Raw genomic sequence first — 140,263 nt, 5'->3', positions numbered from 1 at the left:
CATTTTCACAGGGTTTACAGACTGGAAAGAACAAACCACAAAACCAGACCTGAGCCTGAACTCTGGGCTGCCCTGCAGAGTCCTCTTCCTGGCTGGGCCTGATGCCCAGTCACAAATACACCAGAAACCTCCCTTGTTTCCTATGGGCAGCCATGGCTTCTCTTTGACAGAAGATGCCTCAAGGCAAGGCTTCAAAAGGAAGCATAGAATTGTGGAGTTAGAAGGGACCCCAGGGGTCATCTAGTCCAACCCCCTGCAAAGCAGGAATCACAGCTAAACCAGGAAGTCCCTGCAACCCTTTAGGGGTCTCTGAAGCCATTGCTGCTTCCCTCAATGCCACTCATAAGTGTGACTTCCCTTATTGGTCAAGAACAATGGGAGGCGGGTTGCAGGCTCATATCTTGGAAGAACAATTGGGCAGAATAGTGCTGGTACATTATGTCTCCTGATTCTTGTTCAATAAGGACTAGAGACTTGGGGGAAGGAAGGAAGGAAGGAAGGAGAAGGACGTAAGAAAAAGAAAAGGAAAGAAAGAAAGAAAGAAAGAAAGAAAGAAAGAAAGAAAGAAAGAAAGAGAAAGAAAGAAAGATGTCTCAGAACTCAGCACCAGCTGAAACAGGCTTGGCAGTTCCTTGGCAGGTTGCAAGAGGGCAGGGTGTCCCCCCCCCCCCCCCCCGCCAAGCCTGGGGAAACATTTCCACCATGTTCCGTTTGCCAGAGGCAAGCAGGGAAAGCAGCACGGGTGCCTGTTTGTCTTCTTGGCCCAGAGACAGCTGTGCCCCAGCGCCCTGGAGGAGGCCTTGGGAGGGCAGGCCCCATGCCTGCCTCTCCCTCGCTCAGCTGACAGGAGACCGAGGCCAGGTCTCCTTTGCCAAGAGGCTCAGCTGCAGCCCTGCCTGCCTCCTGCTGCCGCCGCCGCCTCTGGAAGGATTTCCCTTGGCTTTAATCTCTCCTTGGGATGGAATTAAAACTTTGCACGAACAGCGCAGAACAAAGCCCGGGTGGCGCATTGGCGGGGCAGGATCAGGCCGGCTTCCCTCCCGCTGCTGCTCTTCGCGGCCGTGTGACTCTGATCTGGCGGCACAAAGGAAGAGAGAGAGGACAATTATCAATTTTAATTAAAGGCAGGATGTTAGTGAGAAGGAGGGCTGGGCTGGCTCCCAGACAGTTCCCTGTCACTTCAGCTGCTGACGCCGCAGAAATTGTCGTGGATTCATCTCTATTAAAAACTGCCTGAGCACATCTCTTTTCCAGGACCAAGACAGGCAGGCCAGCCGTGACGCTTGGCCACAGGGGGATCACGGGGGGGGGGGGGAAGGCTTGCAGGGGACAAAGGAAACCCAGAGCCTTGGCCCCTTAGCCCTAAAGCAGCATCAGGCATAAGCCCAAGCCCAGCCCTGGGAGGGCAACAACCTGCTTGCTCTCTGAGCATTGGATCAAGGCTGGGCAGCTGGCAGGAGGGTCACCTGGCTGCAGGTGAAACCACCTGGCCGGGCCTTTCACCCGTTTGCAGCTGTATTAAAAATGAAATAGCTGTGTATTGCAGCCTTGGAGAATGAGAACCAAAGGCTGTGTGGGTGTCGATAAGGGAAGAGAGAGGAGCCGGCGTGGAGGTGGGGGAGGTCCAGCAGACATGGAAGCTTTGGGCTTGCAAAGAGCTTTCGACAAAGCCCCAGCCGGAGGCTCCTGGGGAAATGGAATAATAAGGGGAGAAGCCCTCTAACCGACTGGCCACGGGTTCAGGGAGCAGCGGAGGACTTTGGGCTTTCAAATTTCAGCAGCTCCCTGTGCAACACCAAAATTTGGTGCGCCCCCACCTCTGGCCTTCTGTTCTATGCCATAGCTGAGGCACCTCCTGAAGCCCCCTCTTGGCCTGGTGCCCAGTGCAGGCAAACTGGTTGAGCTCCCCCAAATCTGCCTCTGCGGGGAGCTGCAGTGAATTGGGCACATCTCAGATGAGGAGAGGCAAGCAGAGGCAGCAGAAAAAAAGCAATATTTAAAATATTTGTATGCTGCTTTGCTATTGAAACTATCCAAAAGGCTTACAATAAAAGCCACCCAGCAGACAGTCAAAGGTGACTATGGGGTTGTAGCACTCATCTCGCTTTCAGGCCGAGGGAGCCGGCGTTTGTCCACAGACAGCTTTCCGCGTCATGTGGCCAGCAGGACTAAACCACTTCTGGCGCAACAGGGCACTGTGACAGAAACCAGAGCACAGGGAATCGCCGTTTACCTTCCCACTGCAGCGGTACCTATTTATCTACTCACACTGGCATGCTTTCGAACTGCTAGGTTGGCAGGAGCTGGGACAGAGCAATGGGAGCTTACCCCGTTGCAGGGATTCGAACCGCCAACCTTCTGTCTGGCAAGCCCAAGAGGTTCAGTGGTTTAGACCAGAGCACCACCAGCATCCACGAGAGGGCCAGATCTCACAGCACTCCCAAGCTAGGATTTTGACCCCACCCAGAGGAGCCACTTGGACAACCAACTGGTTGAGACACCTCTATTTTAGATGGGCTGATTATGAAGAGAGGCGGCTGGCAGACAGGCCCTAGTTGGATGGATGTTTAACATGGTTTCTCTATCCTATGGCTTGAAATAACAGAACCAGAGAATTAGCAATGGTAACGAGGAATAGACAAAGCTACAGATGAACCCAGCCCCAACCTCAGTTATGTCTGTAGATGGAGGAACAGCAAGTCCTAATGACCAGCCCCTCCTGCTGTCTGGTCCGCTTCCACGGGGTCCCTTTCAGCATCTGGGACCTGGTGAGGTGCCCATGGTGCCGGCAAGTTTTTGCCCAACCCCCTGCCCTTGGGACACTTGCCCATTGGGACTGATTGGGGCTGGGTGGTTACAGGGTACAGGGAAAGAGGTTTTACACAAGGAAAACACAGTCAGGAAGCATCCGATGGAAAAGAGAGAGAAGGCAAGCCCGTCTCAGTGCCCTGCAGTTTGGGGTAGAGGCACAGAGACCCCTTTTTTCCCATTTGGAAGGAGGAATCTTAGAAAAGTTCATGAGCGGATAAACTCCAGAGACAAAAAGTTCATGTTTGATCTATGGCAGGATCATCAGGAAATATTTTTTGGACTTGGCTGGTCAGAGAGGAAAACAAACCCTTGGGTACTTCGAGAGAAGCGCAGGGATAAAAACATTTCTCTGAGGTTTGACAGCCGACACACCCTCTTCTTGCAGGGGGAAACTGCTGCATGGACAGTTTATAAGATTGAGACGTAATTGCTCTTCAGAAAAAAAAAAATCTTATTTCCAGGAATCTAGAAGATTAAGTAATCAGCTCCTCGAGAGGCCATGCTAGGGAGAGGTCTGGAGGCAGCTGCCATGATGACACATGATAATCTTTTAGTAACATGCAAGCAGAAATCTTGCAATCGGCTAAACTGTAGCTTGACATCTCATTACGTAACCAATATTTTACACAGTAATGTTAAGAGATATTAGTACATTTCAGAGGGAATACCAGGGCATCAAGAAGAGGCATTGATTTCCTTCCAAAGAACCAGAGGCATGAGAAATACTTCAGTTAACAGTGTCCTGGAGGCACAGGTGGTTGTTTAATCTCTCCTTCCTATTGCACAGGAAGAGAAAGGAAAATACTGGAAGGAAGAAACTGGCTGCGGAAATGGTTTCATGGGGGAAGATTTGGCTTCTTGAACCATGGCCTCTGCTTCCATGACGAAGGATTTCTGGCAAGAGATGGTTTGCACCTCACAGCAATCAGAAAGAAAGTGTTTGCTAGGAGTCAGACTACGTTTAAACTGAATCCCAAGGTGGAAGGCAACAATATTTCAGAGGACTGGGGGACACAAAGTACTGGGAATCAGAACTTCCTTGGTGTACAATAAACTGAGGTCACGCTATAGGAACCTGCAAATGCGCAGGAAAAAGCAAGATGGAAGCCGCTGGAGGGAATGATTTGTTTCAATTATTTCTATACTAATGCACAGAGTATGGTGAATAAGCAAGATGAGCTTGAGTTCTTAATACAGGATAGCAAATATGATACAATATCCCACAGAAACCTGGTGGGATGAGACTCATGATTGAAATGGAATAATTGAGAGGTATAACCTATTCAAAAGGAATAAACCAAACAGGAAGTGTGGGGGTGTAGCATGATATGTAAGGGATGTGTACATCTGTGGGGAAATTAATGACTGGTATTCAAATTACGACACGGGTAGCACTGTGGGTTAAACCACAGAGCCTAGGACTTGCCGATCAGAAGGTCGGCGGTTCAAATCCCCACGACGGGCTGAGCTCCCATTGTTCGGTCCCTGCTCCTGCCAACCTAGCAGTTCGAAAGCACTTCAAAGTGCAAGTAGATAAATAGGTACCACTCCGGCGGGAAGGTAAACGGCGTTTCCGTGCGCTGCTCTGGTTCGCCAGAAGCGACTTAGTCATGCTGGCCACATGACCCGGAAGCTGTACGCCGGCTCCCTTGGCCAATAAAGTGAGATGAGCGCCGCAACCTCAGAGTGGGTCACGACTGGACCTAATGGTCAGGGATCCCTGAACCTTTACCTTTATTCAAATTACACAAAATTAGATTCTGACTAAATATTAGGAATCACTTTCTGATAGTAAGAGCTGTTGGGCAGTGGAGCAGTCTTCCTTGGGAGGTGCTGGACTCTCCTTCCTTGGAGGCTGTTGAGCAGAGGTTGGGTGATCTGTCAGGGATTCTTTAGCTATGATTCCTGCATTGCAGGGGGTTGGACTGGATGCCCCTTGAGGGTCCCATTCCAACCCTACAATTTTATGATTCCATGTGTTTAAGGGGGAAAGTCCTGGGCACCGCCAGCCACTTCAAAAACTCACGATCCTCACCCACCTGGCCATTGTGCCTATTGCAGATTCACACCCAACCTGACAGGTTTTGGGTTTCCTCATAAACTGCAATTGGTGCCATTTAAGCTCATTCCCATTGATGTAGTTTTGAAAATGAGAACAGGAGATGATCTCTGCAGCCTTACAGATGTGCAGCCGGGAACCCCACTAGTTATTCATGTTCTCGAGAAAAATCAATACAGCATCAGACCTTCAGTTTTGGGCTGTCAAGAAAGTTAATTAGGCAAGTGATAAAGTTTTACTTTAAAAGGAGAGACAGTAGATTTTGAAATGGAAAACCCACAAGGCCCAAACAAAGAATTTTTATTGTTTTCCTCTTCTGTAATCTATTTTCGGACAATGCCAGGTGGAGGAGTGGGAAGAAAATGAATTTAGATTTCATAAGAAACTGAGATACTTTGATCCTCCTTGTAAATATGGTATTCTTGGTCTTTTGAGATCTACCCTGAACCAAGCTAAAATTTTAGGGCTTGTTATGGGACTGACTCCCCTGTGAGGAACGACTGCTGCGTTTGGGGCTATTTGGTTTAGAGAAAAGTGAGTGAGAGGTAACAGAGGTTTATACAACTCTGCCAGGCCTAGAGGAAGGTTTTCCTCCCTGGAAATTGTGAGCATCCAAGGAAGCTGAAAGTTGGGAGAATCAGGACAGGTAAAAGGAGGACTTTGAAGGAAGGGTGGAATATCAATTTAACAATAAATGAATAAATATTTTTTCCACACAGCACAAACTATGGCACTTTCTCCCGCTGGAGGCAGTGATGCCCCTCTAGTTGTTGTTGTTTAGTCGTTTAATCATGTCTGACTCTTCGTGGCCCCCTGGACCAGAGCATGCCAGGCACTCCTGTCTTCCACTGCCTCCCACAGTTTGGTCAGACTCATGTTTGTAGCTTCAAGAACACTGTCCCACCATCTCGTCCTCTGTCGTCCCCTTCTCCTTGCACCCTCCATCTTTCCCAACATCAGGGTCTTTTCCAGGGAGTCTTCTCTTCCTGGAGAAGAGTGACTAGTGGGGGGCCACAGGGTTCTGTCTTGGGCCCAGTCTTATTCAACATCTTTATCAACGACTTGGATGATGGACTCAAGGGCATCCTGATCAAATTTGCAGATGACACCAAACTGGGAGGGGTGGCTAAAACCCCAGAGGACAGGATCACACTTCAAAATGACCTTGACAGATTAGAGAACTGGGCAAAAACAAACAAGATGAATTTTAACAGGGAGAAATGTAAAGTATTGCACTTGGGCAAAAAAAATGAGAGGCACAAATACAAGATGGGTGACACCTGGCTTGAGAGCAGTACATGTGAAAAGGATCTAGGAGTCTTGGTTGACCACAAACTTGACATGAGCCAACAGTGTGACGCGGCAGCTAAAAAAGCCAATGCAATTCTGGGCTGCATCAATAGGAGTATAGCATCTAGATCAAGGGAAGTAATAGTGCCACTGTATTTCTCTGGTCAGACCTCACCTGGAGTACTGTGTCCAGTTCTGGGCACCACAGTTCAAGAAGGACACTGACAAACTGGAACGTGTCCAGAGGAGGGCAACCAAAATGGTCAAAGGCCTGGAAACGATGCCTTATGAGGAACGGCTAAGGGAGCTGGGCATGTTTAGCCTGGAGAAGAGGAGGTTAAGGGGTGATATGATAGCCATGTTCAAATATAGAAAAGGATGTCACATAGAGGAGGGAGAAAGGTTGTTTTCTGCTGCTCCAGAGAAGCGGACACGGAGCCATGGATCCAAACTACAAGAAAGAAGATTCCACCTAAACATTAGGAAGAACTTCCTGACAGTAAGAGCTGTTTGACAGTGGAATTGGCTGCCAAGGAGCGTGGTGGAGTCTCCTTCTTTGGAGGTCTTTAAGCAGAGGCTTGACAACCATATGTCAGGAGTGCTCTGATGGTGTTTCCTGCTTGGCAGGGGGTTGGACTCGATGGCCCTTGTGGTCTCTTCCAACTCTATGATTCTATGATTCTATGATTCATGAGGCGGCCAAAGTCTTGGAGCCTCAGCTTCACGATCTGTCCTTCCAGTGAGCACTCAGGGCTGATTTCCTTCAGAATGGATAGGTTTGATCTTCTTGCAGTCCATGGGACTCTCAAGAGTCTCCTAGAATCATAGAATCATAGAATCATAGAGTTGCTTTCCTCCAGCACCATAATTCAAAAGCGTCAATTCTTCGGCAATCAGCCCTCTTTACAGTCCAGCTCTCACTTCCATACATCACTACCCTCTAGTTAGATGGCTTTAAAAGATGATTAGACAAATTCCCAGAGGAGGAGGAGGAGAAGGGCGATGGAAGGTCAGGAGTCACAATGGTCACACTCTGTCTCCATAGTCCGAATGCCTGTTGTTTTTATGCTTGGATCCTGCTTGCAGGCTTCTCATTGGGAGCATCTGGTTGGCCCCCGTGAGAAGAGGAGGGGGAGGGCCCACGGGCCTGATCCAAAAGGCTCTTCTGAGGTTCTTAATGACAATCCCTAAAAGGGGTGAATTCTGGTGCTGGAGGAGACTCTTGACCATAAAATCCCAAGAGCTCATCCCCAGACTTGCCCCAGGACAAGGATATGTAAAGAGTTCTATTGTTCTTGGGTGACAGGTCCTTGAGAGGTGTTGAGAGAAGTGTCTGGACATGTTTGCCAAGGTTGAACTAGTGTAACCCCCGTCTACCCCTCCCCTTTTGTGACATGTCAGTGATGTAAGGAGGATGTATCAGTGATGCTGTGCGAACTGTATTCTGGGTGATTTTGGGAAGTTTTAAAAGAGGAGGTCACCCCACGCTGGGGGTTCTTACTCCTGGGGGGGACCTGTTGTGCAACAATAAAGATCATGGTCTACTGACTGCTGTTTTGCTCCAAATTACTGGGCTGGAACTTCCTTCTTTTACTGACTTCATAGACCCGCAGGCCGGGCCGTTGAGTAGTCTCTCACCCCAGAATTTTCCTTATCAGAGTATTTTTCCGCAGGTTCCTCAGGATTCTTACCTTGAATGTTTTTTGAGCTGCTTCGAGGCAATATGTACGTTACGGTATTTTTGTATGGAAAAAGAAAAATTGTTTAGCCTTATTGACAATAGGTTTCCATGGGAACGAGGGCTTTACAAGCATGTGGCTTTTGAGACACTGTTTTATGTGTGTGTGTTTTTTCTCCAGAAGCCGTTTGCCGCGCAGGGTGGATCTGAGATGTTACCTGCTTCCTGGCAGGTGGGGGTTGCTGCTGCTGCTTCCCAGGAGGGAGGGGGCGGCAGGGAGGTTGGCGAAGCATAAAAGCAGCAGCCGTGGAGCCAGCCCCCCCCCGCTGGTCCCCAAAAGCCCCCCACCTGCCAGGAAGGGAGGGAGGCTCTGCTCCCCCCTCCCCCCCCCAGCTGGCCTCCTCTGGCTCCTCCATACCTCTAGTAATTGCTGCCCCACTTTTCCTGTCAAGGCCCTGAGGGAGGCCTGCGGGGTCTTAATAAAAAGTGCATGGCTAAAAGAGCTTGCTAACTTCCCTGCGCAAATTTCCCCTTGTGAGAACAGGATGCTCTGCTAGATGGGCCATTGGCCCTGATCCAACAGATGCTCTCCTGATGTTCTTATGGCTCTCCAGCAGAGCACTGCCTGCCAGGGGGTCTGCTCCTGAATAAGTCCATCCTGAACCCAGAGACATTTCTCAACTACCCCCCCCCCCATCATTAATCCCCCTCTCCTTGGGCAGGTGTAGTGGAAATGTGGAAGACAATGGTATTTCGAGGAGTTAGGTGGCATGTCCCTTTCCCTTTAACACCCCCAGTTTGATTCTGGTGTTTCACACACCTGTCGGGAGTTTCCTGGGTTCTTCTGTGTTGCAAGTCCTGGCTGGATGCCCGGCTGCAGGTAGTGGGAGACTCTCGGCCGCTCTGTATTAGTTCCATCTCAGGGTCCTGGGCTAGTCATGAGTAATGCCAGGTGCACTGGATGACATCAAGGCAGGCTATAAAAGCCACAGGTGGGAGGGGCCCAGATCAAAGGACCTGATGCTGGGAGACCGAAGGTCGGGGTCTTTCTCCTGCTGCTCTAGCTGGGGCTCCGGGCAGCTGGAGGGGAGATTGGGTAGCCCCTGTTTTATGTTATGCTTTGCATGCCTGCTGTTTATTTGTTCATAAAACTGTTTTGGTTCCCCTTCCACCTCCTCATTCCTTTTGTCCTGATATCCTTGGAAAGAGCTGCTGTATTTGGCAGCCCAGCAGGATGCTTGAGAGGACAACGGTGGTGCAATCACAGGCACTTCTGGGGGAGCTGATGGTCCAACCTTGGCTCAGGCTCTGTTTGGGACCTGGATCAGCCTTGGCCTCTTTCATGGATGGCCTTGACCAGGAGAGGAGCACAGGCAGGGCCACCCTGTTGCTCTTTCTCACCTTCTCAGCAGCTTTGGACACCAAAGCTGAATCTGCCTGGAGCAGCTCCATGAATTGGGGACTGGGGGCTGCAGTGGTTCCGATTTCAGAGAGCAGCCCCCTGGCAACTGTGCCATGGGAGGGGGCGCACGCAGAGGACCGCCTTGTCTCCAGCGCTGCTTAACATCTCTAGGAAGCTACTGGGAGCTGTCCTTTTAGGGGCTTTGTAGCTGGGTGTCACCAGTACGCTGATGAGCCACAACTCTATTTCTCTGTTACATCTGAATTAAGCACGGCTGTACAGACCCTGGACCACTGCCTGGTGTGCTGGATGAGGGCCAGGAAGCTGAAGCGGAATCCGGGGAGACACAACTGTGGCTGAGCGGTTCTTGGGCCCAGCAGCTTCTATGCCCATGACAGAGCTGCACTTTATCTGAAGGAGCAGGTATGCAGTTTGGATTTCAGCAGGAAGCTCCATCGACTGCACCAACGGGAAGCAAAGGAGGATGCCCATCCCAGTCTCTTGTATCAAAGACTGTGGAGAGCCAGATCACACAGAACTGATCTGGTTTGGTCCCCATATGGGACAACTGCATATCAGGGGTGTCCAACAGGTCAATTGCAATCTACTGGGAGGTTTTGGTAGATTGCAGTCAGTCACCGGCTCTTCCATCTGCCCCCCCCCCCCTCTAAATTGCTATACCGGAAGATGGCGCTCTCTTTGCAAGACTGACTGTTTCATTAGTGATCTCTTGGTGAGCGCCTTTTTTAATTTATTCCTTTGCTCTGATCCCCCCCACAAAAAACGGGATTTTCCTCCCTAAAAAATCTCAACAACTTTGACCTGCCAGTTTTTAATTGTGTCAGTAGATCACATTCTCTTGGAAGTTGGCTGTCCCTGGACTAGATGATCCTTGGGGTCCCCTCCAACTCTACAGATCTGTGATTTATTGAGAGTGCTGCTAAGCATGTGCTCTTGAAGGCGTCAGAGCCCAGTTCTTGGGTTCCATGTGGTGGTCCAGGAGGAGGAGGAGGAAAGTGTGGCTGCCAGAAAGGAGAAGCTGTGAAGCCGTCCTCACCCCAAAGGGCCTGGGCTCTGGGGGGGGGGGAGGCCCTGCCAGCAGCTGCAGGAGAGCTCCCCGGGGCCCTTGCCTTCCCTTCCTCTACCCTCCGCCTCACCCCACTTGTGTGGCTGGTGGGTGGTAGGGTGGTAATCAGCCCTAATCAGCTCAAGAAATAATTGCCAAGCCTCCTGCCGCGAAATGATGGCTGAAGAGCCCCCCAGCCTCACTCAAGTGACTGCCAGGCAGATGCCGGAGCAAGAGAACTTCCTAGAGGCTCCGGAAGAGGGTCAGCTGCAAACCTCTGGGGCATCCGACTCCAAGGACAGAGGGGGCTTAGCTTCTGCTCCCAGGGCAGAAGGAAGGACAGCTCTGAGGTCAGGGTAGAGGTGCAGAATCTGGACCCCAGGAGCAGCTGGGCAGGAGGAGCCCCAGGAAAGGCCTGCAGGGTTCCTGACACAGCAGCAACAAATACGCTCTGCTTCCTTCTGGCTCTCTCCATCTCCTCAGAAGAGGGGAAGGAAGGATTGCTCTCGACTCATTCCGTGTCGGACTGCCATTCTGCAAATCTATGGGGGCTGTGGACAGCTCTGGTCCCCTCGCCTCAAAAAGGATGTTGTGGGGAAGGGTCAGAAAAGGGCCACTAAAATGATCATGGGGCGGGGGGGCGACCCCCATATGGAAAAGGGTTAGCGCGTTTGGGACTTTTCACTTCAGAGAAAAGGGAAGGGAGAGTCTGGTGGAAATTTATAAAATGATGTACGGAATAGAGAAAGTGGAAAGGTTTTCTTCCTCTCTTATAATGCTATGAGTTGTGGACACCCAAGAAAGCAGAATATTGGAAGATTCAGGACAGATTAAAGGAAGGCCTTCTTCACAAAGCACAGAGTTAAACTATGGAACTCCCTCCCACAGGAGACAGTGATGGCCACTGACTTGGATGGCTTAAAAGAGGATTAGGCAAATCCGAGGAGGAGGAGGAGGCGAGACTGGCTCTTAGCCAGGATTCTCTGCTCTGCCTCCACATTCAGAGGCGGCAAGGCTTGCGGTTGCTGGAAACAGTGGCATCGTGTGGGTTGCTGGCACCCGGGACGGGCAAGTCTTGTGCCTCCCCGGTGAACTGAGCAGCTGAACCGGGGATGTGCAATTGGGGGGGGGGATGTGTGGAGCCCATGTGGAGGGTGAAGGGAGCCCGCCTTCAACAAGCTCCTCGCCTGCTGCCTCCATCCACCTGACCACTAGACCAACCCACCTGCTGCTGCTCCTCAGCTGCCAGGGCTCTGTGCCTGCTATGGGGCGCAACCTGGAACCATGGCCTCCCTGCTCCCACTACTACGCCTCTGGCAGGAAACCCCAGGAGGGGAGAGGGCTCTGTGCAGGATGTTCTGCTTGGGGCACCTGGTTGGCCACTGTGAGAGCAGGAGGCTGGACCTGCTGGGCCACTGGGCTGATCCAAGAGGCTCTTCTCATGCTCTTAGGAAAAGGAGCCCAGAGAGAGAGAGAGAGAGAGAGAGAGAGAGAGAGAGAGAGAGAGAGAAGCCAGCCGGCCTCTGTGCAAAGCAGGCACTAGGTCTCTGGCATTCGGAAACTGCCCACATCCCCTCAGGCCCAGGTCCCTTTTTTGCTGAGGGAAAGAGACTCTCTCTCTCCGCTTCCCAATCCTTCTCTTGCCTCCACCATGTCTTGCCTCCTTCTTCCAGAGAGAGCAAGAGAGAGAGAGCAATTTCTGAGCCTTTGAGCATCTCATGCCTAGGCTGTTGCCTTCTGCCACCAGGGAAGCCACAAAGGATCCCTCACAGCTGAGCAACACAAGGGGCACAACAAGCTCTCGTGGCCTGTGGCCATTGCAAACTGGGGGGGACACACACACTGAAAGCAGATTGGCAGCAGTGGCTCTCCAGGATTCCAGGCAGGAATCTCTTCCAGCAGGGACTGAATGAGGACCTGTCTGTAGAGCATGAGACTGATAATCTCAGGGTTGTGGGTTTGAGCCCCACATTGGGCAAAATCTTCCTTCCAACTCTGCAATTCTGTGATTCTTTGAAGGCAGATGCTCCATCGCTGAGCTCTGGCCCTTCATGGATTGCAGGTGTGAATGTCCCTGTCTCTGTGTGCAGCCTCCCCCCTTTCTATTGTACACAGAAACACACATTAAAGCCCCATAGACCTGGGGGCCAGGAGACCTGAAAGGTTGTCTCCCCCCTCCCTCACCCACAGAAGTGATCGCAGCTTGTGCTATCTTCTCAGGAGGCCAATTTTACACAATAGGGGTGGTGACCTCAACCCTTTGGAGTCCCCTCTCCTTGAATATCAGGCCGGCTCCATCTCTGTTGTGCTTTCCTCTTCCAACAAGCCTTTTAAGGAGAGATACCATCTTATCAGGAGCTTCTTTCTACACAATGGCTGCCCCTGGAGCCACCTCTGCTGCCTTTTTAACACCAAAAAGATCTTTATTTTCCCTTGCAATGAAGTGGGGACCCAGAACAAAGATGTGTCACAACTTCTAAAGACCAGAAGCTGCCTGACCCCTTAGCCAAAGAGCAAGCAGAGACGTTTACAGCAGGCTTGTCTCCTCTCTTATCAGAGGGAAGAGTTTCCTCTTCCAAACAGCCTTTCAGGTGGAGATCTTTCCCACCTGCATCTTCCCGGGAACTGGTTTTTAAGAGGCTTGCTGCTTGCTGCCCTGGGCTCCCTTGGGAAGAAGGGGGTGAAATATAAATTTAATAAAATAAATCCAGAAGTCCCTTGCCTTGTGAGCAAAGGGGTCCAAGCATGCAAGTTCTGAAAGAGTGGAGAGTTTAGGTGCAGGACCCAGGGAGCCACAGGTGGGTTGCCCAACACTGGGGGCATCTCAGAGGGTTGCCCTGGGCCCTATGCAGCAGCGAAGGAGGAAGCCCTGGGTTGCCAGTCCAGAGCAGCAACAGGAGAGAGGGCAGAGGACCCCCCTGGGAGGACATCAGATGGGCAGCTGGCTGCAGCTGGGTCAAGTCAAAAGACCCACCTCGTCCCTCCAGCATCCTGTTCCCACAGTGGCCAACCAGGTGCCCCCAAGGGAAGCCTGCGAGCAGGATCCGAGCGCAAGAGCCTTCTCCCCTCCTGGGGCTTCCAGCCACTGGGATTCAGCAGCATTTACGGCCTCTAACTGGCAGGGCAGAGCCTGCCTGCCTGGTCACCATCAATAGCCCTCTCCTTCTCCATAAATTTGCTGAATCCTCTTTTAAAACGATCCAAGTTCATGGCCATCATTGTCTCCTGTGGGAGGGAGTTCCACAGTCTGCGCTGCTTGAATTTTATCTGTCCTGAATCTTTCATCCTCCAGCTTCATGAGTTCTAGTGTTATGAGAGAGGGAGGGAAAAAATTTCTCTGCTCACTTTCTCCAGGCCAGGTATCATCTCCTCTTTCCCTGCCCCCCCTTCTGCAACTGGCATGTCCTTTTTGCCCCTGCCCATCCTGAGAGGCCCCTGCCAGAGAGGGGGGCCAGCAAGAGCCAAGGTGGGGAGCACTGCCTGACTACACTGGGGGGGGGAGAGGCAAACTTGAAGGAACTCAGCGAGGAGAATGAGACGGGACAAGGACAGCTTGTTGCCTGTGGGGGGGGCATCTCTCCCCCCATCCCTGGGAAATGGCTCCTCTGGCTCAATGCAAAAAGCGGCAATCTGAATGGCGGCTTCACAGACCATTACTCTGCTCTGCAGCCCCCTGAAGAATAATACAGTTTGGTTTGCTTGAAGTGCTAAATGCTTTCAGATTAAGGCAATATATACCTGAAAGCATCATCTAGAGTTGCACTTGCAGCTGCAAGGCAGGCAGAGATGGGCCTCAGCGGTCCTGGTCCGTTCTCCCCAAATAGATGACCTCATCAGCTGAAAGCCTGACCTGCACACAGACAGGGGTGGCCGTACCAGCCTCACCCCTTTGCACTGGGCCCAGATGTGCCATCTTGAGTCCATGTCGGGATCAGGCCCCAAGATCTGCCCCTTTTGCTGAGAGAGCATCAGCCTGCAGCCTCCAGAGACACAGGTAGGCTCTCACACACCTGGAGCCTTTGCTCTGCCCAGACTTAGTCCAGGTGTGCAGGGCAGTGTAGCAGGAAACCCCCCCCCCCATCATTCAGTTTGTACAGACTTCACACACACTCACACTCACACACTACATACTCTACACTTCTGTTATAAATTCATAGAAAATCAACCATACATCAGATTTGCACTGTTCCACTTTTATTCTACTCCATTTCTCAAGGACTAGCTAAGGGGGGTGACCTGGTGACGGTCAGCCATAATCCCCTGAGCGAGCAGTCACGTACCCGACTACTGCACCTGGAGGGGCATGACAAGCTAGATAAGCATCCTGATGGGCTCAGACTCACCACCATCATGAACACAATGGACTGCATATGGTTGTATATCCAGGGCAGACAGCAACAAAAGGACCATGGCCGGATTCCCCTCAGGGGGAAGGAAACTGCACCTTTTCTTTGTTATTCACAACTGGTTCATGGGAGGGGGAGAAAGGAGGAACCAGCCAGGTGACAGAACACTCAGGTTACCACCACAACTCCTCCCTCAACCCCTCCTTTCTGTAATGTATGCATGATGTTTCTGGGGGTGGGCTTGACCTAGAGGAGGGGAATTTCAAAAGTTTTTTAAGGTCTTGCACACCATTGTTCTGGGTCTTTCCTCTCTCCTGCGAGTGAGGGGAACACCCTGCTGCAACAGTACAATAAAGGCCAAGCCTACAGGCTGCTGATTTGCTCCAATTTACTCTGGTTGGTGTCTTTACTTTTTGTCCAAGGGAGCCCTCGGATTTTTCCGGTAACAGTTGCCTCAAGGAGGCCAGAGGTTCTCAGACACCTGACAAGGGAAGCGCATGGGGGGCAGCACTGCTTCTGAATGCCGGTTTCTGGAAACCGCAGGAGGAGAGGGGCTCCTGTGCTTGAATCCTGATTTGAGCCACCTGTGGTTGCAATTTGGCATCTGGTTGGCTCCTGTGAGATGCTGACCCAGGAGGGTCCTTGGCCTCATCCAGCAGGTTCTTCTTGTGTTCTTATCTTCACATGAGCAGCAGAATCATGCGCAGCAGATCTTGCAGGGCTGCACCCTGTTAAAGGGAATTTCCTGGGCTCACTTGGATTGCCAAACCAAAACACCAGCCAAGAAATAGGAGCAAAACAGCAGCCTGTAGGCCTGGTCTTTATTCAAAGACTGTTGCAACAGGACTTCCTCCCACCACATGGAAGAAGCAGGAAGAAGCCCAGAACAAAGGATGGCTCCCCTTTTTTATAAGTTTTCCCTTTTTTACCCACAGCACCCCAATGTAGCACCACACATACATCATCCATACATCACAAACTGGGAGGGTCTGGTGACAGAAACCTGAGTGTCACGTTTGTCCCCATCCCTCTCTTGACCTCCACCTCACACCTATCAAGTGATTGAAATAAATAAAAAAATAAAAAATTGTCCAGTAGCACCTTAGAGACCAACTACTGGACATTAAATTTTTTATTTATTTCAACTGTGTCAGACCTACCTGAATCTATCAAGTGACGCAAAGGAAAACATTTACAAGTTCCTGTCTTCCTGGTCAAGGTAATAACCCTCCTTTGTCCTGACCATTTCTGGACAGTTTGCCATTGTCTGTGGGACGGCTACCTGTCTGGTACCCATCTGCCAGGATGCCAGTGATTATCTCTTGCGCAAGAGGCTGCTGAGCACCTGTTCTCAGGTTTGGGGGGTTATGGCTGCCTTTCCTCGTGTCCCAATTCCCCCCTCCGGTAGCCCCCTGAGCAGAACAAAGTTGGAACGGCAGAAATCTGAAAGTTTTCCCATTGAGCCAGTACATAGATAGATCTATCAGTGAATTGTCACATTTGGTAATGTGCAGCGGAGGCCCTTTGAATGGTGTAGCGGTTAAGAGCAGTGGACTCGTAATCTGGGGAACCGGGTTCGCGTCTCCGCTCCTCCACCTGCAGCTGCTGGGTGACCTTGGGCCAGTAACACTTCTCTGAAATCTCTCAGCCCCACAGAGTGTTTGTTGTGGGGGAGGAAGGGAAAGGAGAATGTGAGCCGCTTTGAGACTCCTTCGGGTAGTGATAAAGCGGGATATCAAATCCAAACTCTTCTTCTTCTTCTTCTTCTGTGTGATGAAGGAAGAACAGCAAAAGAGGCTTAAGCACCGGAGTCATCCTCTTTTCTTTTGGTCTTAGGCCCACCCCCAGCCGGCCGTCCATTGTCCTCCCTGGCCGAGGGCAGGTCAAAGGCCGGCTCAGGCAGGTAGGTGCCACCCGCCCAGGTGAGCCCCGCTCGGTGCCACAAACCCTGCCCACCTGTGGGGAAGGGAGGGCGGATATTGTGGGGACAGATGCAGGAGTGATTGTGTTGATTTTGGTAGTGGATGTGGGTGTGAATGATGTCCGCTGGAGGGGCAAACTCCTCCCCCCCCAACCTTTGCATAAATTCTGGTAACAACCCCACCCGCCTGTTTGACTGCTCCCTGGGCCCTGGCTCCCCCCTGCCCTTTCTGCCCCTCCAGCGACTGACCACCTACATTAAGATTGCAGGTGCTTGGAAGAGATGGGTGCAACTCTACAATTCTGTGGTTCTATAGTATTATGGGTTGCCCTGTTCTCCCCCTCTGGCATGCCCTTGAGCTGGCGACTTCCCACCGAGCTCACGTCCCCCCAAGGCCCCCTCCCTCCCAACTGCAAAAGCCACCCAGCCCTCTCTTGGGACGCCTCGGTGGCCGTAAATCGTGGCCATGGCCCCCGGTCCAGGCATAAATATGCCTGCTTTCTGCGGGGCTGGCCATGATTATTCCTCCTGACACCAGCAGCCGACGCAACACACACACAATAAGCGCATATTTATCGCTCTGCGCAGCCCCACGGAAAAGGGACCTGGCAGTGGGGGGGGGGGATTGTGCTGAGTAAGCAGGAAAAGAGCTTGGGGGGAGGGGAGGGGGGAGAGATGTGGCGGGCAATTAATTATCGGCCTTTGAACAGCCATAATTTTATATTAAACAAATATGCAAATGTGGTGTAAGTGGCTGCCGTTACTGTTTGGGTGATTCAGCTGGATGGCTGGTCATCACTCATCACAAAAAGCTTGGTTCTTTTGGGGGGGGTCTTCCTGCCTTTTATTTAATGGAAGTGCATCCCCTCCCCCAGCCCCCCAGGAGGACAATGCGTGGAGTGGGGAGCAGGAGAGGCAGCAGCCTGGGCAGGTGAGCAAGCCCCCCCCCCCAGCAGAGATTCTCTGGACACCGCATTTTCCTATATTTCTTATTACTATTAAATCACAATCTTGTGTAACTACTAAATTAACTATAATGTAATAAGCGATAGTTTTAACCTTACAAAACTTCTTGTAACCCTAATAGTGATATTAATTGTTTACAATTGTCTTTCCAGTATAACAAAAATTTGTTCCAGTCTTTCAGAAAAGTCTGATCCTGCTGGTTCTGGATTTCCCCCGTCAGTTTTTCCCAATTTGGCAGAGTCACTGAAGGTTGTTGAGCAGACAATCAGCCATCTGTCCAATGGGATTCCTGTGTTGCAGGGGGTTGGACTAGATGACCCTCAGGGGTACCGTACCCCAGGATTTTGTCCTTAACACGTCCAGCCCTACAATTCTGTGATTCTATGACTCTAAGACCCTAAGGAGGTCCTGCTGGGTGAGGCCAATGGTCTATCATCCAGCCCAGCCTCCTGTTCTCACCAGATGCCCCCAAGGGAAACCCACACACAGAATGGGAGAAGAAGAGCAACTCTCCCTTCCTGGGATTTCCAGCAGCTGATTTCCGAAGCTGATTTGAGAAGCATCGCTGTCCCTAACTGTGGAGGCAGAGCTGAGCCAAGATGGCTGAGCTGATCCTATTATTATTATTATTATTATTATTATTATTATTATTATTATTATTATTATTTATTAAGAATTCCAACATAACCATTTATCAAAAACATATCATCCTCATTTCACCGCCCCCTATTTTTCCTTCCACCCTCCCCAAACCAGAAACCCCCCCTCCCACCCCAGACTTCCCTCAGCTCCTCTCTCTGGTTTCTCAGCACATATTAATCTCTGCATGTTGTAAAATTGTAAAGATCCTTGATTTATCTATCTATATGTTACCAATGGCTGCCCTGAGTGCTCACTGGAAGGACAGATCGTGAAGCTGAGGCTCCAATACTTTGGCCACCTCATGAGAAGAGAAGACTCCATGGAAAAGACCCTGATGTTGGGAAAGATGGAGGGCACAAGGAGAAGGGGACGACAGAGGACGAGATGGTGGGACAGTGTTCTCGAAGCTACCAGCATGAGTTTGACCAAACTGTGGGAGGCAGTGGAAGACAGGCGTGCCTGGCGTGCTCTGGTCCATGGGGTCACGAAGAGTCGGACACGACTGAACGACTAAACAACAACAACAACATGTTACCAATAAAAGGGACGCGGGTGGCGCTGTGGGTAAAACCTCAGTGCCTAGGACCTGCTGATCGAAAGGTTGGTGGTTCGAATCCCCGCGGCGGGGTGAGCTCCCGTCGTTCGGTCCCAGCTCCTGCCCACCTAGCAGTTCGAAAGCACCTCCGGGTGCAAGTAGATAAATAGGGACCGCTTTATAGCGGGAAGGTAAACGGCGTTTCCGTGTGCGGCGCTGGTGCTGGCTCGCCAGCTGCTGCTTTGTCACGCTGGCCACGTGACCCGGAAGTGTCTTCGGACGGCGCCTGCTCCTGGCCTCTTGAGCAAGATGAGCACGCAACCCTAGAGTCGGACACGACTGGCCCGTACGGGCAGGGGTACCTTTATGTTACCAATAATAAATTTGTGTATGTTTATTCAAAACCTGCCAAGGAGTCCAATTCAGTTTGTTGTTTCTTTAAGTATTTTGTAAAAGGTTCCCACTCTTCTTTAAAGTCACACAGTTTGTGTGTCAATTTTGCCAATTCCGCATAGTCCATCAGTTCCTCTTGCCACAGTTCTTTGGTCGGGATTTCTTCTTTCTTCCATCCTTGTGCAAGACTCTTGCCGCCGTTGTCGCATACATGAAAATGTTCTTCAATTTCCTTGGCAGGTCTTTCGCTACAATCCCTAACAAAAATGTTTCAGGCTTTTTTACGAATGTTAATTGGAACACTTTTTTCAACTCATTATATATCATTTCCCATAATTTTTTAATTTTACTACAATCCCACCACATATGGTAGAAAGTCCCTTCTTTTTCCTAAGCTGATCCTCTTGGAAAGCCCTCTCTTCCTCCTAGAGGAGTTCCATGGCTAAACTACACACAGTGGAACCATGTCCTTTCTTTTCTCCCTCCTCCCAGGTAAGGGCTCTTCCAAGGCCCCCCATCCTGCCCCCCCCCCGCAAAGAGGAGCATAAGAGCAAGAGGGCTGCTGTTGGCCCCATTGCCTTGGCTGTGGGAAGTCCACATCCAAATCCCTTCTCATTGCCCCCCAAGTCTCCAGTATCTCGGAGGGTCACCGCAAGGCTGAAGAGCTGCTTGGAGCATCAGTGCTACTTCATGTCTCTCCATGCTCCCTCCCACTCCTGGCAAGATGGTGGTTCTGAGAGGGAGAGGTGCCTCTATCCAGATAACTGGTCCATTGCCTGCCATGAAGTCCTCCTCTCCGGAAAGAGCAGCTTCATCGCCGGAGATGGACCCCCATTTGTCACTGATGAGACGGCGTTCCCCTCCAGCAAACTGACACGCTGGAAGGTGCGCAGAGGAGGGCGGCCGGGATGATGGAGGGTCTGGAAGCCAGACCTTATTTATGAGGAACGGCCGAGGGAGCTGGGGAGGCCTAGCCTGGAGAAGAGGAGGCTTGAGAGGCGACACAAAAGACATCTTCAAGTGTCTGAAGGGCTGTCAAAGGGAAGATGGAGCAGGCTTTTCTTCTGCTCTTCCGGGGGGAAGGCCCAAAACAACGGAAAGGAGATTCCGACTAAACAGCAAGAAGAACTTTCTGATGGACAGTGGAAGGTGGTGGACTCTCCTTCCTTGGAGGTTCTGAAGCAGAGGCTGGATGGTCCTCTGTCAGGCATGCAGGGGGTTGGACTAGATGCCCCTGGACCTCTTCCAACTGTGACCCTATGAAGGTGAGGGCATCGGTCTTGGCAAGGGCAAAGAAGACTGCCTGCTTCTCTTCTCCCAGAAACCAGGACCAGAGGAAGCAGAGCTGTAACTGGCGGCTGGGAGGGTGGGAACCCCTAATGGGGTCCCTGGAGCAGCCCTAGCAGAGCTCCCCGCATTAGCACCAATTAGCAAACAGCTGCAGAGACCAGAAGAGCTTTGAGAACAATGATGTCGTCGCAGTCCCAGCTGTATGCCTGGTGCAGGAGTTTGGCCGCAGCTGCGCCGGGTGCCCTGCTCAGATTTGCTGCAGCTGTGTGTCAACAGGTGTGCCCGAGAGGCCAGGCCACAAGCCAGAGGACCCCCGACGGCCCCCTGTGGCTCCTGCAGGTGGGCAGCTAGTGGGGGGCAGCCCAAACTGCCGCCCAGCTGGGTGGCTCAGAGTTGCGGGGCTCAACGTGCCCCCTGCTCCTGCAGGGGGTTGCTAATTGCTGGAACTCTTGTGCCCGGATCCTGCTTGGTGGTTTGCTGTGGGTGAGAACAGGACCCTGGACTGGGTGGGCCATTGGCATGTTCACATGGAACCTCCAGGTCCACAGGCAGTCAATCTGGATTCCTAGGTTCTTAGGTGTATCTGGCCACTATGAGACAGGACTCTGCCTGTCCACCAGGCTCCTCTCATGTTCTTAGGAGCCAGCGGGGTGTGTTTAAGGATCCAGGACCTGTGACTCACCTTGCCCGGCTCCAGGGCCACCTTCTGCTTCCAAGCCAGGCCTCAGCCTCCATCTCCCCCCAGCAGTGGTGCTGTTCTGTGGCAGAGACCCGTCTGGCCGCCGTAGAAGCGCCAGGATCTGTGCTGGAGCCCGGCAGCACGATGATGTTGCGTTGAGGCACGAGGAGCGTGGCAGAAGCTCTGCAGATGGCAACCCCCCCGCCCCCGTGTCACTCTCCCCCTGCAGACCCTCTGGAGAGCAGGCCTGCGGCCCCCGTGTGATGGATTGAGAGGCAAGGCAGTGACATCCCCTCGTAAGTCATCGAGTTTCTTTATGGGGAGATCACAAGTAATAAGCTTCCCCTCCGGAATTAGAATGACATCCTGGAAAATTACAGTCTGGCTGAACAATGGCTGATGGAGGCGCAAAGGATTCCCTCTCCGCAGGCAGCCCCCTCCCTCCCCGGCAGTGGAGGGGGGGGGGAGAGAGAAATGGCTCTCCGCTCAGAGCCAGGCAGCCAGCAGCTTTGCCTTGGCCCAGCGCCCTCCATGCCCTCGGCTCACGACTCGGGTGGCACTTGACCCCCTGAGCCCCAGCAGGATGGCGGAGGGGGCACAGTGGCTTCAAGGGAGGGGGCACGACTAGGGCGATAGCTGGAGCTCACCAGGCAGAAGATTCATCAGGCTGCCACATGGCTAAGCCACTCCTCCTCCTGCGATGGTAGAAACTGCTGTGTGGATGGTGAGTGGGCACCTGAAGCCGTGGCATAGGAAAACAGCCAGTGCCCAAGGCAGCCTGCCCAGAAGGTGGCAGACTCCTTCGCTGGTGGTGTCTCTTGTCCTCTGGGATTCTGGGAAGGAGAATTCTCTGGGCCCCACTCAGCTCCTCCCATGGGCCCTTAGCAGGCACCCTTTATTCTCCATCGGGGGAACCGGCTGTGCCAGCCCCAAACCTTCCCCTGCCTTCAGCGAGTTCCCCAAGCGCTCTCTGCCCAACACCGTAAGAACCAGCAGCTTCGTGGGATACTTCAGGGTGCAGAATCCTGTGGCCAGCGCTCCCTTCTGGGTCTCCGGTGCCCTTGTGTGGAGGACGCAGGTTGCTGGCCTGAGCTGATGGCGACAGTTTGCTCCTTTAAAACCCGGCAGACCGTTTTATCCACCTGCTGCCGTTTGTTCTCTGTTCAGCGCTGTAAATAAGCCCAGCTCCCCTTCCCACCTGGAGCTTGGCGTGGGGGCAGCCTGCATCCTCCAGCCCTGCTTGGTTTTCAGCTCAGCTGCTCTCCTGCCCTTGTTTCTGGCCAGCCTCTACTCTGGACTTCAGGAACCAACACATTTGTCAGGCGGACGCTCAGCTTCCGCAGCTGCCAGATTCAGCACTGGGCACCTGCGTGCGTGAGCTGTGGGCATGGAATTTGCGACTGGGCAGCCCTGGTGGTGGCAGGAGGAGGGCAGGTCTGTTGCTCAAGGTGTTTGCTTGGGAGCGCTGCACCAGAGGAGGGAGTTGGGGGGGCAGAGTGACCCGTTGGCCTCCCCTCCCCCGCTGCCCTCCGGCTGCATCTCTCCCTCACCCCCAGCACCTGATGCCCATTCCGGGTGCTCCAACCTCCTTCGCCACAGCCTCAAGGGGCCTCCACGTTCCTCTCCCCCTCCCAATTCCTCTGTGCACCTGACAGGCACAGGGAGCAGCCGGCTAATTGATCCCGGCCTTCCTCCCGCTGGCCTCCCGGCTGCTTCTACAATGTCATTTTCTCCAGAAAGGCTCCTGCAATTACTGAGAATTACATATGAAAAGCAGGCGGCCCCATATTGATTGGAGCCCAAGAATAGCTCTCCAACCATTTAGAGTAGATTAACTTGGGGGTGGGGTGGGGGTGGGGGGTTCACAGTTATTTAAAGAGATTAATCAGTTCATTTCAGGTAATTCCTCCACTGTCCACAGGCTCCTCCTGCCCTGCCGGGTGTGGGAACACCGAAGGACAGCCGGTGCCAGAGACTGGCTGCATTGGGGCAATGCCAGGGCTGGAGGAGAGCCCACCAAGCCAGCTGTGCCACCGCCACACCCTCCTTCTTGCTGTGAAGTCTCAGGAAGAGAGCCCACGGCGTGCTGGGTGCTAAGGACAGGGACTGGGTGCTGGGCAGAGGGACCCTGGGGAGACATTGGCTCACCCCTCCCTCCCTGGTGAAGGGGGGGGCACTGATGGGCTTGGTTAAAGGGCCCCACCCACCCCGGTCTTGAAGGCTTGCGGCAAAGTCAGCAGACAGGGCACCCGGCTTCTTTTTACACAGGCGGAGAAAGGTCCCTGCCTGCAGGATCTTCCACTCTGAAACAGACCATTGTTGTTTAGTCGTTTAGTCGTGTCTGACTCTTCGTGACCCCCTGGACCAGAGCACGCCAGGCCCTCCTGTCTTTCACTGCCTCCCACAGTTTGGTCAAACTCATGCTGGTAGCTTCGAGAACACTGTCCCACCATCTCGTCCTCTGTCGTCCCCTTCTCCTTGTGCCCTCGATCTTTCCCAACATCAGGGTCTTTTCCAGGGAGTCTTCTCTTCTCCTGAGGTGGCCAAAGTACTGGAGCCTCAGCTTCATGATCTGTCCTTCCAGTGAGCACTCAGGGCTGATTTCCTTCAGAATGGATAAGTCTGATCTTCTTGCAGTCCATGGGACTCTCAAGAGTCTCCTCCAGCACCAGAATTCAAAAGCATCAATTCTTCGGAGATCAACCTTCTTTATGGTCCAGCTCTCACTTCCATACATGAGACAAACCATAGAGGGAGGGAAGTGGGGTGAGAGCAGGAGGTTCACAGCAGCCGTGTTTGGAGGGTGAGTCTGCATACAAGCAACACACGCCTGTTCACAGCCAGCCATCTTGGCTCTTTGCAATAGCAGGGAGATCTCCACGTGGAATTTCAGAGCAGGAAGGGACCCCAAGAGTCACTTAGTCTGACACCTTGAAATGCATCTCCAGCACAAGACCAAAAAAATCACAAACACAAAAACACTCATCTTGCTCTGGAAACCTTTTTTACACCTGACATTTCAATAATACCAAGAGAGATGGAGTTTGGAGGCAGCAGAAGAGGTCCAGCGGCTGCCCTTGGCTTTGTGGCAAGATCAGTCCTGGGGGCAGAGCTGGAGCTCAAGGAGCGCAGCATTGGAGAAAAACTCCAGTAGCCAAAGGGGCAGGCAGGGGTCCCAAGAGGCCTCTTGGCTTCCTGGAAGCGGGTCTTGGCCATTTCCGCCTCTGCCGGCCTCAGGTGCTGCCTGGGGCCTCCCTCCCACCATTGGGCTCTTGTCTTGACCACAAACTCACTACTTCCCACACAGCCATCCCTGCCGCAGGGGAACAGCCGTATTGGCCTCCTTTGCAAGATTTTGGGAAGGACCATGGGACGTTACCTTGTCCCAAGACAGAGCCTGGAACCACCTATAGCTCAGTCCTGTCTGCGCTGACCATCCCCACTTTTCAGGAGAAAACGTGGCCATCTTGGGCCCAGCCTTCCCAATCTCCGCTTTGTTCCTGCTGCGCGAGAGAAAGAGGAGGCAGCCGGCTTCTGCGCTGGGTGACTTTCCAAATGTCAACACAATCTGTGCTCCATTACAGCTAAATGTGATCATCTTAACGGCTGGCTTCTTAATGTCAGAGGTACCCCAGTCGAAGGATTGACAGCCCCCAGCAGCACAGGGGAAGGGAGGGCCATGGGGAGGGGGTTATGGAGGGCAGAGCCCCCCTGTGTTTTCTCCAGCCTGTGCACCGGAGGGTTAAACTGCACCCCCCCCCCCACGGCTGCCCTTCCCTGGGTGCTTCCCTCCTCAGAAGAGCCACAGGCTGAGCTTGTCAGGCAGTTTGGCTGGAATGACGGAGGCGTGTCGGAGAGGCTGGGAAGGAGAGCATTTCTAATGAGCTGCTTGCGTGTTGGGTGTGTGTGTGTGTTTAGCAGCAGCTCACGTCCCTGTTGGAGGTGGTGGGCAGATGGACAGACTTCTGCCCCTGGGCCAGTCCAACCAGGCAGAGAAGGGGGGGGGCATGTGCTGAGAATCTCCCTGCAAAGGCATTGGGAAACATCCTCAGGGCAGCTGCTGGGGGTGGTGGCAGCTCAGTGACCCAAACGGCAGACTCTAACTTGCGAAGTGGGGCTCTTGGGGCTGCAGCAGCCCCACCCCAACACACACACACACACACACACACACACACACACACACACACACTTCTCATCTCAGCAGAGGAAATGGCAAAAGACAATTCAGGACAGATAAAAGAAAGTCCTCCTTCACACAGCGCAGAGTTAAACTGTGGAACTCCCTCCCCCTTGACTTTAAGAAAGGATGAGACCGGGAGGAGAGCGCCGTAGGGGCTCCCCAGCTGGAGGCAGCGATGCTTGTCAATCCTGGTTGCTCTTGAGTCCTGCTCTGAGGCTTCTGTCTGGCCCCTGGGGGAGCAGGAGGCTGACTGGCCTGATCCAGCACAGACCCTTCTCATGTAGAGCAAGGCAGGGCAGAGCCCAAGAGGTGGAGCCATCCCTCTTTCTCCCTCTTGTTATGGTGAAGTGCGCACAACGTGTCCTGGGACCTTTGGATGGATGGCGATGCTTCAGGAAGCACATCACGGCCAACCGGCCTCTCCAATGCACAGGAGCATCAGGGGACTTGGTCATGCTAAGCCTCGCCTTGAGCGGCACTTGTGCTCAAATCCTGTGCCACAGTGAGAACAGGATGCTGGACTAGATGGGCCCCTTTGGGCCTGATCCAGAGGCTCTGCTTATGTCCTTACTTCCTGGGAGAGGTGAATGGCCTCTGGGCCGCGAGGATTCTGCTCCAAATGGGTTGGCAGGGGCAGGTGCTGGCAAGATGGGGAAATTTGCTCCTGGGGTTCCCCATTCTGCCTGCCTGGCTGTATCCTGAGCAAGGCCTCCACTTCCTAGAATCATAGAGTTGGAAGAGACCACAAGGGCCATCGAGTCCAACCCCCTGCCAAGCAGGAAACACCATCAGAGCACTCCTGACATATGGTTGTCAAGCCTCTGCTTAAAGACCTCCAAAGAAGGAGACTCCACCCCACTCCTTGGCAGCAAATTCCACTGTCGAACAGCTCTTACTGTCAGGAAGTTCTTCTAATGTTTAAGTGGAATCTTCTGTCTTGTAGTTTGGATCCATTGCTCCGTGTCCGCTTCTCTGGAGCAGCAGAAAACAACCTTTCTCCCTCCTCTATGTGACATCCTTTTATATATTTGAACATGGCTATCATATCACCCCTTAACCTCCTCTTCTCCAGGCTAAACATGCCCAGCTCCCTTAGCCGTTCCTCATAAGGCATCGTTCCTGGTCAAGAGGTTTGCTTGGCTTCCTTTGGGTCCGGTTCCTGGAGTAGGAGCACTGCAGAGTTCCTACTCTTGACCCTTTTTGCAGTGGCAGACCTACATTTTGGGGGTCTTGAACTGTTGTGGGGGCCCCTTTGCAACCAGCAATGAGGTCTGGGCAACCACTGCTAACTCCTTCAACGACCATTGCAACATCTGTGTTACTCACTCTCAGACTCTGAGATCGTTGAAATATGTACCACAAAAAATAAATCAATGAGTCGTGAGACTCACATTGTGTCTACTAGACCCATTTTTTAAAAGCAGTGTGGACCGAAGTCGCTTCTGGGGCTCCTCTGGGATTTGGGGCCTTGAAGCAGAAGCTTCCTTCTTTCATGGCAGATCCGCCTGCCTCTTTGTGCCCCCTGCCCACCTGAGCCATCCCTCCGTCTCCTGGTCTGTTTGCCTTTCAAGGCCGGGAGAAGCTGTTTGCTTTTCAGCTCAGCTCACCACGGCAGCAGCTCCTTCCACAGCCCAGCCTGCCTTCACTGCTCCACCCGCCTGCAGATGACTTCCTCATGCACCGCTTGCGCAAAAGGGGTTGGGTGTTTTTGTGCACACAAGCCCTGCAAGAGGCTCCCAGAACGGGCACCTGGTGCCAGGAGGAGGGTGGCGATGGCAGGTGCCTCCAGATGCAAAGTTCTGGGCACCTCCACGCTTGTCCCTGGGGCAGGCGAGGGCCAGGTCAAGTGCAGCCCTGCCAACTGTCCCTTTTAAGCGGCACATCCCAGATCAAAGCAGCAAATCCTGGCTTCTGTTTCAATCCCAGAATGTCCTTTTTTGTGTGCGGCTCTCTGGCGTGAGCACCGTATGTGGAAGGTGTCCTGTGCCCCCACTATCCTCGTGATGCAGGGGGTCAGGGCATCTGTACCAGGCAGGAGCTCAGAAGCACCCGCAGCCTTGGCACTGCCCGGGGGGGGGAGGGGGAGGCCTTTCCCTGTGGCAAAGGCTCAGAAGATGGATCTCTCTCCTGGGGTGGGAGCACAGAGATCTCGCTTGCTGAGCACATCTGTCTCTGCCAAAGCTCTCTCGGGAGACTCCTCTGGGCTCTGCCTGGCGCATCTGGAGCAGCTTGCAGAGGGGGCTTGATGGGCCCCACAAGAGGAGACTCCCGGGAAGAGGCCCTTCTTGCAGGACTCAGATGGGGGCACCAGCCTGTTCCCGGGAGGCAGGAAGAGGTCCCAGCGCCCTTGGCCTTGAGAAAGCGAACAGGGACGCTTCGTCTCCCACCCCCGGCCCTCCAGTCCCCTTTATCCACTCCGGTCCTGACCCAGCCCCTCCTGCGTCCTGTCCAGTGAGAAGCCGCTGCAGGACAGACACCCCCCTCATACACACACACACAGAGTAAATCTTCCTGCCTGCTGCCTTATCAGGCTGTGGCCCACACTAATTCCTCAATTTTGTTTTCTAGGAAGAGGAGAGATAAAGGCCTTGTTACCTTTAAGCTGCTTTGAGCATCTGCTGCTGCTGGAGCCCGTTGAGGCACACGGCAAGGCAGCCTCTGCTGCTGCCAGCTGCAAAGCTGCCTGGCTTAGTCAGGATGCGACCCCTGACACCACTTGCTCTGTCAAAAGGCAAGGCCTGCAAGTTTGGGGAGGGGGGAGCATGGAAGCTGCCCCTCTTCAGCTCCCCCAGTCCATTTCCACAAGCACACACGCAGGGGATATTGAGGATTCCCCCTCACTTCCATGTGCCCAGAAAACACGGGTGCAAGCCCCTGCCCCGCTCCTTCCCCAGGGAAAACTCTCTTTAGGGTTAAATGACATCAGATAGCAAATTTGGCACTAAAGGGGGATTTTCGGACTCAACATCCGGAAGAGTTTTTTGATGGGGAGAGCTGGCAGTGGAAGGGACTCCCTGGGGAGGTGGGGGCCTCTCCTTCCTTGGGGGTTTTTCAGCAGAGGTTGAATGTCCACCCGTCATGGATGCTTGAGCTGAGATTCCTGTATCACAGGGGGCTGGTCTGGATGACCCCCAGGGTCCCTTCCAACTCTACCATTCTAGGATGCTCAGCTGCACTCCTGGCGCTCCCTTTCCAGCCCCTGCCTCAATTGGGCACCTCTCCCCATCTCACACAGTAACTAGAAAACGTGCCAAATCCTAAAAGCAGCGGATTCAAGGCGGCCAGGGTGCCCCTCAGGAGTGCCCTGGCATGTGAGCCCCTGGCTCTGCCTTGGCAGCCCCTGCCAGTCTCTCTGAATCACCAGAGGCCACAGGACACCAGGAAACGGACAGGTGCCTGGTCCCACCCTCAGCCAGGGTGACCCCCCCCCCAGGTCAGCTGCAGGCAGACGCTTGCCAGGAAGCGACGCCTCTCCCCTCGGACCCCTGCTTGGCTCCTGTCGCCCGAAGACCCGAGGCTGAGCTTAGCCTTCCTTTGGCCTGGCTATCGATTCCTCTCCTGGAATCCTGAGCGTTTGTTTTGATTTTCGGTGGTGCCAGAAGATTTGTCTCTATTGAATTTCAATATACTGCTTTCGGTACAGCCTCCTAATTTATCAAGGCCATTTGAACTCCCAGCTTATCACCTGCAGGGTCTGTCGTAACTCCCCAGTTTATGTCTGGCAGTTCAGGAAAGCACAGCATCTCTGAGGAGCGGGAGCAAGAGAGCCCTCCCCATTCAAGGCACAGCATTCAGGGTGGGGGGGGTGGCTGCAGGGGCTTTGCTGCCTTTGCTTTCCAGACAGAGGCAGGCAGCTGCTGAGCCCAATTCAGACACGCGGCAGAGAGGAGGACAGACAACATCGGACTCTCCTGGTCCTACAGATCACCAGGGACACCAAAACCAGGAAGAGGCTCACGCTGACCAGATCCAAACTGACCTAAAGGATTTGGACCGCAGCTATGAAGTGGAACGGCCCTCGGGGACTGACCTCTTAGTGGAGGACAATACTGGGACTGAGCCAGACCTCTCCTCCTCACAACGGGAACCCCCAGGAGTGGCCCCGAGACAGACCGCAAGGGGGGGGGCAGCTGGCCCTGTGGTTAGCGACAGCATCCTTCCCTGAGACAGCAGCCCACCTGGAATCCTAGAAGGGTGGAGTTGGAAGGGACCACGAGGCTCACCTAGTCTGACCCCTTGCAAGGCAGAAGTCACAGCTAAGGAAGCCCTGACAGCTGGCCGTCCAACCGGCCATGAAGGAGGGTCCACAGCCTTCTGAGTTGTTGGCGACAACACCCTTTTGTGGGCCAGCAATCACCTCCCCCTGGTTCTTCTCTGGCCCCTTGAAATCCCTGTGAAAGGTAGCAGGCTCCTTCCGGGACCCCGATCTGCCACTGGGAGAACAGGATTCCGGACTAGATGGGCCATTGGCTTGATCCATCAGGCTCCCCTTATCTTTCAGAAGCTGGTGCTGAGGACCTCCCGATCAGTGCCTTGGCTCCTAAGCTCATGGTGGCCCCCAGGAGCTTTGTTCTGTCTCTCAGGCTGTTTAGTATCTGCAGGAAGCCGCTGGGAAAAGGTTGTATGGAGATTTGGAGCCATCAATACGGAGATGACAAGCGGGAGAACCTCTCTCTTCCATCACAGTCAGGGCGGCGGCTGGACCGATGCCTTGAGGTGGAAACAGACTGAATGTGGCCAAACACAATGAAGCTCAATCCCCACCAGGCGGGGGGTTGAGGGGGGGGAGGGAGCAGCACCCCCGTTTGAAAGGCAGGCTTGTCACTTGGAGTCTGGCTTGTCCTTGGCGAGCTGACGGCTACAGTCAGATGTGCTTTTGCTCAGCCCAGGCTGGTGCGCCAGCTCTCTCTGTTCCCGGAGAAGGCAGATCTGCCCATCGTGACAGAGGCCTCGGATGCAGCGCATGTGGGCTCCCGCCTTTGGAAAATGCCCAGAAACTTCTGTGGCTGCCATATTGCTCAGCTGGACCTGCCTCTCCAGAAGATGCAGCGCTCTTGCCCCCAGTTCCCAGCTTGCCCTCTCCCAGTTCAAAGCACTGGTGAAAGAAACCTTCAAAGGTCTGTTCAGTTTGGGACCAGGATATTAGAGTGAACCCTCCCCTGATCTCCTACCTGAGCTAAAGGGACCCCATGCCCCCCATGAGCAACCCTGTTTTTTTGGGGGGGGGGCTTTTCCTTGACTGCAAGAGGCTCTGCCCCTCCCTCCTGAGGGAGGCAGCCCAGTGCTTCCATCGCTCCCAACACTGCATTGGCAAAACCTCCCATTTGGTGGAGTGTATTAAATGTGTTGGAAGCTGCTCTAAGTGTCCAACTGGGTGTTTTTAATTATTGTTTTAATCTCTGCCGTTTTCAAGTTTGTGTCGTTTTAATGCGGCTGCATTGTTTTAATTGACTGTCAGCAGTCACCTGGAAGTCTTCTGGTGAAAGGCAGGATTAACGTGTGGCCAAGCCATTTATCTATGCTGCTTAATTACCCGCACCCATGGGTGCTCCCCACCCGCACCCATGGGGACGTGGGTGGTGCTGTGGGCTAAACCACAGAGCCTAGGACTTGCTGATCAGAAGGTCGGCGGTTTGAATCCCCGTGATGGGGTGAGCTCCCGTTGCTCGGTCCCTGCTCCTGCCAACCTAGCAATTCGAAAGCACGTCAAAGTCCAAGTAGATAAATAGGTACCACTCCGGCGGGAAGGTAAACGGCATTTCCGTGCGCTGCTCTGGTTCGCCAGAAGCAGCTTAGTCCTGCTGGCCACATGACCAGGAAGCTGTATGCTGGCTCCCTCGGCCAGTAAAGCGAGATGAGCGCCGCAACCCCAGAGTCGGCCCGACTGGACCTAATGGTCAGGGGTCCCTTTACCTTTACCCATGGGTGCTCCAAAGGCTGGCAATTCTTAGTCCAGAGACCAGCCGCCCCCATGAGTGACTCTTGGCTGCCCAGGAAGACTGCCTAGCTTGCCTGTGGGCATGAGAGGGGAGAGGAAAGCCATGACCCCCCCCCATCTGCACCTGCCCAGGAACACTTAAAAGAGGGTTTCTGGAAGCTGGGGGACTGACCCCAGAGGTTAGCACGCAGCGGAAGAGGGCACACCCCACATGGGGCTCTCATCCTCTCCCTCCCGGCCTCCTTCCAGCATCTCTGCCCATCTGAGTCCACTTTCCCCTCCCAAGAAACTACCAAGGAATGCAGCAGTCCTCTTGGGACGCCTGGCCAGCATCCTTCCCTGCAAGCAGCCGTTGGGGGGGGGTGGAGAGGAGCCGGATTTGGGGCTGGCTCAGAGACTCAAGCGCAGACCTCAAATTAGTGGCAGATTAAAAGGGTTCTTGCAGGAGACGCCAGAGATTCCACTTGGCTGAGACATCCCTCCTCCTCCTCCTGCAAACCAGCCAGGAGTCTCGCCTGACCCCCAGCCCCCTCAATTCAATGGGAATTGCAAAGTACAGTGTCATGAATTACAAATTACGAATTGTGAATTATAAATTAAACGCATTACAAAAATATGTGGGTCGTGAAGAATTCAACACCTCCGAGGGCCACGTGACAAATTCAAAGAGGCAGGAAGATCTGCTCCGTGCCCCTTTTAGGATAGGGAGAGCCCATTTCTCTTTTGCGGGAAGGGGGTTCTGAACGCCTGCCTGGAGCCAGCGGCCCAGACCCACTTCTGTGGGGTCACCCCTGTGCAGCACCGGAAAGGGGCTCAGGTCCCTGCCAGGCTCCTGGCTGAGCTGCAAGGCTGTCCTAAAATCAGAGGTCCCCGGGGTCATCCAGTCCAGCCCCCTGCAATGCAGGAATCTCAGCTCAAGAATCCCTGGCAGGCAGCCATCCGACTTCTGCTGAAAACCTCCAATGAACCAAAATCCCCGCAGGACGGACACAGAGGCCAGGCCCCTTCTGGGGAGCTCGCTGCCCACCCGTCCCAAGCCCAGCAGCTGCAAAGGGCAGCAGGAGGTTCTCCTCCCCACCTCACCCCCCCCCTTCCCAAAGGAAAGCAGCACAAAGGACTCCAGGAAGACGACAAGGAGATCATTTATTTCCGGGTCCCAGAAAGACCAAAGTGTGAAAATACCAAAGGTGAGCAACTCGGCTGGCTCAGAACTCAAAGCACAGCTGCCCCCCCCCCCCAGTGCTCCATGGGCCTGCCAGCTCCTCCTGCGGGGGCATCCTTTGGGGGGCAGGGGAGACGCACCCCTATTTACAGGTGGGAAGAGGCAGGAGTGGAGGGGTGTCACCAGGACAGCAGCTCTGGGCAGGTGGGGGGGAGGGCAGGCAGTGTGGGGGGGGAGCGCCAGATACATACCCTGTTTGGCCCGTGGCTGCCCCCAGGGAACAGGGAGGGGAGCGAACGGGAGGTGTTCCTGAGGAGGAGAGGGAGGGGGGCAAAGAGCCGTTTCCCCTGCATCCAGCCCCCACCCTTTGGACAAGGACCATGGGGGGGGGCGGGCTGCCATCTGCCCAGTTGCCTCTCTAGAACCAGAGGGGAAGTCACAGTGAAGGCCAGGCTGGCTTGGGGAGGCCCATCCCACCCCCCTCCCACTACCGGAACAGCCCAGGGAGACTGGGGAAAATCCTGAGAACCAGCGACTCGGCTTGGTCCGAGCCGTAAAGTCAGGCAGGCCTGCAAAGGGGGCAGGAGGGGAGAAACTGGCCAGGAGCAGGGAGCTTGGGGGTCACAGCAGGTGCCAGGGGAAAGGGGAGTCATGAAGGCTGCCCCACTCCCAGCCCCCCAACACACCCTTCGGGCCTGCATCTTGGCCCCAAAGTCCCAATGGGCCCTTGCTGGTCTCTCACCCGAAAAGCCGGGTATTTTGTAGGGAGAAGTGGGACCGGCAATGAGGCTGTGGGGCAACCATTTGCCCCAAGAGAGCTGCCTCCCTCAGACCCATGGCAGGGAGAGGTGGGGGGAGTCCCAGGAGTCTGCCAATGGCGCACAACTTTTGCAAGAGGGAAACAGGCAGGTGGAGCCAGAAGGGGATGGTTGGGGGGGGGAGACCCTGCGGAGCAGTGATGCACCTGCTGGAGGGGAGGGGTGTCACACTGCAAGCACCTGGGGAGGACGAGGTGGGGGTGTCTTTGCCGGGGGGAGGGTCTGAGGCTGCGTGTGGGAGAGGAGCGGTCTGCTGTGGAGAATTAGAAGACCCTGAGGATTGGTCCCCAAGAGGGGTGGAAGGTTCTAATCCAAAATGCGATACGGAACGCTGCCAAGGGAGGGAATCAAAATGCCCCCCCCTCACTGCAAAAGCACTGTGCCCCCTCCCCTCCCTGGAACCCACAACCAAAGGCCCCCCCTTCCCCGAGGATGAGGCCAGAGAGGAAGGTCCAGGGGGAAAGTCCTGGAGAGGGAGACCCGGGAAGGAGAACAGCCAGCGGGAGAAGGAGCAGAAGGAGCAGAAGGCTCCTCTTGGCAGAGACTCCGCTTAGCAAATCAAAGCTTGTCAAACGTTGGAATCAAGTGACAAAATCAATTTCGACAACAAAAGGCTCCCCTCCCTCCCAGGCAGGCCGCCCCCTCCCCTCCACAGATCCATTTAAATGATAATTTGCCAGGGGAGAAGTCCTGGCTGGCAGAGAGGCAGTCTTCAAGGGGCGTGGAGAGTTTCACTGGAAGAGGAGGAGAGGGGCAAGCAGTGGGGCTGCCCTGGCCCTCCCTCACCCCAAGGCCCTCCCCTTGCAGGCAGGCCAGGGCACCTGGGGGGCTCTGCTGTGTGGCTGGACCTGGCTGCGCCCCCCCCCCCGGAAGCCACTGCCAGCCTGGCTCTCTTTCCTCCGCTGTGGGTGGGGTGTCTTTTTGGTTTGGTGGGCCTAGGACTCTGCGCCGCCCCCGCCCCCGTCCTGCTCCCCTCCCCGGCGCCCGGCGTAGAGGGCCGCCAGTTGCCGGAAGCGTGGCCCCCAGCTGCCCAGGTAGGAGAAGTCCTGCTCGGAGCCCGTGGAGCGGGAGGCGATGGAGCTGAGGGAGGCGGGAGGGGAGTCGGCCCCCTCAAAGGCGTAGGTCTGGAAGGAGTCGTAGGGGGGCACAGAAGGGTCCTCGTCCGCCTGCCCCACTTTCCTGCTGATGTAGTCCCTGAAGACGGAGAAGTCCAAGTCCGGCGCCGGGCGCCACTGCGGCAGCGAGTGCAGCTCGGAGGGCAGGACGGGGGGGCCCTCGCCCCCGCCCCCCTTGGTCTCCGCAAAGTCGTAGAGGCTGCGCAGGGCAGACATGTCGTAGGCCTCCGTGTCCTGCTCCCCGCCCCCCTCGTCGTTGTACTTGATGACGTTGTCGCGCATGTCCTCCTCCTCCTCAGACGAGAGGTGGCCCTTCTGGTGCCGCTTCAGGGTCAGGATGAGGAGGACCAGCACTGGGGGGAGAGAGGGGTGGTCAAGGCGGGAAGGGGGGGAGAGAGCAGGGGACCCCCAGGACAAGACAAGAGCCAAGGGCTCCTTCCAAGCACCTCCTACCCAAAGGGGTCTCCCTTTCCTTAGAAAGGCAAACCCACCTCCTCCGACCCCTTTCCAGAAGGGCTCAGGCCCCACAGAGCCTTCAATGTGGGGTTCCTCAGTCTATATTATCCCTCCTGCTGTTTAACATCTACGTGAAACCTCTGAGTGGGGTCATCCGGAGTTTTGGAGTCTGCTGTTAGCAAGATGCGGATGACTCTCAGCTCTCTTTCTCATCTGCAGGTGAGGCAGTGGGAGTGCTGGACCAGCGTCTTGCCTCGGTCATGGGCAGGATGAGAGCCCACAGACTGAAGCTCAACCCAGATAAGACGGAGGCCCCGTTAGTGGGGGATTCCCTAGACCAGATGGGTGGGAGGGCACCTGCTCTTGATGGGGTTCCCCTTCCTCCGAAGAAGGAGGTCCTTCTGGACCCACTACTCTCGCTTGAGGCTCAGGTGGCCTCAGTGGCGCCGTAGAGGACCTTCCGTCAGCTTCGCCTGGTGTCCCAGCTGAGCCCCCACAGGGATAGTTTTAACTTCTGCTGTCTCTGCTCTGGTAGCCTCAAGGATGGATTACTGCAACGTGGTCTGCATAGAGCTGCCCCTGAAGACTGTTCAGAAACTTCAGCTGGTGCAGAATTCAGCGGCCAGGTTGCTCACTGGAGCAAGACGGCTTGAGCGTATGACCCCGGTCCTGGTCTTACTGCACTGGCTACCAGTTAGTTTCCAGGCCCAATTCATTAAAGTGCTGCTCTTGACCTACAAAGCCTTAACTGGCTCCGGAGCCCAATACCCCAGGACCGCCTCTTTCCATATGAACCTCCCCGGCCCCTGAGATCCTCCTCTGAGCCCCGCCTTTGTGTGCCTCCTCCTCAAGGTGCAGAGGGTGGCAACACGAGAACGGGACCTTTTCTGCAGTGGCTCCCCATCTGTGGCACCTTCCTTCCATATCTTTAGGTGCCAGGCAAAAAGTTTCTCTTTCACTCGGCCTTGGGCTGATGAACAGCCTCTGTCCTTTCAAGTGTTGCTGGGAGGGGCTTCACTGGTTTCCTTTCCTTTCCTTATGTATTTGTGTCCTCATTTTATATTTCTATGTTGTGCGTCTAGGCCTGTTTTTGGAGGAGGGGCAGGAAGGGGGCTCCGTGGGGCGCAGAGACTCACCGATGAGGATGAGGACGCAGACCAGCAGGGCAATGAGGGCTCCGGGGCTGAGCGAGGCGGAGACCACGTAGGCGGTGGTGTTGCAGGACTGGATGGCGCCGGAGCTGTCGCAGCCGCAGATGCGGATGGTGAGGGTGCCGGTGCTGCTGAGGGTGGGGGGGCCGCTGTCCACCACCAGGATGGGCAGCAGGAAGAGGTCCTGCTCCTGCCGGTTGAAGGCCAGGCGCTGCGTGTGCACGGCGGCCGTGTTGTCTGTGGGGAGGCAGAGGGAAGGGGCATCGTGCATCGCAGGGGGTCAGACTGGATGGCCCTTGGGGGTCCCTCCCAACCCTACAATTCCACCATTCTAATCCAAGGAATGACACAAAACAAATGAAATACTGTGAAAATACCTGAAACGAGAAGTGATCGACTAGAAATATTATCTTATAGAAATAAACTAAATAATAAAAATCAAAAAGTTTAAGGAAAAAATTAGAAAAACCTAGAATTGTTCGAGCCAGCCACGAACTTCATTTCACTGAAGTATTCAGTCTCCTCAGAAGGAAATAGAAAAATCATAAACCTTAAATGACTAAAATTCAAATTTCTAGTCGATTACTTCTTGTTTCAGGGATTTCATTTGTTTTGTGTAATTTCTCAGTTCCGTGACTGTCCTTTTTTCTACTGATTCTAATCCAACGAGGCAGAGGGTCATGGGATGGGCGGAGAGTGGCAGGCGGCCCCTTCCCCAGGTAGCCCCCCACACACACACCTGAGGGCTGTCAGGTGCTCTTTGCAGCTGGTGCAGCAGGATTCGTCCTCGGGGCCAGCCCAGCCAGAGTCAGTTGCTCCCCCCGCCCTCCTTGCAGACTCTGCAGATCCTCTCCTGCCTTCCTCTCTTCTGTCAGGGTCCCCAGGAAGCTGCCAGCTCCTCCTGCCCCCCCCCAAAAAAAACCTTGCTTCTAACGAGATCTTTAGAGAGTTTCTGCATCTGCTCCTTTCGCCTGCAGTCAGGAGCCGTCCGGTGTCGCTCCCAATTAGCCACCAGCCAGCCAAGAAACACACACAGAGAGGATCTTCCAGAGCAAAAAGCAGCCCGGCAGGAGACAAAGCTTCTTCTCCCATTGCAAAATTGGGAGGGTGGGGGCTGCCGTTCTGGGATGTGCCCCCACCCCAATCTGTCCTGCCTCATCTCTGCCTTGTGTGTTTTGGGGGATGTCTAGGGGGGGGCCCTCCATCTCCCCCACCTGCACCCTGCGCTTGTTCCATGCAGCCCAGCAAAGCCTGCCTGCATTGGGATTGGGGGGTCATAGAATGCTAGAGTTGGAAGGGGCCCCTAAGAGTCATCTAGTCTAATCCCCTGAACCCACGAGGGTCTCAGCTCCGGCATCCAAGCCATCCAGCCTCTTCTTAAAAACCTCCCAGGAAGGAGAGCCCATCTCCTTCCATCCCACAAATGGCTCTTACTGGCATAAAGTTCTTCCTGATGTTGTGTTGGAATCTCCTTCCTTGCAACTTGCAGCCATGGGTTCGAGTCCTGCCCTCCGGAGCAGGAGAAAACAAGCTGGCGGGGTGTGTGTGTCCCACAGGACACCCCATGGGATGTTAGCTGCCATTCAAACTCTCCAGGGAAAGGCCCAATGGCATTGGCGGGGGGGGGGGGGGGAGATTGGAGGGTCAAAGCCCCAGACATGTGGGACTCAACGGACCCACAGTCTGCCCCTGAGGCGGGGCAGAGAGCGGCAGCTGGACCACCCTTGCAGGCTGTGGGTGGGGGACGATGTGACCCTGCGAGCTGCCTGCACAACAGGCAGAAATTCATCAGGGAGGTGCGGGGCTGGAAAAAGCTTCCTTGGTCGGATTTCTGCCTGCGCAGATCCCAGAAGCCCAGCTGGAAACATGAGGAACTCTGGATGCTGAGAAAGTGGATGCAAATTTTATATGAGTATAACTTTTTGTCTCTTTTAAACAATTGCTGTACATTCTTTCTGGGTTTGATCATTTTCTGAACCGCCTTGGGGGTTGGGTTTTTCCCCTCCACAATTGAGTGGCAGGCATATAAATCTTAAGAAATAAATAAATGAATATGAAGGAAATCCTCCTTGTCAGTGGCTGCTTCTTCTTCTTACCGTTGTGCCTGTTCCTGTTTCCTTGCTCTCTGTGGGGAGGTTTTGCTGAAGGGACACACAGAACTCTCTGGGCTAAGAAATGCGGCCCCTGCAGCCACGGAGGGAGACGGAGGCCCCTGGAAGCTCACAAACCCAGAAGGAGAGCAGTTGTCCCCCAATTTGGTGGGCGTTTCAGTCCAAACCCAGATGCGCCCCAGTGGAGCTTAGATGCACAGAATTGCAGAGCTGGCAGGGACCCCCAAAGGTCATCAGCCCAACCCCCTGCAAGGCAGGAATGCTTGCGGGCATCACAGGAGCAGAGCTGCTTCCTTGCCCTCTCAGGAACCAGGACGACCTCCTTTTCCCCACCCACCCCCTTCTAGCAGCCTGACCCCGGGGAGCAATCTCGAGGCCAGGCAGGGAGGGCTGTGCGGAGCTTTGCGCCCGAGGTCTCTTCCTGCCGCCACCGAGGATGTAAAAGGAGGAGATTTAAGTGAGCGCTTTGTGTCTCCATCTGGGCTGGCATCCATCAGTGTCTTGTCTTGGCTCCAGCAGCAATATTTATAAATCACATCTCAAAACTGGCTACAAATTTGTACAAAGAAACAGATGGGCCGTTGGCGGCCGTTTGTCACCGCCGATATTTATACCGCGCCCAGGAGAGAGCAGAGGGGAGGTGGGCAGGGCAGAGGGGGGCATGGGGGGGGCTCGCCAAGAATGGGGCAGGAGCTGGCATGCGTGGGGAGGGGGCTGTGGGGCAGGGCTGCCGGCCTCGGGTGCAGGAGAGCAGGCGGAAGAGCTACCTGGGGGGGAGGCAAGGTGGTGGGGCTGGACTAGATGACCTGGGGGGTCCCTCTGCGCTCTCTGACTCCACGGCTTACCCTCGATATCCAGCAGGGAGAAGTGGTGGCTGGAGGAGGCCTCGGGGGCCAGAGTGAAGTAGAAGCGGTGGCCGCTCTGGGGCTCATCCCGGTCCACGACGCTGATGGTCTGGATCAGCTGCAGGGAAGGAAGGCGGCGCTCAGAGGAGCAGCTCAAACAACATGCCCAACACGGGGCGCTGGGAAATTGCTCAGCGCCAATGGATTCTCAGTGCCCCCCCCCCAAATAGATCGATCCTGATACATTGGAAAGACACAGATATGCCCCCCCCCCTTGATCAATGGATATGAAAACTCTTACAGCCCATTCCTCCAGATGACGATTATCCACGGACGTCTTTAATGCTGTTTCAAACGTATTTGTCAAAACCATCGTGAATCAACCTATACTAAGTTTATATTTCAGCTTTGCAACCTTAATTACATTTATTGTTCTTATGTATTCTCTTTCTCTCTTTTCTTTTCTTTTAAAAACTTACTTTAATTTGTTGTAATTATCTCAGTAAAATATATGTATTCTAGAAGAGCCCCTCCCCCTCAAACTGCACCCGAGGGGTGGGGGGGTCTGGGGCAGGTGGGGCCACAGGTGCCTCTCAGGGGCAAACAAAGACTGCAGCTCCCAAAAGTGCCCCCCCCCAGCAAGGCAGGACAGGAGGGGCGGCCTCCCCAGCGGGGGTGATGGCTTTACCCCCGATTGACTTCGCTGATTGACAGCCGCTGAGCCACCCAGCAGCTTGGGGAGCTGGGATTTGGAAAGAAAAGAGAGACAGAAAGGGGAGTGGAAAGCCCCCACCCCAATTGCAGTGCACCAGCCCCTCCCTGCTCCTGCTGGACCAAAGCGCCCCACAGCCAGTGGTCAGGGCTGCCATACGCCACATAAGACACCCCCAGCCCCTCCCTACGCAAAAGCAAGCAGGTGGGAGGGGAGGGGAGTTTCCAGGGTTTGGGGGGACCTTTCTGCCCAGCAAGGCTGTCCCTGCCCCATATGGGTCCTGTCCCCCCGCCCATGCCTGAGGTCTCCCTGCCAAGTCCAGGGCCTGCCTTGTGGGCTCAGAGCCCCTCACCCGGCTGCCCCCCCACTGCCCCCCTCCTGCTCCTCACCTGCCCAGGCTTGGCGTCCTCGCAGACGGCCGCCTCGTAAGGCGTGGCGAGTTCGGGAGGATTGTCGTTCACGTCCAGGATGCGGATGCGAAGGGTCTTCCTGGACACCTGAGCGTGATTGTCTGGAACACAGAAAAGGGCAGAGGGGACTGAGAGCCGCCTCCCAAGGTTTGAGGCAGGGGGTGGCAAACTAAGGCCCACAGGCCGGATCAGGCCCACCTGGGTCATAAATCTGCCCCGCTCCGCAAAGCCAAGACTCCAGGTGATGGCAATGGGAGGAAGAGGCTGAGTAGCAGCGGCTCTGCCACTCAATAGCCATGCTGGTTTCACCTCAGCGGCATTTGATTGCCAGAGACATCCAAGCGCTGCGCTGAGGTAAACCAGGCGCGGCGTCTGATTGGCAGCACCCACCACCAGCTCCGACTCCTCTCACCTGGCCACCTCCGGAAGTCCGCTTTCCCTTCCCCGCCAGCTTCCACGTCTTGGCGCATAGCCGCACCCTGCCCTGCCGTTGGATGCACGGATGCTAAAAGCCCTAAAGACGCGCTTACTCGCAAGTAAGCTACAATTGTTTCAAGGCCACTTGTTCAGCGCCTGAAGAACTGCTCAAGCCCACAGAGATGAAATGCGCCACGGATCGCGCCCCTGGGAAGGCTGGCCCTCCTCGCCTCTTCTTCCAGCTCCCCCCCCCGTGTTGCTTCTCCATCCCCCCACAACTGGTCTGAGGGGCCATCTCTCAGAAGAGAGACCAACTGGCTTTCTCCTGCTCCAGAACTAATGGGGAAGATTCCAGCTGCACCTCAGGAAGAATTTTCTGGCCAAGGGGAACAGTCTCCCTCGGAAGGTGGCAGACTCGCCTTCCCTGGAGGTTTAGAAGGTTGGGCGGCCATCTGTCAAGGATGCATTAAAGGTAAAGGTAAAGGTACCCCTGCCCATACGGGCCAGTCTTGACAGACTCTAGGGTTGTGCGCCCATCTCACTCAAGAGGCCGGGGGCCAGTGCTGTCTGGAGACACTTCCGGGTCACGTGGCCAGCGTGACATCGCTGCTCTGGCGAGCCAGAGGCGCACACGGAAACGCCGTTTACCTTCCCGCTAGTAAGCGGTCCCTATTTATCTACTTGCACCCGGGAGTGCTTTCAAACTGCTAGGTTGGCAGGCGTTGGGACCGAACAACGGGAGTGCACCCCGCTGCGGGGATTCGAACCACCGACCTTTCGATCGGCAAGCCCTAGGCTCTGAGGCTTTTACCCACAGCGCCACCCGTGTCCCATTAGCCTTTGGTAAAGGCTGTTCTCAAAAAAAAAAAAAAAAGAGCACTCCAATTGGAGAACAGCCTTGACCAAAGGTGTCATGGGCTTTGAGGACACTCGAACTCAGGATGCAAGGGAGAAACATGCTAAGAAGAAGGCACGCTTGGCAAATCCACAACATGATCAACTCCCGCCCAGAAACCTACGTCCCCACTGTGGAAGGATGTGTGGATCCAGAACTGGCCTCCACTGTCACCTATGGACACACTGTTAAGACCGTGTTTATGGAAGACAATCTGACTTGGCTATGAGTGACCGCCAAAGAAGAATAAGCAGAGGTTGGACAACAATCTGTCAAGGATGCTTTAGCTAAAATTCCTTCATTGCAGGGGGTTGGACTAGATGACCCTTGGGACCCTTGGGAGTCCCTTCCAACATCATCATCACCACCATCCTCATCCTTATTATTATTATTATTATTATTATTATTATTATTATTATTATTTCTTTATTAATACTTCTCCTGATGGGACTCAAGGCAGCTTACAGGTAAAAACAATAATCACTAAAACCAGGAAAGAATCAATCATTACAAAACAATGAAACGTTAGTAGAATTAAGACTATATAAATCCCAATGCCCCCCTGGGACAATTTCCTGTAGGCAAGCCTAGAATTGCGGGGTGAGTTTTAGGAGCCAAAAGCCTTCTAGACTGAACCTTCCTGGCTCCTCTGCCGGTCCCTCGTGTTGCAGATGCTGCAATGAGGTTTTCTCAACCTAGGCATGAAGAAACCGATACAGTGGTACCTCCGTTTCCGAACGCCTCCACAGTCGAACATTTCAGAACTCGAACACCAAAAACCCAGAAGTCAATGCCTTGGTTTTCGAACGTGCCTTGGAAGTCGAACAGGAAATGAGGTTTCTGTTTTGAGTTTTCCATTTTGAGGCTTCCGATTTCAGTTTTGGGTTTTTGAATGTTTCGGAACACAAACGGACTTCTGGAGAGGATTATGTTCGAAAACCGAGATAACACTGTACCAGTTTTTGTCCACTACAATTGAATCTGATGGACATCAAAGTGACCTCGGGTGGCTGCGTAATTCCTACCCACTTGAGGCAGAATCTAAACCAGGGGTCAGCAAGGTTTATCTTGCCTGGGCCGGATCAGTCCCACAAAGATCCCGCGGTGGGCGCCCATGAAATTTGGTTTCTGCGTGTGTGCAGACGCGATTTTCGGTGCCGCGGAAGCAAGTCCCTGTGCCGTGCTGCGCCAGTTTAGCGCAGCGTGTGAGAGACTAGCTGAGTTTGGGGGCGGCTCATGGGCTGGTCAAATGACCTCCGTGGGCCTTCAGCTGGTGACCCCTGATCTAAACCGTCCACTTTCCTGGCAGGATAACACACTGTGTGGCCCCAGGGGTGGTCTCTGCCACAATCTGTCACCTCTACAATTCAGTGGTTCCACCACATGCCAGGGAGCTCAGAGAGGGGGCTGTTGGCACCCCAAGAGCATCTCCCAGCCAAAGGTGGAGCCAGGCCCCTCCATAGCCAAAGTCTCCCTGATGCAGCTCCCTGAGAGGAGGAAGGACGAAGGCCGTGGGGAAGGAGCAGAGCCTGACCCACGGGAAATGGGAGTGGCCCCGAAACACAGGAAGCCCTCTGGCCAACAGCCCTGAAGAAATGCAGGCCAGCCCCAAGCTCCTTGCCCACCTCCAGGTAAGTCCCTGCCAGCCCCACCTGGTGCAAAGACACCCCCTCCTCAGCCCACCCTACGGCTGCCTCTCCCCCTTGCCAGCCGGCTGTGAGCCTGGAGACGGGGTCCGACCCTGCTTGTAGGGTGGGAGCAACGCGGATGATGCCCCTGCCCAGCAGGCACAGACCCCCCCCACCTCTGACTCCCGGAGCTGGTGCCCTTTGCCAAGAAGCATCGCTCTGGCCAGGGCTGGCAGCAAGCCCAGCTGACGGGCACTGTGCCAGTCTCCCTCCTCTGTGGCAGAGAGCGTCTGCTGGAGAGAGGCGGGCAAGGAGGGGCATCTCTCCCTGCTCAGCACTGCCAATGCCCAAGAGACCATGACCTCCACCTCAGGGCACTTTGATGAGAGAACCCATGGGAGAGGGCATGCGGGCACCAGAGGGGTGAGGAAGCCTTGCCCACTGACTTCCCTGCCCCCCCCCACTCTCATGTCACCATAAATCCAGGAAATTGAGGCTAAAAGCAGCTTTAGTCAGCCTCTGAGCATGCCATGAAGGCCAGTCGCTGGGGAAGGGGCTGGCCTTGCCCCCCATCCTGCCCACGGGGCACCCGGTTGGCTGCTGGGAAGGGCAGGATGGGCTGATCCACCAGCAGCCATTTCTGGGAGCCCTTTGCAGCAGGAAGAGGGGCCGACATTCTGGGATGCAGCCGTGAGCAGGAGCCCCCCCCCCAGGAAGTGCAGCCCCAGCCGCAGCCTAGCCAGGGAGGGGGCTCTGCCAATCCCCGATTCCTTGGAAATGCCACCCGCAGGCTGGCCAGCTAGCCTGGCTCTGCCTTGCTGGCCTCCAACATCTGCCTCTTTGCTGATAAGTTTGCAAGGAACCGCCGTTGCCCAAAGGCCTGGGGGACGGGGGCAAAGGGGCATCACGCCAGCCAGAGCCGGCCTTCAAAGACCCCCCTCTTCCGGCTCGCTCTGCCGCGGCTGCCATTTTGCTGATTAGAGGGGAGGGTCCCGGCGGAGGGGCCAGCGCCATCCATCAAGCGCCTGGCACCTGCCCTGCTCCACTGAAAGGAGTGGGAGAGACGGAGCTGCAAGGATGGGCTGGGCAGGGGCTGGATGCGGGCAGAGGAAATGGGCAGGTGGGCACAGGAGGGGGGGCTGCTGGATCTGGGAAGGAGGGGCAGGGGCTGCCCATTGCCCCCTCCCTCCCTCCCTCCTCTTGGCCACTGCTCAGATTTCTTTAAGAAGCCTTTTCTTACAAGGCAGCTCAGAAAAAACACGTACGAAGCAGCACAAATTTAAGCCAACAGAAGTAAGCGCCGCTCACAAGAAATCTCAGAAAATCATCCAAGAAAGCGGGTGGCTTCTCCTGGGCTGGTGGCTCTGGGAGAGAGATTGCCTGGCCGCCCGCCAGGGACTCCTGAGCCGCCGTCCCTGCCTGATGGGGAGCGTTAGGAAAGGAAAATAAAACTACCCCCATCGCAATGCCCTTTTACCAATCTCTGAGGTGACCACGTCTGGAGGACTGTGCGCAGTTCTCGCCTTCAAAAGGATATTGTATTTATTTATTTTGGTCAATAACCAGCTGATCAAGGATATTGTGTACCCAGGAAAGGGCCACCCAAAATATCCCGGGGAGGGAGCACATCCCTTCTGTGGAAACTCTGGTAAAACGTGGCACAACGAGAGGTGTATGAAATTATGCGAGGCTGGCAGGAGAAAGTTTGCCTCCTGCTCTCATCATGCTGGAAGTCCATGCGGCCGCCAGATGAAGCAGCGGGACGGACAAAATATATTCCCACACTGCCATAACTCTGGAATTCCTTGCTGCAAGACAGAGGGACGGCAACCAACTGGAGTGATTTAGAGAGGAAGATGGGACCCTGTTTCTGCTCTGCTCTCGTGCCTCTCAGGGCCAATTGCTGCAGACAACAAGCAGGGAAAGATGCAGCCATGCGCTCTGGTCCGGCATGAGGGCTTTCCTTTGTGGAGCATCCGGTGGGCAGCATGCAGGGCTCCTAGAGCCCTGGACCTGATCCTGCAAACAGGCTCTGCCTGGATTACACAGGCTGCTGGTTTATTAATGGCTGGAGGGAAGCAGAGACCCAAAGGGCAGCCCAGGATGGAGGCTCTGGCTCTTGGTGCCGTTAGCATTTCCAAGCCTGCGTTGTGCCAGGGAATGGTCTGAAGACGAGGCCTGGGGGGTGCATTCTGTGGCAGACCAGCTTCTCTCCGATGGAGAGCTGGAGGCGGAAGAGCCCCCCCCCCCTTGCTCACAGCATGTTCAGAAGCAGAGAGAGAAACAGAAGCTGAAAAGCTTAGGAGGAGTTACCGAGTTATGAGATAATGACAAGGAGCCGGAAGGGAGGGGGCAGCTAGTTGTGACGTCTCTTGAGAGCCCTTACCCCCCCCCCCCTTACCACGGACTTGGAGGTCCAAACATATCAGAGAGCAAAGGAGGGAAGAACTTCTCATTGGCGCCTAAAATGCTGCTGAAGTCGGAAGGAAGATTGGAGAGCAATGTATTTGTGCTTGCAACATGATGCCGTAATAAAAGGACCATAAACATATCAACTGCTCATTAATTCTTATCTGTGAAGTTACTGAAGGGAAGGGAGGACTCTCCATGTCTGGCACGTTGGGACTGGGGGGTCCTGCCGGAAGTGGAACTAATAGGGGGTTCAGAGCGGGGGGGGAGGCTCCAGAGATGCCGCCGAGAGCCTCCCCTCCTGCCCTGACTCGGATCTCTGCCATGTTCTGTTTGTAGCTGGCGTTGGTCTGGGCTGCGGGAGTCAGGGGGCAATTTCCTGGCTGCCCTACTAATGCATCATGTGCTTAATAGGTTTTACGTTTTGCTCATCTTGGGGCTCAGGAGACAAAACGAGGGTTACAAATTAAGCAACTCAACCAGCCAAACAAGCCGCCTCCCATTTCTTCCCACAGCCCTAAAAAAACGCACATTTGCCTGCCAGAGGGAGGCGGCCAAGTTCGCAGGTGCCCAAGCGGGTTGCAAGGAAGGGTCTCTGCCAGCTGGGGGCACAGGGGCCAACGGGGTTCAGGGGAAGCTTGGGACCCGGGTGGCACGGGGGTCAAAACCACTGAGCCTCTTGGGCTTGCCGATCAGAAGGTCAGCAGTTCAAATCCGCATGACAGAGTGAGCTCCCCTTGCACTGTCCCGGATCCTGCCAACCTAGCAGTTCGAAAGCACGCCAGGGCAAATAGAGACCCCATAGCCTCCTTTGAAGGGATTCAGCCAGCCTTTCCCAAAATTATTGAGAAATGATATATAACAAATTGAAAAAGATGTTTAAAATAACCTTGGTTGAAAAATCAGAAGCTTTCTTGTTAGGTATTATAGGCCAGGAATTACCAAAAGGGCAGCAGAAGACAGCAGCGGCTAGGGTTTTACTAGCCCCAAAATGGGAAGACAACAAGATACCAATGAAAGAAGAATGGCAAGCAAAATTGATGGATTCTGCAGAAATGGCTAAACTTGTGGGAAGACTCAGAGACAAGGAAAATAGAGACTTTAAAAAAGAATGGGAACTGTTTGTGCTGTATTTACAGAAATATTGTAAAGAAATGGACTCATTAGCAGGGTTTGAGTAAACACTTACAACTAAGAAAACAAGAGTAAAGGTTAAGAAATAACAACATGGAAATTAATTAAATGCAAGATGTAATTTGAAGAAAATGTGGTACAAAAATGATGAGAAAATAAGAGCAGTAAATTTAAAGATGAAAAATAAGACAGAAATTAAGCAGAAGTAGCAAACAGTTAAAGAACCAGAAGGGAAAGTTGAGGGAAGTCACGGGGGGGGGGGAGTTGTGTTTTATTTTTATTTTTTATATGATAAATGTATTGAATATTAAATAGTAAAATTTAATAAAAAGTTATTAAAAAGAAAAAGACTGGACTCAACCGTCCAGGGGTCCTTTACCTTTTTAGCTCAGGGGAAGCTAAAGTGTCACCGAGAACGGAAAAGAGCTGAACTTCTCCTGTACATGAACGGAGGCCCCAAAATTCCCAGCGGATTAGACCCATCCCGTCCCCCAATGGCCAAGCAGACACCCCCATGGGGAGCCCACAAGGGGCACAGCAACTTCCCCCTCATCCCCCAGGGACCTGTCTCCTCGGACAGAATCACAGAACTGGAGAACTGGAAGGGACCCCAAGGGTCATCTAGTCCAACCCCCTGAAACACAGCTCAAGCATCCAAGACCGATGGCCATTCCGCCTCTTCTTAAAAACCTCCAAAGAAGGAGAGTCGGCCTCCTTCCATCCCACGGAAGAACGGCTCTTACTGCCAGAAAGTTCTTCTGTTTCGTCGGAATCTCCTTTCTTGAAGCCATGGGTTCGAGTTCTGCCCTCCAGAGCAGCAGAAAACAAGTTTGCTCCATCTTGTGAGGAGGACTAGAACCCAGGAGACCCGAGTTCAAATCCCCCCTTGGCCGCGCCGGTCTCTGGGTGGGGCCTTGAGGGCCAGTCCCTGCCTCTCAGCCTCCCTGGCAGGGACCTTGTGGGGGTTAGAGGAGGAGGGGAGGGAAAGCATTATTGAATATTTTAAGAACAAGTATAAACAAGGAAATAACCTAGCAGGTCTGGAGTAACTCCAGAAGAACTGAAGTTAACAGAAGTTAACAGAATAGGCCATATATTAACAATTGCAAAGTTATTTACTAGAACTACTTCTCAAAAATAAGATACCGCTTCCCATAATGTCAAAATCAACATCGTGACATAATAAAAATGTAGCTTTTCGGTTGACCACCAAGTCCAGTATGTACAAGCTGCAAGTCCTATATAGTCAGGGCCGTAGTACATTCTTTACTAATTTCTTCATCTCTTTTGTATTTTTCTGTAGTTCTAGTAAATAACTTTGTGATTGTTACTATGCAGCCTATTACGTTTACGTGTGTTTCCAATTGGATTTGCGTGATATAGGCATTCTGGTGGTTTGTAACAGAATTTAACAGGCAAAGAACTTTGAAGATGAAGAATTTGGAACACGTGATTTAACAGAAAAATAAAGAAACCAAGAATAGGGTGGGAGGGAAGTCACCAGGTATTTAGTCGAGAGGAATATGAAAGTTGTGCAACCAGAGGGGGGAGGGAAGGGGACATGGGATGTATTCCTTGTCTTTTCTGTCTCTGTATTTGAAAAATGCAAATAAAAAATAAGAATAAAATAGAAAGGAGGGGGGGCCATGCCTCCTAGCTTGAGCCCCCCCCCAATTCCTCCTCCAACAGCCTCTCTTGCTCCCCTTCTCCTGAACGTCTTGGAGCAAAGCCATCCTAGCCCCTCCTGGGGGGGGGGCATCTTCCCGCTGCCTCTCCTCTGCCAGCTCCTGCCCTGCTGCCCCTGCCAGCCCCTGCCAGCCCCTCCGCTGGCACCTGTGGCAAGAGGCTGCTGGGAGCGCAGGGCTGGGACCCCAAGGCCAAAGGGGCTCCGCAGTCAGCCCAGGGGGGGTCGCAAGGAGGGAGGGGGCAAGGCGGCTCCCCTCCCCCTCCCCGGAGGATCCATCATCTCCACCGGCCCCTCCCCCCCCCCAGCATCCCAAGCCGGCTGACTGACATGCAAATTAGTTTAATTATTTCTTCTTCTAAAATAAATTATATTTTGCAGTGGCTGCAATATGTTGTGTCAGGCAAAATTACATTCAATATTTTTAAACTAATTGATGTCAGCCTTGAGAAAACGTGATTGACAGCAGCGAGGAAACGAGGCTCCGCTACCTAAATGCTTTCCTAAATTAAAATTAAACATGCCGGTTTTTTCACCGCATTTCCTCCAGGAGTCGGAATGCCATTAATCTGAAAGCGCCGTTGGGGGGGGAGGCAGGTGGGGAGGGGAGCTGGGGGGCACGGAGAAGCAGGATGGGACTCCCAGCCGGGGGGGGGGGCTGCAGGCTCCTGCCGTGGGCACCTGCCGGCCTCATCCAGAAGGATCCGACCGCGTCAGCTGCCCGTGAGGAGGGGCACCGGCAGGAGGGGATGTGCCAGGAAGCCAGGAAGTCCCTCTGCAGCCCATGACAAGCGGGGAAGGAAGCAGAGGGAGGGAGGGAGGGACTCCCCACATCCAGTGGGGCAGCAAGGGGAAGCTGGCAAGGCAGCCCCTCTCTGACAAGGAGAGGCGATCCATGGGGGATGCATTCCGGCACAGAATCCCACCCCACTCCCAGAATTGCGCAGTTGGTGGGACCCCCCAGCCCGGCTCCTCTGGGGTCGCAGCGGGAGCATCCCTGACCCACAGCCAACCACCCTCTATCAGGAGCGTAAAAGGTAAAGCAAAGATCACCAGTGTGGAAGCAATGATTCTTCAACATCAGCTTCGTTGGACTGGTCATGTTGTGCGGATGCCTGATGATCGCCTCGCAAAGCAACTATTCTATTCCGAACTTAAAAATGGAAAGTGTAATGCTGGTGGTCAACAAAAGAGGTTTAAAGACTCTCTCAAGGCAAATCTTTAAAAATGTAGTATAAACACCGACAACTGGGAAACACTGGCCTGCGAGTGCTCCAGTTGGAGAACAGCCTTTACCAAAGGTGTCATGGGCTTTGAAGACACTCGAACTCAGGACGAAAGGGAGAAACATGCTAAGAGGAAGGCACGCTTGGCAAACCCTCACCGTGATCAACACCCGCCCAGAAACCAATGTCCCCACTGTGGAAGGACGTGTGGATCCAGAATTGGCCTCCACAGTTACTAACGGACTCACTGTTAAGGCCGTGTTCATGGAAGACAATCTTACTCGGCTTCGAGGGATCGCCAAAGAAAGAGAAGAATGACCAAAGTCGAGGAATAAGGAGAAAGCCCAGTTGGTTTAAAAGGAACCTCCCACATGAACAACAACAACAACAACATTTTTATCATTTATATGCTGTCCATCTGACTGGGTCGCCCCAGCCATTCTGGGCGGCTTCCAGCAAAATATAAAACACCACAAAATACCAACCCTCAAAAACTTCCCTCTACAGGGCTGCCTTCAGATGTCTTCCAAAAGTCACACAAGTTTTATCTGTTTGACATCTGATGGAAGTTACTCCCCACAAGGTGAGCCCTGGGGGGCCGTTTCCTGCCCCATTAGTCTATCATTTGACTGAGGTTTCTACGTGGAGGTTGGATGACCATCTTCCAGGGATTCTTTAGCCGAGTTCCTTCATGGCCGGGGGTTGGACTAGATGACCCCTGGGGTCCCTCCCCACCCTACAACCCTCCGATTCCATGATCCTTCTAACCCCGTTCACCCTGCCACCAAAGCGACCGGCTGGACCGGCGTTCGTGCACCTGGATCCCGGCCCTTGCCTCTCCCTTGGCGCAGGTGAGCCTTTGCCAGGGAGGAATCTCCCTCGGAAAGAGGGGCTCCCCTCCCTCTGGCCCCCTCCCCGTCTCTTGCGCTGCCCCGGCTCAGCGGCAGGAGGGTAATTAAGGAGCGGTCCAGCTCAGTCTGGGATTACGGCCGTTCTCTGGCAGGAAGATTTATCATCTCAATTACCAGCAGTGGACACAGCAGTCAAGGGCCCATCATTTTACATGAGCGCCGGAGAAAACAGGGAGAGAATCCCTAATATTAGCCCAAGGAAGGTAAACAGCTTGTGCGGGAGATGAAGATTTATCTGCACAAACACTCCAAGAGGCTCTCGGGCTCAACAGGCCCCTTTCATGCCGCGCCCAGCCCTGCGCATCACCGAGGAAATGCTCTCGGCTGCCCAAAGAGTACCAAGCCAGAGCAGAAGGCAAAGCGCGCCGGATCAGGCCAGGCATCCTGCTCTCAGAGCGGCCAACCGGGTGCCCATCAGGGAGTCCAGCAAGCAGAATGACGGCACAAGAGCCACATGCCCGCCATTCTCCAATGAAAAGAGGGGCGTCCTGCTCTGCACCAGGAAGCTTCTCCCTTGCTGGATCTTGACCCACCTCCACCTGCCGCCTTGAGCCAAGGGCAACCTCTCTGCCTCACCTGCCTCGCAGGGTTGTGGTTATTATGAGAAAAAATATTATTATTTATTCATTTATTGAATTTATATACTGTCTTATACCTGGAGGTCGAGGGAAACGATAAATGGAATGAAAGAAAGAAAAAAGCTGCAAGATGCCTTGAGTCAGGGAAAAAGGTGAGGGAACAGTAGTAGTAGTAGTAGTAGTAATAATAATAATAATAATAATAATAATAATAATAATAATAATGGAATCTGTGAGAATGGTCAGGAACATACCATGCAGTAAATCCTATTGAACTGCTCCGGATGGCAGCAAAAGGTTGCCCAGTCTTTACCCAGTTACCTGGGAGTAAGCTCCATTGACTACAGTGGGACTTACTTCCGAGTAGACAGTGTCAGGCTCCACTTACAAGAAAGGAACAAAAACTCCAGGTGTTTCTGAGGACGGCTGGCTGCTGAAGCATTGCAATTAAAGAATTTAAAGCAGATTGGTGACCTTTTCCTTTGAAATTCTAGGAGGGGCTTTTCACGCCAACTTCCCTGTCTCCTTCATTTGGTGCAGGGATTTCATTTTCAGTATAAACTGGACTCTGTTTTTGCACCGACACACACACTCCACTTCTCAGAGACATGGAGGGGAGGAAACCGGGACATTCTGGGATCAAATCATAGCTGTCAACTTTTCCCCTTTCTTGTGAGGAATCCTATTCAGAATAAGGGAATTTCCCTTTTAAAAAGGGAAACGTTGACAGCTATGGATCAAATCAGAAACCAGGACAGCTTCTGTAATTCCGGGACTGTCCCTGGAAAACCGGGACACTTGGAGGTTATGCCAGAGCAGCCCTTTCGCATCCTGCAGTTTCCAGCCACTGGGATTCAGAAGCATTGGACTGGGGAGCCAGAGTGAGGCCATTGTGACTTGGGACCACCCAGAGCCAAGCCAGCGCCAGAGATGGGGCAGCCGCTGACCAGCCAGCCATGACCCTCCCCACATGCAGAGGCTCAGCCTGGGAAACCCGGAAGGGAGAAGAGCTCCTGGCCCCGTTTGGAGGGCCCTGGACACCAGAGGCAGGGGCCTCCCAGGGCTGTGAAATGGGAGGAAGCAGGTCCCCCCCCCGAGGGTGGGGTCAAGAGGCACCCTTGGGCGTCCAGCCCCACCAAGAAGCGCTGGGTGTGTGCGGGTGCAGAAAGTGTGAGCATCTATGGCGGGGGTTCTTTAGCTGCGAAACCTGCATTGCGGGGGTTGGACTGGATGACCTTGGGGTGCCTCCCAACCCTACGATTCTGCGCGTCTGAATTGCGCCAAAGTGGGGTTGAGACCCAAAGAGCAGCAAGTGGCCCACCAGCAGTGATGGGCAGGGGCTGGAATGAGGCTCCTGGGCAGTTACGGGAAGATATGCGTCATTCATTGTCATCCTTCTCTCCCCCCCCCCTTGAAGCACCAAGAGGGAGGGAGGGGTCATGTTCCTGCTTAGGGCAAAAGCCCTTCGCAAGAGGCCCACAAAGCAGTTGGGTCCCCGGGTGGGAGATGCTGACTCTCCCCCCACCTCTCTCTCTCTCTCTCTCTCCTTCCCTCTCTCTTTCTCCCTCTCTCCCTGCCCCCCCCCCTTTGAAGGCCGCCCCTTTACAACTGCCCTTTCCAGCAAAGGATCCCGACATAAATGGCGCTTTAAATTCAATATCCGCCATTAATATTTCATGATTACAAAGCGCTCCGGATAATGTCCCTGGCAGGAGCGTCTGGACAGTTAAAATGGATGAGTCAGAACTTCCTGACGGAGGAGAGGGGAGTCGGGGGGGAAGGCGCCCGCCCAGCGCTGGCACTAATGCGCCCTGACAGGCCCCTTCGCCCGCCGGGGCTGCTGACTGGTCTGGAAATGGGAGCTGTTGCGGGGAGAGACGGCCCTTCTGATGCCTGTCGCCTTGTATTTGCGGGCAGAGAGAGGGATCCCCCCCCCCAGCCACGCAATGGGAGCCGGGGGGCAGCAGAGCCCCTCTGCACCATGGCCTGGGGGGGGGGGGGAAGAAGCCCCTGGTCTCCCCTGCCAAGGGCAAGAGGATCATTGGGCTGTGGGGTCAGAAGGGACCCCAAGAGTCATCCAGTCAACCCTCCTTCAATGCAGGAGAGGTGCTGTCCCGCCAAGCCCCCCCCCCATGGTACTGCCCCCCACAGGCCCCCTGCAAGCCAACTGGAGCTACTGAACAGTTCTGAACCCCACTCCCTGCCGTGGGGCTGGCTGTGAAAAACACAGTCCATTGGGGCGCGGCAGAGACCGGGAATTCTGGAAACATTTCTACTCTGGAAGGTACAGTCATACCTCGGGTTGAAGTCCCTTCAGGTTAAGCCTTTTTGGGTTGTGTTTCGTGGCGACCCGGATGGAACGGAGGGCTTACTTCCGGGTTTCGCCGCTTGCGCATGCGCAGACGCTCAAAATGACGTCACATGCATGCACGGAAGGGGAAATTCGCGACCCGCGCATGTGCAGACACGCAGACGCGGTTTGTGTTCGCTGCAGGATGCGAACGGGGCTCCGGAACGGATCCTGTTCGCATCCCAAGGTACCACTGTAATTGCAAGACCCCCAACCAAACATGCAAGGGCCTAACTCTGGCCCAGACCGCAAGAACAGACGCTCTTATTTCCGATGCAGGGAGAGATCTTTACCGAGGCAGAGGAGACAGGCAGGCTGGGCAGAAAGAGGCCTTGAGCCACAGCAGCCGCTGCTCTCCGGAAAGGGGGCAGGAATGGCGAGGGAGGGGGGGGCTGGCAGCAGCAGGCCCAGGACCCATTGCAAGAGCAGCCGCTGCCCCCGGGGACTCCAAGAAGCCCTGAGAGGTTTCCTCCTCTGTGCCTTTGTCGGATTGTCTTCTCAAGTCACCCAGCTGCAACTGCTGCATTCTTCTTCCGAAGAATAATTCAGTTTATACGCCATCCTTTATCCAAAGATCCCAGGGCAGTTTGGAACGCCTCACGCCCAGCCTCTCCAGAGGGCCTTCCCGGAAGCGGCAGCTCCCTTGGACACTCGACTCCCAGCACTGTCAAGCTGGAAGGGGTCCCCAAAGGTCATCTAGTCCCACCCCTGCAATGCAGGAAATGCTCTTGCATCTTCTTCTGCAGCCCCTCTCTGCCATCTTCCTCCTCCTCATTAGCATTCCCTCTCCCCCTCCAGACAGGTGCGGCTTCCTACCTGCACTTGCCACGCATATTTATTCCTATTTATTCGGCTAACTCCTTCCTCTCCCCCCCCCCCACCCCAAGAGATTTCCTTTGGCAGAGCAGAGCCAGCCAGCCGCTCTGCCAGGAGAGGGAAGGGGGGCGAGGAGGAGGAGGAAAGGAATCTGTCTCAGGGCCCTTCCCGAAATCCGCTGGCCCAGACCCCCGAGACCCAGCCAGGGAGGCATCAAAGGCGGCGGCTGCTGGGAGCCTGCCTTTGTTTCCTGCCGTCCTTGTTTGAAGTTTGGGGAAGCAGCATTCAAGCTGTTGGGCTTCCTCTTTGGGGAGAGCGGCAGAGATGGAACACAGCAGCCCCCCCTCCCAAAAAATACATAGACAGCCGAGGAGGACCAGGGAGGATGGGGTAGCAGGCAGGAGCGCAAGAGCCGAGGTCCTCACAGGACCCCCGTCAAAAGCAGCGCCCGCTGGGGGGGGGGGGGGCTGGAGCCGAGCCGCTCACTCTCCCCCACCATCTGCTTGGTGCTGAACCTCGGCCTCCTCCCCAGCTACAGCCGCCTCCTGCAGGGCTCCCAAAAATACCATCTTTCGCGCTCGCCTGCCTGCCAAGGACCAGGCTGGTTTGCAGAGAAATTGGGGGGGGGGGAGAGGCTATGTGTGAAGAGGGTGGGAGTGGGAGGGAGGGGAGTGTGGGAAGGGGAGGGGAGCCCAGAGTGGGCACCCCATAAGCAGAGCCCAGGGGAGCCCTCCGCCCAGGGTAATTTCAGGTGCTGCAGAAAGAGGGGAGCCTGCTCTGCCACCGGTGTACCAGGAAGGGTCTCATGGACAAGATCCTGCAACTGCGGCAGCGAGGAAAGCAGCCTTTGCCCTCTTTTAGCTGAACTTCTTCACGCAGCACATCATGAAACTAAGGAAGCAGCGATGGCCATCAGGTTGGAGGGCTTTAGAAGTTGGAAGGGCCCCTCAGGGTCATCTAATCCAACCCCCGGCAATGCCGGAGTCACAGGGGGCCACCTGCTTAGAAACCTCCAATGGAGGAGAATCCGCCCCCTTCCCAGAGTCCGTCTCGCTGCCAACATCTCTCACCATCAGAAAGGTGCTTGATCTCCTTCAAAAGCGAAAGGTGGGACGCTAATAATCCTCCTGGAAGCCCCCAAAAGGGCTTGGGGGCAGGGGGGGTGTTGCTTCTCCTTTGCCCCCTCCCTCCCTCCCTCCCAATCCTGCCCCCTCCCCCTTTGCTGCCGCAGCCGTGAGGTTTTGGCTTTGCCTTCCTCCGGGGGCATCAAAAGGGGGCCTGAGGCGCCAGCCCCAGAGACAGGCAGGGAGGTGGGGGGGGGATGTAGCTCCCCAGGAGGCCCCACGTCAGGCGTGGCAGCGGAGGCAGAAGCACTGCCCGCCTGCCCATCCCAGCTCAGATTAATATTCCTGCTGGCTTGCCCCTTCCTGCTTCCCGTTGGCACCTGGGAGGGCTGCTTCAGGTCCAGACGAGCCCCTTTGGCCTCCTCCACCTCGGGGCTCTTCTCCTTCTTCTTGGCCCCCTCTGGGCTGACTCCATCCTGCCCGCCCCCCCCCCCCCGGACTCACCTGCTTCCATGGCCAAGATGGTGATGTTGTGCCAGCCGGCTGTCTCCCGGTCCAGCACCTTGCTGGTCACGATGGCGCCGGTCAGCGGGTCAATGTCAAAGATCTGCTCCAGGTCGGTGCTGCGGTCGATGGCGTACCTGGGCACCAGGTGGGAAAGGGAGCTGTGAGGAGGATGCAAGGGAGGGGTGGAAGGATGGCACATGGGGCAGCGGAGCTCTTGGGACCCTGATGTCAACCCCAGGGGGGTAGGAAGGGGGTGCGGGGGTGAGGCCCACCCCGGTGTCATCCTGAGGAGGGGTGATGAAATGGCAGGTGGCACTCACCGTGGGCCCTGCAGCGCGCCCATGCCATGCGTCTCAGGCACCCAAAGGCTCTGCACTGTCCACTCGCTGCCTACCCCCCAGCTGTGGGGTGGCCGAGGGCATGCTTGCCCCGTTGGTATGGGCATCATGCATGTGCCATCCCTATGGGTGCCACTTGAGCACCGTCCGTATGGGTGCTGCGCATGCACAACTGGGCAGTTTGCCCTGCCCCTGTGGGTGGTTCGGCCCACCCCTCAGCGCCCTGCCCCGGCTGCCAGACAGGCTTCTTCCGCCACTGGTCAACTTCTCCTCCTCTGTGATCAGCCACAAGGAGGACTAGAAACCTGCTCCTTTTAATTTAGCCATTAAAGGAAACTTGTCAATAGATGCTGCAAAAGGTGTTTAATGCACAGAACCTGCCCAGCCAACAGACCGGCACGCCCATCCCACACCAGCTGTCATTCACTGCCACTTTCAGACTGGCGCCACAACTTGCCAACATTCATTCATTCACGGAGAAGACACCGTGTCAGAGCAAGAACCCGGAAAAGGAAGATCACCCTCCTCAGATCAGAGAGCCATAGAGGCGGCTCCGAGGGCACTGCAAGTGGCACCTTCCACACAAACTCTCCTGGCATGTGGAATCAAGAAGGAACTGCACACATCTGACATTGGCCTCCAGCCCCTGTAAAGGCAGAGGGGGACCCAGGCCCCCCCCCCGGGCGCTGACTCACCCCACCAACACAAGACGTAACCGGCTGTATTTTTGAATAAATAAGGTATAATATTCATTGTATCAAATTGTAGATTTCGACAGAAGTCTCATAAAGTTCAACGGAAAAAGCAGAAGACCCCGTGGATCAGATCATTCTCTAGTCCATTCATGTATAAGGTCCATACATGTATACCATATTTTTTGCTCTATAAGACTCACTTTTTCCCTCCTAAAAAGTAAGGGGAAATGTCTGTGCGTCTTATGGAGCGAATGCAGGCTGCGCAGCTATCCCAGGAGCCAGAACAGCAAGAGGGATTGTTGCTTTCACTGCACAGTGATCCCTCTTGCTGTTCTGGCTTCTGAGATTCAGAATATTTTTTTTCTTGTTTTCCTCCTCCAAAAACTAGGTGCGTCTTGTGGTCTGGTGCGTCTTATAGAACGAAAAATACAGTAAGTGTCTATTCCACCTGTCTGTTCAAAGAGTCCAATGATCCACATGAAGGGTTGTTACAGTTCCACAGAATCCTGTCACAGAGTCTAAGACAAGGATTTCCAGAATATTAGCCTTGTTTTGCCATCCTAGGCTTCATCAGCAGTCCAGGCTCATATGTAATGTTAGAGGATAGTGGATCTTATAGCATAGTAGTGGCGCATGAACTGACTAGAGAATGAACTGATCCACGGGGTCTTCTGCTATAAAGACTTCCGTTGAAATCTGGTGTGTTTATTGAGTATGTTTCATGTACTCATAGGTTTGTTGTTGTTGTTGTTTCACACCCCCCCAACAGGCAGGAAGGTTTCGGGGGGGGGGGCGCACTCTGGACGGCTCCTAGCCAGGATGGCACCGCTCTGCCTCCACAGTCGGAGTCAGCCAGGTTTCTGAATGCCAGTCGCTGGAATCCGCAGGAGAGCAGAGTTGCTCTGGGACTCAGGAGCTGCTTGCAGTGTTCCTACAATGGGCATCTGTTTGGCCACTGGGACAACAGGATGCTGGACTGGAGGGGTCACGGGCATCCTGGTCTGGCTTCTGTGCCAGGGATGTGAGGCGACTGGCCCAGCAGAGAGCAGAAGGGAGATGCCAAGGAAGCCAGACTGCCAGGCCTTGGAGGCTTCTGCACCTCCGTCCGGATCCGTGCTGTGGACGTGTTCCCAGAAAAAGCAGCACCCCCACCGGCCAGGGGTTCCTGAAGCAGCCCCAGCCGCACCCTGCACAGCCCCTCCGGCCCCCCGCCAGGCCAGCCGGGCATCTGCCTGCGCCGCTGTGCTGCCTCCTTTTTCCTCCGCAATAAAGTTAATGACTCGGATGGAGGAGCGCCGAGCGAGGGGCCCTCGTCAAATCCGCAGAGGATGACACAAGCCGGGAGGAACTGTAAATATTGCGGAGGACAGGAGGATACAGGTTCCAAACGACCTTGACAGAGAGAAAGGCCAGGCGGGGAGGGAGGGGACAACTGCAGAGTCTTACGTCCCCCGGGGAGAGAGGAAAGACCCACAAGTGCCCCCCTCCCCGGGAAAGAAGAGCCTTGCGAGAGCCCCAGAGCGCTGGAGGGGCTTCCCCTGCAATGCAGGGAGCTGGACTGGGAGACCCTCGGGGTCCCTTCCAACTATGATTCCCACCAACGGAAGCCGAGGGCCTCCTGGGAGGCACCTTCAGCCATACGCTTCCTGGTGCTTCCTCTCTGTTCCTGGGCTGTGCCTTCTGCCCCGGCCAGGATAGATCCCCGACGGGGGCAAAAGGGGAAGCTGCTGCCCTGCGCATGCACCATGTGTGCCCAGCACCTGCTGCTTACTGGAGTCGCCCCCTGGATTCTGCGATGGAGGTGATGGCACAGCCACCCTCCTGGATGTGCCAGGCCTGACCTCCCGGCAGCAGCCCCAGAGGGCGGTCTCTGCCCGGCTGCCCTCTGCCACCCGCAAGCCAAGCTCTGCTAGGAGTTTCTGGCTTCTCCCGCTGCCTTGTCTCCCACCCCTTGGCCCTCCTTTTGCCCCCATGACTGCCCCCTCCCTCTGCCCCCCACAAGCAGCCGAGGAGGGCAGCCCCACCTCCAGGGTGGCGGGGGAGCAAACGCCAGGCGGCATCCGGCGTGGCTGCTGGGAGATGCTGCGCCAGCGGTGCCAGGCCAGAGGCGGCAGGTCACGGCCCCCTCGCCTCTCCGCTCGCCCTCCTAATTGCCTGGCTGGCAAGATTATTTTCAATCAGGTCTGGTTTGTCTCTGGGGGATTTATCGTCTTTTATCCGGCTATGAAACAAGCCAAATTGCTTTGCTGCTGCTGCTGCCTGCAATGGCGTGTTTGCGTGGGGGCTGCGGCCCAGGGGGGGTCTCAGACGCTGCTGCCGGCCGAAGGTGGCGAGGAAAGGGTGGGCCTGTCCAGAGGGGACCTTGGCCTCAGCCGCTCTGCACCCAGCGCAGGGCTTGATCCTGTCTCGGAGGGAGGAGGGCACAGGAGCAGACCCTGGCCCAAGCCAAGGCCCCCAGAGGTCGGCCCCAGGAGCTGCTTCCAGGTCACGGTTCAGCCTGAAGGCCTCCCACAGAGCCGCAGAACCCCAGTTCCCACTTCATGCCGGGGCTGAGCATGTGCAGAGTGCATTTCCCTCACTGCTGCCAAACCACGTAGAAAGAAGCCCCCTCACTTCTTTCTCAGTCTTGCCAACCCTCCCAAATTGAGGATTCACAGACTCACAGAATTGTAGAGCTGGGAGAGACCCCCTGGGGTCATCTAGTCCAACCCCCTGCAAGGCAGAGCTCAGCGGAGGCGGACATGTCACCTGCAGGTCCAGAATACCTACAGATGCTCCGGGGTGTTTTGATGGAAGCTTTCCCAACAGCATTATTACGTTTTGCATGCTGCAGGAAAGCAGCGTCAGTGATACACAAAAAGAAAAGGATGCCCTTCTCTGCCCCCCCCCCAGAGCCCAGCCCCCTGGCAAGGGGGAGCTCTCTCAGCCCTCATGTGTCCCAGTTGCCCCCCCAGCAGCGCCCTCCAACAAGGCCTTCCCTGCCCTGCCCAGCCCTTCCCTGCACCAGCTAAACCAATGTGTGCCCCCATCACCAAAGGCAGCAGATCTGCCCCCCACCCCATGCCTAGCTGGTTCCCGGGGGGGGGGGGCTTTGAGGCAGCCAGAGCAAGAAGCCCCTGCTTGGGATGCCGCTGGTGTCGCCAGCTTCCCTCTCCTCCTCCCAACGGCATCGCCTGTTGTTTGGCTGGGCAGAGCAAAGAGCGGCTTCTCCTCCTCCCTCTCCTGCGCTTTGGCGGTTTCCTTGGCACTCGCCTGCCTCAGCCCTTCCTTGCCACCCCCAAAGGCAGCGGCGGCAGCCGAGCGAGGGGCTCATCCTGGCATGTGCATTGCTGCTGCTGCGGCTGCTGCTGGGCTCTGGGAAGCTTTTCAAGCGCGGTGTGAAAAGCTCTTTGTGGTGTTTGTTTTCCCTGCCTGCCGCCTTTGTGCCGGAGCAGGTTGACGCTCTCGGGCGTCGCGGGAGTCTGCAAACCGCCTGTGCCCAACACATGTCTGCGGCGCCAGCGAGTGCCAAGGAGCAACAGCGTCTCTACAGAGTGCCAGCCTGCAGCTCTGCGTCGCAGCCGGGGGGGAGCAGCAGAGGGGCTCCGGCGGGCGCAGGCGGGGAGGAAGCCGGGAGGAGGGCCCTGTCCTGGGCAGAGAAAGAGTGGAGGCCTGTCTGTCCTCCCAGCGAATCACAGCTGAAGCATCCCTGGCAGGCGGCCATCCGACCTCGGCTTAAAAACCTCCGAGGAAGGGGAGTCCACTTCTCTCCAGCGGCCCCCGTCACTTAGAGTTGATGGGGAGGGGGTCCACCTGGCACAGGCCCTGCTGATCTGCCCTCTTTGCTCACCTGTGGGGCATCAGAGGCCCCTGGGCTCCGTTGGGCCAATCCTGGTAGAGCCCCAGAACCAGAGCAGAGCGGCTGGGCCTGCCCGCCCCCCAGAACCCCTGCACCTCGTCTCCCTTCATGCCTCTGGCATTCCCCTGGCACCCGAGCCCACCCATTCTGAGCGACAGCCAGCTGACTTTGCATGGCCCACTTCTTCTGGACCCCTCTGCCCCAGACCCCTTTGCCTCTCCTGAGACACAAACAGAGGCGCCACTCAAAGCAGAAACTCAGCAACTGGGTTATATAATCAAGCACCGATTGCACAACCAGGAGATTTTCAGGAATGTGCATGAAAAGGTTCAAGATGCGCATGTGTGTGATATGTGCAAAAAGGAAAAGATCCACAAACTACACAGAAGCCCTTCCACTCCCGCCCCCCTAAGTTGGGCAAAGACCTCGCCTTTTAGTTCATCTCACAAACCTCGAAACTGATTTCTTGCCCAAGGACTTTGCAGAAACCTCTCCTCAAAAGCCGAGTTTTGTGCGACATGAAGCCCACGGGGGCCGCCTTGCAGATTCCGGATTCCTCCTTCTCTGCCTCCTCCCAGGCTGAGGTGCCCAGAACCTTCTTGCCCCTTCCCCCTTCTTGTCCCCTTGGGGTCTCCCAACTCAGCTGCCCATGCCCCCCACTTGCCTTTGCAACCCCCCCTTCCTGCCCTACTTCCTCCCTCTCCCGGCACCACGCGCCCATTTCCTGGACGGAGGAGAGGAAGCCCTCCTTACCGGACGGGTCTGTTTGCCACGTCGGGGTCCAGGGCGGTGACCATGCCCACCAAGGAGCCCACCGCCGCGTCCTCCTGCACCTCCATCAGGCCGTCGGGGGGCTGGAACTCGGGGGGCTCGTCCACATCCAGCACGGAGACGCGCACGATGGTCTGGTCCCGGAAGGTGCCCAGGTCCACAAAGCGGGGGTCCGCAAACTTGTTCAGGGCCTCGACCACCACGGTCTGCACACTCTGGGCCTCAAAGTCCAGAGGCTGCAGAGAAAAGAGGGTTTTGTGTGGGGTGAGCAGTGGGCTGACACCATCCAGGCTCCCCCCAAGCCCTGCCCCACCCCTTGGCCACCCGAGGTTGAGAGCCAGGGGCATCTCCCTCTTGCAAAAGGCCTGAGGAAGGAGCTGACCCCTTTAAGGGTGGCAGTGCCCAGCCAGGTCCTCTGGGGCCAGTTCTGCAAAGAGGCACCGATAAGCAGCTCTATGTTTTAGGGGGCAGAGCTCTGTGGGGAGCAGCTGCCTTGCATGCAGAGGGACCCAGGTGCACCCGCCTGGCAGCATCGCCTGGCAAGGCTGGGAAGGGCAACCCCAGAGAGCGGCTGCCAGTCAGGGCAGACAGGCCAGAGCAGGGCCTATGGGCTGGCTCTGCAGCAGGCAGCTCTCAGTCTCCTGCCTGCCTGTCTGCCTTCCTCCATGGGGGAGGAGGGGGCCCCAGTCTGACGCAACGCGAGGCGCTCAGAAGACGGAGGCAGGCAGAATCCCGCAGACAGGCTGGCATGCTCCGAATTCTGAAAAAGCTGAAGAGTCCCGAGATCCCCGTTTCCCAGGCGGAGGGAGGCCGACAGCCAAGCAGAACTGGGAGGCATCCAGAACCCACCAGGAATCAATTGGAGAAACCAGAGGCAGCTGGGGGGGGGGGGAGAAAGGGGGAGAAGGGAGGGGCAGGAGGAAAGAGCCCCCAAGGGTGGGCAGGGCTTTGCTGATGGGGCAGCAGAGCATGGCAGGGAATCCATAGAACTGCATGGATCTGAATTGTATAGAATTGTGAATGCTGGGGCAGCTCCCCCGAGGCCCTGCTGTGGCCAGAGGCACCCCCCCCCCCAGCTTCCCCCAACACCCACAAAGGGGAGAAGGAGAGCCCCCCCCCCCGGCTCACCTTCTGCACGGAGATGAGGGCTTCCTGTGTGTTGCTGTCGGTGGTCACCCGGAAAGCCCCCAGCCCCTCCTCGTCCTTGACCTGGTAGGTCATGTCGGTGTTCTCGCCCACGTCGGAGTCCTCGGCCTTCACCCTCCCGATCAGAGTCCCCACGGGGGCCGTCTCCACCACACTGAACTGGTACATCTCTGGGGCGGGGGGGGGAGAGGCCGGGTGAGGAAGGTTCCTGCTTAAGAGCCACCCCATCGCTGCCTCCGAGCCCCGGCACTCTCACATCCCCCCCCCCCAAGGAACCCATCTTCAAAGCATGGATGGAACAAGAAGTTTGAGTGGGTGGCACAACCTCAACCACAGATCTCTGGATGGGACAACCCTTCTGATCGACGTGGAACATTTCTGTAGCTTTAAAACTGAGAGGGATTCTGCAAAAATTGTTCTCCCAGGTCTATTGCACAACGTCTCTCTAGGGACGGTCTAATTCGGATGGACTCTGGCCCTGTCGTGATGTTGGCAGGTCCAGCGGCACTTCCCTTTGGGTCTGCATCATTTTTGTATTGGAGCAATCCTGGATATTTGAGGATGTCTGTGCATTTTCAAATCCTCTCCCCATGACCTGGGGATTCACAGCAGGATGAGAAAAGTGGACTTTGGGAGCCCTTTGGGTCACAAAGCACCTGGAAGGATTGATACTGGCTGTCTGCCGGCCAGTGGTCTGAGGACCTGAATGTCCCGACTCCATCTGCACCCGTTTTGTGTTGTTGTTTTTTGTAAACTCCACTTTCACCTGGACATCATTTTAGACATTTGGATGTTGTATGTCCATCTTGGGTTGATGGATTGATGCTTCTTGCACTGCCAATGTGCTCAGAGTTGATGCCATGTGTTCCATTCCCTCACCCCATAAATTCTCTCTTTGTTTTTTTCTTTACCTTAATAAACTTCCATTTAAGGGGGGGGGGGACAATAATAAAAAGCAGTGATGTGGATTTTCTAGGAAAAAAAGAATGTGGAAGTTTTCTGTAAAAAAAAATATTGCGGAGGGATATTGTTCTAATGCCCCGCAAAGAGATCCCATTGCATTTTATTCCTAATTTATAAAGCTAAAACTGCCAAACGGCCCAGCCGCCTAATCCTGGATTTGCATTTGTCATCAAGTCAGTGGTTCTGAAATTTCGGGAAAGGGAATCTCTCATGGGGGGGGGGGGGAGTCCTGTGTAAATCTGCCTACCCCACACCAGAGTTTATGGGGGCACACACACCCTTCACAGCTTGCACGGAGCCTGCACCCTAAAAGCAGGGGCACCTCAGCCTGGCACCGGGAGAGTGTGCATGGCACAGGCAACGTGGCCTCAGTGCTCAGCTGGCAGGGCCCATCCCGCTGCCTGGTCCAGCAACCCACTGCCAAGGCAGCCCAAGTGGGGCACCCAGCTCTGACTGGACAGCTGCCCCCCACAAAGGAGCTGCCAGCTGCTGCCACCCTCCCCCCCTCCACCCCGCGGCCCAAGCTCACTCTGGGGGAAGCGTGGGGGGTTGTCGTTGACGTCCGTGATGACGATGGTGACGGTGGTGGACCCAGAGAGGCCTCCCAGCTGCCCGGCCATGTCTGTCGCCCGGACCACCACCTCATAGCGGTCTTGCGTCTCCCGGTCCAGGTTGGCCACCGCCGTCCGGATCACACCTGCAGGAAGCCCCAACATGTCAGTGGGGGGCCAGGTGGGCCCCCAGGAGCCTCAAGGGGCCACGCCCAGCCCCAACACCCCTGCCTTCCCTCAGCCCCCCCCGCCCCGCAAACTGTGCCAAGGAGGAGACCCACAAAGCACTCCCTTGGCAGGGGGCGAATCCCAAGGTGGATGTGGGAACAAGCCCAACGCTCCCCACACACACACATGACAGCATCGCTAGCATCAAAATGACAGCCTGTGTTTTGCCATCTTTTGATGCCAATTTTCCCTCTTCATGGGGAAATCCAACAAGTTGGAAAACACACGTGTCCCATGTTGCCAGTGAAGCATTTGCGGGATCTCAAAGACTCGCTTGCCACATCAAGCTCCCGTCTGGAAGTCCCCTTAATTGGGAAGCAGCAGTGCGGGCGAGGGGGGGGGACAGCTGCAGGGGGAATCCCTCCCCCCCCCCGCATCTCTTGGCTGCAGCTGCTGCAGGGGGGCAGGATGAGGCTGTGCCTGGCGCTGGGCGAGATCCAAGGATCTCTGCTGCCTGTTTGTCTCACCCGCTCAGAGAAGCACCAGCTGCTTGTTAACTCGTCAGATCAAAATAAAGATCTTTCTGATGAACTCTGCTGAAGCCGCTATAAATAGCTGCCCGCTGCCCGGCAGCAGCCGGGAGAGTTTGGGGGAAAGCAGGGAACGGGCAGGGAGGGGCAGAGATGCCACCTTCCCCACCACCCCCACCCATGGCAAGGAGCTGGCTGAGCACCCAGGGGAGCCAGGCTGGCAACCGGCCACTGCAGGAAAGGCAGCTGTTGGGGAGGGGGCAGCGGGGGCCAGTTTTTGCTCAGCTGTTCAAAGGCAGCCAGACCAGGATGGCATCCCCATCGCCCACCAGGCACCAGGCTCCCTCGCCAACCATTTGGCAGCCCGGGTCCTGACTCCTGCGCCCGCCCACCCCTTTTACTTCTTTTCGTGCAATTGCCCACACCTCCTACACTTGCGGGGGTGGACTAGATGACTCTGGGGTGCCTTCCAAATCTACAATTCTGTGGAGGACTTCCGGAGGCGGCGCGACCGGTAATGGCTGCCTTCTCCGAGTAAGGAGAAGGGAGCTCCGCTGTAAACGGGTCGTCCGCTACGGCGAAGCGGAGACCCATTCAGGAAAACCACAGGTGGCAGAAGCCTGTGGTCTCGGGACCCGGCGGGCGCCAGAAGCAGCCCCCAAAACGTTGAAGGGACCCCGTAAGGGGCTCCGGATCGCGGAGGGGGTAGCGGCGCTGTGGGTCGTTGCGCAAACAGCGAAGTGAAGCCGCGTTGCTGTTGCCGGTCAGCGCTGTCCTTTCTTCCTGCAACTTTTCTGAATTTTGGAAACTACAACCCGTGAGTAAATTTGGACATTGAAAACTTTCTGAAACTTTTGTCAACTTTCTGAAACTTTTTGAGAACTTTCTGAAACTTTTAAAACTTTTTTAAAAAAGTTGAAATTTGGCTGAAAACGGAGTGAGGATAAGCAGGAAGCCCATCTCCCGCTATACGGAACTTTAAGCAAAGAGCAGGAGGAGTGGAGACAAAAAGTTATGCATTAACTAAATGCTGGCACCCTGTTAAAGCAGTTTTCTGAGTGAAAGACTTTGAGCTATTGACTTTTGCTGGTCATATTGGGAGTGCATTGATACTCTTCTTCTGTGGAACCAGTGGATTACAAAATAAATAAGAATCTCTGGTGCTGGAGCTGCCTGGAAGAGCACCAGTTTGCAACTTTGGATACATTGAATTCAGGTTTTGAAACATTCTGAGTTGGAACTGGATACTTTGAAACTGTTGCAGTCAAGGCACTGTAAGAAACACTGTTTTGCTTTAAGTTTTACTCTGCTAAAAATAACACATTGTGGAGGCGATGGACATGGATTTAAATTTACAAGTTTAACTTGGATTTGATCTTTTTCCTGAAGACGTACTAAGCTCCCTCTAGAGGATTTTGGATTTACAGCAGTGACTTTGTCCTACTTTCCCTTTCCCGGCCTCTGTTTGACTATTGTATCTGGGACTCTGCTTTCTCATGGGAACAACTTGGATTGACCTTGGATTACAGATAACTTTGGAATGAGTGGCGCAAGGAGAAGAGGAAGGACTAAACAAACAACTCTAACTTTATCTGCAGCCTCACAGCGCAGATCTTCTGTGCCGGCCTTGCCTTCCACTTTGCCTCCAGACATAGAGGCGGCCTCCCTAATACAGGCAGGGGAGGGAGAGACAGAGGAGCTGCACCTGGGAGATATGGCTTCAGGGACAAGTAGCTCTGTCTTGGAGAAAATTTTGGAGAAACTGGAGGCTCTGGACAAGAAGGCTGATTTGCATACAGCTAAAATTGAACAGAACACAGAAAGCTTGAATAAGCTGACTGGACAAGTTGCACGGAATGCCCAGTCTATTGGAGAATTAAAGGAGGCTGTAGGTGAAAATCGTAAACTGGCTGAAGATACTAGTCAAAGACTGGAAGAACTTGAGAAAGAAGTAAGACCACTCAGCAAACAAGTTGGAGAACATCAGATTTACTTTTCGATGACAGAACTGCGAAACAGGGAGACCAACTTGAGGATACGGTCAATACCAGAGGTGGAAGAAGATAATTTTATTGAATTCCTAACTAAGGAATTTGCCAAGTTTTGGAAGTTAGAGGAAAAAGACTTCAAAATCGTATCTGCTTTCAGGCTTGGCAGAGTCAGAAGGACAGAGAAGCCCAGAGATTGTTTGATAACACTGAGATCAAAGGAGGAAAGGGACAAGATTTTGGGCCTGCACTACGAAAAGTCACTAGACATTTTGGGCAAGAGAATTGAAATCTACAAGGACATTCCTAAGCAGTTGCTGGACCTTAGATCTAACTACACGGAATTGGCAAGACTGTTGAGAAGCAACGCAATTATCTTCAGGTGGGAGTTCCCACAAGGATTATCCTTTACCTACAGAGGGAGAAAGATCAAAATCAAAACAGTGGAAGATAGAGACAAGTTTTTGGGAGCACACGGAGAAGACCTCCACAAAGGACTTGGATTGCCAGCGCCAGAACTTCCAGGGGAGCCCGCCCCCTCGGATCCTCAAGGACCGGAGAACAAGGTACCACCCCAGAAAGAATAACCAGACCTATCCAGGATGTCTCTGCAGCTTTTGAGCTGGAACATAAATGGCTGTAACAGTCCCGAAAAAAGGTCTAAAATTTTTCATATTTTAAAAAAGGAACAATTGGACATTATATGCTTACAAGAAACACATGTGATTAGGCTCCATAGAAAGGTGTTAATAAATAAAAGGCTTGGTCAAGAATTTATATCATCGGATACAGTGAAAAAGAGAGGTGTGGTGATCTATGCAAAAGAGAGCCTTTCACCAAAATTTCTCTTTAAAGATGAAAGTGGAAGAATCCTCGCAATAGAAGTACAGTATCAAGGAGAAAAAATTTTGATATTAGGAATTTATGCTCCAAATGAAGGAAAATCGGATTTTTATAAGAAGTTGCACGAGACCATGCTGGATTATCTGGATTACAACAACGTCATCATGATGGGGGACATGAACGGGGTAGTATCAACAAATATGGATAAGTCACAGAACCAGAACATTACTAAAGAGGGAAGACTACCTAAGACCTTTTTTGAAATGACTGACAATATGGACTGGGTTGACATCTGGAGAGTTAGAAACCCCTTGGGAAGAGAAGGAACATTCTTTTCTGAAGCTCAACTGACTTGGACACGAATCGACCAAATATGGATAACTAGAAGTCTGGCACCTAAGGTGAGGAAGGTGAAAATCTGCCCTAAAACATGTTCCGACCATAACGCCTTGAGAATGGATATGACATTGATCCCAACCGGCTCCTTTAGATGGAAGATGAATGATGGCCTGTTTAGAGACCAAAGAATTGTAAAGAAGGCCCAAAAAACTTTAAAGGACTATTTTGAGATTAACTTGAACACTACGGTGGAAAAAAGAACTATCTGGGATGCAAGTAAAGCTGTGATGAGAGGGTTCTTGATTCAACAGAATTCTTTAAAGAAAAGACTGCAAAATGAAAAGAAAGATAAAATTCTGGAAAGTATCAAAGAGTTGGAGAAGAAGTTAAGATCTAACCCGAAGTCCCAACCGATTCTGAGAGAAATTAAACTTTATCAGGCACAATATTCCAAACTGATAAATCAGGAAATAGAATGGAAGATTAAAACAATGAAACAAAAAACTTTTGAATCGGCAAATAAATGTGGGAAACTGCTAGCCTGGCAGCTGAAAAGGAGACAAAGATTAAATACAGTAACAAACTTAGAGGTTGAAGGAAGGAACATTCAGAACCCGGGAGAGATTAGAAAGTGCTTCCAGAGGTATTTTAAAAAGCTATACACTCAAGGGCCACAAGATGAAATAGAGATTACACAATTTTTGGAGAGAAATGGATTAGCAAAGCTGTCAGAAGAAAATAGAACAATTTTGAATGGCAAAATAACACGACAAGAGATTGAACAGGCCATCCAGAGTCTGAAACAGGGCAAATCACCAGGGCCAGATGGACTGACCTCTAACTACTATAAGACATTGAAGGATTATTTGATACAACCTTTGTTGGAGGTCAGTAATGAAATAATGGAGGGGAAGAAGGCGCCTGAATCGTGGAAAGAAGCATTTATCACATTGATTCCAAAGTCAGAAACTGAAAAGACACAACTCAAGAACTACCGTCCCATCTCCCTTTTAAATGTGGATTACAAAATATTTGCAGATGTTTTGGCACGAAGATTTAAGAAAGTTTTAAGTGAGATAATCCATAAAGACCAGGCAGGCTTTCTCCCGGGCAGACATATGTTTACTAACACAAGGAACATCATAGACATATTGGAACTTTTACAAACAAACATAAACACTAAAGCAGTTTTAATTTTTATAGACGCGGAGAAAGCCTTCGACAACATATCTTGGAAATTTATGAAGGGGAATTTAAAAGAAATGGGAGTGGGACGGGGGTTTGAGAACGGGATTGAGGCAATATATTCAGAACAAAAGGCTAAACTGATAGTTAACAATGTGGTTACAGAAGAGTTTAAAATTGAAAAAGGTACACGACAAGGCTGCCCGATTTCCCCATTACTGTTTATTTCGGTTCTGGAAGTGCTCCTGAATATGATTAGGGGGGACAGGTTGGTGGAAGGGATTCAGGTCGGAGCGAAACAATATAAACTTAAAGCTTTTGCAGATGACCTAGTTCTGACATTACAGGAGCCGGAGTCTAGTTTGAAAAGAGTACTACAACTGATTCAAAACTTTGGTCGAGTGGCAGGATTTAAGTTAAACAAGCAAAAAACTAAAGTTTTGGGGAAAAACTTGACAGATACTGAGTTGGAACAGCTTCAGAAAGAGACAGAACTAAATGTGGTTAAAAAAGTTAAATACCTAGGGGTAAACATAACAGCAAAAAATCTGAGTTTATTTAAAGATAATTATGAAAAATGTTGGTCAGAGATTAAGAGAGACTTGGATAGTTGGTCAAGACTAAAACTTTCTTTGTTGGGCCGAATAGCTGCCATCAAGATGAATGTATTGCCAAAAATGTTATTTTTGTTTCAGACACTGCAGATTGTAGACAAGACAGAGTGCTTCCGGAAGTGGCAGAAAGATATTTCTAAATTTGTCTGGCAGGGCAAAAAGCCCAGAATCAAATTTAAAATATTAACAGATGCGAAAGAAAGAGGGGGCTTTGCCCTGCCAGATTTAAAGTTGTATTATGAAGCTGCAGCTTTCTGCTGGTTAAAAGATTGGTTACTTCTTGAAGATACGGATGTCTTGGATTTGGAAGGTTTTAATAACGCGTTTGGATGGCATGCATATTTATGGTATGATAAAGCTAAGATAAATAAGGCCTTCAAGAACCATATTGTCAGAAAATCAGTTTTTAATGTCTGGACAAAATATAAAGACTTACTGGAGAATAAAACTCCGAGGTGGCTGTCACCCCTGGAGGCTAAGGCTCGGAAAAGAGCCAATATGGAGGCCAACTGGCCAAAATATTGGGAGATAATAGAAAAGGATGGTGACAACTGGAAATTGCAGAGTTTAGAAAAGATGAGAGACAAAGTGCGAGACTGGTTACAATATGCTCAGATTAAAGAAGTGTTTAAAAATGACAAAAAGCTAGGATTCCAAGTGGAAAAGTCAAAGTTAGAAACTGAACTGTTAGAACCTAAGACTAAGGTACTTTCAAGAATGTATAACTTGCTGCTGAAATGGAACACACATGACGAAATGGTAAAATCAACAATGATAAAATGGGCGCAGGACATTGGGTATAATATTATGTTTGAAGATTGGGAAAGGTTGTGGACCTCTGGGCTGAACTTCACTGCATGTAATGCGTTGAAGGAAAATGTGATGAAAATGATGTATAGATGGTACATGACCCCTGTTAAACTGGCTAAAATATACCATTCGTCTGATAGCAAATGTTGGAAATGTAAGGAAAATGAAGGAACATTTTTTCACCTCTGGTGGACCTGCCCTAGAGTGAAGGCCTTTTGGGAGAAGATATATAATGAATTAAAAAAGGTGTTTAAATACACCTTTACTAAGAAACCAGAGGCCTTTCTCCTGGGTATTGTAGGCCAGAGTGTGTTAAAAAAGGACAGAACATTCTTTATGTACGCAACAACAGCAGCAAGAATATTAATTGCCAAGAATTGGAAAACTCAGGAGCTACCCACTGTGGAAGAATGGCAGATGCAACTGATGGACTATATGCAATTAGCTGAGATGACCGGCAGAATTCGAGACCAGGGAGAAGAAAGGATGGAAGAAGACTGGAGGGAATTTAAGATTTATTTACAAAAATATTGTAATTTGGCTGAGTGTTGAATTGGATGCCAGTGCAGATAATTGTCTACCATTAAATTAGATTTAAGGCTGAATTATATGTCAAACCAAATTAAGATTATTAATTAAGATGAGTTAAATGATAATTTGTTTGAAATAAATTTAATAATGATGTAAGTGTATGCGGGAGGTGTGGGGGAGTCCCATGTAATAATTGAGAGATGTTAAATGGACAATGATAAGTTGTGCTTATCTAATATATGCCCTATTTGAAAACTTCAATAAATATATATTAAAAAAAAACAAATCTACAATTCTGTGATTCTCTGTGACCCAGGGCCAAAGGGCAGGAAGAAAAAGGGTCTCCTGGTAACAGGGCACCAAAGAGGACTCCGCTGGCCCCCAGCAGCCTCCCCCAGTTTCAAGAGCCACCTGTTTCCCGACTGCCATGGGGGGAGCCAGGCTGTGGGTCCTGGGGGGTTGGAGGTAGACGGTCTCGGAGTGGGGAGATGTGATTTTGCCAGCAAGGCAGGGGGTTGGATTCAATGAGCCTCGTGACCCTCCCATGGGTCTTAGCCTCCCATGATTCTAGCATGGGGCAGAGCTGCAGATCCAGCCCCCCCCCCCAACCAAGGCGGGGGTCCCACGAGGTCACTCTGCCGTCAGGGAAACGTCCTTCCTGGCAGCGTCTCTCCAGAGCCCTTGCATTCGGGGCAGGGAGCCTGCTGGTTGCTCAGTGCTTCCCCGGGGCTGGTTTGGGGGCGCAGCCAAGTGGGGGCCGGAGTGCTGGAGAGGCCAGGCCTGCGCCCCCCCCCCCCCGCCCCGCTGCTGCCTCTCAGCTCTTCCCAGGAGACGCTTGGCAGCCCCGAAGGCTCTGCTCATTATCCCGCCGCTGATGGGCTGATTGTCAGGAGGCATCACTGCTGGCTGGACCCAAAGCCGCTCCTGGCCTCTCTCCCTGGCTGACAGCTGTCAGCCGCCGTGCCCTGCAATTACCTCCGCCTCACCCCAAAAGCTCTGGCTGCCCTCCCTGCCACCAGAAAGAGGGAGAGAAGGGGGGGCACGCTGCTTGCTCGATGCAAAACGTTGCAAAGTCCAGCAAAAAGCTCTCTCTCTCCCTCGCTGCCCATCCTGCTGGGGCTGAGCTTGCAAAGAGAAGCAGAGGGGGCTCAGCGCCCCCTTTCCAGAGAGAGGGGCCGGCCAGAGCAGCTCCCTTGCATGCAGAAGGTCTCAGGTTCAATTTCTGGCAGCCGTTGCTGCCAGTCAGTGCAGACAACACTGAGTTAGACAGACCAAGGCTTTGGCTCCGTGTGAAGCAGCTCCTTGCATTCCTCTCTAAGCCTCCCCACATGCAGGGAGTCCCAGGCCTCCTTCTTCATCTGTGTGCCTCTGAGCATGGGAAGAGCGCTCCTGCAGCAAAGGGCTACCAGATGGCACCTCCCAAACCAGCAGGCAGGGCCTCCGGCACTTGCTGCCTCCCTGGAGACCTGGTCCCGCCCTGCTGGGGAACAAGGGGGGAGGGCACTGCCATCCTGGGACAGGGGGAGCGAGAGAGAGCTGGGAAGAGGGCCAGGCCAAGGATCCTCCTGGTCAGAGCTGGCATCCGGGTGGCAGAGCCCTTGGGAGGCAGGACATCCAAAGAAGCGGAAAGTTGGAAGATCCTGAACATCTTCAAGCAAGTCCTTCTTCGCGCAAGGCAGAATTAAACTATGGAACTCCCTGCCTCGGGAGGCAGGGATGGCTGCCAACCGGGATGGTGCACTTTGCTGTCTCCACTGCATCCTGATTGTGCCGTCCGGCAGAGCTTCCCCGGATCATGCATGCAGGGTGCTTGGCAGTCTGGCCAAAGGAGACAGTTCAACGTGACTTGTTTGCAAAGCATCTAGAGGAGAAAGCCACTTGCACCCGCCGGGATCCTGGCTCCGCTGTTACAGCAGATGCATCTCAAGGAAGGTCCAGAGTAGAGTCTATGGTAAGGCTCAAGGACGTGGAAAGGGGGCTTGGACTGCTCAGGGAGACCCCTTGCTCTCTAGACCCCGATAAAACCAGCCGGGAGGGGACAACTGGCTGGGCCATGATGGCGAGGAATTCCTTCCTGGGAGAAGGGGCGCTCCCTGCCTGCTTGAAACCCTCCCTGGAAAAAAAATAAATCTTGATTTCCCCCTCTAAAAACTAGGTGCACCTTACAGTCCAGTGCACCTTATGGAGCGAAAAATACGGTACGTGAAGCCTCTGAGTGGGGTCATCTGGAGGTTTGGAGTCTGCTGTTAGCAATATGCGGATGACTCTCAGCTCTCTTCCTCCCTGACATCTGCAGGTGAGGCAGTGGGAGTGCTGGACCAGCGTCTTGCCTCAGTCATGGGCAGGATGAGAGCCAACAGACTGAAGCTCAACCCGTTAGTGGGGGATTCCCTAGACCAGATGGGTGGGAGGGCACCTGCTCTTGATGGGGTTCCCCTTCCTCTGAAGAAGGAGGTCCTTCTGGACCCACTACTCTCGCTTGAGGCCCAGGTGGCCTCAGTGGCGCCGTAGAGGACCTTCCGTCAGCTTCGCCTGCTGTCCCAGCTGAGCCCCCACAGGGATAGTTTTAACTTCTGCTGTCTCTGCTCTGGTAGCCTCGAGGATGGATTACTGCAACGTGTTCTGCATAGAGCTGCCCCTGAAGACCGTTCAGAAACTTCAGCTGGTGCAGAATTCGGCAGCCAGGTTGCTCACCAGAGCAAGACGGCTTGAGCGTATGACCCCGGTCCTGGTCTTACTGCACTGGCTACCAGTTAGTTTCTGGGCCCAATTCATTAAAGTGCTGCTCTTGACCTACAAAGCCTCAAAGGGCTCAGGAAATGAGCCAACATGGACCCTGAGATCATCATCTGAGGCCCTTCTTCGTGTGTCTCCTCCATGAGAGGTCTGGAAAGTGGCAACATGAGAACTTTTGTGGTGTCTCCCACAGCCTAGGACCCTTGTACCTACGGGACCGCCTCTCCAGGTATGCCCCACGGAGGACCTTAAGGTCCATAAATAGCAACACCCTAGAGGTCCCGGGCCCTAAGGAAGTCAGATTAGCCTCAACCAGAGCCAGGGCCTTCTCAACACTGGCCCCAGCCTGGTGGAATGCTCTGCTTCATGAGACCAGGGCCCTGAGGGATCTGATTTCTTCCCGCAGGGCCTGTAAGATAGAGCTGTTCCGCCTGGCCTTTGGCTTGGAATCAACTTGATCCCCTCCCCCTCTTTCCTTTATCCTTTCTCCTTCTGTGATGGAACTCCTATTTGGGGACTTCCCTGGCTTTTTTCTGGCCCACGTAGGACCAGTCTGGAGAGTTGGCCTTGGTGAAGATTTGACATTTTCATCCCCAAAAAGATTTTGATTTGAGTTCCTACTGAAATGAGGCTGCATCTGAATGTTGTATTTTAATCTTGTTCTTAAGTTGTATTTTAATCAATTGTTTTTATATCTGGTGTTAGCTGCCCTGAACCCGGTCTTGGCTGGGGAGGGCGGGGTATAAATAAAAGTTAATAATAATAATAATAATAATAATAATAATAATAATAGTAATAATAATAATAATAATAAATGAGGCTGGCCTGACACTTTCTCTCCATCGCTTTAGGCACCAGGCAGAAACATTCCTCACCTCCCAGGCCTTTGGCTTATTCAACAATCTATGGCCTTTACAACCAGGGAGGCGTGGGGCATTATTTCTGTTTGTTACTATGGTATGTATTTTTGTGTTTTTATATTGTAAACCTCCCTGTGATCTTTGGATGATGGGCAGTATAGAAATTCTAATTCTAATGATGATGATAAATGGACTGGCTCTGCTTTTCCTCCACTGGTGGAGGCAGAAATCAGTTGCCAAAAACCACCGGAGGGGAGGGCATCTTGCCCTTGGATCCTGCGGACACGAGGGGTCGCTGGCCTGACCCTGCACCTCTCCTGGTCCTCTCCTGTTCAGAAGGGGGGGGGGGTCTGGCTCCTGCAAGTTGCTGCGGCTCCAGAGCCAGGCGGCGTCTCATTGGAATGGAAACGGCTCTGTTAATTAAAGGGTCTGAAGCGTTTTATAATGAAAATGATTCTTGTCAGCCGCGCTGTGATGAGAGGGATGTCGTGGGGAGGGGGGCTCAGCGGAGACAGAAGCTCATCATCCTCCCAGCAGGAAGGGAGCCCAGGGCCCTCCAGCGAGGCCTCAGCACCGGGCAGAATGGGGGGGGCGCTGGGATGCTGGCAGGGACCCTGCTCTGCCACCGGCTCATCAGCTTCCACTCCAGCCCCGGGGAAAACCCTCCCACCAGTCAGACACCATCCCATAATTATGCACGCAATCCAAGGAAGAGCTGGACCCGCCTCCCATGACATCCCCATGGAAGGAGAAAGAGACCAGGGGCCCGATCCATCCCAGAATATGCCGACCTTCTGGCTCTCCGCTGGTGCCATCTAAGGGAGAACTCAAACGCAGCTTGTCCCATCGTTGGGCATCTCTGCCCGCATTGCAGGGGGTTGGACTAGATGACCCTGGGGGTGCCCTCTACAATTCTTTGACACACTCTGGGCTCATTGCGAGGCCAAGAAGACTCAGAGGAAACCCAGGGAGTTGGGGGGGCGCAGCTGCGTCTGCTGGCTTTCATTATCTCCACAGCCCCCCCCCTCCACACCCGATCGCCTCTCTTTTAAATAACTTCTCCCCTCGCACGAGTGATTCCACCTCCCCGCCTTTGGCTCCGTGCCCATCTCTTGCACACAAGGGTTGTGGAAATCGGGAGGGGGGGCGGGGAGAGGGAGGGAGGGAGGGACAACTGCAAACTGCTGGGCGGCTGCTTCTTTCAACCTGCCTTGCCAGGAGCCTCACAGGGGCTGAATTTGCTCCCAAACCTGGGACAGAAAACAGAAAGTCCTGCTTCACGCAGCGCATTGTTAACCTCTGGAACTCCCTGCCACAGGAGGCAGAGATGGCCACCAACCTGGATAGCTATGAAAGAGGATCAGGCAAATTCAGAGGCTCCCAGCCAGGAAGGTTCTGCTCAGCGTCCAGTCAGAGGCAGCAACGCTTCGGAATCCCCGTGGCCTGAATGCCACCCGTGGCCAGTCAAGGCAGCCAGCTCTGAGTCCAAGCGGCCTCATCCTGCCTCAGCTCATTCCTGCATTGCAGGGGGTTGGACTAGATGCCTCCTGGGGGTCCCGTCCAACTCTGTGTTCTAGGATTCTGTGCTCCTCAAAGCCTCACCCAGTGGCCCCTGGCAGGGGAACCCAAGTGCCCTGCGTGCCAAGTCCTGCAGGAGCAGCGGCCCCACCTGTCGGCCTCTCCAGAGCCAGATTCTTGGCCAAGGGGTCCCCTCTCCCCCCTCCGCCCCCTAACAGATGGGGCCTGGGGACTCGGCCTAAGACGGCGCAAAACGAAGACTAATCCCAAATCCCTCTGGTCGTTAAAGATTAATTTCCACTTTACATCCGTAAATGCATCCTAATTTCCCAAGGAGGCGGCAGGCAGGCAGGCGACTCGCCCCGGGTTCAAAGGCTCTGCCCACCTGGGAGCCCTTCCGGGCAAGAGCCCCTGGGGCGGAAGGCGCTGGCGGTGCACTTGGCCAGACTCGGATGCCACCTCCTGCAGAAGCGGACAAGCCCAGCCGCCTCAGCCTCCCCCCGGCAGCAGCAGAAAGGAGGAGCTGCACCAGGACAGGTCCTCCCTCGGCCCAGAAGCAGCACTGGGCCAAGACCGGGCCAGGCAGGGTTTGCTGGGCAGTGCCAACCAAGCTGAATGCTGGGGGATTCAGGCTAGACCAAAGGAAGGATGGAGCAGAGTTAACCTATGGAACTCCCTGCCACAGGAAGCTGTGAGGGCCACCAGCTTGGACGGCTTTGAAAGAGGAGGAGATACCGTATTTTTCGCTCTATAAGACGCCCTCCTAAAAAGAAATGGGGAATGTGTGTGCGTCTTATGGAGCGAATGCAGGCTCCGCAGCTATCCCAGAAGCCAGAACAGCAAGAGGGATCACTGCGCAGCGATCCCTCTTGCTGTTCTGGCTTCTGGGATTCAGATTTTTTTTCTTGTTTTCCTCCTCCTCCAAAAACTAGGTGCGTCTTATGGTCTGGTGCGTCTTATAGAGCGAAAAATACGGTAAATTCATGAAGGAGAAAGAAACTATCAAAGGTGGTTCTGCTCTGCCCTCCATGGTTGGAGGCCAAAATGCTTGTGAATGCCAGGAAGGGAGAGGGCTCTGGGGTCTGATCCTGTTTGCGGGTTTCCCGGTGGGGCATCTGGTTGGCCGCAGTGAGAACAGAAGGCTGGATGAGACGGTCCCCCTGTGTTCTGATCCAGCAGCCAGGCTCCTCATATTCTCTTATGGAACCTCCAGGTCCAGATGAAGTCTATCTGGATTTCTACGAGAATTGGGCCACAGTGAGAACAGGATGCTGGGCTAGGCGGCCCATTGGCCTGATCCTGCAGGCTTTCCTTTCGGAGAAGGTTGAGCAGGAGGCCCTCAGAAAGACACGCATGCTCCCGCCAAGCCTTGCGCAGGACACTTGCACCCGCGTCCGACAGCCCAGCCAGCAGGGCTGCTCCCCGCCTGGGTCTCCTCGCGTGATCAAGGCGAGGGAGAAAGCAGGTCAAAGTCAAAAAGGAAAAGCAAACGGCTCTCCATTATCGTATATTACGAAAAATGAAGGTGCCAGATTTTATGGCTCCTTTTACAGCATTAATGATCACGATGGCTCTGCAAGTTAAGCTGCTGATCTGGGCAATTAAACCTGATGCTCCGAGCACAGGAAGGAATTGCCAGGCGGAGCAGCTGGCCAGGTGCATGACGGGACCCGGACGGAGTCGGGGGGGGGCCTTCCGTGGCCTCTGCCCTCAGCAGGACAAACGTCTCCTCAACGGCTCTTTCAGCTCCCATGCCACCCAAGCCAGCGCAAGTGGGCAGCCTGCTCCTGGACCACCAACAGCTGCTGCCACCCTGGCTTGGAGGAGGGCTCTTGATGCCACACTCAGGGGAGGGGGAAGCGGGTACAGACGCTGCCTGACTTCTGAAGGGCTTTCGCGGGATGCCAGGGTGCCAGCAGGCCCAGGAAGCCAAGGGAGAAGAATCCTCCTCTGGGCCAGCCCAAGTTAGGAGCGGCAGAGACCCCCAGGTGGGGGAGGAAGGAGCAGGTCTCCATCTCACGCAGGAAATCCTGCAACACCTGTCCCCGCCCTCCACAGCGCCACCTGCAGGCAGGCAGAGAGGGAGACATCTCCTGCCCAGAAACAGACCAAGCTTGCCAGGTTGGAAAGAAGACTTCCGAGGCTGGAGAAAAAGCGTGGCTCCCGTTTCCAAGCAGAGAACCAGTCTCCTCCGAGGATCCCTGGGGACCTTTGGGGGCGCCGTAGCTGCTTTGGCAAGAGGGGGCTTTGCGGGGTGTGGGCAGTGGCAGCTGCTTGCCCAGGAATAGCCAGAGTGGGCAGGCCTGTGAATCTGACGCATCGCCGCGCATTGAAACTCCCCACTCAACTTGAGGACGGAAAGAGGCAAAGGGGGATGGATGGAGAGGCAGTCGAGCCCCACGGAAGCCTGGCTGGCCGTTTCTGGGTTTCAGGGGGGCTGGTCCCTTGCCAGCCCCTGCGGGGATCCTGAGCTGGGATCCGGGACTGCCAGCCCAGGCCCTCTTGGCTGCTCCTCACCGCGGGCACCGCCAGCAGCACCCAGAGGGGTCCCTGCCCTCACAGAGACTGCTGTGGGGTCCAGCGGCCCCTTTTCTGAGCCTCCCCCTCCCCCCAGGGAAGCGAGCGAGTGAGCCCCCCCCCCCCCGTCCTAACAGGCCGTCACGGGATCATCTGCTGGGGATTTATGGCGGGTCCTTTTACAGCAGGCCTTTATTAGAAGTTATTAAAGGATGGAGCGGATTCCACCGCTCACCCATCAAATATTAATAGAGCATTTATAAAGCAATCCTTAATTTAAAGTGTTGCCTTTAATCAAAGGCCCGGCGCTAACAAAGCCGCTGCTGGAGAGCCTGGCAGGGGGGAGCCTTTGTGCCCCGTCAGAGTGCCAGGCCCCCCCCCCGCACCCGGGAAGGGTCAGCGCCCCTCCTCCAAGGTGGGCCCAGCCGGCGCAGCCTGACATTTCCGGACTCCCCGCTGGGTCAGATGCCCACGGACGGTCTCCTAATGCCAGCCCCTCCCTCTCTCCCAGGGAGATCACCTGGCAACCAGGCAGGTGGGCACAGAGGAGGAGGGGGTGGAAAGCCCTCATGCAGCAACTCTCTCCATCTGTGCTTTCCAGGAGCTGGGATTCAGAAGCATAGGGGGGGGCCATGGACAGTCCTCTTGGCCATAAATTGGTCCTAAATTGGGGGGGGCATCATTGCCTCCTGTGGCGGGCAGTTCCACCGTTTAACTATGCGACGGAGAGCTGCTGCAGCAGAACTCCAAAGACGCCTCTGCCAGGCTGGCGTTCTTGGGTGATCTTCCTTGCAGCCCCCCCCCCCATGAAGCAGGACAGACCCGATGTTACACCCCCCCCCCAGGTTAAATTGCCCCTTCCACAAGCCCAGCACCCAATTTCCTAGGCTACCTGGCTGCCCCCCTGATTCTCAAAGGGATAGCTTCTGCTCCAGGAGAGCCTGGGGGTGGTAGTTGGGGGTCAAAGCCTGTGTCCAGCCAGCTCCCCCTCCCACCCCCACCCCCAGTGCCCCCAGCACCTCTGCCCGGCACTCACCCGTCCTGCTGTCGACCGTGAAATGTTGCTCGCCCTCCAGGACGCTGTAGACCACCCGGGCGCTGCTTCCGTAGGTGGGGTCGTCGGCATCGGACGCCATCACCTGCATCACCGATGTCCCTTGGGGGGGAGGACAGAAAGAGCCCCACGTGAGCAGCAGCCCTGACCCCCGACTTCCACAGCCCCAGCCTCCCCCTTTCCTGGGCGGGACAATTTCCTGCAGGCTCAGATCTGTGCCAGGCCACCTGGGAGCGGGCAGGACCCATAGGGTGGGTGTCCTCCCCCCCCCCCAGCCTGCTCTCCTCCATCCCCAGACAGAGCCCAGGGTCCTCATGCACAACACGTAGAAGGGGGGGGGCAGAGAGAGTGCAAATTGGATAAAAGTCCATCAAACGGCTGCAATTAAGTTATTGATTTTCAACGCTGCCTCATTAAACCGGGGGCTTCACTCTGAGTGTCCCTGCAATGGGTCTAATTTGACATCATGTTCAATTTGACCAAAGTGGGACCCCTGGACGTGAGGAGCAGGAGGGGGGTGTTGGGGAGGGGGCTGGAAGGCTGCTGATGGCCCAGAGACTGACAAGGCAAGTGGGGGGGGAGAGGGAGAAGGCAGAGGCCTCCCAGCTGGCAGTGCCCATCCAGGTAAGCAGGGCGGGCAGGTGAGCAGGACCCCCGCCAGGTAGGGATCGCTCAGGTGGGACCAGCCCTTCAGGGAAGGATCTGCCCCCCCATCTCACCTGTCAGTCAGAAAGCCTCTTGAGGTGGCCAGAAGAGTTTTAAAACGGCAAGATCATAACCGTTTAAAACGGAATAAAAAACGCCACGCAGGAAAACAGACACAGATGGCACTGGCCGTAAAACCAGGCACCATTAAATGCCAAAGGGCCCCTGCCAACTGTTGCCTAAATGCACTGCTGGGGGGGGGGATTTGAGGCTGGCAAACTGGAGGGAGCTCCAGAAAGCCCAACAACACTGTGCGAGCGCCAAGCCCGCTTTGGAAGGTAGTGCGGCATAATGGTCGGAGTGCCACGTTGCTCCTTTGTAGGGTAACAGCAGCACAGTGACTTGGGAGACCAGTCCTTGACGGTGGGGGCTGGAAATCACAGAGGTCTCTTCCTTCTACCGTGTTGAACCCGCCCCCCCATGCCAGATCCCCGCCCCCAGCGCCACCTCTAGGCTGCCTGTCACACCACTCAGAAATCACCACAATGGACCCCACTTGCAAAGCGGGTCAAGGAGGCAGAGAGCAAGGGGCAAAAGATTTGGGGAAACACAGAACATCTCAACTGCCCCCCAAAGGCACCGGGGAGGGGCCGCTCTCACCTCTTGGGGGGGCAATTCCACAACCGGGTGCACAGAAAAGGGGCCACCTCCCCTTCCCACCTGAGAAGCCCCTCTGGTCAGCGGGAGACGTCCCACGGCCTCCAAGGGGCATCTCAATCTAGGGCAGGGGGCGAGGAGGAGGTGTCCTTTGGCCACTCGCGGTTCCGCCCTTCACCACATGGGGCAGCCTTGCGTAGAGCCCCCCCCCCTCTCCCCCAGTGGACCCCTTTGCAGAGGAGGAGAAAGGGCTGTGGGCGCCAGTCACAAAATGGCTGCTGTGGGGACGTGGCTTAATACAGAATGGCTGCAAAGAGACAGGGACCCCAAATTGTGCAGGAATACTGCCGTCGCCCCAATCAAAGGGCAGAAAGGCACCTCTGCACTTGGCCTCCTCCACCACCTGATTTTTTGGGACATTGAGGGGCCCAAGGTCCCTCCCAAAAATATTGTGGGGCTAGAGAGCTCAGTCCCCATGAGCCCCTGAGGTCACCTTGGGGCTCTTTTTTAAGTAATAATAATAATAAGGATTATTTTATTAACAAAAAGAAATAAATGAAATATAAAGCATAAAGAAATCGTGCTACAGTATTGAACTTGTTGTTCCAAAATATTACAAGAAATAAAAAAAAATTCCATTAACCTGTTAGGCTGGTTTATAATAGGTTAGCTTGATCGTAGTGACTCTCGACCACATTTTCTCACTCCATTCCGATATCAAAAGAGATATGCTTTCCCTCCCGTTTTTAGCTATTATAATCTTAGAAGCAGTTTTAAGGTTGAATGCTATTTCTTGATCATTTTCCAGTACGACATCTTTTAGATAACCAAGCAGAAATCCTTGAGGTTCCAAGGCTATATATGATATCCTATCATATCAGAGATTATTAGCCTGAACAGATTTTCAGAATATTTCTATCTGAGAAGCATTCCAGAAGAGATGGCTGTAATCTGCTTTATTTAATCCACGTCGCCAACATTTATCCGATCCTAATTTATATATTAAATTCAATTTGGAAGGCGCTAAATACCATTGATAGAGGAGTTGGAAAGAGTTTGCTGGTCCTTTTGGGGCCAGGGAAAGAAGGCTTTCCCGATCGCCCAGGCCTGGGCATTGCAGGCTGGTTCCTGGGTGACGAAAGGGGGGGCTCTCAGCCAGCCCCCCAACACACCTTCCTGCTTGCAAACAGTCCGTGGGGGGGGGGAGGCTGTGCCCATCTTTGCCTCCAGCTTCTGTGGCCTCCCTCCCTCCCGGTCACAGGGGGCACCTGCCCCACCTGTCCTTGGTTTTTGACAGACAGATTTTAATCTGGGGGGGGTGTTGTTGTGCTCTGTTGATGGTTCCCCTCCTTCCACTTGGAAGGGAGACTCGGCTGCTTGACTTTCCGTCTGCGTTGCACCTCCAGATCTTGCAGCACGAAGCAGGAGGCAGCTGCTCTCGCCTTCCTCCCCCAAATCCCAGCCTCTGCCTTTGCTGGGGCGGGGGGGGGGGGAATCTCGCAAGACTCGCAAGCAAACAAACCCTCAGCATTGGCAATGAGCTGCAGAAGCCCCCCCCCCCCAAGCGAGAGAGATAATTAGGCACGTAAAGTGGATAAAGAGAGGTTCTCCCCCCCACCTCCTCTCCAGCGCACACCAGGAGGGCCCCCAAAGCAATAAAACTTAACAAGTCAGAGCAAATTGGTCTCCCTCTCTCTCTCCTTGCTAAAAGGGGGCATCCGTGGGGGGGGGGGGGAGAGCACGGAAGGGTCCAACTGGGCTGAACCCAACAGGGCACCCCCACTCACAGGAAAGACTCCCCCCAACCCCCCATGTGGAAAAGTGAGCAAGAATCCTAGAATTGCAGAGTTGGAAGGGAACCAGGGGGTCATCTAGTCCAACCCCCTGCAAGGTATGAATGACAGCTGTAGCATCCCTGACGGACGGCTCTCAGACCTCTGCTTGGAAACCTCCCAGGAAGGAGACTCCACCCCCTTCCAATGGTTATAAGAATCAGAAGTGTCATAAATGGAATGCACGTCCATAGATGGGCAAGGCAAACACAAGTGCTGGAGGCCAGAAGAGGCCCCCCCCCCGCGCGCCCAGAGTCCCCTGGAGGCTGAGCCAGATGTGGCTGACTCTGGGGTGGAACCCCTGGCTGCGGTGCCAGCCTGGCTTGAACCTGACAGCACCACCATGCCTACCATGTCCCATGTGGCAAATGGAGCTCACCTCTCTGGCTTCTTCTCCTCTTCTCCTTCATCTTCTTTTCATCTTCTTCTTCTTCTACGTCTTCTCTTCGTCTTCTTCTTCGTCTTCTTCTTCTTCTTCTTCGCTGATCCCTCATAGCTGTGTAAGATTGTCTTCCATGAGCACAGTCTTAACAGTGGGTCCGCAGGTGACTGTGGAGGCCAAGTCTGGACCCACACATGCTTCCACAGTGGGGACATTGGTTTCCGGGTGGGAGCTGATCATGGTGTGGATTTGCCAAGCATGCCTTCCTCTCAGCACGTTTCTCCCTTGCGTCCTGAGTTCGAGTGTCTTCAAAACCCAGGACACCTTTGGTCAAGGCTGTTCTCCAACTGGAGCGCTCGCAGGCCAGTGTCTCCCAGTTGTTGATGTTTATACTACATTTTTTTCCAGATTTGCCTTGAAAGAGTCTTTGAACTTCTCTGGCATCGCTGCATCTGCAAGCAGCTGTCCGGCGGAGCTCTTCCAAGTGGTGAATGGCCGTTGGTTATTGGACCTGGGGAGTGTTACTCGGACACCTTCAGAAGCCGGCTGACAAAATCATGGCTAGAGCAGGTCCATTTAGGGGGGGGCGGTCTCCTCCCTGGGAGGTTCTTCAGCAGAGGTTGGGTGCTCATCTGCCAGGGATGCTTCCTGAGATTCCGGCATGGCAGGGGGCTGGACTAGATGGCCCTTGAGGGTACCTCTATTATTCTGTGATTTCCTGAGGACTTCCTGAGCCGGAGGACCAAAATGCCACGGCTATTCACCCCCCAAGTGCAAAGGGAAGCCAGGAGATGTCCCAGTGGGGCCAGGATCCTTCTTGCGTGAAGCCCAACCTCCCAATCCAGTTCCCCCTCCAGCTGCCCTTGCTTCACCCTCAGACCAGCCTGAGCTGCAAGAGCCCCTCCCTCCGGCCGGGACCCTGCCAGCCGCCAGCCCCGCCAGCCTGGGCAACACACAGCAATGCCGGGGGGGGGGGGCAACTGTTGCTGCTTCCCCCGACGGCGGCTTCTTTATCCCCGGCTTTGCCTGGCTCTGTGCTGCCTGTGGTCTGACTCACATCCCCCAGAGACGGTTTAGCTGGTGCTTGCGAAGGATTTGGTTGACGCGAAGCTTTCTCTCCTCTGTTTGCTGTTCACTAATAGAGAGTTCTTCTCCTGCTTTTATCTAAATCAATCAGGGGGATTTGCAGGAACAAGACAAGGCCCAAGGCAGGCACCCCCCCAAAAAACCCAAAGCCCAGCCAGCATCTCACACTATGGGGGGAACAGCAACAGGGCTTGGAGACAAAATGCCCTCCTCCCCACTACTCTGGGGCCCCACCTCCCTCCACGCACCCCTTTCCACCAAGGTGCAACTGGGACGGCGGCAGCCTGGGTTGCCCCGACTGATTGTCTTCTCCAGGCAGGAAGTGACCTTGTTGCTTCCACTTGATCTCTCGGCAGCTCAATGCAGAGGATCACAGGATCCTCCAGAAGGTTCACAGTGGCTCCACCACGAACTACAGGGCCAATGTCAGAGGGCAGCACTGGGCAGCTCTCTCCTGGCACCCTGGCAGGCTGCTGCAAAGCCCCATCTTGTCCCCTCTGCCATTAAAAATCGAGATGAAGCCATGAGAAGGAGTCACGAGTTGATCTGGGCTGAGGAGACAGCAGGGTGCTCATGAGAACCTGCCTGGCCAGGAAGACAGTGGGGCTCAGTGTCTCCCCATCCCTCCTTCCCCTCTGAAGTCAGGAGCAGGGACTTTCTTGTGGTGGCCCCTGTCACACTCATTCTCCTGCAATTCACCTGGGAGCCTTTGCAGCCAAAGAGCAGGGTAAAAATGCTTTGAAGAAGAGCATGCAAGCACCGCGTCATTCAGACTCTCTTCCCAGCATCAGGTGAAACCCTTCAGAGAGGGAAAGGCTTTTCCGCTCAGCTTTTAGGAATTGTGCCGCTGAAATGTTCTGCTGTAGATCTGGCATTTTTATGGCATTTTGCATGCCGCTCTGCGAGGCATGACAGAAGAGCAGCCAATGAACATTTAAATATATCATCAGATAAAACAACACCCTTCTTGAGATGCAGGAGACAGAACCCTGCAAGAACAGAAGAGGAACTCTGCTGGTTCCACCTAGTCCAGCCTCCTGTGAGAAACCCGCCAGCAGGATCCGTGCGCAGGGGCAACTCTCCCCTCCTGCGGTTTCCAGCAACTGGGATTCAGAAGCAGGGCTGCCTCTGGCTGTGAAGACAGAAGCAGAGCTATCCTGGCTGGAGCCTCAACAGCCCTCTCCTCCTCCATCCACTTGTCAAATCCTCTTTTAAATCCGTCCAAGTTGGATGCTGTCCCTGCTTCCTGTGGGAGGGAGTTCCACTGTTTAACCACGTGGAAGAATCCAGAGAGTACGGCACAGGAGTGGCGCCCCCCTTTCTGTTTTGAGTCCCGTCCCCTAATGTCAGGTGCTGGTGGTGGTTGCTCGTGAGTAACCAGGCAGGACTCTGACCTGTCTTTTACAGGTTTTATTGTGCAAACTATTTACAGTGCAGATCTACAAAGTTCATGTCCGTCTCAGTCACTTGCAGAATCCGGGAGTGGGCCCTTCCGGCTTCTCCCCCAAAATAAGAACTTCAGCACCCCAAGCCTCCTCCTCCCCTCCTTGCGTCTCACTCCTCTGTGCAAGCTGGGCGACGGAAAGGGCGTGCGTCCCTCCTGGCCAGCCTGGCGAGGTGAGGCACTGGGGCTCTCAGCAGCATCCTCGACCCCTTTCCTCGCTCGGCTGCCCCTTCCCTCTCTTCCCCACTGGAGGTGTGGCTTTTCCCACCACTGGAAGAGGAACTGCTCCTCAGGAGTTTCGGAGGCTCTCTGTATCCCAACGGGCCCCCTGCCTCCCTCCCCGGACACCTAAGAATGCCCCCTCCCACAATGGCCTGGGAGCTCAGCCTCTCTCTCCGCCTCCTGCTCCATGCAATGGCCTGTCCTGCGAAAGTCCTTCAGCCGCTTCTGGCAGGCCTGGCAAGCAGACGACGTCCGCCAGATCTTTCCAGTCCATCTGCTTGCTGCTCAGAGAATGGTCAATGAGGGAGGACTTGCTCTGCCCCGGCCAGTGAGTCTTGCTCCTTGAGGTGCTGGGAAAAGGCCTCCCCATTTGCCTGCAGCAGACTTTGCCTCCCCCCCCCCCGGGCTCGCTTGCAGGGACCCAGGAGCCCTTCAGGAGAGACAGCCTTGTGGTGGGGGCTCTCTTCCCGCCTTGGGGTGGCAAGAGCCCGCAGGTGGGTGCCATCTGGACCCTGCAAGTCGCTTGTTCATTTCCCTCCGGTTTGTTTGCTTGTCTATTCAGATTTTATTCTTCTTTTTGGCCCAAAGGCCCCTCAAAGCAGCTTAAAGCAAGACGAAAATGCAGAATGCAAACAAGGCAACAAGACACAAAGACTTTCATCAAATAACACGGTTTGGAAGCGCACAAGATTAAGGCATCCACAGGTTAACAGGGACCAGCCGACTCCATGCAGGGCTTCGTGGGAAAGGGAAGCTCCCAGCAGAGAATTGCAAGACACTCCAGTCGTGGCAAAATTGGCCCAGGAGGACCCAGACTCCCTCCTTGGAAGCAGCTCTAGTTAGAGGCGGAAGCAGGTGGAAGGACACAGAGAAGACTCTGGAGGGAACAACAGGCAGAAGGGAGGTTTCTGATGCTCCTCGTTGGGAAGGCGCAGCAAAGTCCGGGAGCCTCTACTGAAAAGGCTCCGTGCCTCCCAGGAGACAACCTCATCGCAGGTAGCAGAGCCACCCCCAGCCTGGGAGAGCTTGAGGGGTCACAAAGTCTGGCATGTGGGATTCAAAACCAATGGATGCTGCTGAGAAGTGGGGTTCTGTGGACCCGGCTACCATCTCCACCGAGCAAACAAGCAATCCTGTTGGAAGCTTCCAAGCTGTCTCCAGGGGCAGCCCCAGGCTCAACATATTACAGCAGTCCAGATGAGAATTCCGCCTTTGTCCTTCCACAAACGAGGCCGGCGCCTCCACCCAATGCCTCCTACAGTGAGGAGCATTGGAGGCGAATAATTCCTTTGGCTTCTCTCCATTCCCCCCCTCCCCACACTCCTCCAGCAGGACCTTTCACAGGAGGAGCAAGGGCTGCTCTGTGTTCGAATCCTGCTTGCGGGTTTCCCTTGGGGCCGTCCGGCTGGGCACTGCAGGGACAAGAGACTGGGCTAGATGGGCCCTGGGCCTGATCCACCAGTCTCCTCTTAGGACAAGGACCTTCTGAATGCAGAGCAGATGTTCTGCCACTTCAACAGCAGGAGATGGCAGGACCAGGGAGCCGGGGGAAAGGGACACGAAACCTCCAAGAAGGAGAGAGCGGGAGAGAGAGAGAGAGAGTGCCAAGCAGAAACACACATGCCCAGCTAGATACCATGCTCTGATTGTCTCCCACTTGGACTACTGCAATGTGCCCTACTTGTGCCCAATGTGGGACTACTTTTGAAGGTGACCCGGAAACTACAACTAATCCAGAATGCGACAGCCAGACTGGTGACTGGGAGCGGCCACCGAGACCATATAACACCGGTCCTGAAAGACCTGCATTGGCTCCCAGTACGTTTTTGAGCACAATTCAAAGTGTTGGTGCCCAGTATACTTGGGAGCGTCTCCACCCCGGACACCGGGGTCCACTTCCGATGGCCTTCTGGCGGTTCCCTTCCCTCCCTGCGAGAAGCGAGGTTACCGGGAACGAGGCAGAGGGCCTTCTCAGTAGTGGCGCCCACCCTGTGGAACCCCCTCCCTTCGGATGTCAAGGAAATAAACAACTATCTGACATTTAGAAGACATCTGAAAGCAGCCCTGTTTAGGGAAGTTTTTAATGTTTGATGTTTGATTGTGCTTTTAATATTCTGTTGGAAGCCGCCCAGAGTGGCTGGGAAACCAGATGGGTGGGGTATAAATAATAAATTATTATTATTATTATTATTATTATTATTATTATTATTATTATTATAGAGCCAGAGTCCTAGGGAACACCTGTGGCCAGAAGGAGCCTGGAATGCCAACGCTCTCCCCAGGAAAGGGGGGGGGGTCATGCTGTCAGAGCTTGGCACTTCCAAGAAACCCACCTGTCCCTCTTGGCTGGGCTTGCTGGAGCCACAGCGGAAGGTCCTGGGACTCATGACAGCACCTTCCCCCCACTCCCCCCCCCCCGGCCTTGGCCAAACAAGCAAATCGGCTCTAGGAAAGGAGGGAGGGAGATGGGCAGGGCCCCCCCTCCCTGCAGGAGATTAACCAATTCCCTCTGCAGTGATAATCAGGACAAGTCTTGACCCCCAGCCGCCAAATCGCCTCTCTAAGCTGGTGGAGGAAGCTTGCAGCCGCCCAAGAAGCAGAGGAAAGCTGAACCCCAGACCCCCACACCCAGCTCCGGACCCCCAGCGTGAGCTCACAATCCCAGCCAAGAGGTTTCAGCCAAGGCCCCCCACCTCGCCATCTGCTGCCCAACTCCTCCTGGTAGGAAGGATGGGGGGGGGTGGCAGTGGCAACCCCTCCAGAAATCCTGGCCCCCTCAGCCTGGGCACATTTATACCCTGCTTTTTCCTCCAAGGAGCTCAAAGTAGCACATATCGCTATCTTCCCCAAGCACACATTTAGGTCAAGAGAAGGTAATGACAGCCCCCCCCCGGCCACCCAGGGTTGAGTGGGGATTCAAACCCGGGTCTCCCCCAGTTTGGCACTCAAATCGCTGAGCCACAGTGTCTTACACAGGAGCGGCATGTGGAAAGGGGCAGTTCGAAAGCCATTCTTGGTGCACCCAGGACACCTGAAGCCCAACCCAAAATGTTGTGGAGGGGAAAGAACAAGACACGAGACCCGGGTGTGAAGGAGGCGCCCTGGAGACGGGTGCCAGTCACCCTGCTCCCCCCCCCATACCCGTTCCCTGCTCAGAGATGCCAGAAGGTGCCTCTGGTTTCTGCCTCCGCAGCAGAGGAGGAGGAGGAGGAGGAGGAAGGTCTGAGCACTTCTGACAAGGGCCTGGGGCTCCTCTGCCGCGGAGCGTGTCTGGCGTCCGCACGCAAGCCTCCCAGGACGCCCATTGCGCCGCCAAGGCACGTAGCTGCCGCTCCAAACCCTTCGCTCTGCTTTTAACTTCTGAGCCTTTTAATTTGCAGGAATCGCCTCCTTTCATGTAGGGAAAGAGCGTCTCTTCCCGCCTGTGATCTGCAATTTGGCACAGGCGCCGCCGCCTTTGATATGCCTTGTTTCCATCAGCTCCTGATCAGGCACCCCATAATTGTGAGCGATTTTCAAATAATCAGAGCCTCCGCTAATATCTCCCCCCCCCCTAGGACCAAGCAGCTCTTTCCCTCCCCAAAACACAGCCTGCCTTTTCTCTCTCACCCGCCCAGGGAGAGCAAAAGGGGCTCACAGCCCCCTCTCCGGAAATAAGTGCCGGGGCTCAACCCTGCCCCCCCCCAGCTTCTCTCTGCAGCTCAGCTCCTTAAGCAAGGAGGGTGGGGAAGGCAGGCTGCGGGGACTCAGAGGGGCAAGGCAGGCAGTCTGCACATGCTCAAGGACCACGTCTTCATTTACGGATTCCATCTTCCATTTCAGGAGACAGATTCTGGGGCTGATCTCAGCTGAGCCCAAAACCATTTCACCCCCAAAGCCCAAGGGATCCTGCAAAACGCTTTGGTTCGACCACTTTACCCTCACCCCCCCCCATTACAAATTTATTTAGTTATTCACTTCAACCATTCAGGTACCACTTAGTCCCCTTGGCCTCAAAGTGGTGGGCGGGAGGCTTGATACAATGGAACCGAAGACGAGTTAAAACAATAAAATCTGGATTCTGTATAAAAGCCCATTGGAGTAAAAGGAAAACAGATCATGGAAGTGCTGGAATTTCAGCCGGGAGAGAGGCCTGTCTGACCCTCATTGGAAGGGGGAACGTTGATTATTTATTTACAAAAGTATTGTAAACAGGTTAATACATTGGATAGGATTCTAAGCATAAGAAATTTGGAGTTGAAATGATATGCAGTTGAAAAAGAAAATTAAGGAACCAGGGGAGGTGGGGGAGGGAAGTTGCGGGATCCGGGGAATTCTATTTTATGGATTTGATATTGCTTTTGTGTATAAATTTGTGTTGTTGCTTTTTTTTTATTTTTGTTATTTCTTGAAAAATTAATTATAAAAAATTATAAAAAAGGAAGTGCACAGAATTGGGCACATAGTACTGCGTCATGGCCTGCGTCATGGCAGACACGATCTGTGCATCCTGGAGAAGAGTGACTAGTGGGGTGCCACAGGGTTCTGCCTTGGGCCCAGTCTTATTCAACATCTTTATCAACGACTTGGATGATGGACTCAAGGGCATCCTGATCAAATTTGCAGATGACACCAAACTGGGAGGGGTGGCTAACACCCCAGAAGACAGGATCACACTTCAAAACGACCTTGACAGATTAGAGAACTGGGCCAAAACAAACAAGATGAATTTTAACAGGGAGAAATGTAAAGTATTGCACTTGGGCAAAAAAAATGAGAGGCACAAATACAAGATGGGTGACACCTGGCTTGAGAGCAGTACATGTGAAAAGGATCTAGGAGTCTTGGTTGACCACAAACTTGACATGAGCCAACAGTGTGACGCAGCAGCTAAAAAAGCCAATGCAATTCTGGGCTGCATCAATAGGAGTATAGCATCTAGATCAAGGGAAGTAATAGTGCCACTGTATTCTGCTCTGGTCAGACCTCACCTGGAGTACTGTGTCCAGTTCTGGGCACCACAGTTCAAGAAGGACACTGACAAACTGGAACGTGTCCAGAGGAGGGCAACCAAAATGGTCAAAGGCCTGGAAACGATGCCTTATGAGGAACGGCTAAGGGAGCTGGGCATGTTTAGCCTGGAGAAGAGGAGGTTAAGGGGGGATATGATAGCCATGTTCAAATATATAAAAGGATGTCACATAGAGGAGGGAGAAAGGTTGTTTTCTGCTGCTCCAGAGAAGCGGACACGGAGCAATGGATCCAAACTACAAGAAAGAAGATTCCACCTCAACATTAGGAAGAACTTCCTGACAGTAAGAGCTGTTTGACAGTGGAATTTGCTGCCAAGGAGTGTGGTGGAGTCTCCTTCTTTGGAGATCTTTAAGCAGAGGCTTGACAACCATATGTCAGGAGTGCTCTGATGGTGTTTCCTGCTTGGCAGGGGGTTGGACTCGATGGCCCTTGTGGTCTCTTCCAACTCTATGATTCTATGATTCTATGACTTCTCTCTTTGGTCCACGAGGGATCTTGCGCCCCGGTTCTTGAGGGGCTTGAACCTGACCAGGTAAAGAAGAGCCCAGGTAGCCGTGCGTAAGGTTGCTTCCAGTTGGGAGCCTGGGTGGCTGAAAGGGTTAAAGAGCCCCCACCCACCGTGCCCCGATCCAGAGTAGGTCTCACCCCCTCACCCCACAGCTATGTGACCTCTAAACCGCCTTGCAACGCAAGGGATGCCCATGCAACAAAATCTCACATCTCGTCGGCCCCAAAAGGTTTTGCTCAAATGGCCCAACCTTGTGAGCTGCAGCCCAGCACCACTCAGCAGGGCGCCAGGTGGCAAAGGCTGGGGCGGCAAGTTCAAATGGCAAGAGAGGAACTTCCCACTAAATGTTTGGAGAAACCGCTGGACTTCAGGGATGCTTTTCAGCTGCAGGTTCCTGCATTGCAGGGGGGTGGACTAGATGACCCAGGAGGGCCCATCCGACTCGAGAGTTCCACGATTCTGACAAATCCTCAGCCCCCACCCCAAGGGAAAGGGGTATTTTCCAGGCAGCGGAAAGGACGTCCCCTGCATGGCCTGGAGCCAGGAGCTGCAGATGGAGCGGGGGGGTAAGGGGGAAGCCTGGGGGGGTGAAGGAAGCAGGTCAGGAAGCAGAGGGGGCAGCATGGAGGAGGCAAAGAAACCCCCCCCCAGGGCCTTTCACAAGCAGAGGCCGGACCCTCGGAGGAGGGGGGGCACAGGACCGGAGGGCAGGTGTTTGGGAAGCCCTGAGCCCCCGGCCTGCTCCGCAGGGGCCCTGGGGTGGGGGCAGTTGGGTGGGGGGTGGGGGTGGCGTGCAGAGGGACTCACCGATGGGGGAGAGCTCGGCCACACTCCCGATGTAGGGCCCCCCCAGGAAGCGGGGCTCGCTGTCGTTGATGTCCTGTACCTTGATGACGAACTCCGACTCGGGCTCCAGCAGCCGGTCCGTCTGGCGGTCCCTGGCCTGGGCGCGCAGCGTGTAGAAGGTCTTCTGCTCGCGGTCGAGGCGCTCGGTGGCGTGGATGTCACCCGTCAGCTCGTCAATCAGGAAGATGGTGCCGGCCCCCTCCCCGGAGATGGTGTACTTGATGGAGCCGTCGCCCTCGTCCGAGTCCGAGTGGATCTGCAGGGAACGCGAGACGGGGAGGTTGGTGCTGGGAGAGACAAGCAGGGAGGGGTCAGCCCCACCGGCAGCATCTCCAGGCAGGGCTGGAGGGAGCCCCCTGCCGAAACCCTGGAGAGTTACGGCTGCCAGCCAGTGTCGGGCAGCCTCTCGTGTTCCTATTCAAACCAGCCCCTTACTTAGAACCTTGAGGACTAGCGGCTTCCTTTATTTTGAGGGCAAATAGCATCCCTCCGCCAGCATCTCCAAGGAGGGCTGGGAGAGACCCTGCCTCCGAGTTGCCATTGCTGCCAGTCAGTGCAGCCAATACTGAGATAGATGGACCCAGCGGCCTGCCTTGGCATATGGCAATTTCCCAGTGGCAGCAGCTCCCAATGGCCAGGCCCTTGGCTCCAGACATATGTGGGGCTGGCATCTAGGGGGCAGCAAGGGGCAGCAGCTGAACGTGAGCCTGTTGACTCCATCTCCACCTTCACCAAATGAGAAATTGCTGGAGTAACTCTGCCTCTCTTCTTTTGACTGAGAGCCATCATGGCGCAGAGCTTAAGAGTGTCAGACCAGAGCCTGGGAAAGGCCTGGGTTCGAATCCCTGCTCAGCCATCGAGTTCACACAACCTCTTGGCCTCTCCCACCTCGCAGGGTTGTTGTGCGGCCAAAGGGCAGGGAGTCATGTCTGCCCCCTTGGGCAACTTGGAGCAGGGCCTGGGGAGGCGGCTCCGGGGACCAGGATCGGATTCTGCTGGAAGGCCCTGGGCAGTGGCCAGGATCCTGCCAACAAGGAAAGAGGAGCCCCCCAGGCTTGCCCAGAGCCACTGGTGGAAACCCCACCACCTCAAGCCCATCTTTTTGGAGGGAGGGGGCTTGGAAAGTAACTAGCAGGTACCTGGAATTGTAATGGAATTAAAAAATTCTGGGAAATGATATATAATGAAATGTTTTATTTTAAAAAATTAACCTTTGTTTAAAAAACCAGAAGCTTTTTTACTAGGAATTATAGGTACCGAGATTCCAAAAAATCAGAAGAAACTGTTCCTGTATGCTACAACGGCCGCTCGGAGGTTGCTAGCCCAGAGACGGAAGGGAGAGACAGCCCCGACCAGAGAAGAACGGCAAAACATGTGGATGAACTCTGACGAAATGGCAAAATTAACTGGGAAGCTCAGGAACCAAGAAGACAAGAAATTTTAAAAAGAATGGGAAATGTTTAAAATGCATATACAAACTCATTGCAAACAGGTCAAAACATTAGCAGGATTCTAAATACACTTGGAATGTAATAGAAACGACAGATAATTTAGGAAGATGAAAAATTGGGGAAAGTATTGATATGCAGATGAAAACAGAATTAAGAGGACCCATGGATGGGATTGGGAGAAGCCAGGAGATTCAAAGTAATCTTGATATGTGAATGTGTATCCTATTTTGATGTAATTCTTTTTCTTTTCTGTTCTTTTTCTTTCTTTCTTTCTTTTGGAAAATCAAATTGAAAAAATCCTTTAAAAAGGAAAGTGACTAGCAGGAGCCTCCCCCCCCCCCCACTCCACCTCAAACACAGGTTTGGGGTCCCGGTTGCTGCATTATCTGGGGGTCCCCTCAGCCACCAGCCCTTTTCCCGGCTGCTTTATAAGACTCCTAATGAGCTCGGAGGCTGAACGAGCTTGTCTGACTTTGCTCCCGGCCGGAATTTCTTCTGACAGTGACAGCCGGGACCCCACGCTCTGGGCTGGGTTCCCATAAAGGCCACCTCAGAGGTTCTCCGCAAAGGCTGAGGGGTCCCAGGGAAAGTGGGGAGGGGCCTTTTCCTTGGCGAGGAGTGAAAAGGAACGAGGAGCAGATCCATGCGCGTTGTGGGGAAAGCGGAGATGCTCAGGTGCCCACGAATCTCTGTGCCCCCCCCCTTCCAACACGGTCACTGTGGCCTAGAAAGGGGGCCCTGCAGCCAGCAGGAGGGCCCACCACACACACTCCAAAATGGCCCTCTTACTCAGGGGGCAACCATGAGGGCGCTCTGCCTGCCAGAGGAACAGAGATGCCACACTTGGGGACTTGCTCCACAAAGCAGCTCACCTGCACTGGCCGGCAGCAGCTCTGCTAAGAACATGAGAAGAGCCTTCTGGATCGGGCCAATGGGCCGTCTGGCCCAGCATCCTGTTCTCACAGTGGCTGGACAGTTTTGGAAACTGCAATCAGGATTCCCAGAGCCCCAGAGCAACTCCAGTGATTCAGAAGGAGGGCTGCCGGCTGAGCCAGCCTGGCCAGGAGCCTCCCCAGGCCTCTCCTCCCCCCTGAATTTCCCTGGTTCTCTTTTAAAGCCTTCCGAGTCGGTGGCCATCGCTGCCTCCGGTGGGAGCAAGTGCCACAGTTTTAACTATGCTCTTTTCTTTGTTCCCTCCCGAATCTTCCAACGCTCTCCAGCGTCTCAGGCAAAGAAGCCCCCCTCCTCCACCTCCATACCTGCTACGGAAGATCAAACAAGCAGACAAACAGGGATGAATCACTTGTCCCTTTTTTTGTACCTGCCTTTCAGCAAACAGCCCCAGGGCAGAGTTTTTAAAAAATGACATTTTTTCTGAAGCGCCATGCACAATTAAATTCTTTAAATAAAAACCACAAAAAGCAACTAATTCTCCAAAGAGCAAAAGAGCAGCACAGGAGAGCCAGGCGAGAGACGGTTTGGGATCAAAACCGAAACCTTCCGCATGCCAAACACCCGACCTACCTTCTCCCTGAGCCACAGGGCTGAGCACCTGTCTGTGCCCCGGCCTGGCCCTGCTCAGCCACCAGGGAGCCAGAGTTTCAGAGCAAGCAAAGAACAATGTCAAGTGCCCAATCTCAAGAGGGCACGGAGCCCCTTTCCACATTCCAGCTGAGATCAGTGGATGAGGACACCCACGTTCAGGGGGGCAGCTCAGCTGGTGGCCCTTTGGGGAGGCTGGAGCCAGGCGGTGGGAGGTCTTGGCTCAGAGCTCTTCTCCCACCCCCCACCCCCCGTCCTGCGGAAGGGATCTCTGCCGCCCGGGAGCGAAAGGGTCTCCGGCATCTCCCCTCGGCCCCAGAGTGCCTGGAATCTGGGCCAGATGTCCGGAGATAATTTTATGGGTGGCATTAAACTGAGTTATGAGGTTTTTACAATCCAGCCACTTATGAGAAATCTATTAACGGTAACTGGACGGGCAGAGCCCAGCGCGGTGGCGCACGGCAGAGGCGTTAATTGGGACCATCCATAACGGGCCGGGCCCCCGGAAAGGCCTCGCCAGACGCCTTCATTTACTCCCCAAGATTTTTTGCTGAGAATCAGCAAAGTTGCCAGAGAAGGGAGACGTCCATTAATCGGCTAATGAAATATGAAAATGTTTATGGCCCACTCAATCTTCCAAACTGCAGTTCCATAATCCACCTCCAGACACAGACGCGCCTCCCGCAGCCAGCAGGGATGGCAGACCTGCCACGTTTTACGAGGCCCTCGTTAGATTTGTCTCGTTAGGGGCAGTTTATGTTTCTATTTACCTCGCTGGGGAGGGGAAGCCAGCCTCAGGGCCAAACTCTTTGGAGAGGATCCCCAGAAGGACCTCAGAGGCACCCACACCCACGGCAGGCGGCAACCTGCGCCCGGTTGCCTGGCAAAGATGGCAGCCGAGGGGCATGCGGAACAGGCAGCCACCAGGCGAGGAACTGCGCTGCCCACCCCCTGCCTCAAATCAGACAGGCAGGGAGCTCAGCCACGGGGGGGGGAGGGGGACAACCTCCCTGCGTTCCCACCTCCGTGACCTTTCCATCGCCTGCTTTTCGTCTCTGCAGAGCTCAGATCCCTGCCGCCACTTCCCCAAGCCTGCAGAAAGGGGTCGCTTGGAGCTCCCAGCAGTGTCCCCCCCCCCCAGCTTGTGACAGGAGGGGGGGCTCTTCAAGTCAGTTTGCAGAGGAAATAAATGCGGAAGCACAAGCAAACGTTGACTCTACAAGGTCAACTCTGTGCCAACCGTGCAATGGACTTGCCACAGCTATGAGCCACAGGCGCCGCCCCCCCAGGACTGAGCTCCCCAGGAGGAATCTGTCTTCTGGGCAGAAGCTGGGCGTCAGCTGCTGTGTCAGCCCTGAAGCCTCTTCCTCCTCCTCCTCCTCTTCCTCCCTAGTTGGGGCCTTTCACACATGGGGGGGGGGGGAGCCTAACAAGGATGTCAGCAGACACCCACGGAGGGGATTTTTTAAAAGAATCACTCCAAAGTAAGGCAGATGGTCCACCTGAAGAATGGGGGGGGGGGAGTGGGAAGAAGTGTGCCTATTTGGGGGGGAGCAGAGGTGACCCTACTGCCACCCCCTCCCCATCTTTGGCTCCCAGGTCCACCTGTGGGCAGCAGAGAAGCCCAGCTCAGCATCTGGGGAAGGAGGGGGGGCACTGAGTGGAAGGGCAGAGAAATCCAGCCGCCAGCCCCGGGAAAGGGGCTTGAAGAGGGTTTTGGAAAACAGACAAAAGCCTTTCATCTCCTCCGTCTGTTAAAAAGGGAAATTGTTTCCTTGCCCTAAAGGGCCAGAAATCTGGGATTTTACGAGGCCATTAATTACCTCCTACTAATTAAATCAAAATTAAATGTGAGCAGAGGTGCATTTTCCTTATTAAAACGATTAAACAGAAAGCACAGATACACAAATAAAAAACGACTCTGGGACGGTGGAAGAAAGGAAATCAAATAAGAACTTGCCCTTAATGAAGGCGCTTCTGGTGTTTGCTCCAACTCATAAAGCCCAAGTTCATCAATTTCCTTTAAATATTAGCAACTTAATTAAATCTGTTTTTTCCCCTTTAATCCCCTCCTCTATCTAAAATAGATCTGTCCACAGGCACAAGTTTGTAACTCATGCTGACCCCATAATTCTATTTTTTATTATTTAAAAAAAACCACGGAAATCCACATCAAACTGACAGGGGCCTCGGGGGAAATTACACTTCAGAAAAAGGATTAGCTCAAGTACCCAGATTTTATGAAAATGTTATTGGTCCTGACTGGCGCGCCTGGGCGAGGGGCGGGCGGGCAAGCGGGCAGGAGGTGCAGGGAGAGCCAGGGCAGAGGCGCAGGAGGCGGGGCTGGCAGAGACGCCGTGCCAAGGGGCAGGGGGTGAGGGGCAGTGCCCGGCGGCGATGCCCACAGGGCCAGGAGGCACCAGGGCCCAGGCGCTCCCTCCGAGGGAGAAGCCGCTTCTCTGTACAGCCAGCCTGCCGTTTCCTTGGCGCTGGCAGCCGCTGTGGCAAGCAGCGTGCAAAGGGGCTGTAAAATGGGTTAGTTTTAGGTTCCCAGAGTTCATTTTGGAAAGGAGGCTGTTGCTAGGCTACCTCTGGAATTCGCCAAGGCCTGATGCTTCGAGTCGCTCCCCAGGGGAGCCGTGAATTAACTGGAATGGCGGCATCAGCAGCGTGGGGGGGGGGCAGGAGAGAGCGTCCTGCCGGGGGAGGCGAGGCGCGGAGGCACCGATCCAAACTCAATGCTCAGGCATGTCCCAGCCCACTTTCCAGGTCAGCTCAGAGGACCCACGGCAGGAGGAGGGAGAGGCAGCCTTAGAAGGGTTTCATGCTGCCCATGGGGCTTCGGCTGTTTGACAGTGGATCCACCTCCCGGGGGGGGGTGGACTCTCCTTCCTTGGGGACTTTTAAGCAGAGGCCGGAGAGCCATCTGTCGGGGACCTTCTAGTTGAGATCCCTGCCTTGCAGGGGGTGGACTAGAGGACCCTTGGTGGTCCCTTCCCACTCTCCCATTTCTGATTCTAAGCAGCCCCTCCCTCTTTCCCGAGCAGGCGGCCCCTGCCCCCCGCCCCCCACGACCCAGCTGCCTTTACCTTCCCCACGTACAGTGGTTCCGTGCCGGTGTACTCTTCCACCACGAAGAACTGGTTCCAGACCCAGCCTCTCTTCACGCGCCCGCTGCCCGGCAGCCCCCCATCCCCGGACTCTTCTGGGCCGGAGCCCCCAGGCTCCATGTGCATGGACACGACCCCCGCAGGGCAGCAGCCCAGGCCCCACAGAAGCAGCAGCAGCAGCAGCAGCGGTCGGATCCAGAAGGAGTCTCGGGAAGCCATCACCACAGAGCCCTGGCAGCTAAGAGGCAGGAGGTGGGCATCCTCTGCAGAGGGAGGGGGCAGCCACAGGCTGTGGGTCAGCCGTCCGTGGGGGGCAGCAGTCTCGGCATCCTCGGGAAGGCAGCGGGCGAGGATCACATGCCTGCCCCAGTCCCGGCAGCCCCCCTCCCTCCTGGCAGGATCAGCTGTCCAGGGCCAGGAGAGTCAGGCATCAGGACAATGTCAGGATGAGGCCTGCCCCATGCTGGGCGCAGCACCCACACAAGGGGGCTCTCCTGGTGCAGAAGGGACCCTCTGAGGCTGGCCAAATCCTGCTCCTCTTGAAGTCTGTGTGCACACAGGCGCCGCTCCGCTCGCCCTAGGTGAGTCTAGCGCGAGAACCAGCTGCCTGCTTCTTGAGCACCCAGGGGGGCTGGTGGCCCCCAGCAGCTCAGTTTCCAAAACGGTCCTCGGGCGCCCAACTCGCTGGGAGCACCTGGCTGGTCAGGTGGTGGCTGGTGCGCAGCGGATCAGGACGAAGGATCTGGTAGGTCCCGTTTCCGCCAAGGCGTCGTGGCTCCAGATTCTGCCATTGGGGCCCATCCCAAGCAGCAGCCGCTGGCGATGCCCTCTGTCCTCTGCCGGGTCAAAGAGGCTGGCAGGCGAGGTTGGCATCCATCCCCAGGGACCTGGGAGAGAGAAAAAGAGGTGGTGAGTGAGGGGCTCGTGGGGGCGACTCTGCCCTTCCCCCTCCCCTCCAGGGCAGCTCCCCCCAGGTGAGGAGAGGAGCTGATGGATGCGGGTTCTCCTGGCAAGCAGGATTGTGCCCCTGCCTGCCTCAGTTTCGCCCACAGACACACACACACCCCTGCCAGGTATGGGAGCCACCAGTCCTGCAATGACTCCTGAGACCCTCTGAAGGCACAACCCCCTCCTCAGATTGCCAGGCGGGTGAATAAGTGAAACCGTGACCTGCAGTCCCAGAAGTGGGGGCCCTGCAGGGACCCGTCAGGCCGCAAGGTTTCAGTTGCATGCCCAACTGAAGCCAAGTCCACAAACGTCCAGCTGTCCGGCTGTCAGTTGTGGTCTGATGGCCACAGAAGTCCCTCGGGAGACTCTCCGGGGGAATGGACAAAGGAGACCCCCCACACCATGCCAGGATTGAGGGCCATCGTGCCATTTCAACAGGATGCCTGTAAGACCCACCAGTAGCCAGAGGGCGACCCACAGGTTGGCCGTGGGGCAGGACAACATGAGGAAATTGCGCAAGGCTCTGGAAAGAATCCTGCCTGCCTGCCCGTTATCCTTTGCATCCCTGCAGGGAAGCAGGCCGCAGCCTCACTTCTTAAAAATAAAATAAAACCAGGGAATTCTCCTCTCCCCAGACACTGCTACCCCTGAGGCAGCCCAGTGCTCCCAGCAGCCCCACACATGGGCAACTCTCTCACGCCACCAGCGGCACACCCCACAGCACACGAAATATTCCCTCCATAATGGGTCTGGGCAGCCTTTATGGGGACTTGTCAGTTGCGAGAGGCGAGAGAGGAACACACAGTGACACACACACACACACACAGAGCAATTCATTTATTTTATTTCATAAAATTTACGCACCACCTGGTTTTTTTGGAAACAAAACAAAACCTTGAAGAGGTTTACAAAAAAGATAAAAGAAGAAACTCAGCAAATTTTGCAGCCATGTTTTAATTAAACACACAGCAGTTAGAAGAGGTTCAAGTTCACATCTGCTTTTGAAACAAGAACGTTTTCATCTGGCCCCAAAGAGAACAAGAAAGGCGGCTGCTTGAATGCGTTGTCAACAGGCAGGGAGTTCCCAAGTGAAGCTGCTGCCACAGCCGAGTCCTTACAAGGGCAGAGCAGGGCTTCCATGGCCCCCGGGGCAGTGCCAGCACCACCACCTCCCCGTGGCGCAGCTTAGCACCACTGCCATCCTCATTTATCTGCATGCCCCCTTTCCTCAGTTAAAACCATACTGAAGGCGGCTCACGACACGAAATGATTTGCTGCCAAGGAGTGTGGTGGAGTCTCCTTCTTTGGAGGTCTTTAAGCAGAGGCTTGACAACCATATGTCAGGAGTGCTCTGATGGTGTTTCCTGCTTGGCAGGGGGTTGGACTCCATGGCCCTTGTGGTCTCTTCCAACTCTATGATTCTATGGTTCTATGAGTCCCATTACTACAAAACTACAACAAAAGGAGTCATAAGAACTCAATAAAAACATATCCGAACAAAATAATCCCCATTTATGTCATCATAATAAGACCTAAATATAGATCCAATAAAATAATATCAATAACTGCAAAACTAACAACTCCAAAATTAAACCTTGATTTCAACAACAAAATCCCTTAAAAAAAAAACCCTAAGGGACTGCAGAAAGCTTCTGCCCCCCCCCCCATCCCCTCAAGGGGGCTGCTTGGAAGCCCCTTTGTTCCAGCCCAGGAGTGCGACTCAGTGGACCTGACAGCAGCAGCAGCTTCCCCAAGAGGCCTCTGCAGCTGCCTGCCTGGGCTGGCACTCTTGCTCTCTTGCAGAGGGCAGGTGGCAGGCACAAAGTGCCAGGGCCGCTCGCCCAGGACCACCCACACACCTCCCTGCCAGAAAGCACACCCTAGCTGAGGAGGGAGGAAAGTGAGGCTGCAGAGAAAGGCAGTGGACTCTGAACGGCAGCATCAGCAGCCTAGCCAAAGTCACAGGCAGAGTCCACAAGAAATACATTTTTAGAAAAGCAATCCAGGAAATTTTTGGCTGGTTAACTTTGACTTCTATTCTAGGAAAACAGGCGGAAAGATTGACTAAACACATAATTGCCAAGCCTATGGAAGAACAAGCTTTGCTGAAGAAAAACCAGCATGGCTTCTGCAAGGATAAGTCCAACACCAGGCAGTTTATTATATCAAAGCACAAAAATAGATAACATAGCTACAAAAACAACCCCCCCCCCCAAAAAAAACACCCCACAACACCATACAGTTTTAAGGGCCAAAGATTGTTCAATTAGCCAAAGGTCTGGGAGAAGAGGAACATTTTTGCCTGGTGCCTCAAGATATGTAATGAACCTCCCTGGGAAGAGCGTTCCACATGGAGGAGCCACCACAAAAAAGGCCATTCTTGTGTTGCCACCCTCCAGACTTCACAGGGAGGAGGAACACAAAGAAGGTCCTCAGAGGATGACAGCAGGATCCAGGTCTATTTGTATAGAGAGGCAGTCCTTGAGGTTTCACAAGTCAAAACCAAGACTTTGAATTGGGCGCGATGGCTCATCAGCAGCCCGTGCAGTCGGGCTATAAAGCCCTAAATGCTTTAAGGCTGAGATCTAGGAAGGACAACCTCATTCCCAGGAACCTGCCCATCATCCGGAAGATGGGGGGATGAGATGGGGGGCGCTTCTTGGTGGCAGAGCCCCAGTTACCGATCTCTCCCTCCCACAAGAGGGGTCAGACTGGCTCCCGTCTTCCTGTTTTTACTCTGTATTCTTAAGCAGTGTTACATTTTTTTTGTATCAAGGTTTATTTATTTTTAACCCAAGGAATGCACTGGTGAGAACTGTGGTGCCAGAATGCAGACCTTGGTCAAAGTGCTGTGGGCACCAGGTGGCTGACCTGGGGAACAAAAGAAGAGGGCGGGTGCTGGGCACTGGCGGGCAGCGCCACCCAACAAGCGCTGGTGGTTGCTGAGCTGGGGCTGAAAAGCAGCAGAGGAAGGTTGGCAGAGGTCAATGCCTGTGGGAGCTGGGAAGCAATCTGCAAATATCACAATCTTCCCAAATGTAGACTTGAGATCTGGAGAGAACGGCGGGATGAGGACTCACCTGTCCTTGGAACCACCCACCCCTTGCCCAGCTCAGGTCAGCAAGAGCTCGGCTGGCTTCTCCCCCTCCTCCACCCCCCCACACCCCCCCGGGACTTGGAGGAAGAGAGAGACCCAAGGGGTTGGTTGCCCAGGAGGCCACGTGCCAAAGCTAGAGGGCTCTGCAGGTGTGATTGGTGCCCAGTGGGCATCTGGTTGACACCCCTGGGAATGCCACCTTGGGCTCTGAGACGGAAGGGGGGCAAAGGCAGGAAGGTAAGAAAATAAGCCAGCCGAGTGACTCGCAGGGGGTTCTGCTTCCCTGGCAGGTGAGTTCCCACGGCTCCCTCTCCTTCCCAGGCCCCCACTCTCCCCCCCCCCCGACACCCGTGACTTGGGCCAGTTTGGCGGAGAAGGATTTTTGTTTGTTTGTTCCAAGGAATTTCTATTGTGCGTTGCCCACTGCTTTCTCTCTCAGCTTGGGGACTCCTTTTGTGTAGAGGGATGCATAAATTGAATAAATCTAATCTGTGTCTCTCATCGGCAGCCCACTCTCACCGGCTGGCGCTCTCCGTGGCCAGGATTACGTGGGCCGCTCTGGCGGCCCCCCCCCCTCTCTCAGCAGCCTGTTGCTCTCCTCCTCCCAACACATCCCCCTCCCCAAGTGCCAAGGGAACCTGGGGGGGGGGGAGAGAGAGAGGCAGCCCCAAAACCTAGCCAGGCAGAGCAGGCAAGGGGGCACCCTTCTCCAAGGGCGGCAGAGACTCCTGGCCCAGCGCACCCTGTTCTCTGCACCCCCCCCCATGGGAAGGAGCAGGGTGCCAGCCACAGAGGGCTCTGCCCCCCAACGTGCGGGGGGGCTCAGTCCAAGGCGTCGAGGCAAGTGCCCCATGGAGCTAGGAGGCGGGCGGGCAGGCGGGCAGCCCCCTCTCTCCACGGATAAGGCAGGCGCACAAACACCCATCATCACAACAACCGGCTCCCTCCCGCCGTGTCCCCCACCCACACGTGGAGGGCCAGGCAACGGTTGCTGTGGGAACGCCAACCTGCCTCCAGAATCCTTTCCCCCTCCTCCCGGCTGCCTTTTGTGCTCAGCCATCTCCTCCGTCAAGTGACCCTGCCAGCGGGGTGGGGGTGGGCTGCTCCCCCTCTCTCCTCGCACCCCCCACCCCACTCCAAAGAGGGCAGAGGGTCTCCGCATCCAGGCCCCTGCCCAGCAGCTGGCAGCCAAAGCACTCCTGGGCTCGGCAGGTGAGAGGGAGGGACTCCATGCACTCCACAGCGCCAGCCCCCCCCCCGCAACACGTGCTCCCCCCTCCCTCCCTCCCGCCTCCCCCCGCTCTGCTCTCGTCAGTGTGTGTTTGGCAGAGCTGTACTGTACATCATGTTGACAGTAGAAATTACATCCTGAGCTTATGTTTTACACTCTGCCCTGTCAGAACTCACCGCAGCCCAGTGATCAGGACAAATTGAATAGCATCCCGTCCGTGTCAATATTTATTTCATTTCACAAATGCAGCGGCCGGCAATCGGAGGGGAGACACCACCTGCTCATCTGGCGCGCGGGACGGGGGGGGCACGCCAGAGGGATGCTGGGAAGCCTGCGCTGGCAGGGCCCGGCAGGATAGGGGGCAGCCACGGAGGCCCCTAGACACTCACGCACAGAGAGAGAACACCAATGACCTTTGGGCACCTGGGGAGGCTGCGGGCAAGGAATGCCAACACAGCCTCTCCCCTGTCCCTGCAGCTCCTCCAGGGTGGCATTGGGCCACCTTTGTGCACCTGGGGAGGCTGCGGGCAAGGAATGCCAACACAGCCTCTCCCCTGTCCCTGCAGCTCCTCCAGGGTGGCACTGAGGGGCCCATGAGACTCCCTCGGCCTCTGCCAACCCCACACTCCCCACAAGAACACGAGAAGAGCCTGCTGGATCAGGCCAGGGGCCCACCTAGCTCAGCATCCTCTTCTCACAGGGGCCAACCAGATGCCTCAAAGGGAAGCCCAAACACAAGATCTGAGCACAGGAGCCCTCTCTCCTCCTGAGGTTTCCCTAGGAACATGAAAGGAGGTTGCTGGATGAGGCCCACCCGACACCCATTATGGGAAACCTGCAAGCGGACCTGAGCGCAAGAGAAACTCTCCCCCCTGCAATTTCCTGCAGCTGGAATTCAGAAGCAGGGCTGCCTCCAGAGCAGAGCCATCATTGCGGCCAGTAGCTCTCGCTAGCCCCCACCCCCTCACCCTCCTGGATTTGCCAGCCGAGACCTCAGGAGGGACCCTGCCTGCCGCTCTCGATGTTTCTCCGGCCCCTGCGGAAGAAGTGTGGCTTCCCCCGGACTCTGTTTTCCTCCAGTCCATTAGTGCGGGATCACAGCACTCTATCCCACTGAATGCCTCAGCAAGACCACCTGCCTGGCATCTCATCTCGGGGAGGCAGCCCGGCGCAGAGAGGCCGGCCGCCGACAGATCTCGCCGCGATGGGCCAAGGAGCCTGCATTATTCCAGCGGCAAATTCCTCTCTCAGATTGTCAACAGCGCAGCAAATTGCAGTGCCATGTAACTGTGTCTCCTCTCCTTAAACAAGATTCAATTCCACTTAACTCTCCCCTTCCTCGGGGAGGGCGGGGGGGGGGGGGACAGGACACGCAGGCCGGAATTCATTTCCCGGGATCGGCTAGGCAGGCGCCGGCGCCGTTACCAAGGCAAGGTCCTTGGGAAACTTTATTATCACTTGCCACCTCAAAGCACCTGCGCAGGCAGCAAGGCGGACGCTTCCGCTGGGGGGGCAATTCAATTTCTCCCCTGCCTCTTGCGAGGAGACGGAGCCACAAATGCTATAAACATCACAAACACCCCCGGGGAGCAGGAAGGCCAGCGGAGGAAAGGGGCCTTGAACCCAGATCCTCGGAGCAGCAGCTACTGAAGCGGCCAAACTGAAAGGAGCTGGCGAAACCTCTGGCAAGGACCAGGTGGTGAAAATTAGCTCCTTCATAGAATAGCAGTTGGAAGGGACCCCCAGGGTCATCCAGTCCAGCCCCCTGGATTGCAGGAATTGCAGCTCAAGGACCCCTGACAGGTGCCATCCAGCCTCTGCTTAAAATCCTCCTTCGAAATGCAACCTGGCACATTCCCTGCCCACCCACTCCAGAGCAGGTAAGAAACTGCTCGTCTACTGCCCAATCTTGCTGGGCAAGCCACCCCCCCCCCAAGTAACACCCCCAACTATAGATGTGGGGAGCTAAGCCTGGACTCCTGCCTAGGAGGCAGCGGGCAAAGGGATGTTTCCGTGAGGTGGACCCAGGCCTGCCTCTGAAACAGCTCAGAAGAGAGCCTGGAAAGGGTGCAGAAGAGGGAGACCTGGCCGGGAATCCACGCCTGATGAGGAACGGTTGAGGGAGGTGGGAAAGAGGAGACTGAGAGGCGACAGGGGAGCCACATTCAAACATCTCAAGGGCTGCCGCAGAGAGGATGGAGCACCCTTGTTTTCTACTGCTCCAGAAGGGAGGACCCAAACCAATGGTCTCAAGGGACGAGAAAGGAAATTCTGACGAAACCTCAGGAAGACCTTTCTGACCCCAAGAATGCTCTCCTTTGGGAGCTTGTAGGCTCTCCTTCCTTGGAGGCTTTGAAGCAGAGGTTGGGTGGCCATCTGTCTTGGATGCTTGAGCTGAGATCCCTGCATTGCAGGGGGTGGACTGGATGACCCTCGGGGGTCCCTCTCAGCTCTAGGATTCAGCAAGTCCAACCCTCTGAAATGACTTGCCAGCCGGAGAGGGGAGGCAGAGGGGCTCACTCCTCCCCGACCCCCCTCCCTTATTACTGCCTCCTCCCAAAAGTCTTTGTCCAGGGACCAGGCGGAAGCAGCACAGAACAAAGACCCCTCCGCTAATCGCATGGAAACTGCAGTTTTAATAATAAAAGGGACCCAAAAAGCCCATTGTACTTATTAAAAGTGTAATCTCTCCTGTCCTTGAAGTAAATCTCCAGCTTCCTTTCTCCGGCTCCTTGGAATTATTTTCTCGGCAGGGGGCCTCCTCCTCCTCCTCCAAAGCTTTTCTCCTCAGCTGGGTTGGAACAGACCAAGAGGTGGGATAAAGCCGCCTTCCAAGGACCCCCCCCCCCCACCTGGTCCCACGGCTTCTCCTTGCTGAAAGATGCGGAGCCAGAGTCCGTCCGCCCTCCCTCCTTGCCAGGCAAGCTGCCTTAATGCGAAGTAAGTTAATTATCGGGGCTTTGATGGCCCCCAAGTAAGGAAGCAGGGGAGGAGGGTGCCCCCCCCCCCGCAGCTGGGGAGGAGACCCCTCCTGCTCACAGGGGGAGAAGAAGCAGGGGGTGTTTGTTAAAACTCTCACACAGCCACTGTTTGGGGAACGTATTTCCAACTCACAATATTTCTTTTTCAGATCTTCTTTGGTCCGAGTTTCAAAGAAATTTTTAATTGCAAAAGAAAATCTCGGTGTCTCCCTGGGGGGAAAAGAGCTTTTAGAGCCAGAACCGTCTCGCTCGGCAATAATTCTTCTCCAAATAGGGAATTTTCATGCTTCAGCTACACGGATACAATGCTTTAATTGGCCTTTAAAGACGTAAACTTGGGCAGGAGGCAGAGGAGAGAGAAGAGGCACCTGTACCTCTTTGTCCTACCAAGTGGGAGAAACTTTCCAGGAAGGAGGGGGGACAGGGCAAAGGGGGCACCTCTGGATGGGGGGGGGCAAATGCAGGCACACACACACCCCCTGGCCTCTCGGTCTGGCCCTCAAAACTCTCCCCAGGCCACACCCGCCCTGGCCTGCCAGGAAGGGGCCTGCGAACCACAAAGAGAGAATCCTAGAACTGAAAGGGGTCCCTGCACCACAGGAGCCACAAGTGGCCCCCCAGCCTCTGCTTTGAAGCCTTCAAGAGGGGAGAGTCCACCACCTTGCGATGGAGCCCATTCCCCGGCTGAAGAGCTCTGGCCCTCAGAAAGCCCTTCCTGAGGTGGAGTCGGAATCTCCTCCATTGCAAATTGAATCCATTGAATAATCGTACAGTCATGGAATTGTGGAGTTGGAAGGGACCCGAAGGACCATCCGCAATGCAGGAGTCCAAAGCGGCAGAAAAGAAGCTTGCTCCACAGGTGCTGGAAGGTGTGTTTTGTGTGCAGGAAGGAGCTGGCCATACAAAGCGAAGACTTGCGTCCAGAGCAGGCCAGTGGCCTGTCCAGTCCAGCATCCTCTTCTGACAGTCGCCAACCAGACGCCCCCATGGGACACCCACCAGAGGACCGGGGCGCAAGAGCACTTCCTGCCCTCCTGGGGTTCCCAGCAGCTGGCGTTCAGAAGCATCGCTGCCTCCGGCCAGAACTGCTCTGGGGCTCAAATTCCACTTGCAGGCTTCTGTGAGACATGGATGTCCGACCCTTGGCCTCATCCTGCAGGCTCTGCCTAGGTTCCTATGCTCCCCCCAGTGGCTTCAAAATTTCAGCAGCTCCCTGTGCGAAGCCAAAATGTGGCCCCCACCTTTCCCCTCCCCTCCTTGTTGCAGCGCCTAGTGCAGGTAAATCCGCTGCACTCGCCATTCTGCAGGGAGGGGGCCATGGACTGGGCTTCTCGTGAGCCACCGAGAGCAGAAGCTCCAGCCCTCAATGCAAGCCAGAGGGAAGCCCAAAGCAGCCCCGGCTTGGAAGGCAGGCAGGAAAGGGGGACAAAGGCTGTCCAAGAGGAAGCTAAAATATTCAGAGAATGAAAAGGACAGATTAAAACACGAAATGGATTTCGTGCCCCTTGACAAGCGCAAAAGGAATTGGCTTCTTTTAATCAAATGTTTGGCAGAAAGATGAATTATTTATCGTCCAATATGGCCTGGTTAAATAGAAAATGGACCCGTGTTCACAGCTTGGGTGCCTGCAGTTCCTCACCTCTGCATGCCCCCAGATTCCTGCAGGGGGGGGAGCAGCGAGGAGCTCAAGCCAGGCAAGGGGTGGGCAAGCGTCCCCAGCTCCGCAGTGCATCGCCCAGGCTTCAAGGTCAGAGGTCAAGGTCACGGCTGCCCCGTGTGGCAGAGAACGCTCAAATCCTGTGGCTTCCTCCTCCGAAGACTCCTGGGAACCGTAGTCACCCCCCCCCCCTGTGAGCTGCAATCCCCAGATCAAAGCGCAGCGCCCAGGAGAAGCCCCTGGGGTGTGGGAGGGACCCAGAGTCATCCTTCTCAGGGGAGGGGGAACATCTTCAGCCCAAGGGCCCCATCCCCTCTGGACAACCTTCTCAGGGTCACGTGCCAGGGTGGGCGATGGGTGGAGCAATGAAGGCAAATGCCACTTTTAATGGCAGGTGATGGATGGGGGGGGGGAGTAAAATGTTAACTAGCTGGTCCTGCCTTCCAGCGTGTCCTGCGTCTTTGTCAGAAGACGCCCCAGAACCTGCAAACTGCAGAGGTGGCGGCTGGTGAGGAGAGCCACCTGGATCAGACCACCGGGGGCCTGCCGGGCCCAGCATCCTGTCCTCCCAGTAGCCCCCCAGCACCTCCCCTGGGAAGAAGCCCACCAGGAGGACCCAGCAGAGCAGCTGGAGACAGGGAGAGCTGCCAACTGGGATGGCCTTCCAAGAGCACCAGGCAAATCCATGATGGAGGAGGAGGAGGAGGAGAGAGGGCTGTCAGTGGCTCCCAGTCAGGGTGGCTCTGCTCTGTCTCCACGGCTGGAGGCAGCCAGGCTCCTGAATCTCAGAAGCTGGAAACCCCAGGAGGAGAGCGTGGCTCTGGCGCTCGGATCCTGCTTGTGGATTTGCCAGTGACATCTGGTTGGCCCTTGTGGGAACTGAGTGCTGGACTAGATGGGCCCCCTTGGGCCTGATCCAGCAGCCAGGCTCTCCTTGTATTCTTAACTGGCCTTCTGGGGTGAGAGAGGAGAGGAGAAGCATCAGGACTTTGGCTCAGGAGCAGCCACAGCTGGACAGGTCCAGCTGCTAAGCATCCGTCCCCGTCCCCCCCCCCCCAGGTCTCTCTCTCCCTCAGCATCAAGCAGCCAGAGGATTTGACATGCTAGCACTATTGGGGTGGGGGGTGTTCTGCCTCTTCTAGGCCACTAATCCCCCCCATGCACCCCCATTCTTTGAAACCCCACTGGCCTCTCCCACCCCATTGCCAGGGGGTCAGGTGAAGGAGAGGCAGAGACCAGCCAGCTGCCGATGGAGGAAAGGAGGGAGGGGCAGCCACTGCCGCCCCCCACACTTTGGCAAAAATGCCCTCCAGCCTCCCCTGACTTCCAGGCCAGGGGCTTGTTGGCTCTCAAGTCAAACTCCCAGGAGGAATCACCCCCCCAAGCCCTCTATGCTGTGGGCACAGCAGCCCCAGTGGCCAGCCCCGGCTCCAGCCCCAGTGCCTGCCCTCTTCCCCACCCCCCACGAGCATGGCATGGGGCCTCTCACAACCAGCGCTTCCCTCATGGCTCCAACGCCTTCCGGCCCCAACCTAACGCAATTCACATTTCCATCAAGTCACCACACATCTGCATCATTTCCAGGGTTCATTTTGCATGCAGCAAACTTGCAGTATGTTGCTCTCCTGGCAGTGGAATCTTAATTGTTGACTTGCAGCAAGGCAGCTCTGTGGGCACAAGGCAGGAGCAGGAGCAGGAGGCAGGCAGGTGGAGGCGTTGGAGGGGAAATGTCTGGGGGGAGCAGGGAGGAGGCGTCATGGATGCTTGGGTCGAGATTCCTGCATTGCAGGGACTTGGACTCCATGGCCCTGGGGACCTCTTCCAACTCCACAGATCGTATGATCCTCTGATTCTTCCCCAGCAGGAGCCAGGAGGGGCAAGTGCCACCCCCCAAGGGAACCAGAGCACAGGCTGCCCAGGAAGTCAGAGAACCCTTTCCGGGTCAGCTCTGGTCCTGGCGGTTGCTGGAGCAGCCACAGAGAGGGTCAGGCGGGTGCCAGGCAGGCAGGAAAATGTGCCTCCTCACCTGGGCATGGCCAGCAAGACAGGCTCCCTCTTCCTCATCCACAGGCGGGAGACGGAGAATATGAGAGGAGCCTGTAAGCTCAGGCCAGTGGCCCATCCAGTCCAGCCTCCTGTTCTCACAAGGGAAACCCACAAGCACCTTCTCCTGGGGCTTCCAGCTAATGGTATTCAAAACCACTTGTGCCTCCAACGGGGGGGGGGGGGACCCATCCTGGCCAAGAGCCACAGATCTCTTGATCCTCCTCCATGAATTTGCCTCTCCTTCTTTTAAAGTCATCAAGGTTGGTGGCCATCACTGCCTCTGCAAAATCATGATCTCTCTTACCACAATGATGTGGCTCAAGCGCCAACAGTTGAAAAACAGAATGTTAAAAGCAGTTGGAACAGATTTCAAGGAAGAGAGCAGGGTGTATTCAGCTCAGAGTTACTCCAGAGGGACCCACTGAAATAATGACTGAGTTGAATAAGTTGATTTCAATGGGCCTATGCGGAGTAAAACTTACACCTCCCGTTATCTCAGTGGTCAAAGGTCAGGGGAAAAGGTTACTGGGATGCAAGGGGTGGGGAGGAGACCATCCAAGTCAGATGATGACCAAGATTCTGAACTGGACCCAGAAACAAACTGACCACCAGCCCAGCAGGCACCCAAGAACCACCCAAAAGGTGACTCCATGGGCAAGGGCCCAGCCATGCCCCTCCTGCCTCATTCTGGACCAACTGAAGTTTCTGATCAGTCTTCAAGGGCCGTCCCATGTACAACACAATGCAGCAGTCCAACCTGGATGGAACCGCAGCAGGCTGGATCTTCTGGGGAACCTCCGGCTCCTTGGACCACTCATGGCTGAGCTAGACATTTGCTGAGGGGTGGAAGCGGGGACCCCACAGAAGGCAACTCCTTTGGCCCCCGAGATTCCCAGTGCCCTGGTGGGGGGGCGGGTCCCAGCCCCACCCAGGAGTCTTCCGGGCCCCCAGCCAAGGAGCAGGCGACTGTCAGGCATGTGGAAGAATGAAGGTAATTAGCCGCTTTAATGCCAGTTGCAGCCTAATCTTTCACACTTAAGAAAATTGTTCCAATGATTTTCTTATTTTCAGGGGAACTCATTAAATAAGAATTAGAAACCAGATACGATAGTAGATAAGAAAATTAGCTCTGCCGCCATATCCTGCCAAAACAGGGCAATTTGGCTGCTGTCTCCTCCTGGGTCTCCAGAATGGGAGGGCGGCATCAGCCAGGCTCCAGGTAAGGACCCCCGGGCCCAAAGTCCTGCCCACTCACCCCAGCCTGGCCCTTGGAAGTTCAGCAGCCCAAAGGCCCAGCTGAGTGCCAGGTTCAGAGTGCTTGCCAAGAGTGGTGCGGGGAGATCTGGAAGTAGGGGCCTCTGAGCACCTGCAGAGTGCTTTCCTGCAGCGCAGAGTTGGTGGGTTTCAGCCCACCCAAGCACCCGAGGGACGAGTGGAAGGGGACCAGAGAGTGGACTCAGGTCTGCGTATGCCCCCCATGGACGCCTCCGCCTGCTTCTCCACCCCCCCCCCCCAGGGACTGGGGGTGGAATTAGAGATCCTGGTGTAGTTACTTGGATAATAGGGAAGGGAGCCCCAGGATGGGAGTTCTAGCTCTGCAATTTTATGAGTATGAAACTCCTTTTCCCTTTTCTCATTAGCAAAACTGGGCAAATTGTTCATCCATTCATGTCTGAACATTCGTCCTCTGTGCCAAGATGCCACCGCACTGCCTCAGGCAACATGGACTGACCTCTGCCTTCGCCAGTGGGGGGAGCCAAGGGGAACCCCCCCCCCCATGGTTGAGAGACCCAGGGGCCTCCCGGCCAGCTTCCATGGGGAGGGGAAATGTCACGCAAGGCAGGCTGCTGGGTTGGTGGGGAGTCTTTGATTGAGGAAACTGGGGGTGAGAAGCCAAAACACCCCCTGCTGCTTCCCAGATCAAAGGAGTGGCTCCCCACAGCTGCTGTTGAGTTTCCAAGGGAGCCATGGGGGGGGGGGGCCAGCCACAGACCTCCTGAGCTACCGCAAAACACGGGAAACGAGATTTGTGGTTGGGATCCATTGCTAGCTTTAAAAAAAGAAGGAAAAGGAAATCCAGATTCTGTGCCAGGTGCCAAAGCGGGCAGCCCAAATCGCTGAAGTTCCCCCACCCTCCCGCAAGGAGAAGGACAAGCTACTAGGTTTTAATTTGGGGAGGGATCTGATGGGAGAGCGCTTGCTAAAGTTATGAGAAGTGTGAAGACACAATTTTTCTCCTGTTCTAATAGAGGGACCTGGGGCAGGGGGTGCTCAACGAAATAGACTAGCAGCCTGTCCAGGACTGGCAAAAGCGAGAACTTGTTCAGCCGTCCTAGTCGGGGCTGATGGGAGCTGCAGTCCAAAGCACCAGGATGTCATCAGGAGGGGGGACAGGAAGCCTGCTTTGCAAAAGTTAAGGTTTGCCAAACTATTCTGTGAAACACCTCCCACCCTCACTTCCCCATTAAACAGCTTGACTGCCACCGAATCACCATGCTGGAATTGGTGTGGCCCTCTACTGGCAGCCACGCTAACTGCAGCATGACGACAGCCTTACATTTTAATATATATAGAAAGAAAATAAGGCAGTTTGTTTACTTCCACTTTTATATCCCACCTTCCTTCCTCCAAGGACCTCAGAGTGGCATGCATGGTTGTGCTCCTCCACATTACATCCTCACCACAGCCCTGTGAAGTAGGTTAGGCTAAGTCACTCATGGCTGAGTGAGAATTTGAACCCTAGTCCATCTCTCTAACCACCACACGAAGACCAAGGAGGGTCCACCTAGTCTTGTCTCCTGCAGGAGCCGACCAGATGCCTCAGGGAGAGAAGCCCACAAGCAGGGCATGAAGGCGAGTAGTCGCCATAGCTGCATTGAACCTCCATGGCCCAAAGCAGTCTACCTTTGAATAGAGGTCTCTGGGGACAAACTCCGTGCAAAGCCCAGCCTTCCTGCCCTGCTTGGGGGATTTCTTTCCTGCCAAAGGGCTTTGATCCCATAGCCAGCTGGAAGAAAAGCCCCCCACCCATCACTTGCAGGTTTGAGACAAAGGCTGAGCGTAGAAAAATCTCGGGCCTGCAGAGCGCTGGATTCTGTGTGTATTTATACCTACAAGCAAAAGGTGTCCTTGATTTTCTTTTCCACACAGAGAACTCCAAAGCAGCCAACGTCAGTCAGGACAAAAACACCAAAGAACAGCACCAACAACTCCAATTAAAAAAAAAAAGATCGAAAGAGCAGATAATTGTTATTATTTTTTAAGGCAGAGCTGAACCTGGTTAGTAATCTAAAAACCATCTCACACCTGCGCAGTGGATGGACTCGGCAGGACGGCCAGGCGCAGGCAGGGGGGGCCAAGAAAAGCCCCCCGGGGCTCTTTCCAATTAAATTCAAGTGTTTCTTTTGTTATTAGAAGGGGGGCAAAAGGAGGGGTCTAAATCTTTAAAATAAAGCGACCTCCTTCAGTAAAAGGGCGGGCAGGTCCCTGATGGGTGGAGGCGGCCCTTGAGGGAAAAGGGCCCTTGTAGAAAGGTCAACCCCCGATGGCGTCTCCAGGTATGGAGGGGAAGACCCTCAAGGCTGAACCCCGAGGCCAAGCGGCTGCCAGCCAGGGTCCGCAACACTGAGATGGGTGGGGCAATCCAGCCCCCTACATGGCGTCGTCCTCAGCCATTGGGGACTTCGATGGATAAGCAGCTGGCCTTGGGTGGCACCCCTGGGCAGCAGCCTTGGCCTCTGGGCACTTGCCCACTATGTCTGCAAGGTCCTGGGTGCGAGTCCCTAGAAAGGATGGAGGGTCCCTGCAAGAGGGGCTGGAGCTCCGGGACAGAGGCCTTGCTATTCAGAAGTGGAGGCTGCAGGCTCAATCCTGGGCATCCACTCCAGCTTCAATGAGAAATCATGGAATGGTAGAGCTGGAAGGGACCCCCAAAGGTCATCCAGTCCAACCCCCTGTGATGCAGGAATCTCAACCAAAGCATCCGTGACAGATGGCCATCCAACCTCTGCTTAAAAACCTCCAAGGAAGGAGAGTCCACCCCTCCCGAGGGAATCTCGTGGGCCAGGCAGGGAAACAGCCGCAAAGGCCTGAGGGGCTGGAGATGCTGCCAGTCTGAGCAGACCGCTCTGGCAAGACTGGCCCACCAGCCTCATAGGGTTGTGAAAGCGGTTTGGGCTGTAGGCTCAAGACAGCCAGATCCGGGCCAAGGGGTGCGGATCCTTGTGGCCTGAAGGAGCCCATGGCAACCAGGCTGGGGGGGGTCTGTGGCAGCGCCCGCCCCCTTTCCCCTCCCCCGCCCGCTCTCCAGCACATCACCTTCCTCCTTCCCAGCAGCTGCAGACGCCCTGCGCACTCCTGATGCAAGAAACAGGCTTTTAGCGTCCTGTCTAGTAGAATCAAATTTTTATATCCTTTCACGGCCAATAAATCCAGCTGGGAGAGGAGAGGCAGAAGGGGCGTAAAAGGCCTCGTAAATGCTGCCAGCAGCAGAGCGGAGGGGCCCCTCCCAGCACACACACACACACACAGCGCTACGGCAACGGCTCCATCGCCCGCGCGGATCCCCGATAACGGCGGCAAATGCTTACACCCGTCTCCCGTCTCATTTTCCCAGCTTGATCTCCGCTGTCGCAGTGTGATGGTTTCACCCCATTAGCCTTCCTTAAAAAAGTGATCCCAGCCCCACGCCTCTTATTGCCCACATAAATCAGGTGCCTGGGAATACAGAGCACCTTTAAATAAACAGCTGATGGAAGTGAAGTTCCAGGATCATTATTAATAGCTTTCCATTTCGGCGGCCACTGTGCTGTGACATCCGTCCCCGGGAGAGAACGCTCGCGCCTCCCGGCCCCCAGCACGGCCCGTCCCCCGGGGCTCCAGGCAGGAGGAACGGCTGCACCCGCCCCTTAATTGCACGGACCCCGTCCGCTAACGGAATGCTAATGCCAGCCAGGAGGAGGAGAAGGGTCTGCGGAGCAGGAGACGGGGGGCCCTTGCCAGGCCTCCGAGGAGGAAGAGGAGGAGGAGGAGGAAGAGATGGAGGAAGCCACACAGGGGCCTTTGGGAAGAAGCGGGGGTCCTCCCTCCCCCCCCCGCCCCATGCCAGGAGGACCAGGGGTGCTGCTGCTCCTCACCCAGAGACAGGGAGAGAGTGTGCAGACTGAGGAGGCAGAGCCAGCCCCGCTGAGGGCAGCTGCTTTTACCTGACCGGATCCAATTTATTTTTCCCCAGCCAGCCCCAGGCAGAGATGGAATCGATCCCTCAGCCCTCTCTCCGGTAATTAGCCAGCTCCCCTGGGAGAAGCCAGCAGGTGCTCCCCAGCCCGGAATAGCAGAGAGGGGCTGGGCAAAGCGGCCTGCCAGGAAAGCAGCCAGTGGGGCAGATCTGGGGCCCAGCGGGAAGGAGGGAGGCCCAGCGGGCAGCTGGTGCCAGGACTGAAGCGGGGGGGGGGGCATTTCCAGCCACAGGACTCCCAGACACATAGCCTACCTTCCTCTTGAACCTCATCAGCCCTCACTTGGAACAGCCCCCCATCAACAAACGCCCCCCCCCCATTTCCCCTTCCTAAAGATTCAAAGCATCTCAAGCCAAGCAGAGATGAGGCTGGAGAAGATGCCAACCGCTAGCCCAACTCCTGGCTACTGAAGAGCTGGAGAAACCCTGGGCTCCATGCCCTCCAGGACCCACTGGAATCTAGGGCAGCCCATTCTCGGAGGAGCTTGCACCGAAGAATGGCCTTTGAGGCAAACTGGGTGGCAGCCCCTGGCAGAGGAAGACCTGGTCTGCCTGGCGCAAGTCACCAGTCAACTTCCCTCTGCCACCATCCTGTGGGGCTGGTGCAGCTGCTGCATCTTCTTCATTCCCTGGTGCACACCTGGCTCCCGAGGAGACCACACAAGCACGGAATGGCAGAGTCCACCTTGGGGCGGGGCAGCCAAGTCACCAGGCACCCCTGGCACAACCACCTGGGCACTCGGCACCTCAGTTAGCCCTCAACACCTGGAATGGGGCAGCAGCAATCGAGAGCCAGTGGGGTGTAGAGATTAGAGAGTCAAGCTAGGACCTGAGAAACCAGGGTTCAAATCTACCCTCCTCAGCCATGCAGCTCACTGGGTGACCTTGGGGACCAGTCAACGCCTATCAACCTACCTCACAGGGTTGTTGTAGGGATTAAACGAGGAGGGGGAGACCCATGTTCTCCCCCTTGAGCTCCTTGGAGGAAAAGGTGGGATTTGAAAGCCATCCATAGATAAAAGCAATTAACAGCCTCGCAGCAGAACAGTCCTGGGAAGTACAAAGGGGCCCAGCTGTGACCTTTGCCATGCAGTGCCCACCAGGCAGCAGCTGCCACCTTGGCACAGGTTCTGCCCGGCCCAAGCCCCAGGACTGCCCCCTAAGAGCTCTTCTCCTGGGGCTGGCAGGTGGACCTCCACAAAGCAGAAACCTTGAGTCCTGCGCAGGGGCGAATGATCTCTTGTGATCTCCATCACTGTCACCCGAGGGGCACTTGGGAAAATGCTAAATGCAAGAGCACCCAAGGCAGGCTGGGGGACAAAAAGGTAGGTGTGGGGGGAGAAGGGGAAGGAGGGGGCTGGAGCAACAGCAGCATGGTGGGGGGGCAGAGATGCAAAGAGGAGGAAGGTGGGCTGAAGATGGGTGCCAGGCAGGTGCCAGCCTGTGGAAGCGAGATGTGTGACCCCAGACACCACCCGCCCACCTAATTGGCGTTGGCAAGGGAGCAGCAAACTGCCCACCCCAGCCAGGCCCCTGGGCAATGCCAGCAGGAAAGGACAGTCCTTCCAGGCAGTGAGGGTTCTGTTGAGACAGACGGGCAGCTCAGCCTCCAGCCCCCTCCCCTGCCTGCCTGCCCCCCCCCCCCAGAGGTGCAGCCTTTCCTTCCCGGCCTCTCCAGGCATCGCAGAGGGAGAGCATCACGGAGGCGATTCTTGCCGCCTGAGCACCGTGCGCACACATGCATGCCAGACAGCAGCCCCCCCTCCCCGCACGGTCCTGCCTGCCTCTGCCTCACACACTTTCCGCCTCTTTGCAATTCCACTCCGCAGGTTGTTGCTGCCTCTGCTCGCTGGCTGGTTCGCAGTGGCTCCCTTTGTTCCAGAGGCTGCCGCTGCTGCCTCCTCCTCCTCCTCTGGCTGCTCTCACCTCCCTTGTCCCTCTTTAGCCTGTTTGATGAGCAGAACGTCAGAACTCTTTGCACACAAAGCAGCCAAGCAGCCGGCCTCCTCTGAAGGGGAAGGCACCCGGGAAGAGCCCCCCTCCTCTCGCTCTCCCAGCCGCAGCAGCTCTACCAGAGAGAGGGGAGCTTCGGGTGCCCACTGCTGGGGGCAGGACAGGCAGGCAAGAGAGGCAGGCAGCCCACCCCCACCCCCAGAAAATGCACCTCCTGCAATGGGCCACCAGGAGGCACAAGCTGCAGGCAGCATCCAAGGCTGGCAGGTCTCCCAAGGACCCAAGAACTCTCCTGTCTCTTTCGAATATCAGGTTTGGGGGGGGGGGGCTGAGAAATGGAAGACCCCAGAAGCAGCAGAAGAATGCCACATGCCCAACCATCCCCACCAGCTGGCACAGTCATATGGGGTACCAGCACCCCATTTTTCTAGTAGCGTCCTCTAGTATAGCTGCCCCACAGAGAGTAGGCAGGCGGCTGTCAGCTGAGCCAGGCAGCCAAGCCAAGCCAGAGGCCCCCCCACGCCAACAGCCGCAACTGTTTCACCATCTCTCCCAGCATTCCCACAGTGCCCTGAGCACCGGGGCAGCCAGAGGCCTTGACCTGCTCAGACCCCACGCGGAGTGGGAGAGCGGCAAAGGTGGGGGGGGCCAAGGGAGGCCTCAACTGTTAGATCCACGGTAGTTAACAGCTTAGCTAGATCACGAGGCAGCAGCCTAGGCATTTCCTTGGGGATGTGTCCTGGTTCCAGGGCTGATCATTACGGAGCCCGCAAGCCAAGCCAAGCAAATTCAGACAGGATTGCAGCCCCTTTGGAGGACGGGGCTGGAATTCATAGAAGAACTTCATGACTTTGAAACAGGGAGGAATCAAGAAAATCAAGGACATGAGCAGGAATGCAGAAGCAGAACAGCAGCCACCCTACTTGGGCTGGGTGAGCTGGGTTGGGAGTCCCCACAGCTGAGTTGCACAGGAGCCCCCGTTCCGAGCAGGAGTCCACGCGGCCACCAGCCGTCCCCAGCACAAAAGCAGCTCCTGCTAGGTCACAGATTTATACAGTGGTACCTCAGTTTACGAACTTAAACCGAAACCATTCTTAAACGGAGGCGCGCCTTCCCTAATGAGGCCTCCCGCCGCTGGTGCACTTCCACCGTTCAGCTTCCGTTCTTAGACCGAGGTAAAGTTTGCAAACCGGGACACTATTTCTGGTTTTGCAGAGTCTGTAAACCGAATCGTTCTTAAACAGGACTGTTCTTAAACCGAGGTACCACTGTACACTGCTTAAATATGAAGGCAGCCATTTACCCTCCTTCTGCATAAAGTTCCAATATGGGAAGACCCAGCTAAGCAGCCCCAGGGGAAACGGGCCCCACTTTGGAATAATACGCAAAGGCTCCCGCAGCGGCATCACAATGAGAGCAAGCAAATGTGCCTCCCCAAACCGCAATGCCCCAGAGAGTGGAGAAAACATTTGGAGCAAATGAGGGGGGGGCAACCTCCCTTTTCCTGCCTGCTTTCCCCCTCCAAGCAGCCCTTGGCCAGGAGGCTTCAGCCGGGGGAAAGGAAGAGGGAAACTGGGAGCCCTCAGCATCTGGGGGCCGGCATTTGCCTGCAATGGGTGGGCTGCCCCACAGCCTGCCAGTGATGCTTCCTGCAAGGAAGGAGAGACTTTGCTGCCCTGGAAGGTTCATTAAGGGCTTCTGCCGGGATCCCCTCCTGCCCCCCAACCCCTTTTCCCCTCTGCAGAATCAGAAGTGACAAAAAGGCTCCTGGGATCTTAAAGGCCAAATGCCCCCCCCCCAAAAAAAACATGCCCCTTTCCCCCTCCCCGATTCCTCAGTGCTGCACCAGGCACCCAGGAGGGCCCTGAGTTTCCGGGGGGGCCGTGAGCTGGGGGCAAGAGCTTCAGAAAGAGGCACAGCACTCAGCAGGCCACTTACTGGAAAGCATCCGCTCCAGCCGCCTCCCTGCCCCCCTCCCGGGGGGGGGCCAGTGCACTTCGCCAGCCTTGGAGCAGACCCAGCCTGGGCAGCTTTGCCTGCTGACGGATCCACTTTCGGCTGCTGCGAGGAGAGACTTTGCCTGCCGTCCAGCACTAATTACCCAGAGCAAGGCAGCGGCAGCCTGGCCGGCCCTGGCTCATCAGCTCCCAAGCGAGCGAGACAGCCAGCGAGAAAGCGGGGGGCAGGCCAGTGACCCTCCAGGCAGCTTGTTAGCAGGCACTGCGGGTCACCTGGCCAGAGCACGGCCACCGGCAGCTCTGCAGGACAGCTGGGCTGCGCTGGCAAAGGGCAGGACCACCTCGTCAGGGTGGCGTTTCTGCCCCGTCCGGCCCCTGAGGGGGGGAGCCCCTGGGGTGCACAGCAGCAACTGCATAGGCCTGGGACAGCTGCTGCTGGGCTCCAGTCGCCCTCTCTTCATCAGGAGAGGGGCTGGCCTTCCACAAGAGGCTTATGGGCCCAGGAAGACAGATCTCTCCCTGAGGAGACCCACACGGCCTTGTCCAGAATGGGCCTCTGCACCTCCTCCCCAGCCCCATGTCACGCCCAGGGGGCTCAGGCACCCACTTCTGGCCTGGGGTGGGAGGGAGAGGAAGCTCTTGCACAGAGGGTGGGGCCTGTAGAATGTCACCTTCCTGGGTTTTCAGCAGAACATGGGGCTGGATTTGGAAATGGAGAGAGAGGTTAGCAGGGACAACTTCTGGGGCAACGGCGATGTCATCAGGTGGCAGCGCCCCATAGTTGGAACAGGCCTGTTGAAAAGAGGCAGGGGTCCCTTTGCTCCCCAAAATGGGCACTTGGCTCAGAAAGTCCCAGGGGCACAGACTCAGGCAGAGACGCCCACCCCTCCCAGCAGAAAGCTGCTTCTTCCTGAGACAGAGACCAAGTGGGTCTATTGTTTGCGGAAGAATGAGCTGAACCTGCTGCTTCTGGCAGCCGCCCCCCCCCCCCAAGCCCAGGAAGCAGCAACTTGGCTCCTTGCCTGAGCATGCCTTGCAGTTGCCATAGGGATGCCACAGCCGCCACAAAAGGGGCCTTCCAGAGGCAAGCCAGCCCAGCCCTGGCTGCGTGGGGGGGGTGAGGCTCCGACGGGGCTTCACAGGACAGGTAGGGGGGCACCCAAAAGCAGAGCCTGCCCACCCTCTGCCTCCCCAGGCACCGTGTTGGAGCCTCTCAGAGAACAGGCTGCGCGGGCAAAGGGGGCCTCTGGAAGAGAGTGCCCTTTCTGCCCCAGAGCCACTGAGCCCCACAGCACAGAGTCCAGTGGGGGAAGGGAGCCCTCCGCAGCCCCAGGCCTGGCCAGACGTCTGCCACTCTGAGCTCCTTGGTGAAAAGGGTGAGAGATAAATGCAATAAACAAGCACGAAGCCTTCATCCAGAGCAAGCCAAGGGCAAGTGGGGATCTGACCGCGGGGTCTGCAAGCAGCATTCAGCCCGGGAATGGGCAGCGGGGGGGGGAGGGGGGTTCGCCTTAGAAACAGCACCACACGCTCCAGGTGCTCTCTCTTGCCAACTCTCCAGCCGCCTGACCCTAATCATGCTTATTGCCATGAAACTTACTCAGAATCTTAGAATCGTAGAGTCTGAAGGGTCCCCGTGGGTCATCTAGTCCAACCCCCTGCAATTCAGGAATAAGTGAAGGCACTTGGCTACCAGGGTGGTCAGAGATGGCTGGGATCCAGGCACCAGAGAGGGTTACTGATGGCTACTAATGGTTTTTAAACATGTTTTATACATAGTTTTAGTTCTATCAATGTTTAATTGTATTTGAATGATTGGTTTTTCTATATTTTTAGCGGTTCTTGCAAGCCACCTTGGGTCCTGTCAGGGGGAAAGGTGGGGTATTAATAAAATAAAATAAAATAAAATAAAATAAAGACATGATGAGTATGTTCTGTCTCCACGGTTGGAGGCAGCAAAGCTTCTGAACAGGGCCTTTCCTGTGCTGGCTCCCCTTGTGGAACGCTCTCCCCAGGGAGGCCCGCCCTTCCTTGCATGCCTCCTGAATCTTGCTCCAGCCTGCCTCTCCCTCCCTGCCCTTTCTACCTGCCTGCTCCCCGATTCAAGCACCCCTCCCTTCCATGGAGGGCTTTTGGGCCCACAGCATGGCAGCCAATCAATTCCCCAGCTAACTCTGGCCCTTGGGTTCCTCAGGTGGCCCTCAGCATCCCTCGCTGTATGGAATCATAGAATTCTAGTGCTGGAAGGATCATCCAGCCCAACCCCCAGGCCTCTCAACATAGGTCAATCCACTACACAGTCATATTTAGGTCCCCAACTTTCGTCCGAGTAACAGACGCATTATGCAACTTGCACTGCTCCTGCAACCAGCTGCAAAGCATGCACCCATTAAGCCACAAGTTTGTGGCTTTCTGTGGACACAGAGGTTTCATGGCCCACCCAAGCTGGCCAGGTCTCCCCCCCCCCCCCGCCCAGAACCCTCCTTGAGATTCATGGGACAACCGCAAGCCATTCTCAGGTCAGCCACACTGGATTTCCCTTCCCAAAATCCTGGACGGCTGCTCCTTCTCAGGACGGCCCACAGTCCACCCACCACGGCCCACCCCCTCATACCTGCCCTCCTGCTCTTGGTCCCAGCCCTGCTCAGGCGGGCACTGCCAGGGCTCCTGCCAGTGTGCTGGGTGGGGTGGGAGCCCCAGCCTCCTGGAGCCCCAGGCTCCCGCCAGGAGCTTCCCTGGAGCCTTCTCCAGGGATCTCCCCCGCCCCGCGCACTGGGGACATGCAGCTGCTCCCCTCCTGGGGATGGAGGAGAGCCCCCCCCCCCCAGCCCCAGCCTGTCCTGCTTAAAGAGCCCCAAGTCTTTCCTGTGAACTCGCCACTCCCTGACCTCCTGCTCTGGAGCTTCTTCCTCACCCGCTTCAAGACGGCAACAATTCTTCAAATTTATCACCCAATATGAATGATTCAGGAGCAGGCACGGCGCCAACATCCTCTCTTGTCATTTGGCTGAAACTCTGCAGAGTCTTTATAACCCACAAGGGCCCAGCGTGGTCGTCAGCGGGCCAAGGACCCAAACGGAGCAGGAGGGGGCAGGCAGCCTCCCCCTCCTCCCTCAAGGGCTTCTCCTTCTCAAGGCCCCCTGCAGGACGCTCCTCCGGGGCCCAGACTGGCAGCCTCTAGAGCAGCTCAGCACCCCCATTTCCCCCAGCACCTAGACTTGCAGAGTTGGAAGGGACCTCAGAGGACATCCAGTCCAACCCCCTTCAATGACAGGGACCAGGTGGGCCGAGAGAGGCTGAGCGGCCGCCGTCTGCCCAGGACAACCCACTGCTGGAGCAGAACATCAGAAGACCCAGCGGGACCTAGTCTAGCGTCCTGTTCCCAGAGCGGCCCAAAGGGAAACCCTCAAGCAGGACCCGAGTGCGAGAGCCCACTCCCCAGTTTCCAGCAACTGGGATTCAGAAGCATTTGCAGCCTCCAACTTGCCAGCTGGGCTGGGGTGGGGGCAGCAGCCTTCTGAGACTGAGGGTTCCCCACGTGGCTTTCCTTGTTTGGGGGCAGGCTCTGGCTCCCCTTAGCCCCCCACCCCCCAGGCTGATCGATTCACTCAGAGCCTGAAGCATGCCCTGCCCAAGGAACAATGCTTCCCATGTGGGGACTTTTAAAGCAGCAAGAAGTCATCCAAAATGAATGCAAGGGAAGCATCTGCCAGTGGTCAGAAACAGGAGAGCCCAGGAGAGAGGAAGCACAGAAGTGCACAGGGAAGGGGGAAGGAGTTTCTGCCAGCTCATCAGAAAATGGCCCTGAGCAACTGTAGCCCACTAGGCTCAGCACCAAAGCGCAGGCCCTGCTCCCTCCCACTGCCCTGCTCCCCCCGGGTGCCACCCACCCCTCCACCCCGAGGAGCAGCGGGCATTTGCCAGCACTGCTTCTGCCTCTCCGGACTCCCCAGGGACCCTTCCCCGTGTGGCTTCTGGCAATTGTGCCTCCTTCAGCTGAATCGCTCCCGTGGGACTCTTGCAAAGCCTGAAGCCCAGAGGGAGGAAGCTCCAGGTGGGCATGAACAAGGAAGCAGGGGAGCTGCCTGGCACGGCTGCGCCCACAGAAGAAGCACCCCCAAGCCCCCTCCGAGGAGAGGGGCGAGTCTCCCTGCCCCACGAGAGATCAGTGCCAGCCCGGGGGAGGGGGGCACCTTCGCTCAAGCAGCACAGCCAAGCTGCACTCTGTGCTTCTGCCCAGAGAGGCACAATCCGCCTGAGCCACTTGGGTGCCTCTTTGGGTCTTGTGAGCGGAAGAGCTGTCTGGCTGGAAAGCAGCCTCCCAGGCCCAACAGGATAAGAGCCCAGGGAGCAGACATCAGGCGAGGCTGGCCACGGACCGGCAGACTGGCACAGACTGGCAGCAAGGGCTGTTTCAGAGAGCAGTCTCTCCCGGGCCTGCTGGGGGACCCCAGAGGCTGAACCCAGGCAGAAGAACACAAGGAGAGCCTGCAGGATCCAGCCAAGGGCCCATCCAGCCCAGCAGCCTCTTCTCACAATGGCCAACCAGATCGACCCAAGCACAGAAGCAGCTCTCTCCTTCCGTGGTTTCCAGTCTCGGTTTCCAGAAGCATTGCTGTCTCCCGCTGTGGAGCACCTTCTACATGCCAGGCCCCTGCGCTGCCCCTGAGCCACAGACCCAGGCAGGCACAAAGACGCACTGCTGCCTGTTCCCAGCATCTGAGAATCAGAGATTGACTGCCTCTGAAGATGGAGGCTCCCTTCAGCTCCGCGGATCCATCACCACATTGTTCTACCGTCAAACACAGCGCTCACACCGGTGATCATTGCAACGCATCCCCCCAAGCGCGAAGAACAGAGCAACAACACTGTGCAAGGGGGGGGGGGGCTGGCGGGTGTGGGCAGGCACGTGCGTGGTCACAGCCACACACTCTCTCACACACGTGCCCAAGCACTCACACACGCACACAGCCCCTCAGCAGGCAACAGACCCCACGCCAGATCCCGCCAAAAGAGGCTTTCTTATTTATTAAATTTATATCTGCGCTTTCTTCCCAGCTGCCTCAAATTAGGAGCCCGACTCTGGGAGCCAGAAGTGGTCCAGTCAAGGACTTCCTCCCGCCCGCCCCTCGGAAGCCGAAGGGGGCAAAGCCAGCAGCCCCCCCAGGGCGCGGGAGCTACATGAGGGGCGCTGCAGCCTCCCCTTCCCGCTTCTGCCATTCCAGAAGGCACGCTCGCAAAGGCAAACCCCGCGCCCAGAGAGAGAGCAGCCGCCCTCCTGCCCCCAGCAAGGCCCGGCCGGGGGGCGGGCAGGCAGCCACTCACCCGTCCAGGGGCAGCCGCCGGAGAGCGGCCCGGCTGAGCGCGGAGTTCCCGCGGCCGCGCAGAGTTGATCCGCACCCAACTTGGCCGCCCGCTGCCGCGCTCGCACGCCCAGGCAGCGCCAGCCTCGCCGCTTCCGCGCCTGCCGGTGCACGAGCAAGCAGGCGTGCCCCCGGCAGCACCGACTCCCAGCTCCACAGACACCAGCGCCCCACAAGCTGTGGGGCAACGGGCTGCTCCGGGGGGTGAGGGGCCCCCCTCCGCCAAGGAAACCCGCTCTTCCCCCTCAATGCGAGGCGGGTGTCTCTGGAAGGAGCAGCGGCGGGTCAGCCAAAGCAGCAGCCCCCCTCCCCCCCTCCAAAAAATGTGCTATTTTTCCCCTACCGAGAGCAGGCAGCGCTCCGAAGGGTCTCCTCGCGAGGGTCCAGCAGATGGAGGGACGCGAGCGGACTCCGGAGCCCCGCAGAGCCCGGCAGCTCCTTGCCAGGAGATCAAAGTCAAATTTACCAGAAACCGATTAAAAATAAACACGGAACGGCTTGGTCTCTGGCTCTCATCGACACGTGCGGGGACTGGGAACATCCACAGGCGGGGACGGAGCGGGGAGAGGAGGGCAGACCTGGACGGGGATCGTGCGTGCGGGGGGGGGGGCGGCGTAAATCCCCCCTAGACCTCCGCATCCCCTGCAATCCAGGTGAGGGGTCCTGGTGCTACCTGGGCGGCACTGCAGAGGACTTGGAAGTCTCCAGCGGGGGCGGGCGGGGGTCCCTCTCTGGCCACGCTTGCTCAGGTGAAGAACTGCCTGGCCCTCCTGCCCGCAGGACCCCCCCCCCGACCAGGACTTGCTCCTCTTCGCCAGAGGAAGGGCCCCCCAGAGACAGCACACGCAGACAGAGAGAATGGCTCAGTGGCCCCGTTCCTGGGGGGAGCATCTGCTGACGAGTCCAGCCCAGCGCCCCCCAAAGTGGTACGTCGAGGGAGAGTGGGCCCTGCCACAGTCAGCCCCCCCCCACACACACCTTTGGCGGGGCACACTTTAGATGCCCCACCCTCGCTAAGGACTCCTCCCCAAAACGACTTTCTCCTAACTGCGGGGTGCGGCCCCCCCCCCCGGAGAGCAGAGGGAATCCCAAAGATGCCCCACAGCGTCCAGAGAACCAAATGTCCCAAGCAGACGGCCCCCCCCCAACCTCTCATTCCCCAAAGAATCGTGAAGGGGCGCCCCAGAGTCTAGGCAAGGACAGGGTGCTTGGGGTGGGGGCTCCTGGTTATGCGGGGGAGGGCTGGCAAGGCTCCTCTCTCCAAGGCCCAAAACCACCTCATGGGAGGGGCAAGCAAAAATTCCAAAGGGACCCCTCCCGGCAAGAGCCCCCTTCTTTCCGCTCCCGGGCAGACCCCGTCTCTCGCACACGTCTCTCCAAACCACGGCAAGCCGGTCAGGACCCTTCCCGCTTGCGGCCCCCCCCCCCTGTTCCGCCCATGTCCCCCCAGTCTGGCCGAGGGTCCCCAGCCCAACCAGCCGGGCTCCGGCCGGGGTCTCTGCTGGGCGACCGGAGGCGGGACGGGGAGGCACGTGAAGCGAACCGCGGCTGCCGTCGGAACAAGAAGCCAGCTTTGGAAAGCCGCGGCTCCCGAGCGAGCCAAGGCAGTGTTTCCAGCCCCGCGACACCCCTGCGAGGTAGGTCCGGCTGAGAAGCAGCAGTGGAAGGAGAGGGGCTTTTAATCCAGGCTTGGGGGACCCCTCTCCGCAGACTAACGGGGGGCCCCACCCGAAGGCCTGGCACCGGAGCAACTGGTTCTTCTCCCGAGGCTACCTGGCGACGGCAGGCCCGGCTAGGGGCGCGCGGGCAAGGCGAGGGGTTGCCTCCACAGGAGCCTCGCCCTTCCCGAAAGGGGGCGCCGCCCCGAGGGACAGGGGCCCAGCGACGCCCCCAGCCCACCAAGGGGCCTGGGGCAGTCTCCTCCGGGAGCAGCGCCGGCGACGAGAGCGGCGGAGGCGGCGCCAAAGTTTGCCGAGCGGCGGCGGAAAGTTGCGCTCCTCGGCGGCGGCGGCGGCGACGCCCTCCGCTGCTGCCCGACGGGGCGGGCGCCCACCTCCCGGCGCGGCGGCGGCGGCGGCTGCTCTTACCTGGGCGGCGGGCGATGCTCCGGCGACAGCTCCTCTCGTGGCGGCGGCATCGGCACCGGCTCAGCGCCGCGGTGGCGGCGGCGGCGGGCGGAGCGCGAGGCGAGCTGCAGCCGGCGCGGCGCGAGGCCAGCCCTCCGTTCGCCTCGCCCAGCCCCGGCGCCGCTGGAGCGCGCAGAGCGCACGGCCCGGGAATCCGCGAGCTCAGCTTCGCCCGCCGCCGGGGACGAAGGCGGCGGCGGCGCGCGGAGAGAAGGGAGCTCGGCGGGCGGCGGGGGCGGCACCCGGCCCGGATCCACGGGGACGGGTGGGGCGGCCGGGGCTGGCGCCGCCGCAGGACGAGCAGGAGGCGGAGGAGAGAGCCTCTTGCGCCCCGCTCCGGCCCGGCTTCTCCGCCGCCCGGGGCCCTTCTCCGCCCGCCCCCCGCCCCCCACCGGCAACCGGAGGGGCTGCGCCCGCTCCCTGCCGCCCTCTGGCGCCGACGGCGGCTCTTCCACGGCGGCCCTTTGGCTCCCTCCAGCGGCGACGGGGCGCCGCGCTGCTCGCCTTCGTGCTCTGCCCGCTATGCCCCGTCGAGCCCACGCCGCGGGCGCCCTCCCCGTCGCCAAACAGCCCGCGCTCTCCGCGCAAAAAGAGGCTGCCCGGGCGGACAACCTCCTCCTCCAGCTCCGCTCTTTCAGTGCGGAAGGCTGAGCGCTCTGCACGCGCTCAAGAGCACGCCCGCCATTCTTCTTAGGGGTCCCGGCCCGCGCTTCCTCGAGGGCTAAGCGCCCGAGGGTGTTGGGCGGGACGGAAACCGAGTCTTTCATGGGCGCCGTGGCCGAAAGAGCCGCCTCTGGCGCCCCCCCCCCGCCCCCAATCTCTCTCCTCCGGACCCCCCAACGGCAGGAGCAGCTGCCCAGTAGCAAGACCTCTGCCTGTTTCTCCAGGGTTAGGTACCTTTAAGGACGAAGCAAGTAAACGCGTGTCACGCGGGAACGGCGGCAGTGGAGCGCGACTTGGCTGCCCAGTGTTGATTCTGCGTCACGTGTGAACGGTGCTTGCCGCGCCGTGGGCCAGGAGCGGGTCGGGCCAGGCGAGAGGCCGCTCACTGCCGGTGTCGCAGCGCCCCCTGCGGGCACAAGGAGAACGAGCCTGCCCAGCCTCCTTTCCGCGCTCTTGGGCAGCTTCTCCTTCGCGGACCCGGCGGGAACCACTCGCCCTCCGACGGGGAACGCAGCGCTTCAGTCCATGAGGGTAGCCAGGAATTGGGGGGGGGGAGAGAATCAAGCCCTTTGTTAGCGGGGTCTGAACCTCAGTTTGCTACATATTTTTATTGCATTTTACTGATTTGAGGGAGCAGCTGCTCCTCCCTGCCCCCCCCCCACTGCTACCCCATGTTTCAGCCCCCTCCCCACAAAAGGCTTAATGCCGGAAAGCGTCCTGCTCTGCCACTGACTATTTTCCCACTGGGCGACCTTGGAGGTTTTCTTCAGAGGTCGGATCATGCCCACCTCTCAGGGATGCTCTAGCCGTGGTTCCTGCGTTGCTTTGATGTCCCAGGGAGGGCAGAAGGAGAAAGGGGGAGCCATGCAATTTATATAACTCCTTCCTAGCCAGGATTTATGCGGGGGGGGGGGCAGAACTTGGTTGGGAGGCAGGACTTTTGTTGGGGGGGCAGAACTGATGTGATTAGTCAGTTAAGTATTTCTGTTGCTTTACTTGATCTAGGGGGGAAGATGCCTCCCCCACCCCCTTGGCTATGCCCGTGCTTCCTGGGCCCTTAAGACTCAAATCTTGGCCAAGAGGCCCAAGCCAAGACTGCCCTCTTTCCTGGGCATGAGAGGCACCCCCTCCTCAAATTAATACCCTTGGCAGTCAGAGGAGACGGGAGCAGCTCTGTCCAGGGGAGCCAGGTGGGATTGGAAAGGGCTCTGGTGGTCCCCCTTGCTACCCCTCTCCCCACCTCATCAGAAGAGCCCTGAGGCTGGTTCAGACCCAGCATCCAGCATCTTCTCCTCACAGCAGCCCAGCAGGTGCCCCAGAGGGGAGAAGCCTGCAAGCAGGACTTGAGGGCAAGACTTCCAGGGAATGGTACCCGGAAGCATCACTGGTGGGGAGGCAGAGCAGAGCCATCCTGGCAGAGCAGTGGCCTTCTGGGAGGGGCTGAGGAGTGGGAGAGGCCCTCCTCCTCCCCATTCCCAGGGGGAGCTCTGTGGGGCAGGAGGAGGCAGCCTTGGCAAACAGCCCCACGTACCCACTCCGCTTCCAGGCGCTGCTGCCATGAATTCCTGAGGACCCCAAAGGCATCTCTCTCCCTTGTCAAAAGGAAGCAGCTCACCCTGCCCCCCCGACTCTGTCTCCACGGATGGCCCCCCACTTTGTGTGGGCAGGACCCCACCCCCAGGAGTCCTCTTGCTGGGCGGTGGCTGCTCCTGGCCTTCTCCTCCCCCCACCCCACCCAACCTCTCTTTTCTTTTTCTGCTCCTTTGTCTGCCAGAATTGAAAGTCAAAGGCTTCCTTCAACTTGCAGAGGCTGCTTTCATCTCTCCTGCTCCTTGGGAAAGCTGCTCTGACTGAAGGACCGTGACACGAACTCCTCAAGGCCTGTTTGAAGAGGCTGCAGACACCCCAGAAGAGGCGCTTCCTGGCCCCAGGCGTGGAGAGGAGTCCCGATGCTGAACGCAGGGCCGGCGGGGGGGGGGGGTGTTGCGTTTTGTTTTGATTATTTCTTATCCCGTAGAGGAAGAGGAAGAGTTCAGCCAGAAGCGAGGAGCTCTTGCTGGAGTGATGGCTTGCCCCCAGAAGGTGCCAGGACAGAGGGGTCTCCCATCTCCTGACCCGCCCCTGGGGGAGTGGGGGATGGGTGCCTGCCAGGGAGGCAGCTAAAAGGAAGCCCATTTTCATGCAGCGCAGAGGCAGACCAGGGCACTTGCTCCCCCAGAAGGCAGAAGAGGCTTTGGAAGAGGATTGGAGCAATCCAGGGAGGGCTCCTGGCCAGGACGGCTGGGCTCTGCCTCCAGCTGGAGCCCCAGGGCTTCTGAATGCCATTTCTTGAAAAGCAAGCAAGGGCTCGCATTCTGCTCCCTGGTTTTCCAGAGGCGTCTGCTTGGCCGCTGAGAGAACTGGATGCTGGGTGTTTTTAGCAGAGGTAGGTGATCATCTGTCATGTATGATCTAGCAGAAATTCCTGCGCTGCAGGGGTTGGGATTGATGACTTTTGGGATCCCTTCCATCTTGACAATGCTATGATTCTATGGCCAGCTGGGTCCCCGTTGGCCTGACTCTGCTGCCACCATGCTCTGCTTCCACCCAGCCAGCACTGGTGCCAGGGGGCAGCTGGGCTGGCTTTCCTGGCCCATCCAGAGCCCGGAGAGGCTGCTCCTCACCCAGGGCACCTTGCCCGGGCTCTCCAGGGCCCTCTTCCATTCAGCCCAGCAGTGGCCCTGCTCCTTGGCAGAAGGGAGATGCCAGTGTGGCCTGGGGAAGCCTCCAGTGCCACACCAGAGCAGCCTGGGGCACCGCAGCCCTTCCCTGGTTTGCCTTGCAGAACACAGGGGGGACCCTGCAATGAAGACCCCCGGCTTTCAGCCTCCTCCTCCATCACACCAGCAGTCCTTCTGTATCCCAGCTGCCGGAAACTGCAGGAGGAGAGAGGGCTCTTCTGCTCCGGATTTGCTCACTGGTTTCTCACAGGCAGTCACTGGGCCAACATTCACTGTGAGAACAGGATGCTGGGCTGGATGACCTGATCCTGCAGGCTCTTCTGACGTGCTTGGAAGCCGCCTGCTGGGGGTGGGGAGCCGGCCTTGTTGCCAGGGGATCTGCAGCCTCTGTGCCCGCCTTCCCGCCCACCTTGTCCGCGTGATTGATGAGCAGGGAGGCAGCTGTGCCAGCCGTGGCGTCCGCCTGGGAAAAGGTTTCTACAGGGCCTGTCCTGCTTTCTGCTGCTGCTCAGGGGCGCCAGTGGGGGCTCCCTTGGGGTTCGGCCTCCCCCAGATTCCAGCTCTGGCACCCAAGGCAAATCTGCCTCCCCAGCATTCCTCTCTGACCTGCAAGGGGTGTCCATCCCTCACTGGGCCCTCCATGCCTCTGCAGGACAGAAGGTCTATCAGTCCCCAGTATATGTCCTTTAAGCCTTCAGATTCCCCACCAGTGTGTGAAAGAGCATTGCAGTGAGTGGCGTTCTCTGGGGAGATTCCCCTGCCCTCCCGCCTCCATTCCTCGCCAAGCAAGCCCTCCTATCCACAAAAGCAAGCCCCTCTCCTGTGGACTGGCCCTTGTGGTGGTCACAGAATTGTAAAGTTGGAAGGGACTCCAAGGGTCATCCAGTCCAGCCCCCTGCAATGCGGGAATCTCAGCTCAAGCATCCCGGACAGATGGCCATCCAACCTCTGCTTCCCAACCTCCAAGGAAGGCGAGGCCACAAACTCCCAAGGGAATCAAAACCAATGGAAGAGACAGCACTTGAACACCTCCACTGGACATTCTCTGCAACACGAACTGAGCTGACCTGCTACCTGCCTGGCCTTGACTGCTGTTGTGTCAGCATCCACAGCTCTCGACTGGCTCTGCCCATCTCACTTTGCAATGCCTCACACCAAGACTTTGCTTCCAGAACATCAAGCCCCTCTGCTCTCCTCCTTTTCCCGGAAGACATTCCGTTACCTCCTTGGTCTTCCCACACAAGTGAAGCCCGCCTCTCTGGAGGCACCTGTGGCATTTGTGGTTGCCTGGCTGCTTCTGGCCACTGACTCCAGTGGCACGCAAAGGAATTTAGATCAGCTGAAGGCTAGTGATGGCTACTGGTCATGGCGGCTGTCTTCTCCTCTAGAATCACAAGCGGGGAAAGTGCTGCTGTGCTCAGCGCATAAGAACATCAGGAGTCTGCTGGTTCAGACCAATGGCCCATCTAGTCCCCACAGGGTCTGGCCACAAGGTTCAGGGGGGAGCCTGCAACAACAGCCCCCGCCCACCTGTGATTCCCAGCAACTGCCATTCAGAGGCCTAATGCCCTTTTCGCAGCTGGCTCAGGTATGGAGGCTGATTTGAGGGACAAGTTCCCCAGTTAGAAGATCAGCAATTTCACATCTGAGTTCTTTGAGAGCTCTCAGGTGGATGCCATCTGGACCTGGCGATTCGTCAGTATTTATTTTGCCTATTAGACCTAGAATTTAATCTCTCGTCACCGCTATCTACCTCAGTTCTGCAGACTCCTCTCCTGCAAAAATTAATTCAGGCACTGGGATCGCCCTGCATCTTCCATTTCCAGGACAGGTGCAAAGAAAGCCAGCTTCTCTCCTTTGACTCCCTGGTCATCGAAGAGTCCAACCACGTCCTGCTACTAACGTACATGAAGAACTCCTTGTTCTTGGTCTTGATGTTTCTAGCGATGCACTCCTCAAATTCATCATTATTCTTACAGTTGATTACTTGCCCTTCCCCCTAAGCTCCCAGGGCAGGTAACAACAATTAAAGCACAGCATTCATATTCAAACACAATATTGCACAATGTTAAAAACTGTTTAAAGCAACTTAAAATGATAAAAAATGCATCCCTTATTCTGGCAGCCCTTATTGTCTGCTTACACATTATTATTATTATTATTATTATTATTATTATTATTATTATTATGCCAAAGTTTTTATTCATATAGAGTTAGAAAGGACCCACGGGTCATCTAGTCCAGCCCCTGCAATGCAGGAATCTCAGCTCAAGCATCCAAGACAGGTGGCCCTCCAAGCTCTGCTTAAAAACCTCCAAGGAAGGAGAGTCCACCACCTCTCGTGGGAGCCTTTTCCACTGTCAAACAGCTCTCACTGTCAAAAAGTTTCCAAATGTTTAGTTGAAATCTCCTTTCTTGCAACTTGAAGCCATTGGTTTGAGTCTTACCCTCCACAGCAGGAGAAAACAAGCTTCCTCCATCTTCCATGTGACAGCCCTTGAGATATTTGAAGATGGCTATCCTATCTCCTCTCAGCCTCCTCTTTTCCAGGTTAACATCCCCAGCTCCTTCAACCGTTCCTCATCAGGCTTGGTTTCCAGACCAGTGATCATCTTGGTTGGCCTCCTCTGCACACCTTCCAGCTTTTCAACATCCTTCTTAAATTGTGGTGCCCAGAATTGGACACAGTATTCCAGATGTTTGTCTGACCAAGGCAGAAGAGAGCAGGACTATGACTCCCCTTGATCTGGACACTAGACTTCTGTTGATGCAGCCCAGAGTAACATTATCTTTCTTTGCTGCTGCATCACACTGTTGACTCATGTTCAGCTTGTGTTCCACCAAGACCCCTAGATCCTTTTCATGGGCACTGCTAGTAAGCCAGGTGTCCCCCATCCTATATTTGTGCATCTGGTTCTTGCTGCCTAAGTGCAAAACCTTGCATTTGTCCCTACTGAAATTAATTTTGTTAGCTTGCACACAGTTCTCGAATCTGTTACGGTCATTTTGAATTTGGATTATGTCTTCTGCGGAGCTACCCCTCCCAGTTTGGTGTCATCTGCAAATTGGATGAGCATCCCCTCAATTCCTTCATCCAAGTCATTTATAAAGACATTGAACAACAACGGGGCCAGGACAGAAGCCTGTGGCACCCCACTTGTCACTTTTCCCCAGGACAACAAGGAACCATTCATGAGTCCTCTTTGGGTTCAGTCCGTCAACCAGCTACAAATCCACCTAACAGTTAATCTCATCCAGCCCACATTTTACCAGCTTCTCTGCAAGAATATCGTGGGGGCCTAGGTCAAAAGCCTTACTGAAATCAAGATACACTATCTCCACAGCATTTCCCTGATCCACCAAGTTTGTAATTCCATTTAAAAAAAGAAATCAGATTGGTCTGTCATGACTTATTTTTGAGAAACCCATGCTGGGTCTTAGTAAACACAGCATCCTTTTCAAAATGCTCACAGACCGACTGCTGTTTTTAGGACCTTCCCTGGTATTGATGTCAAGCTCACCACTTGGTAGTTCCCTGGGTTTTCTTTTTTTGCCTTTTTGAAGATGGGGACAACATTTGCCCGCCTCCAGTCTGTAGGGACCTTCCCTGGTCTCCAAGAATTCTCAAAAATAATAGACAAATGCTCTGAAATTACATCCACAAGCTCCTTTAGTACCCTTGGATGCAGTTCATCAGGCCATGAAGATTTGAATTCATTTAAGTGTCTAGGTATTCCTTTACTACTTCTTTTCCTATCTTGGGCTGCAGCTCCCTCCTGAAATCATTTATTCTGTTATCGCCAGGTTGGGTATCACTCTCTTTTGGGTGAAGACAGAGGCAAAGTGTGTTGAGTAGTTCTAGCTTTTCTCTGTCACCCAAGAGCATTTCTCCGTCTTCCCCACACAGAGGACCTACCACTTGCTTGTTCTTCCTCTTACTTCAGATATAGCCAAAGAAACATTTTTTTTATTATTTCTAATTTCTCCTGCAAGCCTGAGCTCATTTTGAGCTTTCGCCAGCCTGACTTTCCCCCTGCAGCTGTTGGCTACTTGTGTCTACTCCTCCTTTGTGATTTCCCCTTTCTTCCATTTCTTATGCATGCCCTTCTTAACATCTCTAAGTTCCTTCTGCAGCCACGCCGGTTTCCTTAGATGCCCCCCCACTTTCCTTTCTTGTTGGTGTTGTCTGCGTTTGGGCCTTCAATATTTCTCCTTTTAGAAACTCCCATCCTTCTTGGACTCCCTTCTCACTGAATATTTCTGACCATGGAATCACACCCAGTAGCTCCTTCCGCTTTTCAAAATTGGCCTTCTTAAAGTCCAGAGTGTGTGTCCAGCTGCCCTCAGCTTTCTCTTCCTATTTGTTCTCTTCCATATTTTTAAGGACGCCTTCCTGCCTGCCTGCTGCAGCTTCTCTGCCCCTGCCTGTTGACCACTCTCGCCCCCTTGGCCTCCCGGTGCCTGACCTGGTCTGCGGTCTACACTCCACTTGACCTCCTCAGATTGAGTTCTTAAACAGCTCCCAAGCCTTGGAGTGATTTGACCCTCTTGACTTTGCCTTCCAATTTTCCCTTTTACCAATCTCTTCATTTGGGGGGCATTTCCTCTCTTGAAATCGCAGGCGACCATGTTAGATTTTCTTGGCAATTGGCCATTTACTTGTATATGTCCAGTTTAATAGCTCTGTGCTCCCTGCTCCCAGCTGGTTCAACAACAATTACGCCTGACACCAGGTCCTGGAGCCACTCCGGTTTAGGTCCAGGGTGTCCTGCCTAGAACATGCTTGTAGCCAGTCCATGTGAGGGTAGGTGAAGTCGCCCCTCACTGCCGTGTCTCTTCTTTCAGATGCTTCCATTAGTCGCCTCCGGATCTCCAAGAGCATTTTCATTAGGGGATGATAGCACATCCCAGCCCTAAATGACTCCAGAGCCAGCGTGGTGTAGTGGTTAAGAGCTGTAGTCTCGTAATCTGGGGAACCGGGTTCGCGTCTCCGCTCCTCCACCTGCAGCTGCTGGGTGACCTTGGGCCAGTCACACTTCTCTGAAGTCTCTCAGCCCCACTCACCTCACAGAGTGTTTGTTGTGGGGGAGGAAGGGAAAGGAGAATGTTAGCCGCTTTGAGACTCCTGAAAGGGAGTGAAAGGCGGGATATCAAATCCAAACTCCTCTTCTTCTTCTTCTTCTTCTTCTTCTTCTTCTTCTTCTTCTTCGGGTTTGGCATCTCCAAGAAAGATTCTGCAGGGAGAGTCTGCCCCTTTGGGGATTTCTGTCTGGCAGGACCCCATCCCCTCTTTGACGGGCAGAGTGACACCCCCTCCAGCGCACCCTGCACTGTCCTTCCGATGGAGCTGGCTCTCTGGCAAGCACACACACAGACACCCCCATGCCTGTTCCACATTTGGCACTGGGGAGCCGAGAGGACTTCCCCAATCGTCATTCTCCCCGAGTGCCAAGCCGTTTGCAGGCTCCGCGGAGCAGTCGTATGATTAGATTCCTAGGCCTTTATGAATAATTTGTTGTGCAATTACAAAGCAAATATTTAATTGAACTTTATGTAAAATGTGCTGCTGAATCTCCTGTGGCTTTGGGGTGGGGGATGTGCCCGGTGCCAGCATCCGCTGTGAAGCATCACCAGCAGGCCCCCTCCCTCCCTTCCTTCCTTCCTCCCCCCCCCCCCCATTTGCTCCGGGGAGCCTGGATGGTCCTGCTGAGCCAGGTGCAGGGAGCTGCCCATCTGGGCCTGGAAGGATGCGCCCAGGCAGCCCCCCAGCCCTAGCCTGCTCTGTTGGCTGGCAAAGGGGAGGGGTGGCATCTCCCTCCCTCCCTCCCTGGGCACCCCAGGGTCTGTCTTCTGCCTCCTAGGCAAGCCCAGAGCAGGCCCTGCCTTTCCACCTCTGAAGGTCTCTGTGCTCCCAGGCTGAGCCCACCAGGCTCCCCATTCAAAGCCCTTCGTGGCAGAGAGCCCCTTTCCAATTATTAAAAGTCCAGCAGTCTTCCCTTTCCCCAACTATGCACTGCTTCACAGACAAAAAAAAATAGTCCCTCTCAGAGAATTTGAACACGAGGTGTAGACAGCTTTGAAGGTAGCCACTCACAGTGCCCATCCCATGCCTGGCTGGTGAGGGTTGCTGTGGCAGAGTCTGGGCCAAGAGTCCTGGGTCTGTTGGGTGCAGGATGGTGCCATCATAGGGCAAGCAAGTCTTCAGCACAAGGTACAGGGCTGGCTGTCCTGCCCTGACCCCACAGCCGGTGAGTCCCCTGCTAGTGGCAGCAGAGGTCCATTTCCATGGGTCAAGAGGGCACAGGACACCCTCCCAGGACTCTCTGCTCATGGGCACGCACTCAGCCAGCTCAGCGCAAAGTTGGCCTCCGCATGCAGAAGGGGGGCATATTTGCCACCTCCCACATCAGATCCTGGGCCAATAGAGCAGGAATGCCTCTCCCCCCCCCCCCCCACTCCTTACAAGTCAGAGGAGGAGATGGATGGAGAGCGGGATGGATCTGCTCTGAAGAGAGAGGAGCTGAGCCCCCTCTGGGCAGCATGGCCAACAGGGAGAGAGTTGCACTCAGGGCCGGATTGAGGTTTGATGAGGCCCTCAGCTCCTGAAGGTAATGGGGCCCTTTGTCAACAACAAATTGTTGTTGTTGTTGAATATGTGCTTGATGGTAATTTATGGACCTAATAGGTATCTAAAGCCATTTGCACACTTTATATAGAAATGAGCAAACCAGTGATATTTGAGGGAGGGGCAAGCAGGCGGGGCCCATGACTTAACATCACAGGAGCCTACACAACACACAACTGTTGCTGTATGTAGGTTTTGTTTTATTTCTTTTTTATCTTATATTTTGGAAATGTACATCCATTTTTCCCCTTTAAATTTTTTTGGTGCTCCCAAGAGAGAGGGGCCTTAAGCTAGAGCTTGTTTAGCTTATACATAAATCCAGCACTGGTTGCACATGTGTTGTTGCTGTTGTTTAAAAAATAAGCATCGGTTTGGGGCTGGGTGGAGCCAGCGCCGTAATGTCTGTACAGAAATCGAAAACACTCTGAGGGAGGAGATGGGCCCTCAAAGCAGCACAAGCTTCTTCTTTCTCTTGCCAAGTTTGCCCCCCCCCCACCCCCTCCTCAAAGAGCTCCAGGTGACACTCAGGCACCTCATTACCTGGTCCAGATTTTTCCATTTCCTGCCCTCTTCCTGACTCCTGGCTCCGGGGATTCTGCCCCCTCCCCCTGCACCTGGCCTGGCCTCACCTGCCTCCCTCCCTGGAGCTGCTGGCAGCCTCCACTCTTCTGGGCAGGTGGGGATGTCTGCTCAGGTGGGCTCCTGCAAATAAGGCCCCCACCCTCTGAGATTCTCAGGTGCAATACATGCATGTGGGTGGCATGGAGGATCTTGGGGGGGGGGTCCTGCCATGCTCCTCCTGGCTGGCTTGTTCAGGATCCGCCCGCAGATGGGTCCCTGGGCAGCCGCCTTCTCCTGCGTCCTCAGCGCTGTCACATATTGATCTATGGCTTCTGCTTACATGGAAGGAATTAGTGATGCTCCAGAGGCTCAAGGGCTCTTCGGCTACACAGCCCCCCCTCCCCCTCTGGCCCCCACCTCAGCCTGAGCATCCTCACACAGGCCCAGCCTTCAAAACCCAACCTTCTGGGCCAGGTCTGACACACCCGCAGCATGCAGCTGCTCAGTCTGGTGCCTTATGAGCCAGACCATCGATCCCATGGAGCCTGATACTGTCTACGCTGACAGGCAGCTGCTCTGCAAGGATTCAGACAGAGGCTCTCTCCCAGCACTGCCTGGAGATGCTGCCAGCGGGGATTGAACCCAAGGCCTTTGGCACGCAGTGCAGACGCTGTAGCCACTGAGCCACACTTCCTACGGAATGGGTCTCTGGAGGCCCCCACTTGCAGAATGCCATGTTTGATTCAGGCAAGAGGATATTTTAGGCTTCCTGGGAATCCATTCAGCAAGTGGGCATACACCCTCAGGGGCCCTGGAGGTCAGAAGAATCGCCAGTGGGATCAGGCCACTGCCCCATCTAGTCACAGTGGCCAACCAGTTGCATAAACCCACAAGGGGCATTTGAGCACAGGAGCAACTCTCCCCTCCTGCAGCTGCCACCAAAAAGCACTGCTGCCTCCAATGTGCTGGCAGAGCCAAGCTTGTGGGTGCTTTGGGGACCTCTGCCAGGGTGCTGCTATCCCAGCTGGTAGCAGCAGACCCTCTTCCATGGGAGCACCATGCCAGAGCCCCCCACCTGCCCCCTTGCTGCTGCATTCTGCAGTCCTGCCTTGGCTCTGGGCTGGCTGGGGGGGGGGGGAGGCAGGCAGTACATCCAGTTCCTTCTGCAAAACTTCAAACCCACCGTCCTGTTTGAATTATTCACTCGTAATCCCTGGAGTTGGCAGCAGCTCCGAGAGGCTCCAGCAGGTGCAGGCAGGAGACGGAAGGAAAGGGGGGAGAGGACATCAAATGGTAAAAACCACCAAGGATTTAGAAACGCAGAAGAGGCGGAAGGGGGGGAGGGAGAGCTGCGGTGGGGAGGCACAAGGGGTTAGCCAGGGGCAAAGCAGCTGTGTGGACCCCCAGCCCCCAAAAGACTCCAGGCCCTGGGGTGGAAGGAGCTTGTGGAGCAAAGGGCTAAGGAAGCCAAGGCCAAATCCTGGAACCAAACACCCAGCACACATCTCTGCATTTCACTTTGGCCGAAGAACATGGGAACATCAGAAGAGCCGGGCTGCGGGAGGCCAGAGGGTCCTCTTGTCCAGCTCCTGCTCCCACCATGGCCAGCCAGATGCCTGGGGGAAAGCAGCGTGCAGGAGGCCCCCCTTCAGTTACCTGCCACTGGCCTTCAGAAACATCGCTGCCTCTGACTGTGGAGCTGTTCTGCCCAGGAGCCTCCCATTGGCCTCCCCTCCAGGAATGCTTAATAATATTTAATAGTCATTTTTATTATTTATACATCACCCATCTGACTGGGTTGCCCCAACCACTTTTGCAATGCTCAGCAGTCCTCCCTCCCTCCCTCCCTCAAGAAACATCCCATGTTGCAAGGAGGGGGAACGGGAAGCCAAGGCTGAACTGCTGGGGGCTGCTCTGGCCAATGGCAGAGGCTGCAAAGAGGGGCTTCTCTCTCTCTCCGGACTCTAGGATGGGCCACCTCCATGGACAAGCTCAGAGCCTGCTCTGCTCATTCGGAGAAGCAGAGCTGCTTCTCTGTATTCCTCCAGGCTCATCTGGAAGCTCCTGTGGGCAAGAGAGGAACTGGCCTGCCTGGAAGCTTCTTTGGCGAGAGGCCTCCGCTCTCGCAAGTCCTCTCAGCCACCCTTGGAAAAGGCAAGGCGGCTGGCAATGGCCGGACAGGGGCAACTGCCTCCCCAGGTTGATTTTTGTTCAAGTGAGCAGTTGGGGGGAAATCACGCAGCTGGAAAAACACGAGTGAAATGAGGCAGATGTGCTTAAAAAGCACATAAACAACAGGCCATGTCAGGGATGGCACGGCCACAAATTATATGTAAGGTAAAAGGTCTCAGCCTTCATACTGAAACAGCCCAGAAGGTATTGCAAGGCCCTCTTCTCTCTTCCCAGACTGTCCTCCCTCCAGTGTGAGAGCCAGTGTGGTGTAGTGGTTAAGTCTCGCAATCTGGGGAACCGGGTTCGTGTCTCTGCTCCTCCGCATGCAGCTGCTGGGAGACCTTCTCTGAAGTCTCTCAGCCCCACTCACCTCACAGAGTGTTTGTTGTGGGGAGAAAGGGAAAGGAGAATGTGAGCCGCTTTGAGACTCCTGAAGGGGAGTGAAAGGCGGGATATCAAATCCAAACTCTTCTCTTCTTCTTCCTCGTGGGGCAGAAGATGCTTTGTCCCTTCCTGGAAAAGACCCTGAAACTCTCCCCCCTCTGCGTCTTCCGCCCCTCTGGCACCTGCCCTCTTTCTTCTGCAGCCAGCGCAAAAC

At 55.4% G+C, this 140,263-nt stretch overlaps 1 protein-coding gene across 7 annotated transcripts; it reads right to left on the bottom strand.

The window, feature by feature from the left end:
• Positions 1-32,322: 32,322 nt before the first annotated feature.
• Positions 32,323-127,907, bottom strand: CDH22 (cadherin 22). Of its 7 annotated transcripts, none has more exons than XM_083447343.1 (12): positions 127,822-127,907; positions 98,308-99,215; positions 92,187-92,481; positions 79,573-79,692; positions 63,876-64,043; positions 62,366-62,553; positions 61,220-61,473; positions 55,593-55,729; positions 39,956-40,077; positions 38,855-38,972; positions 35,884-36,135; positions 32,323-34,644 (listed from the first exon to the last, which is right to left on the bottom strand). In XM_083447343.1, exons 2-12 carry the CDS (start codon positions 98,545-98,547, stop codon positions 34,112-34,114), a joined length of 2,427 nt encoding a protein of 808 aa, XP_083303469.1. In that variant the 5' UTR covers positions 98,548-99,215; positions 127,822-127,907; the 3' UTR covers positions 32,323-34,111. The 7 variants fall into 7 exon arrangements, with proteins under 7 accessions (XP_083303469.1, XP_083303466.1, XP_083303468.1 ...); XM_083447340.1 differs by lacking the exon at positions 127,822-127,907 and adding an exon at positions 126,886-126,966; XM_083447342.1 differs by lacking the exon at positions 127,822-127,907 and adding an exon at positions 125,142-125,530.
• Positions 127,908-140,263: the final 12,356 nt, after the last annotated feature.

Source organism: Podarcis tiliguerta (genome assembly GCF_965153285.1).
Source record: "Podarcis tiliguerta genome assembly, chromosome: 6".
Classification (NCBI taxonomy): Eukaryota; Metazoa; Chordata; class Lepidosauria; order Squamata; family Lacertidae; genus Podarcis; species Podarcis tiliguerta.
The sequence above is the reverse complement of the archived record's forward strand: the minus strand, read 5'-3'. Positions and strand labels throughout refer to the sequence as shown.

Excerpts from the sequence above, each read along its gene's own strand:
- CDH22 (XM_083447343.1), bottom strand. The coding sequence starts at position 98,547 with ATGGCTTCCCGAGACTCCTTCTGGATCCGACCGCTGCTGCTGCTGCTG. Across the intron at positions 79,693-92,186 it reads GGCCGAGCTCTCCCCCATCG|GGACATCGGTGATGCAGGTG; the intron begins GTGAGTCCCTCT and ends CTCCCCCCCAAG. Across the intron at positions 64,044-79,572 it reads CACGGTCGACAGCAGGACGG|GTGTGATCCGGACGGCGGTG; the intron begins GTGAGTGCCGGG and ends GGCTTCCTGCAG.